Here is a 119,754-nt window from a genome sequence, read left to right as displayed (position 1 = left end):
TTCGTAATTGAGACCTCACTTTGAAGAGGCACTAGGGAGTCACTGAAATTGTGTAGTCAAGGGAAGGACAAAGTAAAAGAATAGCTTGAAAGCTAGGAGGAGAGGGGAGATGGATGTGAAGGAGGCAGCCAATTAGAACTGTAAGTGGTGTCATGACTGACGTGTGCTCTGAGACGTGACCGTGCAGGCATGGAGCAAACAAAACGTTGGCACCTTGGAGAGAGAAATGGAAGGTGGGTTGATAGGCCCTGGTCTACGTCTCCTCAGTGGAGACATAAAGGCAGAAGCCATACCTGAATTTAGAAAACTAGTACCCAGGAGAATAATTGTGCTGCTCACAGAAATAGGGATGTCTAGAAAAGGAATGATCTGGGAAAGAAGTTGTCTTACTCCTGAGAATTAACAGCAAAGGCCTCATCAAGAACATCATCCCAGAAATTCTCTATTCTCTTTCCCATATGATTATTTTCCCTTCCGTGCTAGATAACTCCAGAAATATGCAAACAAATGGGAATAGTGCCCATACTAAAAATAAAATAAAAGAACATTACATTTATTTCTCTTCTTTCTCTGGAATGCCAGTAACAGATACTGGATAGTTGATATTGTCCTGCAAGTTCTTGAGGCTCTGGAAACATCCTTCCCACATGGCTTTTCTCTCTGTTGTTCTAATTGGATCATTTCTGTTGATACAGACTCTTTTTTCTTCTTCTGCCGTGGAGCCGACTGAGGGAGTTCCTAATTTGGTTATTGTAATTTTCAGTTCTAAATGGTGCATAAGAGAAACAAATTGAACAGCCAGTGGCAGGAAATAAGGTTGGAGACGTAGGCCCAGAACTGACCACATAGGGTCTTTCAGGTAATATGGAAAAAGTCTAAAACTTACGTCAAGTGTAGAGGGAAATCACTAGGGATTTTAAGGAATGGAATGGAATACAATGTCATGATGTACAATTTTAAAAGACTTGTACAAACCCTAAAAGACCCAAATAGACACTTCTCCAAAGAAAACATACAAGTGGCCAATATGGCATGTGAACAACACTCAGCTCCACTTATCATCAGGGAGATGCAAATCAAAACTGCAAAAAGGTATCATCTCCCACCCCTGAGAATGGTCTGTATCAAAAAGACTGGAAACAATTGCAAGCAGTGGAGAAAAAGAAACTCTTGTACCCTGCTGGGCGGGCTATAAATTGGTGCAGCTTCTATGGAAAAGAGTATGGAGATTCCTTAAAAATTGAAATAGAAATACAATGTGATCCAATTATATCACACTTGGGAATTTATCCAGTGGATATGAAAACACTAACTGGAAAAGATCTCTGCACCCCTATGTTCACAGCAGCATTATTCACAACAAGCGTGATATAAAAATAAGCTTAATGCCCATAGAGGGAAGACTGGATAAAGATGTTGTGGTATGTTTACTTAATGGAATACTACTCAGCTATTAAAAAGAAATCTTTTTTGTCTTTTGTGATAACATGGATAGAACTTGAGGTGGTGATGCTACAAGAAGAAAGTCAAAAAGTAAAAGACAATTATCAGGTGCTTTTTCTTGTATGTGGAATGTAAATAGGCAAAGCAAATGATCTAACAAATCAAAATAAGAACAACTCTTAGACTCCTTGAAAAGCACGGTTACTAGGGTGATAGGACAGGGGAAAGAGGTCTGTCTCATTGTGGAAACGGCACTAGAATTTTGGTGGCGGAATGAGGTAAGGCTTACACACATACCAAGTTGTGAAGCTTGACTCCCCCAAACATGAGGATTTATCAATACATAGTATTGTAAATCAATCAAATTCTACTAATAAGAATGTTGAGGTTTAAAAAACAAAAAGATGACCCTGGCACAGTTGGAGAATGTACCATGGGGACAAGAGAAGAAGCTATCAACCTGTTAGGAAGTGTTGGTTTGGCCCAGGGGACACTGGCAGGGTGGACTGAGCACATCCCAGGGCCATGTGCACTGCCAGTCTGAACTGCAGGGGTCTCCAGACCCTTCTGCTCTCCACGGAAACAGCTTCTGATTCCTGTCACCATGGCAGCTGGGCTTCATCTGCTCTGATTGGTGGCTGAGGTGACATCATACTATGAAGTGACTGATCTCCACAAGAACTGGTTACCATGGTGCCAAGTGTGCAAACAAGAATCCCCATTCTTCTCGGGTCCAGGGCCCTTGACTAGCTCTACTCCAAAGGGAAACGGGGGAGGGAGACGATCAGCCCTGGAGCCAGGAGACCCAGCTGCCAGGCAGTTGCTGAGTCACTGTGCCTCAGACTTGGCCAGATCAGGACTATCAGAGCCTATTGTTTATTGGGGGAAGGGAGAGTTTGCCTCATGGGGTGGGGGGGAATCCAGCATGTGTACACACAAATTGCAAATCCCACATTTCCTCCACGATAAAGCTTCTTTGACCTGTTTCCTTCCCTGAGCAAAATTGTGTAACTGATGAGGCAGTCCTCTCCCCCAACTCCTGCATTGCCATCCAGAGGGGCAGTTCTAGAACAATCTACTGCGAGATTTTTAAAGTGAATTTTTGTCAAAGCTCTGTTGACTTGTCTGGATGCAAAACAGGCAGGCTGCCAGCAGAGCCTCTGATGGGAACTGTGTAGGGCCAGAACAGAGGTGCCTGGAATATACCCTTGGTGCAGATTTCTCATCCCTTTCTCCTTCCAGACATCATTCAGAGAGTGAATGCGAGGCAGGGCAGGACTACAGCTGAACTGCAATTTGTCCCCCCACCCCTGCAATGCTGTATGGTGCTCTTTCTCCTCTTGGGAAAGGAAGTTCCTCCCTTTGAACCCCGGGTGCAATGCTCCTGAGACCCTGCTTGGTCTTCCGAGTGTGTTACCCTCAGTGTTAGGGCCTTCTTGAATGAAAAGCAAAAAGAAGTGCAGTACCAATGCATGTGTCACTTCCCTGGTGGTTTGAAATCTGCAGGGGAAGGAGAAGCACCCCACCTCTGCTCAACCCGGCCCAAACCAATGTGTCCCTTTTTCCTGTAACATTAAACTTCTCAAAGCAGGTTCACATTCATTTGCTCCTAGACCTCAAATTATTTCTGTAAATAGCTTAAATATATATGTATAACACAGATTAATGGTATCCAGAAAAATCTCCAGCTCCTGGAGTGGCAAAAGAGCTGGGTCAGACCCTCCTACTATTACTGTGTAATCCAGACAAAAAAAACAAACACAATTATAGGAAAGCATGGAGACCAAAGAAAAGCTAGAAGGAATGTAATGCTTGCAAAAAGCTAAGCCTGCTGGGTAAGCTGCACGTTTATCAGGCTTTTCCTCTGAGGAAACTTCTTAGTCCCTGGCAGCACATGGAGCAGCAGAGCTCAGGCTGAAAGTGGCATCTTAGTGGCTGAGAAAGCAGAGGTTAGAAGACAGAAACTCCAGCTGGAAATTGAGCCAGAAACCCAGGACATGAGTGAGCTCAAAAAAAGGGGAACCCAAATCCACATACAAATTACCCTCAAATCCTTAGCTGTCTGCAACATGGCAAAGATGCAGGGTGAGATTTCACAGAGTCTAGTCGAAAAGTTAAATATCTGGTCTGCTGACAATGACCTCTCATACTTTTTGTTTAAAAATGACTCTTTCTCGGGCCTCCCCAGTGGCACAGCGGTTGAGCGCTGGGTTGTGAGGCTGCCCGTGGCCCCGCGGCGCCGGTTCAATACCCAGCCGCGGGATGACAGTCCCACATGGCCCGCAGACCTCTCCTGCCGCCTGCTGCTCCCCTCAGCAGTGAACTTTGGTCCTTCTGCTTGTTCTGCTCCCTGCTCTGGCTCTGGTGAGTTCTCTGGCCACCCCGCCACCCCCCCCACGCTTCTGACTGTGCCCAGTGCTTGTATAAATAAATAAATAAATCTTTAAAAAAAAAATCTCTTTCTCCAACTTAAATGGAGATGCCTAAATCAAGAAGATGTGTTCAATAGACACAATGTGTTACTACTCAGAGTAGTAGACCTTTTTAAAACAAGGGAGAAATAGAGATTTTTATAATTTAATTTTTTAAATGACATAACATTGCATTATAATATTACATAAGTTTCAGGTGTGCATCTTTGAAAATCAACGAGTATACATATAACATTAAGTTTACCACTAAAAGTCCAATTCTGTCCCTCACCAGACCATGTCCCCTTTGTTCCAATTTACACACGCCCTGTCCTCCCCCTCCTGGTAACTGCTAATTGATTTTATAGTACAAATGTTTAATTTTGTTTTATTTAGTTCATCTGTTTTCTCTATAGACCACACATGAGTGAAATCATGTGGGGTTTCTCTGTCAGACTTAGAGAAATAGAGACATTTTTAAACAAACAAAAAGCATGGAAAGTCATTGTCAGGAGACCCGCACAAAAATGCCAAAGGAGCTCTTCAAACCAAAAATGATCCCAGATCAAAACTGGAATCTGAAAGAAGAAATAAAAAGCATACACCACAACTAGGAAATGTGTGAGTAGATATGACTTATTTTTCTTTTTTCTTTTTTTTAAGATTTATTTATTTATGCATACAAGAGCTGGGGTACAGGCCAGAGATGCAGGGGTTGAGAGGATTCGCCAGAGACAGAGTCGGGAGCAGAACAGGCAGACTGACTGAAATACACTGCTGAGGGGAGCAGCGGGGGAGACGGGAGAGGTCTGCTGCACCATGTGGGTAGCTCCCTGGCCGGGGATTGAACTCCTGCTGCAGTGGCTGGTGATAGCTTCATAGGTTGCTTCTTAACCCCTTGTGCCACCAGGGAGGGCCCCGGCACAATCCTTTTTAACATGTACAATAACATGTGCCCAGTTTCCAAGAATTCAGAAAAGCATCTCTGTAGGGGTCATTATTCAGCTTTTGACAGATCTCATGATGGTATTATGGTTATGTAGGAAACTATCATTGTTACATAAAAGGGGACAGTATCATATTCCCTGCCCCGCTTGATGGACAGAGCTGAGTGGTGGGTTGAGCGAGAGAGAGAAAGGATGAGAGCTCTTGCTTCTGCAGGTTGACCTGCACCCTGGAAGGAGACCTGGAGAGGAGCACATGGAGAGACACTAGAGAGATGCGGGAAGCCTAATAATGGCTGTCATTATCTTGATTTGTACTTTGATTTTGCTCCTTTTGTCCCAACTTTCTGGGACCTGCTTCAAAAGCCCTTTCCTATGGTTCCCGGCCAGAAGGTGCTTAGACTTGAGGCAAATTTTCAGACCTCAGTGGCCCCACTTTAGGCCAGCCTTGTTTGGCGGGCATTTGCCCGTGAGGGGATGGCTAACTTGGGTGATTTATTGGGGAAAATATCCTTTCTTCTCTTCTCTCTCAATGCACGCTAATTCTATTAAAGTTCTTTCACATTAAGAGAACTTGCCTTTATGTGCATGGATGGCTGGATCTCTTTAAAGTATGCAAATTTGGGGGTCCCTGTTTACCCCTTGGTCATGCACTAAAATCATTACTTCTAATGCATTTTATATTATTTAGGAGTGAAATGTCATGCATTTTATATTATTTAGGAGTGAAATGTTATGATGTCTGTAAATTATTTTTACACGATTTCACCAAGAAAAAGAAGTTGTGACAAAAAGTAATTTAGTCTAGCTGGTAGGCATATGCATGGTTATTAGATTCTTCTTTTTTAACGTTTGAAAGTTTTCAAAATGGGTGTTTTAAAGTTAATGAAAAAAATAATTAAATGCCAGCCTAGGATTTAGAAAGCTCACACTACCCTGTACCTAAACAAGGGTGGAATTAAGAAATAAGCTCATTTGTAAGACAGTTACTTTTTGCAAGTTTCATGAAAAAGAGTACAGTGGTTTGAACCAAGGTGAGGGCAGTGGATATGGATAGAAGTGGATGGATGTGCAATGCATTTTGCAGGTCGATCCCACAATGTAAGGTTTTCAGGTGGGTGAGGGTAAAGAGCATCAAGATAACAAAAATAGACTCAATTGATTGCCTGCAGTTCATATCTAATCCTCACCACAAACCTTTGATGTAGGTACAATTCACACCCACATTTTACACGCAATCCTGTTCTCCAACCTTGGGATTGGGAGTGGACAAGATAGTTCTTGGCACTAAGTTTACATAAGAAAAGGAGCGGGCGCTCGGTGATGGTGGGGTGCCTAGGGGGTGCTAAGGAGAAAGGAGGAGTTGGGGTAGGCGTCTGCGAGAGCTGGGTCCGCCCGCGATTGGCGGAGAGGCCACGAAGCGTTGTGAGGATTCAGCCCCCGGCGGGTAGGACGCACCAGCCCCGCCCCAGCCCTCGGGCCGCGTCTCTACGGCCCCCCACGCCGGACTTAGGCGGGAGCGAGCGCGCCGGGGCCGGGAGGATGCAGCGCCCGCTGTGGCTTGGGGGATCCGAGGGGCTCCGGTTGTTTCTCTGCTTCCTGCTGCTGATCAGTCGCCCAGGGGACTGCAGCGACATTAGTGGCCACGGTCAGGAGGAAACCGGGGGGTGGGGGGGGGTGGTGCGGGCCGAGCGAGGACGGTCCTGAAAGAAATGGGTTGGGGGTTCACGGTTAGCAATGAGATGCAGCCTTGGGCTGAGGCTGAGGATGCACGATCTGGACCTAAGAGCAGCGGGCTCGGGAGAAGATTGGAGATTCGGCAGGAGGATGAGAAAACCAACGGACGGAGGGAGGTCGCGGGAGCAAGAGGGGCTGAGGCAGGCAAGAGATGGCGCGGGTAGGATAGGAGAGTAGGGTGTCTGCACAGGAGCAGAACCGCGGGTCCTGGATCCTGGTTCTGGAGAAAGGTCTGGGCCGGGCGTTCTTCATAAGCTCTCAGAGCCTGGTGGCTGCGATACGATTTCCGATAAGAAGGGGAAGATGAGGCTGGGGTAAAAGGACGGAGCAGGAAAGGAAGGGCCCCCCCACACCCCAAGCCAGTGGAGGAGACCCGCGCTGACTCAGGGCTGAGCAGTCAGGGACGCAATGCGCAGCCTCAGGAGTGCAGCGAGAGGCGGACGCAGGGAAGAGGGTGCAAACTCCTAGGAGACGCCTACTCTCCCCTCCGGATTTAGAGGCCAAAGCAGAGGATTAGCGAAGGGCTGGGGGAGGCAGGGAGGGGCGTGAGGTGGGAGGGGATAGAGTGGCAAGGCTCATGGAGGCGCCTGGGTTTTTATCGCCCAGAGAGCCCGCGATCCAGGCTCAGGCTGCCTGTCAGCACCACGGACAGCGGCAGGCCCGCCGTGGGTCTGGTCCAGGACGTCCACTTCGCCACCTTTCCACTTGGAGCGCTGCTTCAGAGAAAGATCTCTTCCTGAGGCTCTTTTCCTTCTCTATAGGGTGCTGGCAGTGCTAACTTTTCTCCAAAGCCAGAAAATTGATAACAGGGTGAATTTAAATGGGGAGAATTTCCTTTTCTTAAAACCGGTTGGTTTACAACGATGCATGGTAATTTCACCATAGAAAAGTACCCTGAACTCTCTTCCAACCCTACCTCACCTACTATCCCATTGGAATAAGGGAAGGTGTGCAGAGCATTAGGTATTTTCCTCACCCAATTCCTACCCTTACCCCGGCTTCCCAAACACTCAAAGACCCACTACACACCAATACCAGACTCCAGGCCTACGCTTCCAATCTCCCCAGGCTGCAGAGGCTTTCCTGAGATGCAGTTCACGTGCTTCCCCCTCCCCCACCTGTTCACCTGCTTATGTGTGCCGTTTTCTGCATCTCTGATTAACTGAACCTCCACAGGCCACTCTTTGTAAGCTTTCTTCCTAACTAGAAATCAGTGCCTGAGTTGAATGAGGTGCAGAGGCTGAAGAACAGGGCAAATGGGGGAGAGGAAAAAATGAAAAGGAGGGGGCTTGGTGAGGGGAATAGAGACCAGGGAATTCAGTGGCAATAGTGGAAGGAAGCTACTTTCTTCAACTGGAATTTGGAAGGTTATAACCAAGCTCCATGCTGACACTGCTATTTTGCCCTTAGAAGGTCAGGGCCAAGTGGGAGTGGGGCAGCTCTGGCCCCTCCAAGGATTTACCAGCCCACTCTTCCGGCATTTGCGAGTTGTACTCCAGCAGATTGTGCCCCAAGGTGAGTACAAGCTGAAGAGAGGCTAGGGTCTCCTGCTGAGGACTGGGAGGTGGGAGGGCCTGAGGAGGGACCATTTGATCTGGGACTTTCTTCCTCAAGATATCTACTAGAGGGGCCTCCAGCGGGTGGCACAGAGGGTGGTGCAGCATGTTGAGCGCATCTCTGTGAAGCTGTCCGCAGCCTCTGCAGCATGGGTTCGATTCCTGGCCAACCAGGGAGATACCCACATGGTGTGGCCGACCTCTTCTGTCGCGCCTGCTGCTCCCCTCAGCAGTGTATTTCAGTCAACCTGTCTCTGGTTTACTCTGTTGACTCTGGTTGATTTCAGTCAACTCTGTCTCTGGTGAATCCTCTCACACTCCCACGCCTCTGGCCTGTACCCCAGCTCTTGTATAAAAATAAATACGTCTCTTTAAAAAAAGATATCTACTAGAAACTTTCCTGTTATATTCACCCCAGGGAGAAGGAGATGAGACCAAAGGGAGAGGCAGAGTTTCAGGGGTGGGCTGTTTGCCCTTGAACACTCTGAAAAACCCCAGCAGAGGCTTCAAGAAGATGCCCCTGGAAGAGACCAGCATTCAACTCCTTGGGTCTAGCCACAAACCCTGGCATTATCTGAGTTTTTCCAGAACCAGGAAGCCTTAAGTTCTCGGCAGGAGAAAATATACACCTCTCAGTAGGTCAGCCTCTCAGTAGGAAGCAAAACAAAATATATAACAAATAGAGGGGAGAAATGAAAGGCAATGGAAAATCCCTTGGAGAAAGATGGCTGGCCATTTCCTAGATTTATTTTTTTTTAGATTTATTTATTTATTTATTTATTTATTTATACAAGCACTGGATAAAGTCAGAAGCATGTGAGGGTGAGAGAATTCACCAGAGCCAGAGCGGGGAACAGAACAGGCAGACTGATGAAATACACTGCTGAGGGGAGCAGCGGGCGAGACAGGAGAGGTCTGTGTGCCATGTGGGGACACTCGCCTGTGGCCGGGGATCGAACCGGCGCTGCAGAGGCTGCGGGCAGCTTCTCAACCCAGCACCCAACCACTGCGCTACCAGGGGAGGCCCTCTTAGAGCAGTTTTATGAATGGAGAGATCGATAGGAAATCTGCCTTGAGTTAATATTACAAGTGTTATGACTGATATCTAATGTGTGTATAATGCCTTAGCACAGTGGTTCTCAAAGTGCATCCCTGGACCATCAGCATCAGTGGGGAACTTGTTAGAAATGCTAATTCTTGAGTTTCACCCAGACCTACTGAATCAGAAATTCTAGGGGTGGGGAACAGCAGCAATCCGTGCTTTAACAAGGCTTTCTCCCAAACACCACTGTCTGGGAGTCACTGTCTTTGAGTTTCTAAGCATTCTTTATATCCCTACGCTCATTTAATCCTGCAATAATATCAATGGACTCAGCGAAGAGAATGTAATTCTGATGCTAGTTGAATGGTTATTTCATGCCAACCATGGTGTTAAGCATATATACCATCTCATTTAATTATCACCACAAATTATGATCTTTTCTCTAGTTGGAGAATTGGGGGAGTGTTGATCTCACTCTGGTCCCTACAATGGGTCAGAGTGTCCCAGGAGCCAATGCACTGAGCCCTTTTGCTCTGCAGGTTTGTTCTGGAAGGATGACATCACCCAGAATGTGATGACCCAGGAGATGGAGCACATCAGGAGACTCCACCCCCAAGATCCATGTCTGAGGGATGGGCAGGCAGCCTTTCCCACCAAAACCACTGGAGTGAGGTGTGTGAGGCCTGTGGTAAGGCCATGCTTCCTGATGGACAGATGGTGTAGGGCTGGGATGGGTATTAATATTGCAGATAAGAATTTTCAGGTACACTAAGAGAATGATTTTGAGGTCCTGTCTGAGATCTGCAGGAAGCAATTCCATGACACTTTAGTGATGTTTGCAAAGGGAGAGTGAGCGGGTGTTAGCTAGCTGGGGTCCTGCTAATCATCTCTGTCTTTTCCAGGGGCAAGCATGAGGAGAAACTTCGACTCCTATTCCCCAAGGTTAGAATGCGTTTTCTCAAGAATTTCAAATCCCTGTCTTTAAGTCCCATCTCTTTCCCTGTGGGTGCTGTCACTCTTTGCTGCCTCCTTCCTGACTCCTGACTTCCTTTCTCACAGAGCCCAGTGTCCAAGGTGAACAGGGACCAGTGCTTTAGCTCCAAAGTGGTTTCAAATGCCCTGAAACGAGAGGTGGCCAAGCCTGTCAAGGTGAGGGACTCAATTTTTCTGAGGTTGGAATCACATGTTTAAGTGAGGGGGACAGGTGTGAAGGAGGGAGTGGGTATTGAAGTGTCAATGGATAAAGGTATACCCACTTTTCTGATGCTCGCACAGACGCCCTGTGGGTATCCATGAGAGAGTGGGGTATGATGCAGGTGCTGAGAGCCACTAAGGATGAAATGAGCGATAAGATCATGCAGGGGTATTTGGATTTAAAATAGGCATTGAAAACTGCAGTTTTTCAAAATTAAATAAAAGATCCTCCTTTTCTTCATACACTCCCTTCTGTGCATCAAATGATATCACAGCTTCTTGGATAAATGAAAGGGGCAGCCCAGATGCCTTCACATTCAGTGCCCCTCCCCCATGCACCCCTTGCTCTATTCTGTGTCCTGGAGAAGTCACCTGGGTAAGACTCAGAGGCATTCAGCATGTTTGAACTCTTCAGAATCCAGATTGAAAATCACCCATCTAACACTCTATCTTTATGGATGAGAAACTGTGGCCCAGGCTGGTCAAGGGGCTTGTTTACTGGTTAAGGCTGCAGAGCACATTCATGAACCAAGATGGCCCAGCTCGCATGAGTCCCAGCCCTTTCCTGTGCACAGCCCTACCCTTCTAGAGCTGCAGCAAGCCCTGCCTACCCAGGACTGGGCCACCCCAAACAACAGACTCCTCCATATTGACAAGTGTTTGGAGACTAAGATCTAAGTTACAAGAAAATGGCAACCAGAAGAAGGTACAAAGGAAAGACACCCCAGGCAGAAGGCACTGCCGTGACAAAGGCTGTAACACAAGGAGGAGGAGCCTACAATGTTAGAGGAGCCTACAGAAAAGTCAGTGGGAGAAGATATGGTGGGAGAAGCAGGCCCAGGACTGACCAAACAGAGTCTTATAGATCATGGGCAAAGGTTTGGATTTTAAGCGCAGCTGCAGGTAAACTGAGAATATTTGAGGGAGGGAATGTCATCATGTGATCAACAATTTTCAAAGGCCACTCTAGTGACCTGGGGAAGGGATTATGCAGAGAGCAAGAATGAAAACAGGCTTGCAGAGAGCCAGTCATCCTGGTCCTGGGGAGATGGAGGGGCCTGCACAGCAGAGCTAACACCTCCATCCACAGGCAGGCTGCATCTTGGGGGGGCCTCTAGCCCCTTGTGCTTACCAAGGAAGCTGGTCCTCACCCCCATGAGGTAGTAACTGGCATTCCTAAGCCTGGGTTGGTTGTTGGGTCAAAGCAGTCATCCTGGAGTAACAACCCCCCTGTGGGGGTCTGGCTGGGAGCTGCAATTCTCCAGCCTGGAGCCCAAGTCTAAGGGAAACTCATGGGGTGGCTGCTAGAGTATGCAGCCAAGGGGATGGGCACGCAGTTGTGAGCTTACTGGAACAGACAGGAATTGAAGTATTTGGGGGAAGGAGAATAGGAAAGGGAGGCATCACCTTCCTACATACTGATTACAACCCATTGTTTCTTCTTGTTTTAGGGCTTCTTTAAGCCTCCCCCCACGGCGGGCCGCAACCTCGTAGCTGATTGAGACATGTGCAAAGCCTCTCTGCCCCCACGCCCTCCCCGCTCCCCTCCAGAGGGGCGGTTCTAGCATGACCCCAATCTGAATCATTAAAGTAGACATTCATGCAGACTCTTTCTGTGACTCTTCTTGAGGAAATGGTGGGGTTTGGACCTGGCCAGAGTGTCTAGGAAGTGGAAGAGCGGGGACTGGGATAGGTGTGGGGGTGAAGAGAGCCCAGACCCTGGGTGCTGATGGAAGACTGGGCTCTGTCTTGTTTTGCTTCCAGTGACCATTCCTGAAGGGGTGAAAATTTGGGTGGGGCTGCAGCTGAAAAGGCTGCTTTCTCCACCCACACCCAGCAATGCCATGTGGTCCAGGTGCCCATCCTTCCATGTCAGGCCTGGTCCCTGCTGTTCTGTGAAGGTTCCTGCCTCCAGCATTAAGGCCCTTGCCAGGGTGTCACCCATCCTGCTCCTAGGAATCCACAGAGAAGTGCTGCAGTCAACATGTACATATTTGCATGTTTTAAAAATATTTTTATTTTTATTTTTATTTATTTGTGCATATAAGAACTGGGGGACAGGCCAGAGGTGCAGGGGTGAGAGGATTAACCAGAGACAGTGGGGAGCAGAAAAGGCAGATGTACTGAAATCTACTGCTGAGGGGAGCAGCGGGCGAGTCAGGAGGGGTCTGCTGTGCCATGTGGGTAGCTCCCTGGCCAGGATCAAACTAGTATGCCAGCCACAGTGGCTGGTGATAGCTTGATAATGCTGAGACTTTAACCCTGAGACACCAGGGGGCCCCCATATTTACATGTTGATGGCTCTTGCTAGTTTGCTCCTGGTAGCTGAGATCTTACAAGGAATCAGGGAACCTGACCACCGAAGCTCAGCCCAACCAGACACCAGAATGTTCTATTTGCAAAGCTTTCTGCTTCTCCAAGGGGACTCAAAGATGTAAGCAAATGGGCATGAATCAAGCTTTAGTTGTTCTAAGGAGTGACTTTTTGGATTTGGCTACACATCTCACCCGTGTAGCAGCCACCCAGAGTAAGTACGTGACTAATCCTAGATCACACAGATAGTCATGCTGCTGTTCTCACCCTCTCCACCTCTCTGTGTTGTGTTCAGGGGTGTAGCTAAACCCCACACAAGGTCAGCCATACTCATGGATACTTAGTTCTCATTGACTCAGGCACTCCCTGCCCCCCAGCCACATCTCCCTCCTTCCTTTCCCAGTCATGCTCAAGCCTGTCTGGAGCCCTGTGCTCTGCTGTGCTCAGCCTCTATATTTGGTTCTTGCCATTAAAGACCTCAATGAGCCACTAGGGAAGTAAGCCATATGCACCTAGGTTTATTCAGCAGGAATGTGCAGGGGTTGGAAGCAGCAGGTGGCCTGCCCCATGTTCTGGGCAGTTCCTGCAGCACTGCTTCCCACCTCAAGCCCCAGGACTCACTGCTCTTTGGACTCGCTGCTCTTTGGACTCGCTGCTCTTTGTCTAGAATACCAGGAGAACTCACCTGCCTATTCTCCAGATGGCCCTGAAGGACCTGGGGCCACTCCCAACCCATTAAGGACTGAATTTAGTGCAAAAATACCCAGATACCTCTAGTCCTTGGAGGACAACTCTCAGGAATATACAGTGTGATTGCTTAACAGGCCCCAGTGAGAAGCAGCTCAGTCAGCCACTGCGGTACCCTGATTAAAAATACAATATTGCTGACTTTTCTCCCTTCTTCAACTCACCCAATCCCTCATCTGTGACTTCGGGGATCATCTTCCACACACACTACCTGCTCCCAAGTTCTTGTCTTAATCTGCTTTTAGGTCAACTCAAACTGAGCCGGCTATGCTCTGGACAATCTTATAGGTCTGGGGGTAGCGGGTAGTTGTAACTAAGAAATATGTTCACTGCCATGGCATATGTTATAAATCATTTACTAACCCTCTGTTTACAGGGAAAAGTCCAAGTAATTTATCTGGTCCACAGAGCATTCAAGATACTAACTCTTGCTTTGCAGTGTTTGCTCCATGCTGCCATGGATTTGCTCCAGGAACTCAGCCCTACTTGTATTTCCCAAAATGTGCCCAAGAGCTTCAAGCTCCTGAGCTCTTTCACATGCAGTTACTGCCACCTACAAGTGCCCAGTCCCCAACACACTGGTAGTCTGTCCTCAACCACTATAACATCTGTCGTACTCTTAGCTAAACTTGCAAATGTTACAAAGATAACACTGACAGGGGAAGTTAAAAAAAAAAAATCTCATCATTCTGGAATAGAATGAATGGGTAGAAAGATGGCCATTTTTACAGAGGAAGACAAATTTAAGATCTTATTGAGAAGGAGCAGGCTATATTATTGAATTTTATTATTTGATAGAAAATGGAGAGCCATTGGAGGTTTTTTTGAGTAGGGAAGCAAGACAATGAAAGCTGCTTTAAAAAATCCTATATTTCTGTATAAGGATGGATTAGGGAGTGGGGAAAGAGTGCAAATATTCTAGAAAGATTATTTTTTTAACTTTTTGTTTTGTTTTGTTTTGTTTTTTGTTTATTCACTTATACAAGCACTGGGTACAGTCAGAAGCACAGGAGGGTGTGAGAATTCACCAGAGCCAGAGCGGGGAGCAGAGCAGGCAGAAGGACCTAAGTACACTGCTGAGGGGAGCAGCAGGCGGCAGGAGAGGTCTGCGCGCCATGCGGGACCCTCCTCTGGTGGCCGGGGAGCAGCCGGGGATCGAACCGGTGCCGCAGAGGCCGCGGGCAGCTTCGCAACCCAGCGCTCAACCGCTGCGCCACTGGGGAGGCCCTAGAAAGACTTTAAAATGGTGGTGGGGGGTGCAGCAGACTGCTCCTGTCTTGCCTGCTGCTTCTCCTAGCAGTGTATTTCAGTAAATCTGCCTGTTCTGTTCTCAAAACAAACAAACAAGCAAATAAACAAACAAAATGGTGGGGGTATGCCACACAGGACTTGACCTTGAGTGAAAGAGGACCTATATGAGAGGTATTTTGAAGGATGAATGAATAGACCTTGGCAATTGTTATGGGTTGAATCCTGCCCCCCAACATTTATATGAAATCTAATCTCTGACACCTTAGAATGTGACCTGATTTAGAAATGAGACTGTTGCAGATGTAGCTAGTTAAAGTAAGATGAGGTCTTTCGGATGGGTCCTATCCAGTATGACAAAGTGTCTTTATCAGAAATCTGGAGACAGACACACATAGAGGGAAGACAATTTGAAGAGACAAAGGGAGAGATGCCCATCTACAAGGCCAAGAGAAGGTCCCAGAAGGAACTTAACTGGCTAATATCTTGGTTTCAGACTTCTAGCCTCCAGAAGTGTGAGAAGATAAGATAGATTTCTGTTGTTAAGCTACCTGGTTTATGGTGCTTTGTTACACTAGCCCCGGGGAATTAATGCAGATGGCTGGATTTTTTTGGAGAGAGGATCCATCATGAATTTAGAGCTGTTCTGCCTGGGTGAATAATGATGTTACGCATATTGATTGGAATTGGTTGGGGGAAGGAAATGGATGTGCTCTTGTTCAAGGACATCACAACAGCATTTCTCTCCTACCTAATTACTTTTCTGCTGGATGCCTGCTTATTTCATCAGTGCTTAACTATACTGCAATATATCCTACAGGTATTATTTTTAAAATTCTGCTTCTGGTAACAGTGCCTGGAGTAATTCGTAATATTTTACCTGCTGAAGACAATTTGTCTCAGTCTGATTACTCCTCAAATCAAAGCCTTGAGTAAGGGCTGGCCCAGGGGCTGTTTAGGTTGGGATAAGACTGCAAGGTGAAGAGTGGGGGAATGGACAGAGTGGAACAGAGGGCCTGGAGAGCAAGCGGAAGGGGTATCGGTGAGTTGCGGGCAATTGAGTTCTTCTGGGAACTCTCTGAAAGCATTATGTACGCTGCATCTTAGGATCAGTCCTCTGCAATAGAGAAAAAGAAAGTACTCTATGGACTCCATCCCCATTGGGTCAAGGCTTGCACTGTGGGGTACTAATTTCGTCATAGTTCCGGGCTTGTCATATATGAGACTGTCAAAGCAGATTCCCATGGGTCTCTAATGCTGTGGTGACATATGCTGTACAGGTGAGGCAAGTCATGTCAGATTACACCTGGTGGGTTCAGTAATGGCTGGGGTTGAAAGGGAACTCAAGAAGGTACAAGATGGAGCGACAAGTGGTGTCTAATATACTTTTGAAAACTGGATGAAAAATTATCCAAATTATTCTTAAAAATATCAAGGAGCTAGCAGGAGAGTGAAAAGTAACTGATCCAGATCAATAGGTGGAAAAGGAGCAGAAGCCAGATATGGTAAGCCCAATGATCAGGGCTGCTGCAGCAGATGGAAGGCTGATTTAGACAGCCTAAGGAGCCAGAGGAGTAGATGTCAGTTCCCAGCACCTGTGAAAAGCAGAGGCCTAGTAAACTGCTCTCTGTTTTGGTCTGAGACAAAGAGGCAAGCCCTAGGAAGAAGGGTAAGTGGAAGTAAATCAGCCCTTGCCCAGACTGCACCATGGTCTTAAAAATGGATCAAGATTCTATCAAATTGCTATTAATTGTAGGCATTTGCAAAAATAAATGAAGACTCTCTAAGGTCTTAAATTACTTCTACTCATTTTTCAAATACTATGCTCTGCACAATAGAGAACAGAAACCCACAGTGATTCCAGGGCACTATAACTGTACTTGCTATGTCCAAGTATATAACAGACCCGTTGAAGTTTTGTTTTTTTTTTTTTTTTTTAAAGAGGCATGTATTTTTATTTATGATTTATTTATTTGTTTGTTTGTTTTGTTTATACATGCACTGGGTACAGTCAGAAGCGCGGGAGGGTGAGAGAATTCACCAGAGCCAGAGCAGGGAGCAGAGCAGGCAGAAGGACCGAAGTACACTGCTGAGGGGAGCAGCGGGCGGCAGGAGAGGTCTGCGCACCATGTGGGACCCTCCTCCGGTGGCCGGGGAGCAGCCGGGGATCGAACCGGCGCCGCAGAGGCCGCGGGCAGCTTCGCAACCCAGCGCACAACCGCTGCGCCACCGGGGAGGCCCCAGACCCGTTGAAGTTTTGACCAGGAACTAGAAACCACAGAAAATAAGATAGAAGATCATTTAAAGAATCAAATTTGTCAAAATACATGAGGCAAAAAACAAATAGAAAAGTAGACAAATTTCTTTTCATAGTTGGAGTCTTCACTATCCTTTTGACAGTAATTGATAGATCAAGCAGGCAGAAGACCATTAAAGATACAGATGATTGGGTTTACCAGCTCTGAACACAACTATCAATCAGCTTGATTTAATCGACATTTAGAATACTCTGTGCAACAAGGGCCAAATACATATTCTTCTCAAGTTCACATAGAACTTTCATCAAGATAGACCATCACAAAACACACTTAACAGGGCCTCCCCGGTGGCGCAGCGGTTGAGCGCTGGGTTGCGAAGCTGCCCGCGGCCTCTGCGTGGCAAGTTCGATCCCCGGCTGCTCCCCGGCCACCAGAGGAGGGTTCCACATGGCGCGCAGACCTCTCCTGCTGCCCTCTGCTCCCCTCAGCAGTGTACTTCGGTCCTTCTGCCTGCTCTGCTCCCCGCTCTGGCTCTGGTGAATTCTCTCACCCTCCCGCGCTTCTGACTGTACCCAGTGCTTGTATAAACAAACAAACAAATTAATTAATTAATTAAAAAAAAACACTTAACAAATGTTAAAGAATAGAAGTCATACAAAATATCTTCCTAGACCATGATGGAATTAGACTGGAAATCAATAACAGAAGGAGAATTGGAAAATCCTCAAATGTCTGGAAAACAACAGCTTTCTAAATAACCCACGAGCCAAAAAAATTAGGAGAGAAATTTTAAATATTTTGAACTAAATATCAGTTATATATATATATATAACTTAACTTATTTAGTTAAGTTAACTGATATTTAGTTCAAAATATTTAAAATTGGGCCTCCCCCGCTCTGGCTCTGGTGAATTCTCTCACCCTCCTGCGCTTCTGACTGTACCCAGTGCTTGTATAAATAAATAAATATAAAAAAAAGAAAGAAAGAAAGAAAGAAAGAAAGAAAGAAAGAAAGAAAGAAAGAAAGAAAGAAAGAAAGAAAGAAAGAAAGAAAGAAAGAAAGAAAGAAAGAAAGAAAGAAAAGACTTGGGCTTGAGTCCAGATCTTTAAAAAAAAAAAATTGTCTTCCACCTTCACTCGGCTTTATGATCCTAGGGTGATGTCTATGGACTGCATCAACCAGAGATCCTTGTTCACTTACTTCTGTTTCTTTTTTTATTATGTTTGAGGGAATGTTGATTTAAATCTCTACAAATGTATGTTATCACACCACCACCATGGCCCTGATAATCCACCATAATCCATTGGTCTCCCTCTACCCTCAGCTCTCCCTTTCTGGTAGCCTCAGTTATGCGGTCAGATTTCAAGATTTTTAATTTTCTGTCTGTTCCTTTACTTTGTTTTTTTTTTCTCTTTTCATATTCCATGTATAAATGAAATCACCTGGTATTTGTCTTTCTCCCTCTAAATTATTTCACTTATCATAATCCATACAAAAAGCCAACAGGCACTTAAAAAATGCTCACCATCACTTATTATCAGGGAAATGCAAGTCAAACCCACAATGAGATACGCCCTCATACCTGTGAGAACCATCCACAGGATAGAAGCAGCGCCGCTTCTATCCTGGCTGGCTGGCGAGGGTCCCACATGGCGCAGCAGACCTCTCCTGTTGTGCCCGCTCCTCCCCTCAGCAGTGTATTTTGTCAGTCTGCCTGTTCTGTTCCCCGCTCTGTCTCTGGTGAATCCTCTCACCCTCCCGCACATCTGGCCTATACCCCAGTTCTTGTATAAATAAATAAATAAATCTTTAAAAAAAAAAAAAGACCAGAAACAACAAGTGTTGGTGAGGGTGTGGAGGAAAAGGAGCCCTTCTGCACTGTTGGTGAGAATGTAGGCTAATCCAGCTTTCATGGAAAACAATATGGAAGATTCTCAAAACATTAAAAATAGATTAGCATATGATGTAGCAATCCCTCACCTGGTATCTACTGGAAGAACACAAAAGCTCTAATTTGAAGGGATCTATGCACTACTATGTTCCCTGCAGCACTATTTACAATAACCGAGTTATGGCAACAACCTAAGTGCCCAATGACAGATGAGTGAAGAAAGAAGATGTGGTATAGATACATGATGGAATATTATTCAGCTCTCTCTCTCTCTCTCTCTCTCTCTCTCTATATATATATATATATATATATATTGACAACATATCAGAGTATTTTTGGAAACTGAGGAATTTGAATATGAACTGAGTATTAAATGACATGAGGGAATTATGGCAAATTTTGTTAGATGTCATGATGACATTTTGGTTATGGGAAAATATTCTTATGTCTTGGAAAGAAATATTCAAATGTTTATAAAAGAAATATGATCTCTATCATTTCATTTTAAATACTAAAAAGAGAAAAAATGCGTTTTGTATTTTGGAACATTCGTTCCTGAAAAGTCAGAGAGTAAAGTGATAAAATTTGAACGTTAGAAAACTCACTCCCTAGCTTATGGGTGATAAGACTGGAAGTAAGAGGCAAATTAGATGATTACAGCAAGAGTCGTGGTGAAAGTGCACAGCTGTTTAGCTAGGACAGTAAAAAGAGATCAAGATGTGGGCTGATGGGACACAGAAGATTGTTGGAAGCTCCTGGTGGCAAAGGACGAAAGAAAGGAGCTTCAAGGTTAACAGCAAAACGAATGTGTGTCTCGTGTTCAGTGTGTGCCAGTGACGTCGTTATTCCGAGTGACCCACGTGAGTTAAACTCCTGTAATCCTCACAACCATCTTGTGGGGGAGGTTTTAGTAGCACCTCCATTTTACCATCGGGAAATTTGGGTGCAGAAAGATGAAACAACTCGCCCAAAGTTATACCCCTAGGAGGTGGCATTGCTTAGAACTGGACTCCTGGCACACATGCCTAACCATTCCTGCTCTCAAGGATGCCACCCATACCACTAATGAAGATGCATAATTACCTAGGTTATTTACTTTTCTGCTCCTTATCTTAGGGTTTATACTACACTATCAGTGCGGTAACCCTTTCGCCACCGCTGGGCCTGGGTGTGGAGGTGGCGGTCCTAGGGGAGAAGCATGCGTCAAAAAGAGGTGTGGGGCCAAGTGGGGATGCTAGTGAGTCGCCTACTATTTGGAGGAGGATGGCTAGGGCGGGTTGCTGCCGGGGTAAGCAGGGCTTTTACGCCACCTCTGACGCAAATAAGCGTAAGAGCCGGGGGTGGAGATGTCGTCACCACCCGCCCCGGGTTGGCCGAGTTGCCGAGAGAGGGGCGTGTAGACCCCGCCTTGTAGGAGGGTGGGGAGCGGCAGGCCCCGCCTTTGCCCCTCCGGCTGGCTCCAGCCCGCTTCGCTGCGGCTCTGGCAGCAGAGCGAGCGCTGGGAGCCGGGAAGGATGCGGCGCCCAAGGAGGCCTGGGGGTGCTGGGGGCCTCCGGGCGCTCCTCTGTCTCCTGCTGCTGAGCAGCCGCCCGGGAGGCTGCAGCGCCATCAGTGCCCACGGTCAGGAGGAAACAGGGTTGGGGGATGGAGAGAAGGAGGGAGAACGGGTGGTGCCGGGAGCAAAACTCGGCGTGGGGTGAGGGAAGTGCCGCGAAGGTGGGAAGCGCAGGTAGAATCTGAGTGTGGAGTGGGGCAGGGGAAGCGCTGTGAGACGAAGCGCTGGGAGGAAAGGGGCGTAGGCCTGGGGGTGGGGCTGGCAGTACGGGGGCGGGACCTAAGAGAAGCGGGCTCAGGGGAAGCTCGCGGGTTTGGGAGAAGGACCGGGGTGCTATGGACAAGAGGGCTTGGAGACGAGGTGCAAGACCCAGGAGAAGCGCGTCGCGAGGCTCCCTGGAAGTGAAGGCCGGCGTCGAGGAGTTGGATTGGGTGCAGGAGTAGGGGGCGGGAGAAGGAACCCCGATCTCCGGGCTGCAGGCGTCCCGGCCCAGAGCCTCGGGGTCCCAGCGCCCCGTAGAAAACCAGGCTGCAGGCGCGTTGCAGGGTTTTGTTTTCAAGCCCAGAGGTCCGGTTGCTGAGGCTGGCCCTCCGGTGGGAGGGGAGGGACAGCGAGGGTGGAGATGAAAGGGTCTCCTTCCTCCCCCTCCCCACAGCCGGGCCCGCTGCTGACTCACTTCGGAGCGGGCTGAGACGCCCGGCGCTGACTCACGGGCAGGGGGAGGGTGGGAGGGGGCTTGCGGGGGAAGGGGCCGTCTGGCGCCCTCCCCACACGGCTTGGAAACACGGCTTGGAAACCAATTCAGGGTACTTCCTGTGACGTTGCGGGCTGGTAAGATGAGGGCTGGCACGGCGGAGGGGTCAGGCCTTGTGGACACACCCCGCCCTGTCGCCCCTCCCTGCTCGTCCATAGCTGCTTCCCGGCGAGCCCTCGGCGGCGCCCGCGCGGGGCTTCAGCACCGCGGACAGCGCCAGCCACGGGCCGGCTCGCCCTGACCCCGCTTTACGCGGAGGTCGGGGGGGGGGGGGGGGGGCGGGGTGCTAGAGTTTTCATCTCCTTCGAACCCCAGGCCATCATGGTTAGAATGTTTTTGGAGATTTGGGGAGGAAAGTCCATTTTCCCTTGGAATTTAGGCAAAAACTTGCCAGTAGTACTTGCAGGTAGAGAGTGTATGTCCTCCACGGTCATCCCAAGCCGCCTCTCCATCACTCCGTTAAACAAATTGAGGCTTTTAGGAAAAGGATCCAGACTCGCAGATCCTTAGAATCCAAACTTAGATCCTGCACTGCTTTCTCTCAAGAAATCTAGACTCCCCCCTCCGCTCCTACCAGCTTCAAGCCTCCCTTAGAATGAAAGAATGGACTCCATCTGCTTCCCCATCCCAGCCTGTCCGTCCATCTGATCATTCTGTGTGGGGAGTCTGAACGTCTGCTCACTCTCCCTCTACAGGCTGCCTGTTTGACCGCAGGCTCTGCTCTCACCTGGAAGTCTGTATTCAGGGTGAGTGAGGCCCAAGTGTAGGATTTACCAGACAGGGGGACACAATAAGAAAGAAGTGGAGGGAGGCATGGAATGGATAAGGGGTGCTGGGTTTGGGGACAAGGGGGGCTGGTCTGGAGGAACATAATACTCTGAAGCCATACAAGGAGATGGTAAGGATGCTATTCATTTGCATCCTGGACTTTGGGGTGTCTTCTTCCAAGCTCCCTGGTAACACCACTTTTGTCCTCTCAGATGGCTTGTTTGGACAGTGCCAGGTGGGAGTGGGGCAGGCTCGGCCCCTCTTGCAAGTCACCTCCCCTGTCCTTCAGCGCTTACAAGGTGTGCTCCGACAACTCATGTCCCAAGGTGAGGTCTAGGTGAACTGGAGGAAAGAGACTGGAACCAGTTAGATAAGGATGGGGAACTAAGGGACCACCTGAATCAAAGATTTTTCATCATGGAATATTCCTAACACACACACACTTCTGAACCTTCCCCTTCCCAGACCTTGCTGGAGAAGGGAGCAACTCAAATAGAACCCTTGAGATGGGCTCTTCACATCTAGACTCCCTGGAGGAGTTCAGAGGAAGTTTCTAGAAGTCATTGGAAGTGGGAAGTGTTCTTGAGTAGGTGATAGGGGATAAAATCTAGTTCTCAGATGGAAGAATTGACCTTAAATAAGAACACAATATAGTTCATCTAATGTTATAGGGAAGAAGGCAGGAATGGATGTTACTTGATCCCAAAATATGACATAAGAGCAGTATAGACTATTAATCCAGAAACTGGGAAAAAGAAATGGAGGTGGAAAGTAGATCAGTACCTTAGAACAAGTGTCTAGCTTCTCTGAGGGCAGAAGTACACTGAAGGAAGGGTCAAAAGCAGATCTGCCTCAGGGTAAGATGAGGATGATGAGGAATGTTTAAATTATGTGTATCCTGCTTTAGAGTTCTCTAAGCACTTTCATCACCCTGTTGTACTTGGTCTTCACAACAGCCCCATGAACAGATGTTATTCTCACTTTAAAAATAAAAGAAACTGAGGTTCAGGATGGACAGAAAGAACAATAACAGGAATGATAATTATGATAATAATTTTATCATTTTGCAACTATTGCAGGTTTGCTATAGGACAGGTGCTATTCTAACCATTTTATGTTATTTTTTAATTAGCAGAACAATCTTAAGAGGTATTAACTCATTCTATAGATGAGGGAACTGAGTTCCAGGCAGGCTCAACAACTTGCCCAAAGTCACACATTAGTAAGTGGCAGAGGATTCAACTACAGTGTAACTGAAGACAGTATGACTCCAAAATCTATACCGAAGGCGGGGTAAGGACAGCTCAAGTCACCCACCAGGAGTTGAGACCCCTCCTCTGCCACTCTGCTATGCCAAACTCAATACACTGCAGGAAAGGGGTGGGGTTTTGATCTGATCTCTACTGGTTCCTGTCATTGGTCCCTCTGGCTGTCCCAAGCCGACCTCACCCTATCCCGTCCTCTGACAGGATTGTCGTGGCATGATGACCTCACCCAGTATGTGATCTCCCAGGAGATGGAGCGCATCCCCAGGCTGTACCCCTCAGAGTCCCGTCCAAGGGACAGGTAGGCATCCTTTCTCAATGACTCTAGCATGAAAAGGTCAGTGGGTCTGTGGCCTTTTTGATGGATGAAGGAAAAAGAGAGGGAAGTAGAGGCAGGGTTCACATGCCCAGTAGGAGCTGAGTTCATCCCTGGGGATTCAGCCATTTTTTCCCTAAAGATTTAGTTATTTATGCATACAAGAACTGCAGACAGCAGTTCTTCTGGGGTGTAGACCAGAAGTGCAGGTTGGGGAGGGTGAGAGGATTCATCAGAGACAGAGTGGGGAGCAGAACAGGCAGATCCACTGAAATGCACTGCTGAGGGGAGCAGCAGGTAAGACAGGTGAGGTCTGCTGCACCATGTGGGAATTGGCTGAAATTGAACTCATGCTGCAGTGGCTGCAGATAGCTTCATAGTGCTGCAACTTAACCCCTTGTGCCACCAGGGAGGCCCCAACATAGGGGCATTTTTATAGTATTCTGAAAAATTTGGACATTTGGTATTTTAAAAAGTCTTTATATATTTATTATTTTAAAATTATTCTATTTATTTATGCTTTTTGACAGTTGATAATTTAAAGGAAACATCAAAGTAGTCATCATGGAACAAATTATATTTTTGATGGGCTGGGGTGGTTTAATATTGTTTCATTACTATGTGGAATTGTATATGGTGGGAGATACTGTCATCTTCTGGTGGGCAGGGCTTCTGAGAGCATAGACAGTTCATCTAATACTATAAGCAATAAGGCTGTATAGATGCTAGTGGATTCCAGAATGTGTGTTAAGAGCAGTGCAGACTCTGCAAAGAAAGTAAATGAGGGTCATGCTGCTGGGGTGATGAAGGCCTGGTGGGGGGTGGTACAGATGGAGTATTTGAATGTAGACATGGACAGCCAGGCGTGGGAACATATACACGGGGGGCATTGGGGCAAGCTGCAGCCACGATTCATCTAGAAAGCTTCCCAGCTGCCTCCCGCGCTCCCCGCCCCCCTTCTCCATCCCAGCCCCGTGTTTCCCTGACCTCTGCAGCTGTGTTTCAGAGACCCAGGCCAGGGAGAGACAATGACCTCTGTCACAGGCTAGGCCCTCTCCCCTTCCCCTGAGGCTGCCTCCTTTCTCAAGTGGTCAAACTCACTCTAAACTGCAGAGCCTGCCTGGCTGCACCATCTCTGCCTTGTAGGGTCACTGCCTTCGCCTGACACAACAAACATACATGCTCTCTTCCCCAGGCCTGGCTTGGTGCCCAGGAGAGCTGGTCCTGCAGGGGAGCTGCTTTTACAGGGCATCCCCACTGGCTCTGCCCCAGCTGCCCAGCACCGCCTTCCTCGACCTCCAGGGGGTGGGGATGGAGGTGGGGCAGGCTCTCCCCTGTCCCCTCTGCAAGCTGAGTTGCTGCCCCCCCTCTTGGAGCATCTACTACTACCCCCACAACCCCCCCACCCTGCCCTGAGTTATGAACCTGCCCTGCTGCAGCCCTACCTGTTCCACCAGGTGAGTCCTAGACACCGGCCCCACCCCCCAACCCCCTAGCCCTGACTTCTGCTCTTACCCAGATCTCTGGTTTCCCACAGTTTGCCTCCCGTGATGGCTCCCGGGGCTCAGAGAGCTCCCCAGGGATGGCCAGTGTTGGCCCCCTGCCCAAGACCGAACCCCCTGCCCTCTTCAGCAGAACTGCCCCCAAGGGCATGTTTGGGGCTCACCCTGGCCACTCCTATGGGGACCCTCCAGGGCCTTCACCTGCTCAGCTTTTCCAGGAGTCAGGACTGCTTTACCTGGCCCAGGAACCGCCAGTGCCCAGTAGGGCCAGGGCACCAAGGCTGCCGGAGCAAGGGGGCAGCAGCCGGGCAGAGGACTCCTCAGAGGGCTATGAGGAGGGAAGACTAGAGGGCCTCAGAGAGAAGCTGCCTTCACCAGCAGAGCAGCCAGGTAACAGCCCTCAGGTCCACCTTCCTGTCTGCGGGGAATGCTTCTGGGGCTCCTGCCTTTACTGATTTGCACTGAGACCCTTTCACAAAGCTAACTAATGTCTACTGACCACCAGATCCCTGCCAGGCACTCAGTAGGCCATGCGGGTTCCTTGGGGGTGGAGCTGACATGACTTCAGTGGAGAGTCAGTATGTCCATGGTTGAGCTGAAGTTGGGTCTTGGTCCAGGAAGGTCTTTTCCCCAAACTGTGTGAGGCTAGGAGGGCGGAGAGGGCATCAGTGTCCTGATGTTTGAGAAGAACCTCTCACATGCTTAATCCCCTCTCACCTGCAACGCACCGTCTGCACCTCACAAGTTTATGCCACCAGCACTAAGCTCTGTCTGGCTCCCAGCAGACGCGACTCTGAAGAGACTGGCCGCTGTGCTGGCAGGCTACGGGGTGGAGGTGCACCAGCTCACCCCTGAGCAGCTCTCCACCCTCTCCGCCCTGTTGCAGCTGCTGCCCAAGGGCACAGGACAAAATCTGGGTGAGTGGGGGTCTCTGTAGCACTACCTGCTCCACGGAGTCTTCTTGCCTTACCTCTCAAAACCACCTGGAGCAGTCTAGAGGGAAAGGGTCAGGGTCAAGGTCAAGGAAAGAGAATTCTTTCAAGACAGCGGGTCATGGCCAGCAAAGGTCAAGGAGCAAGGGGGTGTGGTGGGGAGGCGAGGAAGCAGACCAGGGAAGGTGTGGAAATAATGGGAACATGGGGTGTGAGCAGGGGTCTGGAGATGACTGATGAGGAGATGACTGATGACTGATGAGGAGGGGGTGTGGCTAAGGGGAAGGAGTAGCCAGTGACTGGTGGGTGTGGCCTGGAGGGGGTGACAACCACTTACAGCACATGAATTTCAAGGCAGAAGCCTGGAGGTGGGAGATCCAGCTTAGGATGAGACCAAAGACCAGTGTCTTGGTCACTGACCCAAGGGAAGGAGGCCGCAGCAGGTGTGATAAGCTCAGGGTCCTTGGCCCTTCCTCCCCCCAGTGTTGTGTGGATCTGGGCCCTTTGCCCAGAGTCTTGTTTTTCCTGTCTCTGCAGGAGGGGTTGTAAACATAGGCGCTGACATCAAGAAAGTGAGTGCCCTGCGCTTCCCTCATCCATAATGCCCCAGGGCAGCAAGCCCTTTTGAATCTAAACCTCAGGAGCAGGACATCTATCCTCCCACCCCTCATTCTGGGGAAACTAAGGCCCCAACTAAATCATTGCCTAAGAGCTGAACTTAAATTGGTGGCAGTACAAGAACTAGAAACCAGAATTCATGAGTCACTACGTTCCCCCCTCCCCCCTCATTCAGATTCTGTTCTGCCTGAGTAACCCCAGGGAGAGAGGGACTTGTGAGCAGGCAGGCTTCTGACACCCCCACCACCAGCTCCATCAGGACCGCATGTCAAACTTCCAAGATTTTTGTGGCTAAAAAATTCTAACTGTCCTAACCCAGCTTCCCTCACTCCAGCTCCAGCCTCTAGATTATTCTGACCGTGATCCACACATTCAGTCTTTCACTGATTCATTGATTCACTTGGCTCACTTTTCTGGGTGGCTTCTTTGTGGATGCACTAGGCCATGGGGGTAAAAAGAGAAGCAAGTCCTCAGCTCCTCAGTAGGGACCCCAGAGTTTAGATGTACCCCCTACTTCCCCAGTCTACCCCCAGCCCCTGCTCTGTGCAGAAACCACACCTCCATCATCTCTTCTAACAGACAATGGAGGAGCAGATGCAGGGCGGAGACACAGCAGAGCCTCCACCCACTACCCCTTCCCTGCCTGTATACCCCACTGCCATCCCCACCTCCAATAAAGCCCAGCAGGTGCTGGGGTCTGGATCCTCTGAGCCCCCCAAAACTGCTGGCTCTGCAGCCACATCTGTCCTGCTGGAGAAAAAGAGTCCACTGAGCCAGAGTCAGCCCACCGTGGCGGGGCAGCCCTCAACTCAGCCCTCGGCAGAGGAATATGGCTACATTGTCACTGACCAAAAGTAAGGAAGCCTGGGGAAGGTCTCCAGCACCCTGGGGTTGGGATGGCTGCCTGGCAGGAGGCAGACAGTAGAAATTTAGACGTGAAGTAGACAGAGGGATGGGTGACTGCACCCCCAATGGTGGCCTGTTTCAAGAAAGTGATCAAGAGGGTCCCCACGTTCCTCCCTCTGCCTGCTCACCACTTTCAGGCCCCTGAGCCTGGCTGCAGGAGTGAAACTGCTGGAGATCCTGGCTGAGCACGTGCACATGTCCTCGGGCAGCTTCATCAACATCAGGTGGGACTGGTATCTGGCTGGGGTGGCAGGTATCTAAAAGGTAGCAGAGATCTAGAAGGTAGCTTGAGGCAGAAGGTGGCTGGAGGTGCTCAGGGAAGGAGGAGAAGACAAACACTGAGTAAGGGTCCAACTGCATTGAAGGCACAGCCACACCTAGCCCTGCTGCTGGCCCCACACAGTCTCCCTGGCCTCGGCTGCTGCTGTAGGGCATCTCTGATCCGCTTCAGCCCCCTTCTCTATTGGGGAGAGGGCCGGAGCTGGCCTCTTTTTGAGTCTGCAGCCTAGGAGGAGTGAGATAGTAACCTAGCTTCTATCTGGCAGTGTGGTGGGACCAGCCCTCACCTTTCGCATCCGGCACAATGAACAGAACCTGACCTTGGCTGATGTGACCCAGAAAGCTGGTAAATAATGCCTACCCCGACCTCAGCCCTAGTAGGATATACAGCCTGTGGATGATGTGTCTTTAAATGTTCTCAGCCCATGTGGGTCTCGCCTGCCCCCTGGCATAACATAACATGGAGTGGAGACCGCCTTGGCTGAAGAGACTGACTTAAGTTCATCCTACCTGCAGGGCTGATGAAGTCCAAACTGGAAGCACAGACAGGGCTCCAGATCTTGCAGACAGGAGTGGGACAGGTATGAGCTGACTGGTGAGCCAGTTAAAAACCCAGAGGGTAATGTTGCCAATGAGAGGTGGAGGCAAACTTGGCAAGAGAAAAGGAGCTGAAACCTCATGCAGCTCACCAGGGCGCAGTTCAGCCAAGGCAGCCCTCTCCCGTGCAGTTGTCTCCCTGACCAGCAGATGGCCCCAGCGGGCCCTCCCTGCAGCGGGCAGCACCCTGGGCAGGCACCTGCTGAGACCTCCCTAACACCCTGAGTAGTGTTTGCATTCCTAGCCCAGGTCGCACATAAACTCAAACTATGCTTCTACACTTGATCCAACCCTGAAGTTTTATATCCTGTCCACTGGGTTCCACTACACTTTCTATTTTAAATGTAAAAACTCCTGGTGGGGGCGGGTCCCCCACTATGTCACCAGCGCGGTAATGCGGTTGGGTTGGTCTGATGGGACTAGAGGAGGGTCTTGGGCCTCCCTGAGCCCTTCTGCCTGCACCACTGAACCCCTTTCCTCCAGCTTTGCCCCAGGGGACACCCTGTTGCCCGGGACAGGGGTGACTAAGTGTCTAAATGCCCTCTCCCAGTGCCCGCCCTTGATTCTAGTCTTGTTCCCACAGAGGGAGGAGGCAGCCGCGGTCCTTCCGCGAAAGGCGCACAGCACCTCCCCCCTGCGCTCAGTGCTGCTGACCCTGGTGGCCCTGGCGGGGGTGGCCGGGTTGCTGGTGGCTCTGGCGGTGGCTCTGTGTATGCGGCAGCACGCGCGGCAGCGCGACAAGGAGCACCTGGCAGCCCTGGGGCCTGAGGGGGCTCAGGGGGACACTACCTTTGAGTACCAGGTATGCAAATCCAAAGCTTGTTGAGGGGAGAGGAGGGGATGGAAGGGGATGGAGGGGGCTTGGGAAGGCCTGGCATGGGGTGAAGGTGGGAGTTGGATAGGGAGTGAGTATCCATCCCTGAGGACATTAGGCGGAGTCTGGAGAGCCCCAACAGGGTGGGGAGCAGGCATTCTGATGGAACTGGGAGCAGACGGTTCCTAAGGTTCTTCCCAAAGCTGTAGTTGGCTCTGGGTCTCCACCATGTGATAGCTGAGGTTGTCAAGCAGAGCCCCCCCAATAAAGGTGAGGGCCAAGCCAGACACCCTACCCTAGAGGAGATGGTTTCATTTCAAATCAATCGAGGATGAACTTAAAGATTCAGAATCGAGCCCAGGATCTGGCTGAAAAGGCATCCGGGGGCCCACGGGCTCCCCCCGCCCCGATCCTTCCCCCACAGGACCTGTGCCGCCAGCACATGGCCACAAAGTCCCTGTTCAACCGGGCGGAGGGCCCGCCAGAGCCTTCGCGGGTGAGCAGCGTGTCCTCTCAGTTCAGCGACGCGGCCCAGGCCAGCCCCAGCTCCCACAGCAGCACACCGTCCTGGTGTGAGGAGCCGGCCCAGGCCAACATGGACATCTCCACAGGACACATGATTCTGGTCAGGACGGGGCCCGGTGCGGAGGGGGTGAAGGGACAGGTAGGTGGAGGAGGCCGGCCTGGTGGTGTGGGCCGAGCCAGGCTGTGTGTCCCTGTAGGCGTACATGGAGGACCACCTGCGGAACCGTGACCGCTTGGCCAAGGAGTGGCAGGCCCTGTGTGCCTACCAGGCAGAGCCCAACACCTGCGCCACCGCCCAGGGAGAGGGCAACCTCAAAAAGAACCGCCATCCTGACTTCCTGCCCTGTGAGCGAGCTCTGCTGGCCAATGGGGTTCACCCCTGTGTCTGCTGGGAGCGCCGCAGAGGTTGGGGGAGGGCTGAGACTGAATGACAGAGGTGCCAGCACCCTAATGATGGCGCATGTGGGGTGGGATGCGGGGGTCTCTGCAGATGACCATGCTCGCATCAAGCTGAAGGTGGAGAGCAGCCCTTCCCGGAGTGATTACATCAACGCCAGCCCCATCGTGAGTGGCCCCAGCCCGCACCCCTGCCCTTCTTATCCTGGCACAAATAAGTCCATTCCCTTATGCTCACCACCCACCCCCCTCAAAGCCCTGGAATGCTGGAGCCTGATATCCTTGCATGGAAATGGGGGGCCCAGCTTCCCCCAGGCCCTGGCCCTCTCCCTTCGGCATTTCTCATTCTGGTTCACGTTGTCTCTTCCTGCCCCCAGATTGAACACGACCCTCGGATGCCAGCCTACATAGCCACTCAGGGCCCGCTCTCCCACACCATCGCAGACTTCTGGCAGGTGGGTTCTTGGAGGCCGGCTTCTCCAGGGACCTAGTGTCAGCCAGGGCTGGCCCCGTCCCAGGGAGGATGGAAGCAACTTACCTGTCTCTCTGTGCCTAGATGGTGTGGGAGAGTGGCTGCACCGTCATCGTCATGCTGACCCCGCTGGTGGAGGATGGTGTCAAGCAGTGTGACCGCTACTGGCCCGATGAGGGCTCCTCCCTGTACCATGTATATGAGGTCAGCAGGACACCCCAGCCAGGGGACAATGGGAGTGGGGAAAGTGGACGGTGGACCATTTATACATGTATGTACATAAACACGTGTACATGTATGTGCGCATGAATATGTGTGTGCAAATGTGTGTCTGGTTTAGACCAAAAATATGTGCAGGGGCCTACACTAGAAGGTATAGAAATAAAACTATAAAACCACTGAAGCTAAGAACCAAGAGTGGATGAGACAGGGAAATTAAGTGCACCCAAAGACCAAGACTGACACCTACTTTAATTGAGCCTAACTTAGTTCTGAGTTCCCTGGGGGCCAAAGCAAAGAAAGAATCCCATCAGTCATATGCGTTGCTTACGTAAAGTGGAATCAAACTTTTTCTTTAGGACAGAGGATACGTAGGGGAAACTGGGCAGATAGAAAGCAAGGGAGAGAGAAACAAATCCCTGACAAATGGGAGCAGGTGCGTCCACTAGTAAGATTTTTTTTTAAGATTTATTTATTTATTTATGCAAGCACTGGGTACAGTCAGAAGCGCGGGAGGGTGAGAGAATTCACCAGAGCCAGAGCGGGGAGCAGAGCAGGCAGAAGGACCGAGGTACACTGCTGAGGGGAGCAGCGGGCGGCAGGAGAGGTCTGCGCGCCATGTGGGACCCTCCTCCGGTGGCCGGGGAGCAGCCAGGGATCGAACCAGCGCTGCAGAGGCTGCGGGCAGCTTCGCAACCCAGCGCTCAACCGCTGCGCCACCGGGGAGGCCCCACTAGTAAGATTTGAAGAGAGTCTGCTCGTCACCAGATGCGCACTGGACAGCAGTTTTTTCACAACCAGATGAACTCTCTTTTTAAAATTTTATTGGCCTTACTCATGAGTGAAGAAAAGATCCAAGAAGTTTATGGCGCATCGTAGCACTGTCACTTGCCAGACTCTGAAGAAGGAGAAACTGACCTCCAGACACTCACGATAGTTGCAAGCAGGCAGAAGAGCCACCAGCTGCCCTGCGCAGTAGAGGAGTGACAGGAGCAGCTAGAGCTCCCAGGAGCAGGGGCCTGGGCAGCTGGGGAAGCTTCCTGGAGGATTTAGAATTTGCACACGCCGGGTTTGGCGGGGCGGGGGCCTGGGGTCCGGAGAGGCCGCGGAGCGTGCACGCAGGGACAGGCCCCGGCACGCTGAGGCCTGGGCCCCGCCCCGCAGGTGAACCTGGTGTCCGAGCACATCTGGTGCGAGGACTTCCTGGTGCGCAGCTTCTACCTGAAGAACGTGCAGACCCAGGAGACGCGCACGCTGACGCAGTTCCACTTCCTCAGCTGGCCGGCAGAGGGCACCCCGGCCTCCACGCGGCCGCTGCTGGACTTCCGCAGGTGAGCGGGCGCGCCGCGGCGTGGGCGCCTGGACGCGCAGCTCCCGGGGTCGGGGAGAGGGCAGCCCCGGGGCAGGGGTCCGGGGGCGACCCCCCCAGCTCTCCGGCTCCTCCTGGGGACAAGGTTATGTGAGGCGGGCCCGCGAACCTGACCTGGGGCCTGGCCTCTGACCTCTGACCTCCGACCGCCCCTTCCAGACCCTCCCAACCAGGACTGATGCTTTGTGTCGCTGTGCGCACCCCCCGCCCGCCCCGCCCGCCCCGCCCGCCCGCCGTGGTCGTGCTCGGTGTCCCCCTCTGCTGTTCTGCGTCGCCCTGTCACGCCCCCTTTTTCTCTGGCCCTCTCCGTTCCCTGTCTGGCTTCTCTTTCACCCCCGTCCCCAAGAAGGACGGGCCTGGTTTCCAACGCCGCAGTTCCCTTGCCCCCGCCTCCCCGTCTGTCCTTGCTGTGTGTCCTGCCACGCCCTGGCAAGCCTTCCCCGCGCCTGTACGCGCCGACCCCGCCTGGCATCTCCCCGGCCTGATCCCTCTGGCTTTTGCCTCTATTTTTAATTCTCTCCCCGTCTGTCTTATTCTGTTTCCCTTCCTTTTCCTCTTCCCGCCCCCAACACACTCTCTCTCTCCTCTGCGCTTGCCCCGTGTTCTGTCTCTTTGTCTCTCTCCACCTCCCCGTCCTGGCTGTCCCCCCTGCCCCTCTTTGTCCCTGTCTCCCCTGGCCGCCTCCCTCTTCCTGGCCCTCCGCATGTCTGTCTCTCCACCACGCTCTCCCTTCCCTCCTCTCTTTCTCTCTCTCACAGCTGCCGGCGTCATTTTTGTGATCTGCAGCTAGTATTCTCACTCCAGTTGCATAGTCACAAAAGTGATCATTGGCAGGTGTGGCCGCTGCATGGACAGGACAGGACATGGGGACCCGGGGGCCACCCAAGGCTGCTGGGAGAGCTGGGGGCTGGAGGGACACAGGGAGGAGACAGATACTATCAAAGGGAGTGCAGAGCATCTTGGGGTTCTCTGGGAACCAGGTAGGGGTGGGGACGGGAAGCTAGCAGGGACTTGACCTGTTCCGACACCCAAACCACAACTAGGCCACGATCAGGCCAGCCTCTGCAGCCCCTGCCTCCCCCAACACTCCCCACCCCAACCCACACTTAGGTGGCTGAGAATCCTGTGGCCACCGGGTGGCCCCATCCCCACCCCCTGCAGGCCTGTCCTCTCCCCACCCCCGCCCTGCTGGCCTGCCCTCTTCTTGGTGCTGGACAGAGGGCAGGGACCAGAGTTGGGGTGGGGACAGGGCATAGATTCAGAGCCTCAGCACAGTGCTTTCTAACGGGGGTCCCTGGGGTCTGAGGCCCAGGCTTCTCAGTGCCAGGCATATGGGGGCTATTTTCTGTTTTCCACATTTAAACCATCCTTAGGGAACTAGTGCATGGAGCTGTTTTAAGGCTGTGCAGGTAAGCTTTGCTTTAGGTTGGAATTACGTAAACTCAGTTGCACTAGACTCTCAGAACAAAATTAATTGCTGTTTAATAATATAGTTTGATGAAGTTCTACTAGAGGTAAGGAAAAATATTTTTTTAATCCCAGAAAGTGACCCTGAGCAAGTTCCTTGACCTCTCATGTCTCCTTCCCTGCCTGAGCACAGTAGCCTCCACCTTAGGTGCTGTTACAAGAGTCAAAAGGATCAAGTGTCTAAAATCTAAAGTTTAAGTGCCTGGCACAGAGCCAGGGCTCCATTAATTCTAGATACTATTTATTCTCAAAATTATTATTCAATGAGTGGGAACCATTGTTGGAACTGTCTTGCCACCCAGCCCTCTGACATGAGCCCAACATGCCAGAAAGCAACGTGGGCTCTTATAAAACCACCTGAAGTTGCCTGACACCGGCAGGTCTTAGGGATTCAGCTTCCCCTGAAGCATTCTAACAATCCCTGAGAAAGTCTTCGCTGTTTGGGGGCATCAGAATTCTCTAGGTAACTCTTCAATCCAAGCAAGAGGGTTAAAGGGATGAAGTTAGACTGGGCCAGGGAGGTAGGGAGGAACCCCTGGCCCCTTGCTGACATGTGATCAGGCAGCAGAGACGAGTCGAGGTCCAAGTGGACCCCAAGTCTGATTACAAGCTAATCACAGAGCACCTGTGCTGCAGTGAGACTGATCCAAGGAAATAGCAACAGTGCAAGGTTCAGAGCCAAGAGGTTGTCCTGCCTCAGCCAGAGGAACTTTGTGCCCAGAGTTACCTGGTCTCACCGCTGTGAGAACACAGGAGCCTGAGTAGGGAGGGAGGGTATGGAGGGTATGGAGGGCAGTGAAGGGCAGAGGGTATGGAGGGTATGGAGGGCAGTGAAGGGCAGAGCAAGGATGTGGCAAGATTGAAACCCTGGGAGTCACTGGCAAGTCCATCCCCCCGGCCTCTGGCGGAAGCGGCTATTACATTATTACGTGTGCTCATTAACAATAGCCACCATGCACTGAGCATCTACTATGTGCCAGACCGCGCACATAATTCTTTGCCCACATTAACTCATGTAAGCATGGTAAGAGCTTTAAAGAGGTTACTGTGATTATCATTCTCATCTTGCAGGTAAGAAAACCGAGGGTCAAAGGGGTAAAATAGTTGTTCCAGGTGCATAGTTGGGGCGCGTAGCTCCAAGTTACAAGTCCAGTGCCACCTACACCATCTCCGATCTTTGCCTCCAGCCCTGACTCCTCTCTGCAGTCCGTGTCCCTCCTCTGCCTGGGGCACGCGGGGAGAAAAGAAGAGAGGCCCACGGGGTGTGCATCAGTTCCCCCACTCTGCTGGCGGGCCTCTGCCCTCACATGCATTTCTTATTGCAGGAAGGTGAACAAGTGCTACAGGGGCCGCTCCTGCCCCATCATTGTGCACTGCAGGTGCGTGGAGGGGGGCTGGGCTGGAGCCTGGGGGCAGGGATGGAAGGGGACAGACAGCCTGACCAGAGGCTCTGCATGGGGCATTCCTGGTTCCTGCCCTCTCTCTGTCCCCTTCCCCAGATACCTTCCACGCACACTGCCTGCCAGTCCCCTTGATGCCGGCCACTTACAGCCCACGGCCCATGTCCAGCCTACTGTCTGCTTTTGATTAGCCCATGAACTAAGCATGATATTCACATTCTTAAATGGTAGAAAGAAAACAATGAAAGAAGATGGTGTGACAGGGACTCTGTGTGGTCCCCAAATTGAAAATACTACCTGGCCATTTACACAAAAAATCGGCCAATGAGAATCCTGGCCAGAGGCTAGAAAGGGCCACTGCCGTCCCTTCCAAGGCCTCCGCCTCAGGGCTGAGCAGGGCTCTTTCGTTTGGCACATGACCCAAGGGACACCACCAGCCTGTGGGTCACAGGCTTCTGCCACTCCAGACCAGGTTCCCAGGGCCCGGGTGCCGTGACCAGCCCCTCACCCTCGTCTCACTCACACCCACCCCAGTGGCTCCACCAGCCTCCCCCGCCACACTTGCATGTCTCTGCACCGCCCCTGCTTTCTGCTGGGTCCCCAGCTGAGCCTGTCACCATCTCCCGTTGCAGCGATGGTGCAGGGAGAACTGGCACCTACATCCTCATTGACATGGTACTGAACCGTATGGCGAAAGGTGAGGACCTGCCCGCAGTGCCTGAAGCCCACGCCAGCACCCAAGGTTGTGGGGGCTCATGTGGAGGCAGACTGCCACCCCCCCTCAAGCTTCCTCGATCCTCCAAGCCTCCCACATCCAGATGCCTCAGGCTTTCTGGGTTCTAACTGCTGGCTTCCCCTGGCCTGTCCCTTCTAGGAGTAAAGGAGATTGACATCGCTGCCACACTGGAGCATGTCCGGGATCAGCGGCCTGGCCTCGTGCGTTCCAAGGTGACTGTTCCTCCCTGCCTGACCCTACCTGCCACCCTCCCCTAGCACCCACTTCTCCAGCACCCTGGGGAAGCCAGCAGCAGGCGTCCCCTCAACTGGCCTCTATCCCAACCCCTGTGCCTTCCCCAAGAGGACTCCCGGCTCCCCCTGCCAGGGGCCTCCTCTGACCCTTCTCTCACCGCCCTTCCCCAGGACCAGTTTGAATTTGCTCTGACAGCTGTGGCAGAGGAGGTGAACGCCATCCTCAAGGCCCTGCCCCAGTGAGACCCTGGGGACCCTGCGGGCAGCCCAGCCTCTGCCCCCTCTTTGCCTGTGTGAGCATCTATCTGTGTGCCATCCCAAAGCCCACACCCTACCCGTCACCTTGGCCCCTCTTGGGAAAGCCCAGCCCTCCAGGAGCACTGTGTAAGGAAGGGGAAGCTGGAGGCCAGGCCGCCCAGCCTCGAGGGTGCATGCTGGAGCCCAGGGCACCCCAGGGGGAGCTGGCAGCTAGCCAGGAGAGAGGAAAATCAATTCCACCCAGAGCCTTCTCCTGCCTGAGTTTCCTGGCCCCCATCTCCCGCCATCTGGATGCTCCTGACATGTCTGTGTGGACCCCCTGCCCCGCCACCCTCCAGTGTGGACAGAGTAGGTTGGAGGGACCGCTATACCCAGCTCCCCCTGCTTTTCCAGCCCCTGCTGCCTGCCCTCATGCCTCTGAGACCCATACTCCACCCAGCCCTTCCTGCTGGCCTCCTCCCTCCGCCCTCACACCATGTGCTACTCCACTCCCTCTCTCTGGTCCAAGATAACATTTCTAGAAAAATCTACTTTTGTATCGATGTGAATAAAGTTAGTGTGTTGTGTGTGCAACTGCAGCCTAGACTCCTGTGCATCTATCTGCCCGGCTTCCAGACACCAGTTCTATGCAGCAGCCTGCGCTGCTGGGCATCTCTGGAGTTGCCAGGGCCCACAGCAGAGCCTGGGCATTAGCAGAGCTGGCTCTCCCAGCCTGAGTGATAGCAGATAGCAATGAGCAGTATTTTTTATGCTTTTCCCATGTGGCCGCCAGTCTCCAATGGCTTTATAGACATTAACTTATTGAGTGTTTGCAGAGCTTCCAATTTATTAGCCCCACTTGACATCCGGCTGCGACACAGAGCTTGCCCAAAGTCACATTTCCCATGAGTGATGGATTCACACCCAGGCATGCCTGACTGCTTGGCTGGTTCTGCTCTCAATGCTTCATGAACTTCAGCCTTAGGAATAATGTTCCTCTGAAGATAGGCCTGAAGGAGGTGGTACAGGCAAAGTGCCTTCCATGCCTTAAGCAAAACTTCTGGAGTCTGACTTGCTGTGTGGGTTGTAGAACAGACCTTCACCTGGGGCAAGGGCACTTTCTCCCTTTCTCTCCCATCTGCCAGCCCCCGGAAGGCTTCCAGAACCATCCATTCCATGTGGGCCCAGGAGACCTCACCTGCATTTCACAACAGGCCCTTGGACAAAGATGGTAGACACAGAAATGAGGCAAAAAGAACCTTTGGTCTGGGGCTGCTTGGGATAGGGCCACTTGATTTTACCCGGTCTCCATAAATGAGAATGACTAGGATGAGCAGTGCTCTGCCCCACCAGCCACATCCCAGCCGCGCAGGGAGTGAAGGGCCCCTGCAGCCCGCAGGCCCTCCTGCTCAACTCCAGCTCATCTCAAGGTCCAAGTGGGCCAAACAGCCATTTTACAAACTTCCAACAGATTCTCTTGAGTTGGAGGCTTGAGATTCCTCTTTCAGGAGACACTGCCCTTTGCTTTGAGAAAAATGGCATATGGGCCCTGTGGTCTTAAAGAAGCCACGCTCTGGAATGGAAGCATTATGGGGAGCGGTGCTGCCCTGACCGACGAAGCTAAGGTGCTTGCCCGTGGTTGCCGGGTCTCTCTGCACATGTCTGGAGATAGAGGGGGAACCCAGCTGGGGCGAACCTCCCTCCACGCAGGAAAGGCAGCGTCGCCATCATACCTCAAGAGCGGCTCAGTCTGGGCTGAGGGAGGACGTTTCACAGGTTTTCACCAAGTCACCTGCCCTGCCGGTCCCCAGGCTTTCAGGCACGTCTGAACTTGGCCTGGCCCTCCAGCTGGGCTGCCGAGTGTCGGTGGGCATGCGGCTGCAGGAATGAGTTCCCGCCACGTAGGAGGTAACTGGAGTCCAAAGAAGGCAGCAGGCACACCCACTAGTCTCAAAGTTTATTCAGGATAACTCGCGCAGGCGGTCTCAGCACGGAGCCAGCGGCCAGGGCTTTGGGTCAAGGCGGGATCCACACACCCACCCTGACAGGCCACACACCCTGCCGAGGCCATGCGATCTTCCTTGTGTGAGGCTAGTGACAACAGAGGTCCAGGGGGTCGTGTCGCGTGCGTCTTTGTTCTAAGATGAACAGGCTGTGTGGGGGTCATGGGGACGGGTGCGCACACAAAAGAAACAGTGGGGAGACTGGCCACCTCCCCGGGGCGGGGTATAGCTATTGGTCAAGGGCCCAAGATGGCATCAAAACAAGATGGAGTCACTTTGGTTTTCCTAGAGCAGTGCGTCCCCGAGTAAGAGGAGCAGAGGCTGCTTGGGGAAAGCCAGGTGTGGGGTCCCCAGAAGTTAGAGCAGAAGGACGTGAGCAGGCCTCAGGGTTCCGTAACTCGCTGGAGGACACAGTCTGGGAAATGGGACTGTGCTGTCAGCTGGGAAGAAGTCTGCCGCCTCCAGCTAGAGTCTGGGCCAGAAAGGGAGGTGTGTCACCCACTGGTCCCATGGGGTGCCTCCTGGGCCGCCCTGAGAAGGGAGGACACAGAAACACAGCACACCCCGAGCTCTCAAAACTCAAGTTTTATTGACTTCCAGTGTTCCCCTCTCTTCTGAGCTCAGCCCAAAGCCAAGCTGGCTATGATAAGTCTCTGAGAATCAATGTCACCAGGGCTGGCCACACCCCGGCTCCACCACTCCCCTCCCTGGCCACTGTGCTCCCCGGGCAGGGAGGAGGCGAGGCAGCTCATCCGTGGTGTTAGAGAGAGAGAACGGCCAACAGGGTCAGAGGCCAAGAAAGCCATACAAACAGCAACATGCCCGGAGCTCCCTTCACATGTCAATTGTGGCCCCACACACTGGGTGTGGCCCGCCCTCCCCAGCTCTCTGCCAGCCCATGCCTATCAGCCTTCGGAGGCTAGTGTGCCCTGCGTAGCGGATCTGCCCTGGCTGCCTCCCCCAGATGGCACTGGGATTTGATTTGCACTCTCTAATCCAGCACTAGCAATAGGTGTCAGGGAGGCCGAAGCTCAGACCATTACCCCTTCATCCACATTATCGACACCCCTACCAGAGACAAATCAAATGACAAGATGTCCCCATCTCACAGCAAGCAACAGGCCCACCTGGGCTGGAACTACACGTCCCAAGATGCACAGCTCCATAACCATGCACTGCTTCCCCAAGCATGATCTACCAGAAAGGAGGCAGGGTGCACTGCATTCTGGGACCTGCAGTCTCCAAGGGACAGCACCAAACACCCAGGGAAGAATTTACAGGCTGAGACTACAGACCCACCCCCACCCACCACCCAGGCCCAGCTCTACGCTCTGCACGGGTGAAGGAGAGAAATGAGGGTCCCCTCCCAGCACGCGGGGGAGGGCGCTGTCCTGTTGGAGCTGTGCAGCAACTCTGGATTCCGGACATTCAGCTCAGAACACATCTGGGGAGAGAGCAGGGGTGGGGTGACAGGAGAGAGGGTCAGCAGCAAGCCGTGGAGGCTGGAGCCAAGCATGCAGTCCTGGGCTAGCCCTGTGGCCTCTCCCTGAGCCCTGATGCATGGTGAGGTAGGATCCTCGGCCGGTCCCCACCTAGGCCTCCCTCCTGGGTCACCCTAGCCCTATCCCACCTCTCCAGGGTTAACAGGCCTCACCTCTGCCTAGTCCCGAGGCCTGGGGCAGGCTGAGGCAGCAAGAGGGAGGAAGAGTGGGCTCCGGTTCCGAATCTGGATGGCTGAGAGGCTCCCGCCCCACCCAGCTAGCCTCCCGGGAAGACCCTACAGGCCTCAGCATCTTCCTCTCCACACTGAGGCCTTCTCAGGGAAGGAAGAAGGGAGTCCTAGCCAGACAGCAGTGAAAGCAAGCGATGCAGCCTGCAGGGAATTGCTGAGAACAGTGCGAGGAAGGAGAAGCAGCACCAGAGGGAAGCAACAGAGATGGTCAGAGCTCAACGCGCACAGAAACCAGGGTAGGATGTCAGCAGCTGGACAAGGAGTCTCCCCACTGTAGCTGCTGACTCAGCTCAGGCTCAGAGAACCCCAGGTCAAGTCCTCCTTCCTTGACATTATCAGCAACACAGGTGGCAAATGACCAGGGTACAGAGGCTTACCCCAAACCACCAGTGCCCCCTAGAGACTCCCCATCTAGGAAGAATAAGTGCATTCTGGCTCCTGATGCCCTCCCCCTGCCCTGAGGCCCCCACCCTGGGATTCACCAGGCACCTATCAGCTGTGGGTGGAGCACAGCAAATCCCGAGTCCTCGCTGGAGTGCCGGTGGGCCTGGGCACCCACGGAGGGAGCGTGGCACTGAGCCGGCTCCTGCAACTCAGGCCATGCTCCTATCTGCTCTCCTGCCAGGAGTCAGACTGGGCCTGGGCATCACAGGATGAGGCAGCGAGAGGTCTTCTCTTCTGGGGGTGGGCTGGGTCTGGCTGCCTCACCCCTAGTACCCTCGTGGGTGCCCCCCACACTCGGATCTTGGTACAGGGCCTTGGGCTTGCCCTGCTGCCGTTGCTGTGCCCCCCGCCCACCTGCCGGTTTCTTCCCAGCCGCCTCCATCTCTGACAGGCTGTAGGCCATGGCGAGCTGTAGATCCTCATCATCAGACAGGTCGCTGTCAGAAGGGCGTGTGGCAAGGGTCTGACGGACCTGCGTGCTCCCGGGCCTGGAGGTGACTGACGGTTGCTGCTCACGACGGCTCAGCTCCAAGCCCAGTGCCAGGTCGTCTGGGACACCTGCAGGAGTCAGGGCTGTCATGAGGCCCTCCGACCCAGGCCAGCTGCCTGCCAGGCTGCTGTGGGCAGCAAAGAGTCCCTGCAAGGACAGCTTACAGCCCCTCCTGAGGAGGGGGCACATGCATTTCTGGCACCCAAGCTGAGGCTGTGAGCATGAGCAGGTATTCAGCCCCCTGGGACATGCTGTCTTCATAGTTAAGCTACTCAACCTCCCTCAGCCCTCTTGCCTCATCTATAAAATGGGAATGATGTCAAATTGCCCACTGGCTAAGTAAGAGAGAGCCCATGAAAAGCAGGGCACACATCTGTTTCTAGCATCACACAAGGGTGTTACGGCCATGTCCTGGGGAGGGCGGGCAGAATCCTGGAATCCTGGAATCCTGCACCCAAGTCTCATTCCTGGCTGTGCCCCTTACTAAGTATCCAAGAGCCTTGGGCCTGCGACTCCATGGGAGTTAGGGTCATTTAGCCATGCCAAGGCTCTGTCCCCTCAAATGAAAACTAGGGCACAGTCCTCTGCCAGCTTTTGCCCTGGAATGAAGCGGAGATGGGTGAGTGCTTTAGGAACAGTGAAGTGCTCTGCAAACACCGGGCCTCCAAGTGATGATGGTGATTCGACAGCCCTCTGAGACGCCTGGATTCCTTGTCTTGGCCCCTCCCTGGGGAATCTCTGATCCACCTGGTATGGTCCGTGGCCACCAATCCCTACCCACTCCGAGGGAACACAGGGAGGAGCAGTTGGGGGAGTGGGTTTTCGGGGCTTCCTGCCAAGGACAGGGTGGGAGAGCCGCTCCTCACCGTTGATTGTGACCGACTTGAGCTGCCCGTCCTCCTCCACTTCCACCCGTTCCTGCCCGTTCTCCATGATCCTGCGGGAGACAGCAGGGGCCGCTCAGGGAGCACTGGTGTGGCCCAGGCTCTGGACACTGCAGTGACAGGGCAGACCGGGCTCTGCAGCGGTGGAGGAGCTGATCTAGTGTGGGCAGCTCCCTCTCCACCCCTCATCCCCAGGCCCCTCCGCCCTTACCTTCGTGTTGTAATGCGGTGCCCTTGAACAAAGGTGGTGGACGTGGAAACAGAACGAAAAGCACCAGCCCCAGGGCTGAAGGAGAAAGACGAGGAGGAGAAATCTGGTGCCAGGACAAAGGAGGAGAGGTCGTTAGAGGAAGACCCCAAGCGGCACATGGATGGGGAACCTCTGTGGGGTCTCCCTGAAGAGCTGCCAGAGGCAGGGCTCCAGATATGCAGCTGAGAAGGCAAGGCCCTGAGGGACCAGGCCTTGAGGGGTGAGCTTCCAGGACTCAGGACTTGCAAAAGTGGGAAGACAGCACTTACCAGAGTGCCCGGGGAAGGAGGAAGCGAAGGTGAAGAAAGGCCTGTGTCCCGACGACACCCGGTTCTGCAGCCCCGAGAACTGACCCAGGTCATCTGCAACAAGTAAGGAGATTAACAATTACCTCATGGAAAGGTTTTCATCTGTAAATGGGAATACAAGTATCCGCCTTGCAGAATTCATTAGAGGGTGAGGAGAGGTAAGACACGTGGCACACATTAATCATCCCCCAAAATGGCAATTGTTGTTTGTGGTGTCTTTCCCATTGTCCCATGATGCTCTGGGTCTGGCTTCCCAGCCTGTCCCTGTGGAGGTCTAACAATGTATTATTGTTGCCACCACTTATTGAAGCGAGTCTCTGAAGCAGCACTGTGGTCACGGGGATTCTGGCCTGTGTGAGGTTCTGTCTCAGCTGTCACTGGATCCAACCTCACAAAATCTGTCTGTGGGATTCTGCTTCCTGCTCAGCCTCCACAGGTTCTCCCAGTTGATAAGGACCCACCTGGAGGGGAGGTCAAGCTAGTGAGAGGCTTTCTGAGTCCACTCACCAAAGAGCTCTGCAAAAGGGTCTCCACTCCCAAAGAACTCCTGGAAGACCTCCTCGGGGCTGCGGAAGCTGAAGGTGAAGCCGGACCCACCGCCACCAACATCCGTTCGAGATGGGCCAGTTCCTGGAAGAGAGGCAGGAGGATGAGTGGGCTGAGGGTGTGCAACGTGCCCTGAGCCAGGGGATGCCAAGCAGGTGTAGCCAGGAGCCCAAGGAGAGCATCCTTCTCAAGAATCCTTCCCCTCTCCCTTCTGACCCACTTCCATTCCTGGGCCCTATGGTGTCACCTACCTGCCCCAGTCAGCCCTTCCCGTCCATAGCGGTCGTAGATCTCCCGCTTATGCTCTGGAAAGAGAGACCAGATCATTTCTCCCTCCCTCAGGGATGACCCTTCGAGCCTAGGCCTCTCAGAAGACTGGCCAAAGAATGACAGTTGAGGGGCAGCAGAGAGCACAGGGGACACGGGTTACAGGTTTCAGCAGCAGCTCGGCCTTCAGGCTCCTTCTTATTCCTTCAGTGGGCACAATAACAGCACCTAGCTCACAGGCTTGTACAAGCAGCAAATGACCCACACAGACTGCCTAGCACAGTGCCTGACACACAGCAAATGTTCAATAAATGCTACCTAACTAATACTGCGTTACTATTAATCAGGACTTAGCCTAAATGTCACCTCCTTAGAGAGGTCTTCTGTGACATCTTGACAAAAATCAGTGTTGATTATCCCCTGTCACATCACCTGGCCACTTTCTTCTGGAATACTCTTCACATAATCCTGAACGTGTATTTACTCGGTTAATGTCAGTCTTTCCTGACCAGGATCTGATAAAGCCATCAGAATGAGGACAATGCCTGCTTGTCCTCCATTGTTTCCCAGTGGCCAACAGGGACCTGTCACCATAAGCGATCAGTGCCTATATTGAATGAACGAGTAAATAAATGAATGAATGAAAGACAAAACTGAATGCATATTCCAGTTCTGAGTGGCCTTGAGCAAGTTATTTCATTTCTCTCAGCCTCAGTGTCCTTGCCTGTAAAAGGAGGTTGATAAATCCTGCCTTGCAAGATGGCTGTGAGGACCCAAGGAGATTAACCCACCAAGGCCTGGCACAGAAGAGGCTCGGCACACAGGTTACCTGCGCAGCATCCTTCCCCTTGGCAGGACTCATGCTGTAAATGCCAGATCCTGGGGAACAGAAACTGAGCGCAGTGCATTAAGGGAAGAATAGGAGTGCTTTGTATGTAGTAGGCACTCATTTAAATTGGGGCAGAAAAGAAAAAAAGTCCCAGAGCCCCTGTGGGAGTTTTAAATGTCAGGTTGGAAAAAGGCACAGAGGAGGCTAGGGTGGCAGCAGTGTGGCTTCGGGAAGAAATGCTATGGGGCATGAAGTGGGGGTGACATGTTGAGCCCAGGGCCTGACCCTAGCCCTTACTGTCGGACAGCACTTCATATGCCTCAGCCACCTCCTTGAACTTCCTCTCGGCAAATTCTTTATTATCCGGGTTCTTGTCTGGGTGCCACTGTAGAGCCTTCCGCCGATACCTGCAGGAAGTGTGTTCAGAGGAGGGTCAGAGGCTCCTTCTGAGGGAACAGGATGACCCATTTTCCCACTAACCCACCGGTGCCTCTCACCTCTCTGACTCCTGTCCACCCCAGTTGCTAAGTCAGCCTCTGCTGCCATGTTTTAATACAGTCCTCCTGTCCCCTCTGCAGCCAGTGCTGGGACTACATGTATTAGCAGATGGTAATGTGACAGTCACAAAGCCTGGTCCTAACTTCTCCCTGGGGCTGGGGTGGGGGGCGCTGCAGTGCTTGAGGGTACATGTGGCCGTGAAGGGAATAGGGACACTACTCCATCCAGACCACCGTGCAGGAGCAGCTTTGCCATGCATCCTGCGAAAGCCACACCTCAGGGCTGAGGTTGGGGAGGTCCAGGAGGGGACAGGAGAGTCCACTGGAAAGGGACTCCAATGCAGCTCTCAGCAGAACTTCACTCTACAGACTTTCTCCTTCTACTCTTCCAGGACAGGTGTCATCTCTGGAGAGACCCCCAATTTAAGGACCTGGTTCCCCTGCCCAGCTTCTGCAAGGCCCCCCCCCGGGGTGGGGGAGAGGGAGAGGAGAGACTTTCTGATGCAGCAGAGGCACTTACGCCTTCTTGATATCATCAGCGGACGCACTTCGGGGCACGTCTAGGATCTCGTAGTAGGATGCCATAGCAACTCGTCAGTGCTGGGTCTCCTAGGGGCTGCAGGAGAGAAGGAATCAGCCAGAAAGAACCAAGAATCCCTTCCCGGGGCTGGACACCCCCCACCCCCAACAGCGGCAGGAGGCTCTCCCAGGCCGAGGCCGACCCATTGGGCTCAGCTGGGGGCCGGTGACGAGGCTCCCTCGGGCGGTCTTATCGGCCCCAGCAGACCGGTGCCACGGGCTATCTCGCCTTCCAGGCCCAGAGCCCTATCCGGGTCCCCTAACTCCAGCAGCCGGCCCGAGGCCCCCTAACCTGCCCAGGGGTCCGCCTCCCGCACCTCCTCCGCCCGGAGTCCCTGGCTCCAGCCGCGCCCCGCCCCGGCCCCCCGCGGGGAACCGTCTGGCACCGGCTGCGGGCTCGCGGTTGCTGCGCAGGACGCGGTCGGCCCGGCGGTGCGCGCGCAAGCGTGCGTCAGCGGCGCGGAAACTACTAGAGGCCCAGAGGAGGCCGGTTCGGCCTGTCACTCGGGGGGGGAGGGGGTTTTGGGGGGGCGGTGTCGCTGCAGGGACTGCCGGGAGATCGGGGCGGGGCCGGCTATTTCGGGCTTGCACCAGGACGACGTCACCCCGGCAGGGAACCGGGGCGACCGGGTGGCTCCGGCCAGGCGTGACGCACTCGCCAACAAGCGAGCTGTCGGCCCCCGGCAGCTCTGTAGCTTTCCTATAAACACGCCCCAATATGGATGATTACTCACCCCGGAGGAAATCATTACCTCGAGCCCTCGCAGACTCCTCTGATCCCAGCTGCAGCCCCTGGGTGCCCCGGAGGGCTGCCCTGCTTCCCTGAGTAGGTACCATCCGCCTCACCTGGCCACCTGGCGTCTCCTGGCAGCCCCATCTCACGTGATGGAGCTACAGATTAGCATTTAATGTGTTTGTTTGACATTCATCGCCTCCCCGCCCCACCAGAATGTCAGTTCACATAGTAGATTGTGTCTAGAGTATTAGGCAGTCGTGGGGTTCAAAATATGCACATAACGAATCCCCGCACAACGGTAAGAAAAGATAAATACCCCATAAAAATAGGCCCTCCACAAAAGAAACTATGTGAATGGTCAGTGGCACATGAAAAAGTGCTCCACATCATTAGACACCAGGGGAGTGTAAATTAAGCTACAATGAGATACTCCCACTAGGAGGGCTAAAATTAGAAACCGTGATAATATCAAGTGTTAGGATGTGGGACAACTAGATCTTTCACATATTGTTGAAGAGAGTATAAAATGGTCAAAATCACCTTGAAAAAAAGTGGTTTGGCAGTCTCTAATAAATTTAAACATTGACCTACCTTTAAAATAAAAGTATTCATAAGCATTGGATGATTAATATTGAATAGAAGGACTCCTTGTTTACAGTTTTGACACTTTGGGGGATAGTAGGGATAAAGAGTAGGGGGACGAAAAAAAATGCCCTAGATTCAAGGTGTTTCTTCCCAAACTGATCCTGCGTAGATCTATTTCACCTTAAAAGGATTCCGGGGTTCAAAGGGACCTTAGAGAACCTTCCAGGATTGGCTCCTGCTTGATATCATCCAGGCCAATCCACAAGCATTAACTGAGCATCTACTTACTAGATGATGCCAGGATATATAGAGAATATGGCCCAGATCCTGTCCTCACAGAATATGGCCCAGATCCTGTCCTCACAGAGTTCCAACTTGAGAAAATGGCAGCTCATAACACTAGCCTACTGGGAAACTCCAAGGCAATGGAAACAAGCCTAGGTTTACAACTTGGCGCTACCTTGTAGCTTGGGAGTTTTCTGAGGGTTCAAGGTTTTTTTAACCCCTAAATACAAGTAAGGCCTAAGGCTATTTGAGAGTTGAATTAGGAATGACACATAGTAGGTATTTGTATAGATCTCTCTGGCGTCATTATTGGCCCAAGCAGTAATGGTTAGGTGAGTCCTGAAGAGCGTTTTAGGCTGGGTGACCCAGAAACGCCTCACCAAAGAGAAGATCTTGAGCCAGACATGAAAGAAGAGGGTGGTGTGCATTTGTAAGGCTTTCCTGGCTGATCACAGTTGGAGCCTGGGGCCTACATTTGGGGAATTCCTATTGCGTAGGACTTGGTGGGAGACAGGTCACCACCTGCCACAGAGCCCCAACACTTTCTCTCCCAGACTTTTTGGCTCCAAGGGTGCAGACAAAAGACATAAGCTCTGCCAAATTGGAAGCTCTAACTGGGACTTGGATCTGGAGCAAGTCACAGAAAACCAGGGGCAGTTAATGCATTTCTGTGGTGTGGTGGCTGTGGAGCCAGCAGCGGCCTCTTGTGTCTGAAGGAGGAAGTGTCGGCCTCAGTGCCTGGGAGGGAGGGGGCCTCACTGCAGTGGGTGAAGGGAGAGGGTCTTTGAGACAGACTGTCCTGTACCCTGACCTTGACTTTGGTGCTGGCCCTCTGTTTCCCTTGGTGCCCACCTGTTTTTGAGCCTTATCAACCCTCTCATCAATTCTGTGCGCTACTCAAATCTCTCCAATTTGGGACAGGCGAGAGGGTATTTTTTTTCCTTATTTTTTTTTACTTGCCAGAGCTAATTTTTGCTGTTTACAATAAGAGTCCTGACTGGCTTTGGTATAAGAGGAAGGATTAGGTTATTAGTTCTCTCCAAACTCTTCCAAATCTCTCTTCTTACTTCTGTTATTTCAACATTTGTCTAAGAGGTACCAGCTATGTGCTACTATATTAAGACTAGGGATATAAAGAGATTTAAGTTCTAGTCCCTGTATTCAAGGAAATGGAAATCTAGTTGGGACATTGACAGCTGAGGAAATTATAAGGCATACACCTAACAGACAAAGGGTTAATTTCCTTTATTCACAAAAATTCCAACAAATTAATAAGACAATGCAATTTTGAGTGGATAAGGAGTTCCAGGAGAGAAAATACTGGCTTTCAAACAGATGCAAAAATGCTTAATTGCATTCATAACAGAATTACAAAGGAAAGTGGCAACAAAACACTCTGTCTTATCTGATGATTGACAAGGAGCAAAAAGTTTAATATGTTGTATGGGCAAGGCCTGGGGTTTAGGCATTCTAGTATGTTGGCAATGGATGTGTAATTTGGTATAATTCTAAAAAGAACAATATGGGCCTACCAAAATTGAAGGCCCACAGCCTTTGACCTAGTAATTCCAATTCTAAGAATTTATAGCAGCCTATTACATAGTTTACTGGAAAAGACGAAGGCTTTGGAAATAGGCCTGGGTTTGCAACCTGGCACTTCCATGTGACTTGGGTTGTATGTATGTGCAAAGAAGTGTGTATAAGAGTTACAGCATTTGGCCTCCCCTGGTGGCGCAGGTGGCTGAGTGCTGCGCTGTGAAGCTGTCCGCAGCCTCTGTAGCAGCAGTTCAATCCCGGCCGGCCGGTGAGGGTCCCACATGGTGCGGCAGACCTCTCCTGTCTCGCCCGCTTCTCCCCTCAGCAGTGTATTTCGTCTGCCTGTTCTGTTCCCCACCCTGTCTCCAATGAATCCTCTCACCCTCATGTGCATCTGGCCTGCACGGTGCTTGTATAAAATAAATAAATAAATCTTAAAAAAAAAAAAAAAGAGTTACAGCATGCTGTTGCCAAATTTCTTTGATACCTTTTGAATTCTGAAGCTTGTGCATGGAATAACTGTTCAAATACACACATTGGGCCTCCCCGGTGGCGCAGTGCTTGAGCGCTGGGTTCCGAAGCTGCCCGCAGCCTCTGCGGTGCCGGTTCGATCCCCGGCTGCTCCCCGGCCACCAGAGGAGGGTCCCACATGGCGCGCAGACCTCTCCTGCCGCCTGCTGCTCCCCTCAGCAGTGTATTTCGGTCCTTCTGCCTGCTCTGCTCCCCGCTCTGGCTCTGGTGAATTCTCTCACCCTCCCGCGCTTCTGACTGTACCCAGTGCATGTATAAACAAACAAACAAACAAATAAATAAATAAAACATGCCTCTATAAAAATAAATAAATAAATAAAATAAAGTAAGAAATTAAAAAAAAAATACACACATTATTTTGAGGAATCAAATTGGAGAAATAGGATATGGGCAAGAAACCTGGTGCTACCTACCATACGAGGCAGTCCATGCCAAAGGCCCAGAGAGTGTTAGAGACACAGTAGTTGCTGAGAAAATCTAGAGGAGGGAGAGCTCCCCAGGGCTGGATGGGTTCTAGGTGACGGTGACATGGACTGGAAGGAATGGCATCTTTGACACAGGCAGGGGGTGGTGACAGTCCCCAAGGGACAGGGTTTGTGAGGCAGGTATGCTCCTACCGCAACAGAGGGGAGGGAACAAGTGTTTTGGGTATAATCCAAAGTTGGCAACTTGTCTCTTGTGTCTGCCTGCAGGAGGTAATTTTCCCCTGGCTTTAGAAGCATCGGGGATGAAAGCATTTGCCTGTATAAATGGAGTCCCAAGGAGTGGGGCTTGGTGGCACTCCCAGCTGCCCAATGTAGGTCTGGGACACCACCTCCCCCGGCCTGCCATGGTCACCAGCAGAGTTACTAGCTGGGGGACCTCCTGGGATCTGAGAACAAATGGTCTTATTGCCAACTTGGGTGGGTTGTTTGGGACAACCCAGAGAAAGGAGAGGCTGACCAACCATCCTGCAAGTAAAGATCTCACCTCCTTCATCACCCAGTCTCATGGTCTCTCCCATGATGTGGGGGGTGGGGACGGTCTTTCCAGAGGACACTGGCAGCCCCAAGTCCAGTCCCCAAAGGTCCCTCTGCCTTCATTTAGCCCCAGAAGCTGGGTCCCTGCCCCCTCACATGGCCTCTACCACAGCGCTTGGGCGGGGGAGTGTCAAGCGTCACCCCCTCCCTGCCTTGGAGGCCCATGAGTCACTGTCTGGGTATTGAGCATCTAGCAGGCCCAGAAGGAGTGGCATCTGGAGGGGCACCTGGAGCTGCTGTGGGCATGAGTGGAACAGCACCCATGGAAGGAGAGGGCAGCATAAGCTTTGGTCTAGGCCAACCTGGGTTTTAATCTTGACCCCTTTGTTTACTAGCTGGGTCACCTTGGCAAATCATGTAACTTCTCTGTGTTTCAGTCTCCACTGCTATAAACTAATCATTCACTCAACAACACATAGTGAGTGCCTCCTATGTGTCAGGGAATGTTCTGGGGACTTAGAGAAGAGGCCTTATTTCTGCAGAACTTCCAGCCCAGTGGAATACAATGACTGTATCTACCTCCAGATTAAACAAGATAATATGGGTGCAAGGTCAAGAACTAGTGGGTGCTCAGTAAATGACAGTGATTTCTTGGGGGTTTCCAAAGCTCCCCAAGCAATTACTTTCCTTTCCCAAATTTGAAACCACTTGGGAGAGAGGAAGTCTCAAGAGTTGATAGAGAAAGGCTCTGACATCACCAACTCCTCATTTAGCTCCTTCAATCTCAGGACTGACAGCAGCTCCCTAGTTTGACTAACTCTGGGGTTGCCAACCCAGGATCCAACCCTGGGAAGGGGAGCCCACTGGAAGGACAGTGTGAAGGCACCACTGAGCAGTGACTCTCCTGGCTTGGGATGGGGTTAATCAGAGACCTCCCTATGGTTCCATCACCTCCAATGTTTAAACCATCGCTCCAGCCCAGCAGGGCTACAGAAAGCCCAAATAGAAGAATTTTAGGAGCAGCCATCTGGTCGGAAGTGGGGGCTTGTAGCTGTGTTTGCATAACATGCAGCATAGGATTGGAAAAAAGCCAGTTGTCTTCATCAAGAAGTGCTGAATGTTGATGGAGATTACTGGGAAGTCAGTCAGCACCCCCAGACACAGCCATTCCCTATTACTGGTGCCATGGTGCCACTGCTTTGTCTTAATGAGCTTCTGGATTCTCTGTACCCAACTCTCCTGCCTGAAGACAAACCCCTAATCTGCTGGGTGGGCGAGTGAGCGCCAGCCCATGAAACTACTCTGAGGACCACTTCAGGTCCTCCCGGCCTCACCAGGTTCTCGTTGCAGCTCTGTGCCATTGAGACACACTGCACACTCATGCAACTCAGCAGCACCTCACCTCCAGCCTCAGGGTTTCCTTGGTGACTCTGCAGCCCTACTGTGTGCAAGCCAGACATGCAGGAGAGTTCATGCTTGAAGTGCTAAAGAGGTAGACAATGAAAGAAAGGAGCCAGTGCATAAACTCCTCACATCCTCTCTTGCCCACTCACAGAAGGAATTGATCTGAGATGCTATTTATTTTGCTGTGTCTTCCATAGGGTGAATTCTCCCTCCTTTCCTGCTTTCCTCTCCCTATTCTGGCCCCTAGAATTTCACTCCTTAATAAAATCTGAATCAGTTCTGATTTCTAGGGAAGACTGAGTTACCAATCTTACCATCACTCATGAAGCAGAAGCCTTTCTTCAGTGGTGTTCCCCAATGTAAAAAGACATTTATGAGACAATAAGGTCATAGCACTTTATTTAGGAGAAGCACACAGGGGTCCCCTAGTACTCATCCCCTTCCTCTTCCTCTCCCTCCCCCTCCACACTATCCATGCCCACCTCCTCATAATCCTTCTCCAGGGCAGCCATATCCTCCCGGGCCTCGGAGAACTCACCCTCCTCCATGCCCTCACCCACGTACCAGTGCACAAACGCCCTCTTGGCGTACATCAGGTCGAACTTGTGGTCCAGGCGGGCCCAGGCCTCGGCGATGGCAGTCGTGTTGCTCAGCATGCACACGGCTCGCTGCACCTTGGCCAGGTCACCCCCGGGCACCACAGTGGGTGGCTGGTAGTTGATACCAACTTTGAAACCTGTGGGGCACCAGTCCACAAACTGGATGGTGCGCTTGGTCTTGATGGTAGCAATGGCGGCGTTGACATCCTTGGGCACCACATCTCCACGGTACAGCAGGCAGCAGGCCATGTACTTGCCATGGCGGGGGTCACACTTCACCATCTGGTTGGCAGGCTCGAAGCAGGCATTGGTGATCTCTGCTACCGACAGCTGCTCATGATAGGCCTTCTCTGCAGAAATGACTGGGGCATAGGTGGCCAGGGGGAAGTGGATGCGGGGGTAGGGCACCAGGTTGGTCTGGAACTCAGTCAGGTCCACATTGAGGGCCCCATCGAAGCGCAGGGAAGCTGTGATGGAGGAGACGATTTGGCCGATGAGGCGGTTGAGGTTGGTGTAGGTTGGGCGCTCGATGTCCAGGTTGCGGCGGCAGATGTCATAGATGGCTTCATTGTCCACCATGAAGGCACAGTCTGAGTGCTCCAGGGTGGTGTGCGTGGTCAGGATGGAGTTGTAGGGCTCCACCACGGCTGTGGACACCTGGGGGGCTGGGTAGATGGAGAACTCCAGCTTGGATTTCTTGCCATAGTCAACAGAGAGCCTCTCCATGAGGAGGGAGGTGAAGCCAGAGCCGGTGCCACCTCCAAAGCTGTGGAAGATGAGGAAGCCTTGGAGCCCTGTGCACTGGTCAGCCTACAGAGTGGAGAAGGAGAGAAGAATGGATGGGGAGCACAGCTGGCAATCAGGAAAGACCCAGCCTGTGCTATTTCAAGTTCTCCCAAATTTTCATAAAATCCTTGGACGATTCTTCTAAGAGCACAGAATGGTCCCTTAAAAGGAAGGCTCATTCCTCATCCTCTCTGAAATCTCCTGAGGCCTTTGACAGTTCTCTTGAATCTTGCGCCATTGCCATTTTAATCATCATTACTTGCAAAATCCACCCAACTGCATACCAGTGTCCCCTGATTTAAGTTCAGATCCTTCTGGGGGGCTTTTCTACTGAGATCAGGAACCTGACCCCCATTCTCACTGGCAGCCAGAGTCAATGGCTGAGTCTTGCCCCCACATTATTTGAATCCCTTTTTCACAGGGTCTTCTGCCCACATCCTTACAATTCAAGGTCATATTCTGGAAATGCCTATGGATTCCACTATTGGCCAGGCAACCCCTGGACATATCTGTGCTGGTGGCCACTCTGCCCACAACCAAGCCATTTGCCATAGGGAATTAAAAGGCCAACTCCAGGCTGGAGCCTACGCTCTGCCCCCTTGGTAAGGGTTCAGGGGCCTTCCTCGCTAGTCCTGAGCCTGTGTGGTGAACACTTGTGGGGCTTCAATCCCAGGACTGGGCATGGCATCTTTGACACAGGCAGGGGGTGGTGACAGTCCCCGAGGGACAGGGTTTGTGAGGCAGGTATGCTCCTACCACAACGGAAGGGGGTGAGGGAGGGAATAAATGTTTTGGGTAGAATCCAAAATTGGCAAACTAGTCTCTTGTGTCTGCCTGCAGAAGGTAATTTCCCCTGGCTTTAGAAGCATCGGGGATGACAGCATTTGCCTGTATAAATGAAGTCCCAAGGAGCGGGGCTTGGTGGCACTCCCAGCTGCCCCACACTCCTAGGGAGTGCTCCCAAGGGCTGAAGCTTCCCTTCTCCACCTCATGTCTAGGCCACTTCACCACGGGAACTCCCCCGGCCCTGTCTTCTCACCAGCTTCCGAATGCGGTCAAGCACCAAGTCAATGAGCTCCTTCCCGATGGTGTAGTGGCCTCGGGCATAGTTGTTGGCAGCATCTTCCTTGCCCGTGATGAGCTGCTCTGGATGGAAGAGCTGGCGGTACGTGCCTGTCCGAACCTCGTCTGCAATAGAAAGAATTTTTGGGCCCACGGACACCTCAGGTGTCCAGAAAGGTTAGTGTCAGCAGGCCCCAAATCCTACTCTTGGGGAACCCCATTCAGGCTGTCACTACTGCCCTCATTCATTGTTCTTCAAGGAAAAGGAAAGGGACGTGGAGCAGACTTGAGACCCCGGAGCTGAGTGACAGCCCCCCCCCGGAGTTCTCATTGGCTGCAGCAACAAAGTCCAGCTATGGAGAAGAACTTGCTTTGGTACTAGGACAAGGCCATGGTGGGGGCTGAGCGTTACTCACCAATCACAGTGGGCTCCAGATCCACAAACACTGCCCGGGGCACATGCTTTCCAGCGCCAGTTTCACTGAAGAAGGTGTTGAAGGAATCGTCCCCTCCCCCAATGGTCTTGTCACTGGGCATCTGCCCATCTGGCTGGATTCCATGTTCCAGACAGTAGAGCTCCCAGCAGGCATTGCCAATCTGCACACCTGCCTGGCCCACGTGGACGGAGATGCACTCACGCTGAGCGAGCAAAGGGCAGAGAACATCCTTAGCTGAGGAAAGTGTATCATGCCAGGACCCGGCTCCTGCCTTCCTTCCTTGCGTGCTTCTCTGGGAGGGCAAAGATTCCCGAACTCTGCTCTCCTCTCCCCACCTCCTATTTCTAAACATTTATTGGTAGCGTTGAGAACCAACAGGCATTGGCCCTGGGCTTGGCCTAACGCCCTCGGGGGGAGAAGAAGATGCGGGTAGTTCTAAGATGACAGCGTCTTGCTTGGTGACTCAGCATCTTGAGGAACACTGAGGGGCTCAGCTGAGTCTGGCAGGGCATGATAGTCCACCCACATGCACAAAAGAAATTAGGGTGACGGATGAGGGAAGCAAGAGCCAAGTGAGGTTTTGGGGTCAGAGATAAGGAAGAGGTTTGGAAAGCAGAAAGGACTCCAAGTTTGTGTGACAGCAAGGAAAGGGGAATGGAGCCTGGACTGGACAGGCACGTCTGCTCTCTGCCCTCATGGGTGAGTGTGCTTCTGGAGTTCACTGAGGCTGGAAGAAAATTCTTCCCCGTGCAATTCAAAGAACTCTTGGGCCCTGAAGCAGGATTGGGATAACCTGCTTGTTTCCAGAAATGAGAAAGGTAAGTGCTCGGCAGAGAGAGCCCAGTGAGAATCAAGAAGTCTCAACACTCTTGCTTTATCAAACATTATTGAGCCCTGGCCACAAGTTAACACTTTGCTGACGCTGGGACACAGGGCACCTAACCTGCCCTCAAGAAGCTTACCATCCAGGGAAGGGCTGCAAAAGTTAACAGACATGTGAGTGTGCTGCGAGTGGGACAGAGTGTTTCCCTGCTCTGCTTGAGAAGGAATTACTGCACACCCATCAAACTTCCCCAAGCTTTCTGGCTGCATGCAATGGAGAATACAGAAAAATGTGGACTCTAACATTTGGGGCTGCTGGAAGTCTAAATTGATACATTTCTTTTGGAGAACAATTGGCAATACTTAGGAAAGATGAGGATTCTCTTGCTCTAGAGAAATTCTCACACAGGTAAACAAGAAAACAGGTGCAAGAACAGTCACAGCGCCATAGCAACTGAAGCCAATTAAATATACTTCATCTGGGAGAAAATGGATAAAGAATGATTATAAGTGGAAATGATCTACTCTTAAAAAAAAAAAAAAAAAAAAAAAAGCAAATTAAGGGCCTCCCTACTGGCCTAGGGGTTAAGTCTCAGCAGCGCTATCATCATGACAGCCTGAAAACCATGTCCCTGATGGTGCAGCAGCAGGTGTGGGCCTCAGAACTCAGCCCCGGAACCACACACGCTAGGCCTCAAACTCCCGTACCTTTATGACTCAAGACAAGTCACTTCACACCTCCTCCCTAGCTCCTTTGGTGCAATCACATCCAGTATCACAATGAATCTTCACAAAAGCTCCATGGGTAGGTACTTTTGTTGCCCCCATTTTACAGATGAGGCAACTGGGTCTCAGAGAGGTTAACCCACTTGCTCAAGCACATGAGCAAAAACCAGAATCTTTCTGGTTTTTGAGAGCAGGCGACTCCCACCACACACCCAACTGCTCTCCTAGCCTGCCTGGTGGGGGCGGGTAACATATCAAATGAGCCCCACGCACAGCCAGTGCTTGATAAATGGGGAGCACACTCCCTCTCCCTCCTGCTACTTCCTCTCTCCATTGATATGGAACTGCAGTGAGGGGACAGACAGAAGCATGGCAGACCGCAGCGGAAGGTGGAACCACAGGGAAACTGCCCTGGGGTTGTAGGCAAGTGCCTGTACTCTATTCCATCACTCTACCCCACATGCTGTACCCCTAAATTCCCAGTCCCTCAGCAGCCCTGCTCCTGAGCCTAGGATCAACCCCAAGTCCGGTCACCATAGGTCTGTTCCACTCCATTCCCTGGACATGCCCCACGCACCAGCCCATTCAGGGGCCACACTCACTTCTGGCAGGTTCCTTTCCTCTCTGCCACCTCACCTGCTGACACAGCTGGGCTCCCAAGAGTCCTATCACACCCCAAGCTGGGCCCACTGGGCCCTCACTTGCACATCAGCCCCAGGCCTCTGCTTACCATGCTGCCTGGCTGGGGACTGGTGGGGTCGTCTGTCTGTGTGTCTGCTGCTGGACCAGAGGCAGGAACAGGTCTGTTAGAAATCCTCAGCTGCTGGCCTCCTTATACCCTCTGGTCTGCTCTCAGGGGGGAATGTTGTTAGAAACAGCCCCAGGAGGGCAGGAGTGTTGACTTGGTTACCATGCAGCATGCCAGTGATGGGCTGCGGCCCAAACTGGGGAGTAAGGTGAGGTGGGCAGAGGAGGGGCCCAGAGGTAACCCCACACAGGTATCCAGGCCCCTAGGTACGCTGTGTCTGTTGTTCAGTCACACAATCCCATTTCCTGGTGGCACAGGCTGGTGCTCACGGGTGGGGATGATTAGATTACAAAGCAACACCCCCTGAGCTGCCACATCGCCCCTACCCCCAGTGAGGGCTGAAGGGCGGGTGGGGCTGAGGAGTCACCCAAGAACCAGAAATAATGAGTCTGGGCAGAGAGCAAGCCTCAGGGCCTTCTGGGTAGAAAGGCAGAATATCCCAGAACATTGGAAGGAGTGGTAGGTTTTAGCGCTTAGCACTTCACTCAGTTTTGTCATTTGTGGGTGGGGGGCAGAAGTACTGTGAGGCGGAAATGCAAAGTACTGAATCAGGCTGCTGTGTAGGGAGAAATAGGAGGGTGGGCAGGACTCGGCCATGTGGGTGTGCCCTCATGTCCCGGGCAAGTCTGGTGTGCCCTGGCCTTATTTCACCACAGAATAAGACTCCCCATGGTTTGTGTGAGTTTAAGAAATAAAACTGTGAACCTGTCAGGTTGGATGTTCTTGAGGCAGCTTCACCCCTCATCTCCTTTGAGGCCCTAAACAACTTTATGAGTAGGCGAGGCAGGGCCTCCACTCCCATGATGAAGAAAGGAAATTGAAGCCTCTTGTGTCTTGCCCAAGGTCACATGGGGGTTAATTAGTGGTAGAATTAAGGTTCTTCTGGGATCTAGGCTCATTTTTCCATATGGCAGAGTTTTCCCTGGCCCTCGCCCCCTCCTGGATTTTTATTTCTTTCCTCGCATCTCAAATTCCATGATCAGCCATGATCACTCCCTTGCAGACCCCTCAACACACCTGCCTCCCTCTGGCTTCAGTTTCCTCATGTGATAAACAACAACCGTGGCTACGTCCATTTCTTCACCATCTCTGAGTGTCCTAACCCAGCTGAACAGTGGTGCAGAAACCCCAGAAACACGCTTGCTGATCTTGTTAGGGAGAAATGATGTCCTGAGCTAATCCCATGCAGGCTTTGTGGATTCCACTCCCAGTCCAGACTAAAGCTATCAAGACATTGGGAAAGACAAATCCCATCACCACCAAAGGGAGGGTGGCTGGGACCTGAGGGTGGAGTTAAGCAGCCAGGTTGGGTATAAAAACCAAACATGTGGGCCTTGGGGGGCGCGTGGTCGCTTGCCTCCTGGCTTCACGGCTCCTGGCTTGCAGCCAGCTCTCAGAGCGCCATTTGGGATTCCTGATCGGCGGATTGGATAGGACTCATTTAAAACTTTGTCTCCCACTCTTCTCCCTGAGCTGTCCATTTCCTCATTTCCCCTTCCCTTGTCAATAAACCTTTTATTAACCTTTCACGTGTGCCTGCAGTAGAGCATTGATAAGTCCTTTTAAGCACGCGGGTGAGGACCCACAGTCAGGCACTCCGTTTTGTATTGGGGTTGCTCTACAACAATCTGACTTCAAGTGCAGGATCACCGACCTCAGATGGACCTAGTGCTGCCCAAAACCACACAGCATCTCTCCAGCCTCTACTCCAGAGCAAACTTGGCCAGGAATAGAGCTGCCAGATTTAGCCAATAAAATAATTTTATCTAACAGCTCTATCCAGGAAGTAGTTGCTAATGTGAAATTTCCATCAATGTGGTAAATGGTGGGAGAGTTATTTTGAGGTGAGGATTTTTCAGAAGCTGGTCTTCACAGTATGCTGGGGAGTGACCCAGAATATCAAGAGGGGTGACTCAGGGGCCTCCCTGGTGGCACAAGGGGTTAAGACGCAACCTATGAAGCTGTCTGCAGCCACTGCAGCATGAGTTCGATCCCTGTCCAGGGAGCAACCCACATAGCACAGACTTCTCCTGACTCGCCCACTGCTCCCCTCAGCAGTGTACTTCAGTCAGTCTGCCTGCTCTGTTCCCCACTCTGTCTCTGGTGAATCCTTTTACCCCCCCACCTCTGGCCTGTACCCCAGTTCTTGTATGCATAAATAAATAAAATCTTTTTTAAAAATGAGGGGTAACTCGGGTTTGGACCATGGACAGAAATCTCTCTCCCACCTGGAACTAAGAGGTCAAGATCCCCAGGAAGACACAGTCAACTAACACTCCACAGAAAAGGAAGCCCAGTCTTGCACCAGGCTAATCCACAAAGCCATAGTCCTGAGGAAATACAATCCTGTGAAGGGATTCGGGGCCCAGAGTCTACTGACCCAAAACTGTCTCGTCCTAGCATTTCAACTGGTCTTTGAAGTTGGGCATCTCAGGGTCAGCCTAGACATCACCAACTCTGAGAAGACAATGATCCTGAAGGAGGCAGGGGAGAAGCCTGCCTGTGACTCTAAAAGCATTTTTTAAAAAGATTTATTTATTTTTATACAAGAACCAGGGTACAGACCAGATGCGTGGGAGGGTGAGAGGATTCACCAGAGACAGAGTGGGGAACAGAACAGGCAGACTAATGAAATACACTGCTGAGGGGAGCAGCAGGCACGACAGGAGAGGTCTGCCACGCCATGTGGGACCCTCGCCGGCCTGCCGGGATCGAACCGGTGCTGCAGAGGCTGCGGACAGCTTCACAGCGCGGCGCTCAACCACCTGCACCACCAGGGGAGGCCCTCTAAAAGCATATTAATGAATCTAAGTGCTAAGAGGAAAGGCAGTCAATACTTTTCATTCCTTTAACAAATATTCATTGAGTATCCACTATGTGCCAGGATTATTGTGGTGGAACAGAAGAGTCTATGCTCTTAAGGAACATCATTTTCATGGGAAGACAGCTTCTACACAAGCAAACCAGACAACTTCAGTTAGCAATAAGCACACAAAGAGAACAAAACAGGATAAAGGCACCCAAAGATTTGGGGAGGGGTGCACTGTTGAGTGAGCAGTCTCTAAGAAGGTGATGCTTGACCTGAGACCACATGACAGAGGGGTCTGGCAAGATCCGGAAGAGTGCTCTAGGCAGAGAGAATATTGAATGAAAAGCTTCAGAAGTAGAAGTGAGCGCCATGGATGCCAGGAAACAGGGGACAGCGCTTGCTGCAAGGCGAGATCATGGAGGTAACGTAGCCTTGGAAGGAGGGTGATTTTAGTGTAAGTGCACAGGAGGGTTCTGAGCAAGTATCATCGCCTGCTTTGTATTTGACGGGGTGATCGCAGCTGCTGTGTAGAGAAGACACCGTAGGCTTTAAAAGTAGAAGCAGGAAGCCGGATCTGCCAGTGTCCAAGAAGGAGGGGTTCTCAGAGAAACCTTAGGGCGTGCTGATGGAGTTGGGGCAGATCCACACACAGTCTGTCCTACTCCCGGCTCCTGCTCCTCCTTTGCTGGCAGGGCCATGATTTTGTTTCACTGATCACCGTTCCACTTGCTCAAGGAAGGTGGCCTTTCCTCAGACCCAGGGGCCAGCATGGATCAGTCTAAACCATTCATGGTAATTCCACTCCCTCCTTTTAGTGACTGGTTTAAAGAGAAGTGAACTAGGGTGCTTTCCGGGAAGGTTTTCTCCATGATAAAAAGAAATGGAGGAAACCTCCTTCCTTGCCACAGGACAGTGTCACATTTGGAGGAGAGATGCTGCCGTGGCTGCAACCATCTTGTGATCACAGAGACGTCACCAGCCCCGGGAGGCTGCCAGAGCCAAAAGCTGGAAATACCGGAGTTATTGGTGACATCATCAAATAAATCAACTGGAACCGCCCTGCGCTCAGATTTCTTGTGGGATAATAAATATCCTCGTTGTTTAAGCTGCTGTTAAGTTTTCCATTATTTGCAGCCAAAAATGTCCTAATGAAAGAGGGGGAGGGGAGTGAGAAGGAGGATCGTAGGGTGATGCTAGGCTTTCAGCTGAAGCGCTGGCTGGAAGGCGATATTGCTCACTCAGACTGAGACGCCTGGGACACAAGCGGCTTTGGCAGGGAGTGGGGTGAGGACAGAATGTTGGGAGCTCTGCTTTGGCTGCGTCACATCTGAGAGGTCTAGCAGGCTTTCAGCTGACGTTGTCCAGAAGGCGATGTGAACCTGAAGTTCAGAGGAGAGGTCCAAACAGAGACCTGGACTTGAGAGTCATCAGCACAGAGGTGATAGTTTCCCTTTTATTCTACCCTTTCTGTGGGAATGTGCTGTCACAAGAACTTCTTTTATTAAAGACATTGAAAAATACCCCCACAAGTAGCAATAACATAAAATCTCATAGGTGTATCACCTTGCACAATTGCTCCCCAAATAGGGTCCGGGGAACATTCTTTAGAGGTAAGCCAACAAAGAAGGAGTGGCCAGTACAAAAACCAACAGAGGTGTGTTAGCCAAGCCAACAAGAAAGTGTTTCAAGGGGGAAGGAAAGATAGATTGTGTCAAACACTGCTGAGACTCGAAAGATGAAGATAGAGAGGTGCCTTCGGCTTTGGCAGATGGAGATCAGTAAAGACATGGGCTAGATCATCTCAGCCGGGCATGTGATCCAAGCCTGTCTGCATGGTGGGGAGAAGAGACGGAGATATATACCTCTTTGGAAAGATATATACCTCTTTGCTATGGGAAGGGGTACAGCTGCCATATGCTCCAATCTGGAAAAATGCAAGGATGTGCACTACGGCTCAGCAACACCTCTCCCAGGTGGACTCAGTGGAGACATTTTAAATTCTGAGGTCCCCCCCAACCCCCACACTGCTCCATGGTGAAAGTGAGACTCTGGGAAGGGGCTAGAAAAGATGGAGCTAACAAGGAGTAATAGGAAGAGATCCACAGACAGAGTGGGCTGCTGGACCCCCAAGGAGGGAGACTCTGCGGGAAAAGTAAAGAAGTGTCTGGTACCATCTTCTAGATTCTGCACATGTATGCGAATACCTAAAAGTTTTCAGTCTGGTGGGGAGGGGCCTCCCTGGTGGCGCAGGGGTGAAAGTCAGTGCTATCAAGCTATCACCAGCCACTGCAGCTCGAGTTCATCCCCGGCGGCCAGGGAGCTGACCCACATGGCGCCGCAGACCTCTCCTGACTCATCCACTGCTCCCCTCAGCAGTGTGTTTTGGTGGATCTGCCTGTTCTGCTTCCCGCTCTCTCTGATGAGTCCTCTCACCTGCCCCCACCTCGCACCTCTGGCTTATATCCCAGTTCTTGTATGCATAAGTAAATAAATCTTTTTTTAAAAAATAAATAAATAGGGGCCTTCCCTGTGGTGCAAGGGGTTGGGACACAGCCTATGGAGCTGTCCACAGCCACTACAGCATGAGTTCAATCCCTGGCCCGCCAGAGAGCTAACTCACATGGCACAGCAGACCTCTCCTGTCTCGCCTGCTGCTCCCCTCAGCAGTGTATTTTGGTTTGTCCACATGTTCTGTTCCCCACTTTGTCTCTGGTGGATCCTCTGACCCCCCAGACCTCTGGCCTGTACCCAGTTCTTGTATGCCTAAATAAATAAATCTTAAATAAATAAATAAATGAATTAATGAAAGTTTTCAGTCTGGTGCACACCCACCAAGAGCTCATAGTCCTAGTTCAGGGGATCTATACATATAGACTGAGGAGATACATGCACAGTTACAGCCACAGTGCTCACATGAGTACACACACACACACACACATGCACACACAGTCAGAAGCAGAATCTGTATTCCACTAACAGTCTTGGGCATTTATTTCTCCCTGCACCTTTGTCGTCTTCATTTTCCCTGCCAGAGGGCCTACTCAGGGGTTATAAACCCCTTGCAATAAGGACCAAAGTAACATAAATGTGTAATGTGCGCTGAGCATATGATGATAAAAGGCAACAGACTCTGTTCAGTATCAGGGAGGCCCAGACAGCTCCATTTGTTGCCATATTGTTTTCTTTGCTACTCTAACAAACTGCTACATACTTAGTAGCCTTATAATGACACATTATAAATTTATTATGTGACAGTCTGACTGTAGAAAGCACACACAGCTGGATCATAAGGGGGAAAACACAAGCAGAATCCTGAAGAAAGAATCTATGCCTGTCTTCTCCCATAAGGGCTGGCACAGTGTACTCTTCCTCCAGAATGAAGATGGAGGAAAAATTCCCTGCAGTGTTTTTGCCTATGGAAGTCCATTAGGAAGTCAGCACATAAAGTTTTTACCGCTCATAAAGTCACCTCTGTCTAGCACAGACCAAAATTCCAGATTCCTATAAGAAAAGCAGGTATTCAACATAAATCGTACTGCCTACACACACGTCTCGGCACAATGGATCGCCCTGAAATAAATCTCAGCTGTGAGTGCACCTGTATGCAGAGGCCTTCTAGCTAATCTCCCCACATGCAGGTGATCCTGGAGATGCCCAACACAGAAACAATTCCTGATTTCCCCCCATATTCTAAATGCCATGGGGGTTAACATTCCAAGGACCAAACAAAAACATTTCTGAGAGGGAATGTGTCCGTCTATTTGCTAATCCTGGCTTAGAGTTCTACCTGACGTTGACTCCCATATCTGAAGTGAAACAGTCCATCTGATACACAATTAGCAAATGCTTACCAGTGCTAATAAGCACCATGCCAGGAACTAAGGACACAAAGATGAATAAGATACAGTTGTACCTTCACCAGGCTGCTATCTAGTAAGATGGACATATGCACACATAACTGCAGCATGGTGTGCTAGCCACAGGAAAACAATCCAACAGAATGTTCTAAGAACCCAGGTAGCTGCTTACATGGTGCTTGGCTGTGCGCGTACACATTCCTAAATTCATCTGGTCCTCAAAATCTGAAGTTGTCACCCCAGTTTTACAAGGGAAAAACTGAGCCTGAAAGTGAGAGAGGTTTTTGGATTTGTTTTATGAGACTTAGCTCAAATGTCTTTATTTTCATCCTGATCCAAGGGAAAAGGCCAGGAAGGGCTTCCAAATGGTCACATTCCGTAATCCCCAGGGACCGTGGAGCTCTGGGGAGACCAGGACCCCATTCCCAAAGCAGCCTCACTTTACACCTTTGCTGGTTTTCTTTTTTATGAATGGGCCATGTTCTCCCAACCAGATGGTAAGTTTATTGGGAAAATAGTTCTTTCATTATATTCCTTTCTGTACCTTGCCTAAGTAAGGTGCCAATTAGCTATTTTGTTGGTGAGCAGTTGCCATTGCTAGTTATTTTATCCTATTGTGTTGTATTGTCAGACAGCCCTGGTCCCAGAAAACACTGTGTGGGAGGAGAGGCAGGTGAATCCTTTCCAAGTGAACAGCCTAGGAGACAGGTTTCTCAAGGATGTGCCAATGGGCACATGAGGTACTCTTCCTGAAGAATTTCCCCAGTGAGGGGTGACAGCTAGAAAACACACATAAGGGAAAGCAAAAGATTGAAAAGCCTATTCTTACAGGAAATGGAAATGAAACATAGAAAGAAGGAATAGCCATTTTCTGCCAAGCCTTCCACCTGAGCCAGGGGTGTTGAGAGGCAGGTCACAGATTCTGAGCATGGCTTAGGGGCAGAAAAGGACTGGAAAGTCAAAATCAGCCTTGCCACCAGAATCTCCATGTTCTTTTCCCTCTTCAGAATCAGCAAACATTTTGATACTTCACAACAATGCTCTCAGTGTGGAATCATTGTCTCCTTTTGGCCCAGGAAAATGCCAAGGACTTGCTGAAGTTATGTCACTTGCCCAAGATCACACAGGGTTATCAAGATGCGAGACCTGAGGGCTGCAGTCCAGAGCTCCAACAATTCTGGCAACAGGAAAGCGGGCAGATGGCAATTGCGAGGGCTGGCTAATAGTGACGGTGACGATGAGGGACCACGAGCGGCGGCAGATTCCCTGGGTCAGCCCTTGCAGTCAGCCTGAGGGGCTCGGTATTGCGGTGGAGCCTGAGGGCTCGACACCCTGAGGCTCAGACCGCGCACGGGTGTTGGCCAAGGCCAGCCTTCCCGGCCGGGGACCAGCCGGCCGCCTACCGCGGCAAGGGTTCCCGGGAGACCAGCCGGATCCAGGCAGCCGGCCAGAGCCTCCAGGGGCAGGTTGGGGGCGGGGGGAGTGCGGGTGAAGGCACACTGCAGCCACCTGGAAAGGACAACCTCTACAGTAACCCGCTTAAATGGAATGGCTGAGAGACAGGTGGCCCCGTGACGCAGGTGCAGGTGAGACGGGCCCTCCGTCCCTGCGTCGGAGCTCGGAAGTCCACAGTGTGGGTTCAAACCCGTGAGCGAATTGTTAAAGCCCCACTTTCTCCTTGTAACTCAAATCAGAAACAGGTGAGGGAACCCAGCGCGGCTGAGGCGGGGCCCCACCTGGGCCCTGGCCGGGGACGCCCCGCCCACGAGGGGCGTGGCTACCGGGCTTCTCGGCCCCGAGTGGCCCAGCCCGAGCGCGGTGGCCCCGCCCCCTGCATATAAGAGCGGTGCGGCAGCGGCGCTAGCGCAGTTCTCACCGAGACCCGTCACCCGGACTCTACGTGAGACGCACCTCTGGCCTCACCATGGTGAGTGCGGCCCCTCCGGGACCACGGCGTCTCCGAATTTGCCCCTCTCCTTCCGGGACCTTCCCTCCTGGGATGCGCGGGGCTCCCCACCCGGCTCTCTAGGACCCCAGGAGGTGCTAGAGGGGTGCACCGCCCCCGCCCCCACCCCCCGGGTGACTTTGGCCAAGGCTTGTTCTGCACTTTTGGAGACTGGGGATGGGGTGGAGCGGAGCGGGATGCCTCCCTGGCAGACAGGCGTCCTCCTGAAAATCCCCTCCTGCTCCCCCAAGCGTTTGCACCCTAACCTTCCCTCGGGGAGTCACGCGGTCGCGCTCCCAGCCCTTTGCGCCGACGAGGGGAGACCCGCTGGGCTGCCCCGCTGCTCGGCCCCTCCCCCAGCCCCGCTCCCTGCAGCCGACCGAACTCTTGCTGGGCACTAGGAGCGGGAAGGGGGTCCGATTACTTGGTCCAGCATCCCCTTTTCTTCCGACTACAGGGGCATCCCTTCTACCCACACCCCCTCCCCCCCGTGACTCAGCACCCCGCTTCTGAGCCGGGAGGGATGGCGGGAAACCGGCCCCTCTGCCACCGGAGCCCGGGTCCGCGGATGGGCAGAGACAGCTGGCGTGGAGCAAGAGCATGGGGCCGAGGCCAGGTTGGGGGGAGGGAGAGAGGTGTGTGTAGGGGGTGATATTTATAGCCCAGAAACGGGGGCCGAAATCCAATCCTGGCTTTCGACTGGGATGTAACTGGAACGAGTCTAGGAGGGAGGAGAATGTGGGGCCTGGGTGCAGGATTGCGCTCACCCTACCCCCGGCAAGGCAGGTTACCTCTAGGGCCTCACCGCAGGTTCCGCTTCCTTTTCTGGGTATTTGGAAAGTCACCCCGCCATTTCAGTGTTGAAAAGCGAAGCCCCGCCCGCCCTGTGCCGCACCGCTTTTATCTCAGGCTGTCAGGAATGAGCCTAAGGCAGCGAGTGCCCCAGTGCCCGCAACCCTTATTGCCCGCGCGGGTCTGCCCTTAATGCTATTTCCGTGAGGGCTGACATGGTGCTGAAGACTCCCAGGGTGCGGGGGTGGAGGTGGGGAGAGGAGCCAGATGGGACTGATCCCCAGAGCCAGATGGTATTTAAAGGTGGGGGAGAGGGCATCCTGATGGCCGGTGTGGTCAGTTAATGTCAGGTTAGAAGGCTGAGCTCTCTTTGCAGCCCACAGGAAGGAAAGGGGGAGAAATTCTAGTTGTTCATCCTCAAAGCAAAGAGTTAATCACGTGGGGAGCCCCTAGCTATAAATGTACAGCTTCAAACCTTCTGTGCTTTCTTAGGCGCTTCAGAAGCTGGGTCTGTGGGTGTAGGGATCCAGAACAGCTGTAAAGTCTCTTGTCCTTGTCTGGGTGACTGCAGTGTCTGTCTCTCTCATATGCGTTTGCCCTCTCTGTCCTCCTGAGTGGCCTATGAATGGCAGAGTCATGTAGAGCCACAACTTTTATTGACAAGTTGAGAGGTAGACTACTACTGAGAGGTAGACTAAGGGGTTGGCCTGCCCTACTGTTTCCTTCCATGGAAGTTGGGAAGCTCTATGCAGGGGAGTCAGCAGGCTACCAGCCTCTTCCGAACCTCTGCCCAGCCCCAAGCCTCTGCTTTTGCCTACTGAGTCATCTGAGCTGGAAGGTGATAGCATGGGAGAGAGGTCATGAGGTGAGGATTCATGGCATGGGACTTATGCTGTGCCCCCTCTCTTTGTCCCTTAGCGTGAATGCATCTCAGTCCACGTTGGGCAGGCAGGTGTCCAGATGGGCAATGCCTGCTGGGAGCTTTACTGCCTGGAACACGGGATTCAGCCTGATGGACAGATGCCCAGTGACAAGACCATTGGGGGAGGGGACGACTCCTTCACCACCTTCTTCTGTGAAACTGGCGCTGGAAAGCATGTGCCCCGGGCAGTGTTTGTGGATCTGGAGCCCACTGTGATCGGTAAGAGGAACTGGAAGTAGAATTGAGAGGAGCAGAGAGTGATTCTAAACTTCCCTGGAGAAAGGGTGTCTTTAGGCCTGGTTGTCCTGACCCTGAAAACTCCTAAGCTAAAGGAGGCAACCTGGCTGTCCTGACCCCAAAAACTCCTAAGCTAAAGGAGGCAAGTGGATCGCATGCTGGGCTGGGCAGCAGGCCTGGGTTTCTCCCACACACTGGTATCTCAGCCTGGCAGAAGGATGAGCACTTCCAAACATCTGACCGCAGCTACCAAGCTGGAGGAGGGAGGTCCCTGGTAAGCCTGCCTTGTGGTTTGTCCCCTAACAATGTGGTTTATGCCCTTCCAGATGAGATCCGAAATGGCCCCTACCGGCAGCTCTTCCACCCAGAGCAGCTCATCACTGGGAAAGAGGATGCAGCTAACAACTATGCCCGTGGTCATTATACCATTGGCAAAGAGATCATTGACCCAGTACTGGACCGGATCCGCAAGCTGGTGAGGGGGAGGCATGGGAGGGAGTTTTTGAGCTGAGGCTAATGGTTGGGAATTTTTTTTCCAGATCTGTTTCAGGTGTTGATCATTAATGGTACATATTCCAGAGTGCGCGGCTACCATGCCATGCTCATTAATCATTCCCCGTCTCCTGAGATATTTCAGTCTTTTGTAGAACCAGCAGAGTTACTCGGGCCCTTCCCGTACCTACATTGTTCTTTCTCTCTTGCCTTTCAGTCTGATCAGTGCACAGGACTGCAGGGCTTCCTGGTCTTCCACAGCTTTGGAGGGGGCACCGGCTCTGGCTTCACCTCCCTCCTCATGGAGAGGCTCTCTGTTGACTATGGCAAGAAATCCAAGCTGGAGTTCTCCATCTACCCAGCCCCCCAGGTGTCCACAGCCGTGGTGGAGCCCTACAACTCCATCCTGACCACGCACACCACCCTGGAGCACTCAGACTGTGCCTTCATGGTGGACAATGAAGCCATCTATGACATCTGCCGCCGCAATCTGGACATCGAGCGCCCAACCTACACCAACCTCAACCGCCTCATCAGCCAAATTGTCTCCTCCATCACAGCTTCCCTGCGCTTCGATGGGGCCCTCAATGTGGACCTGACTGAGTTCCAGACAAACCTGGTGCCCTACCCCCGCATCCACTTCCCCCTGGCCACCTATGCCCCAGTCATTTCTGCAGAGAAGGCCTATCATGAGCAGCTGTCAGTAGCAGAGATCACCAATGCCTGCTTCGAGCCCGCCAACCAGATGGTGAAGTGTGACCCCCGCCATGGCAAGTACATGGCCTGCTGCCTGCTGTACCGTGGAGACGTGGTGCCCAAGGATGTCAATGCTGCCATTGCTGCCATTAAGACCAAGCGTAGTATTCAATTCGTGGACTGGTGCCCCACAGGTTTCAAAGTTGGTATCAACTACCAGCCACCCACTGTGGTGCCCGGGGGTGACCTGGCCAAGGTGCAGCGAGCCGTGTGCATGCTGAGCAACACGACTGCCATCGCCGAGGCCTGGGCCCGCCTGGACCACAAGTTCGACCTGATGTACGCCAAGAGGGCGTTTGTGCACTGGTACGTGGGTGAGGGCATGGAGGAGGGTGAGTTCTCCGAGGCCCGGGAGGATATGGCTGCCCTGGAGAAGGATTATGAGGAAGTAGGCATCGACTCCTATGAGGATGAGGATGAAGGAGAAGAATAGAACAGCTGCCTGGAGCCCACTCACAATGTTTATTGCAAAATTCTTTCGAAATAAACAGTCTCCTTGCACGGTTTCTTGTCCCCTCTGTGAGTGCTTGAGCTTTTGCTGCCTTCTTTGTGCTGCTGCTGCTGCTTCTGCTTCTGCTGCTGCCCTATTTGCTGCTCATGACCCTTTTTCTACCATGGCTGAAGTTGGGACCTGCCAAGGGGCCTTGCCAGGCCAGAAAACATGACCCCAGGGACTTTGATGTACAGCCTTGGCAGGGGTGAGGGGTGCACCCAGGATAGTGAGGAAATGAGAACGGAACCCTGGACTTGTCTATCCAACCACAAGTTGTTGAAAGGTACAAGTCTTTACTTCCTCTCCAAGTAGGCATTTAAGTTCAGCAATTTCGTATTTGGGAGTTAGACTGCTGTCCCATTCTGCCTGCTGCTTCTGCATTCACCAGCTTGGAGACAAGGCCTGGCCCAGGCATCTCTGCATTATGAGAGCTTGGGAGTGGGACGGAGCTGGCCCAGAGTTCCTGGGCATAAAGCCTAGTCCTAAGCTTGGGGGATGGGAGGGAACAAGGGCGATCCCCCACAGTTGTTTGTGTCACTGCACCTCCCAACAGCTTTGCATAGCTTACTGTCTATCCTGCTGCTTTGCTGGGGCTTAGGGCTGTGCCATTAAAAGTCAGGTCATCTCCCCTCTGTTTGTGCTTTCTTTCTGGCCTCAGCCTCTGTGCTAGCTGGTGGGAGCCTCTGCCAGGGCCCTGGGGGAAATTTCTACTTTGCTAATGGGCACCCTAGGGCCCACAGTGACGTCAGTGTGTGAGGGTGGGCAGGGTTGGGGAAGGGGGTAGAAACTTCAACCTCAGGAGCAGAAGATGCCAACTCTGCCCTTGCTTCCCCTCCCTGGTGATTCAGGGACGCAGTGTCCTTCCCTAGGGAACAGGTTACAAGCCCTGCAAAGGTAGGGCCCCTGTTTACTCAGCAGATAGGCAGGAAGTGGCAGCTGGATACTGCCACACCACATTGGCCTCATTAATCATTAACTGTGTGTGAGCTAGAACCATCTGGGAGAAGCTAAAGACCCAAATGGCTGCTAAATCCACTCCCCTTGCCCTCGGGCTAAGGCTGGGAGACTTGCTATGTCAATGTCCCAAAGCTTCCAGGTGTCTCCACCCAGAAGCCTTTGCCTGGCAAACCTGCTGGGCTGCTTTGACTAAGCTACCACCCCGGGAATGAAGGAAGGGAAGAACAAGCAAATGTGCTTTTAGGGTCCTGGTTCCAGTTCTTGGCACAGATAGAAACCAGCTCAAGTCAGAGCAGCTTTAAATTTTTGACAGGCAAGCTAGAAGCACTCACCACCAGCCAGCAGATGTGAGGATACATCCTCCTTGTGTGCAACAGTGAAGTCATGATCCTGCTGACCCGACAGCCTCTTTTTTCCAGGCTGCTCCCTTGGCAGTGGTAACCACGGTGGGACCCTCGTACTTCTTCTCACTCCAGAACATTGAAACTCATATCCACACCAAGCTACTCTCATTTTATTCTTCTGTTTATACATTCTCCTGCTCCCAAATTTGGAGGCAAACCATGATGTAAGTTCAACAGTCCCACTCAGAGGTTTTACCAGATTCCATCAGCTCCCCTTTGCTCATTCACCACCCTCACCCACCCCAACTCAGCCAGGTGCTCTGTCCAGTTGATGCTTCTGGGTAAGAATGCAGAAGCAGAGATGGAAGATATCTGGTTATCCAACCTCTTTGTCCTCAATCACAAGAGGACAGAATAGACAGGTAATCGGGCAGGAGGCGCTTCCCAGGGCACCATGACTACCTTCTTGACATGGCCCCTGGTCTGTTCAGATCTGGGTAGTAAGCTGGCCTGAACTTGGGGGTTGTAGTGCCTCCAATTGACTGAGGAGGAAAGGAATGTGAGGGCGTTGCTCGGGGTCCACAGTCATCATTGAGGCCAGTAGCTGCCGCAGTGCTGAAGAATGCCTGCAGAAGGAAGAGGGCAGAGTGACTGGAGGGGAACCAGCCCCGTGCTAGGGCTTCAACTCTGCTAACATCAGGAGTCTGAAATGCCTGGTGCTCCTTCTACTGCTCACCTGGGGCTTTGCGGAATGCTGAGTTGGTTCTGCACAGCAAGGGCCACACTGTCACCCTTCTGGAACACCATGTCATAAGGACCTTCCCCAAACATCATGGCATATAGCACGCAGCCTAGGGACTGAGCATAACTTGGTTACTCCTTGAAAAGGGACCGTTGGAGGTGATATCTCTCTTCTTAATTCTGTAACGAGAAGAGACTATACAAGCTAAAGATAACATGCTGATTGTAGCCACAGAGCACCATCAGGCCTTAAACTGCCAGTTAGCTGGAGGCCTCTGCACCCCTTGCTTAGCCTCTACCTTCGGCTCTGAGGCTTGGCTGTACCCACCCCGTTCAAAGGGCAGGATTATACCACTTCCTGAGCAATTGAGTACAGTGTGGCTGACAGTTCCTAGGAAGGAAGTCTATGGGGGTGGGGACATACATGATTCCTGGGGCCCCATGCAATAGAAACCAAAGACCTGTACTCCACAGCAGAAGCAGCACCACCCTCCCCATTAAGATTTCCTCTACATGCTTCTCACCCAGACATCAGTCCGTTCGTCGATGACACAGTGGCTCTGCACAGAAAAGAGCTCCGGAGCCCGGTAGGAGATGGTGCACCGCTGGGCTGCCCAGTCCTAGAATAGTGGCCCCAGGGCTCAAAAATGGGGCATATGACTCACTTATGACAAAACTGTCATGTAACCAAATTGGGACAGGTACCAGAAAGGGTTGGGAAAGAGAAGCAGGTGGGCAAAGAACCTGGAGACTCTACCTGCAGGGCGAGGGCCTGGCGGGAGCCCTCCACATGGATGCATGCTTGATTCATGGAACCCAAGTCCATTAAAACCGGCTGCCCTTCATCTCCAAGCAAGATATTTGTGGGCTTCAGGTCCCTGCAGGGAAGTGGAAATGATGCATGAGTATTCCTGGTCCAGGAGGCAGGAATCCCACAGGCAAAAGAATCATGGTAACTATTCTTGGGAGGAGAGCAGAGACCTCTCATTTCTCTTGGTAAGGCTATTCCCTTCTGCCCCAGAAAGTGCACAGAGCCTTCCCACTGACCTGTGGGCATAACCCTTGGCATGAATGGCCTCAAGGCCTCTGCAGATACCCAGCAGCAGCTGAAGGATTTGATCTTCAGTCAAGAAATTGCCTTTGTCCTTCAGCCTTTCTATCTCATTCCACAGCGTACCTCTCTGCAACACAAATTTCCCCGCATTGGAGATGTTTTGTGGACTTTTGCAGCCTGAGCCTGATCCCTTCCCAGTGTCATCCCTTTTACCAAACACACTACACATCCCACTTGGGTCTCTAAATCCCAAATGTGAAGTGGCCAAACCCAGGACATCGCCCCTGCTTCCTAACATGCTTGACTACTCGCAGAGCCCTTGGTTTGTAGCTCTGTTGCAACCCCTTCCACAGCCAGGAGACTTTCTGACCTTGAAGAAGGGTAGCAGCAGCCAGGCCTCATGCTTAGTGCCCCGCTCCCTCAGACAATAAGCCACGAGGTGAAGGATGTTGGGGTGATGGAAGAGGCGATGCATGTCTGCTTCTCGTTGGGCCTCCTCCTGGTCCTGCTGCTCATGACATAGGATTCGCTTCAGGGCGTAGAAGTGTCCATCATGTAACCCCTCCACTAGGTCCACATAGCTGAACCCACTGTGGGCCAAAGGGGTCAGTGAAGGACCATGGTCATGTCCCATCAGAGCAATTCCTGCAGGGGTGGGGGGTATCTTTCCTATTTAGTAGAAACCCTCCCAAGATGCAGTTCTAAGAGAAGTCTGAAGATCATTACACTTTGACTCAAGAGCAGGGACACAGTCTATCTTTGAGGTCCTATGGTCAAAATGCAGTGCTTTGCATGAAACAGATTTTTCTCAATAGAAATTAAATACTTCACATTTATCAAAAGCAATGAATCAAGCACCAGCGAGTCATTTTACATGCATTATCTCATTTAATCCTCACAGTTCCATCAGTGATGCATGAAAAATCTCCACTAAGTAGATGAAGAAATCATCACTTATCAAGGTCACACAAGCTGGTTCTGGGAGGCTTGGCTCCAGAATCCACTTTAATTACTAAGTAGCTAGGCTCTGTCAGATAAGTTAGAGGACAGGGATAAAACCGTTGTGCCCCTGTGCCTGTGCGGACCGCTGTCCCTCAATCACCACAGCCCTGGAGACGAAGTGAAATCCAAACACTCACCCCTCCCCCAGCTTCTGTATGAAGAGATAGCGCTTATTGTCCATGATGACAGTTCCCCGAGAGCAGACACACAGTGCGTGGCCCATAGTGGCTCAGTCATCCTCCTCAAGGACGGTCTGGGGCTGTCAAAGGGTTCGTGCAGGATGAGTGCGCCTTCCAGATGTGCTGGGGACCCGGTGGATCATGCTGGAAGGAAAAGAAAGGCACAGTGGCGGGTCTGGCACAATCCAGTGGACCCTCAGGCTCAGGTCTCAGCACCTATGTGCCCACCTAGAGAAAGCCCGCCCTGGGACACCCGCTCCGAGAAGGCTGGGCTCGGGTGTCTTAAGCTCAGCCACGCAGCGACTACTAGGCCGTTTCTTCCAAACCCAGCGCAACTTTGAGCGGCCCCCGCCCACCGCCGCTTGTCGGGCCTCAAACACCTGGCACAAGGCAGTTCCGGGGTGCGATGGGGGCGAGGGGCGAGTCCACCCTTTTTGGAGACCACCCTCGGCCTGAAGAATCATTTCGCCAGCCCGAACTCCACACTGACCTGGCTCAGGCGAAAGGGAAGCGCCCGGGACCGGAAGCACAGACGTCATCAGTTCGCGCCCGCGTAACGGCCGCGGTTTCCTAGCAACCGAGGGGCTTGCGGGCGATGTGGGGGCCCAGAACTGAGAGGCCGGGGGCGGGTTAGGCCTGGGGAGGACGGGTCCCAGCACCCGGGTGAAAGGACCCCATCCGGCCTTCAGCTAGGGTCAAGACGCAGGCATCTACGCCAAAAGGGAGCAAAGCCGGGCCCGGCCCCAGGCCCCCAGGACCTCCATCTCCCAATGCCGGAGGTAGTAGGCCTTGTGGGTGACCCAAAAAGCCCAGTTCCCAGGGGAATGCAGGGAGGAGCGGGTGCTGGTGACCTGGCTGTCTGGAGCCGTGCGCATTACCACCTTTTAGGCATGAACGATGAGGCCTGACTCTAGTTCAAGTCCCAGATCAAGTAAACTAGCTGTGAGATCTTAGGCTACTTAATAGCTCTGTCCCTCCATTTCTTCTAAAATGGGAATGATAATCACCTCACACATTTGTTTGAAGATTAAATGAGATGCAAAGTGTCTAGTACATTATCTGGTGCACAGCTCTCAGTGGCAATAAGCAGAAATAATTATTAGGACCCTGATCCTTACATCCCAGGCTTGGAACTGTCAAGGAAGGTGTAATAGAAATTTACAAAATCCTAAGCCTTCCCTCCAAGCAGTTGTCCTTGACGTCTCTCACCCGGGCAGACAGGCATAGACTGAGAGGGATGCACTCCCCCCAAAAGATGGAATGGCCAAGATGGGCTTTTTTGCTGAGACAGGGCTTTCCAGGAAAAAGATCCCTCTAGTAACCTGCCCACCTCCCCCCACTCTTCACACCCCTGATCCCAGGGAAGAACTTCCTACAGCTTCCTTTGACTCTTAACTTGTTTCAGACCCCTGGGGTTCTAACATTCTTCATCTAGATTTTTTTATATATATATATATTCTTATCTAGATTTAACCTGCATTGTGCTGGGACCCCGTGCTAGAAGCTGAGGATTCAAGATGGACAAGGCAATCCTTACCCCTCCGGAGCTCAGTCTAGCACAGCACTGCTTCTTAATCTTGAATATGCTTCCTTAGGATGGCCTGGGTGTCTTACTAAAATACAAATTCTGGTTCTGTAGATCTGGGGTAAGACCCGAGACTGCATTTCTGACAAGTTTCTGGGTGACACTGATGAAGCTGGTTCACGAACTGCAGTTTGAGTTGCAAGTTGTGGAGGATCCTACACTAGTCGAACAGTGGGAGGTTGCAAGCTGGAGACAAAATCCAGGCTAATCGCCTGGCAACTGGAGGTGGTCTCCGCCCCCCTTGCTCACTGAGGTTGCCTCCTAGGAATCCACCACGTGACACTATCTGACCGCAGCCTCCACTAGAAGAGCGCTGCGAGCGCCATGGCTCCCCAGACGCCGCTCTGCCTCCCTTCCCTGCTGCTGCTGCCCCTCCTGACGCTACTGCTGCCCCAGGTAAAACGGAAAGAATCAAATCATTCGGGGCTGGATGCAGTGTAGCGGGGTCAGGTCTGGCAGAGGAAAGAAAGCGAAAACAATGAAGCACTGGGCAAAGCTACTCCCCGCGCCTCCACTCTTGGTCTACGCTGGGTGTCTCCGGCCCCCACTTCCTGTCTCCCCTCCCTCCCCCACCCCGCCCTGCCCCGCGACTTACCCACGCAGACTGCAATCCTTTGCGGAGCGCTTCTCTCCCTTTGCAGGCAGACGCTCGGTCTTTTGTAGTGGATCGCGATCATGACACATTCCTCCTGGACGGGGTCCCCTTCCGCTACGTGTCTGGCAGCCTGCACTACTTTCGGGTACCGCGGGTGCTTTGGGCGGACCGACTTTACAAGATGCGAATGACTGGCCTCAACGCCATACAGTTGTAAGAAGTGCTCACCCGAGAGTCCCAAAGGGGTGGGATATTCTTCCTGCCACCCCCTTACGGAGGGGATGGGTATGGGAAGACTGGCTTGGCTAGGAGGGTTTATAAGCTTCAGGGTTTCCAAGCAAAGGATGGGAAAGGCGGGCCAGGACCTCCCTCCACCGGTATCCTGGAGTCCCTGAACCCTTTGTGCCTCCCCAGCACTCCCTGCTTGGGCCCTGTTAACCTCTTCCTTTCTCAGTTATGTGCCCTGGAACTACCATGAGCCAGAGCCTGGGGTCTATAACTTTAATGGCAGCCGGGACCTCATTGCATTTCTGACTGAAGCATCTTTAGCGAACATGTTGGTCATCCTGAGGCCAGGACCTTACATCTGTGCAGAGTGGGAGATGGTGAGTTAGGTGGAGAAGGAATAGAACCAAGACTGCCATATGTGGTTCCTGGACTAGTCCCATCTTCCCACACTCTGGGGCTACCTCCAGCACTGTACTCCACCTCCCTCCTCCTTACCTCCTGTCCTCCACTCCTCGCCAACAAAATCTCCCCACTTCTTTGTTGTCTTTATCTTTGTCTTAGGGGGGTCTCCCATCCTGGTTGCTTCGAAAACCAAAAATTCACCTGAGGACCTCAGATCCAGGTGAGTTGAGACAAAAGATTTAACATACACACACACACACACACACACACACATCCCCCAATTAGAAGTCATTCATTCAAATGTTTATTGTTTTCATCCTGCCCAGAAGGATGCTAGAAACTAAGAGACCAGACAGACCCCAGTTTCTAGGCAGTAGAACTTAGAGTGGAAGAAACAGAATTTTTTATTTTTTATTTTTTTTTTGTGGGACCCTCGCTTGGTGGCCGGGGATCAAGCCAGTGCTGCAGAGGCTGCGGGCAGCCTCGCAACCCAGCGCTCAACCGCTGCGCCACCAGGGGAGGCCCAAGAAACAGAATTTTTTTAACCTATAAAATAATTGTGGGCTGTAAAAATACCACCCCCAAGAAATAGGCAGGAGTTAAAATAATGAATAGCAGACGGAATCTTTCAGTTAGGGGGAGAAATGTATGAGAAGATGACATTTCAACTGATGGTAGGGAAGGGAAAACACCAATCATGTGAGGAGAGGCGAGAAGGACCAGGGAGAGGAACAGCATATTCTTTTTTTTTTTTTTTTTCTCTTTAGAAATCAGAGAAATCTTCTTACTTTATTTATTTTGATTTTTGCAGGTATTTTGTTTTGTTTTGTTTTTTTAATGATATGCATTGTTGTTTGTGTTTTGGAAGTATAGGTTTATTCTAAGGCCGAGGCAGGAAAGAACATGGCATGGTTGGGACCAGCCTGGCTGGAGGAGTAAGAGAGACAGTAATATGAAATTGGAGAGAGAGAGGAACCCTTGGTGTAGGACCTTGTAGTCCATTGTTAGGGAGCTGCATTTTATTCTAAGTACAGTGGAAAGTTATTGAGTTTAATCAGCGATGTGACACACTCTGATTTGTCTCCACATTACCTTAGTGTGGTTGTGGAGAGTGCTGAGGGAAAAAGGTGGGAGGTGGAGAAACTGATTAGAACTGCAGTTGGGGAGAAGATAGCTCTCGGGCTAAGGTGATGGTGGAAATGAAAATAATAGGGCAGGATTGAGATCTAGGTTGGAGAGAAAAGTCACCAGGACTGGTTGAAAGACTTTGCTTGGTAGAGCAGGGGGAGGGCAGTAGGGGTAGGATGCTCTCTGGAAAGGAAGGAATTGAGTTTCTGGCAAGTAAAGATGGTGGTGCTGTTTACTGACACAGCAAAGATAAAGACCAGGGTGACCAACGTGTCAACTTTTGAGGGAAATTTTTATTGTATCACACTCCAATAGCTATTAAGTAAGCAGCAGGAAGATCTGTGAGTGGAGAGCTTCGGGGGAGGTCTAAGCTAGAGGTATAAATGTGGGAATCTCTAGTCTAGAGATGGCAATTGAATCCATGGGTACTGAGACATCACCTGGGAGAAGAGTATAAAGAGAGAAAAGATGAGAATTCCTAATTAAGCTCAGAGATGTCCAGTATTTCAAGGAGTTGGATTCCATTTCAGGTGCAAATAGGAGGTCATTAGAGTAAGGGAATGATTCTACCTGATTTATACCTTTAAAATAGATGACTGACAAAATGCCTTTTATCTGCACTTCTTAGGGTGCTGGAGAGATTTATGATGTTATAGTATTTTCCAAACTCAGTTGACTATGGAATACATTTAAACCAATAAAGCACTGACAGAATTGCAATGCAATTCTCTGATTTTCCCAAGAAAACTAGTGACCTCTTCATTGCTAACTCCATGATGAGTTCTCCGGCCTCTTTTTCCTCTAACCCATCAGAACATTCAGCAGAGTGGGGCACTTTGTTCTTTGAAACACCCTTTAGTCTGCTTCCATGACACCACGCTTACCTGGTCCTTGCCCTTCCCACAATTTTCTGACCGCTCCTCACCAGTTCTTCTCCATTTCTCTTTCCACTGAATGCTACAATGTCTCAGGGTTTAATTCGTGGGTGCTTCTCTATTCTGCCCACACTCACTCCCTAGAGGACCTCTTCCATTCATGGAGCTTTAAAGTCTATCTAGTAGCTAGTGACTGAGATATTTATCACCAGTCAGGACCTTCCTTCCCCTGACTCCCAAATGCATATATCCAACTCCTTACTTGAGTTCTGCATTTGTTTTTTTTTTTTTTTTTAAGATTTATTTATTTATGCATACAAGAGCTGGGGTATAGGCCAGTGATGTGGGGGGCGAGAGGATCCACCAGAGACAGAGTAGGATCCACCAGAGACAGAGTGGGGAACAGAACAGGCAGACTGACCAAAATACACTGCTGAGGGGAGCAGCGGGCGAGACAGGAGAGGTCTGCTGCGCCATGTGGGTTGCTCCCTGGCCAGCTGGGGATCGAACTAGGCTGCAGATTGCTTCATAGTGCGGTGCTTAACCCCTTGCACCACCAGAGAGGCCCTGCATTTGGAGATCTAAAAGGCATAATGATAAAACTAAGTTCCCAGTATTGCCTCCTAAACCAGCTATTCTTACAGTCTCCCCATCTTACTTAATGACAACTCCATTTTCCAGTCAGGTGAAACACTATGGTATAATTCTTCATGCCCATCTTTCCTTCATACCCACATTCACCCAATCAGAAAATCCTATCCACTTTACCCTGTGTTGAATTCAACTACATTTTTTTCATTTCCCATTCTGCCACCACTCTGCTCCAAACCACCTCTCACCGGAATTATTTTAAGTTTCCTGATTTCCCTTATTTTGCCCCTCCCCCATATAGTCTATTCTCAATACAACAGCCAGTGTGATCCTGTTAAAATGTTTAAGTATATAGGAAACATGTAAGTGTGCATCAGATCATGTCATTTCTCTACCTCAACATCTGCAGTAGGTGCTCTTCTCACCAGAATATGATCCATGGAGTCTTGAAAAGGGTCTGCTTAATCCTACCTAATTGGTGCAGTCACCCTCCTGACATCTAGTCCTCTCACTGTTTGCACTGGCCTCACTGCTCTTCACACCCATCCGGCGTGTTCCTGTGTGAGGCTTGCATCTGCTGCGCCGTCTTCCTGCAGAATCACCTTAGTGATGCTTGTTGGATTCATTTAGTCCATATTTGAGGATCTGCTGTTGGGCATTTCATCAACAACAGGAATGTAGCAAATGAGCCTGGCAGAAAAGGATCCTGCTCCCAAGTAGGGTAGACCAAGAGAGAATAATGAGATCATTCTCAAATAAGAATTTGGGGCATAATACCTAATCTAAGACAGTGACCATTTAATTGATGACTAAAATCACCTGAACTATCCATTCCTTCAGGATGCAGGTCAGACATTCTACATTTCTGTGAATTCCCATGCTACTACATAGTGTCCTCGGGTGTACATCAGTGACATGTTAGCTTCATATGATGTATATTTGACATTTAAAAAACATTTACAAGGAACACTGCTTTAAGGTTGCCTATGTTCAAATGTCATTGCCATGTAAACATGCAGGAGATTAGGACTGCGAGTTTCTCTGACAAGAGTCACTGCTGCCCAGATTCACTTGTGGGCAAGTGGGATACAAACTATAGCCTGGAGTTGAGGTAGCACTGAAGCTGCTGCATTGATGCGGGGCATGGGGTACAGAGGTGGGGGTGCCCCAATGAGCAGAGCACTGCTCCTTCCTTTAGACTTCCTTGCTGCGGTGGATTCCTGGTTCGAGGTCTTGCTGCCCAAGATATACCCATGGCTCTACCACAATGGGGGCAACATCATTAGCATTCAGGTACAAGTGGGAAGTTGACTGGGCAAGGGGAAGGCATGCCAGGAGTCCTTAACCTTCTGCATGTTGTAGCTGAGCTCTTTTCCTTTCCCCTGGCAGGTGGAGAATGAATATGGTAGCTACAGAGCCTGTGACTTCAGCTACATGAGGCACCTGGCTGGGCTCTTTCGTGCACTACTAGGAGACGAGATCTTGCTCTTCACCACAGATGGGCCTGAAGGACTCAAATGTGGCACCCTCGAGGGACTCTACGCCACTGTAGATTTTGGCCCAGGTCTCCTGAGCAAGGGTTAGGAGTGGAGTCTGGGGAAGAGGCACCTTTTCTAGGATGTTTATCTTTCACCTCTGCCTCCTTTCTGTAGCTGATAACATGACCAAAACCTTTGCCCTGCTTCGCAAGTATGAACCTCGTGGACCATTGGTGAGGAGCCAATAGGAGTGAAAGCAAAAATCAGGGATGGAAATGGGTAGAGTTTGTCCCCATCCCCCCTTATGGCTCCTTTTGCTTTCCCTCCAGGTGAACTCTGAGTACTACACAGGCTGGCTGGATTACTGGGGCCAGAATCACTCCACGCGGTCCATCCCAGCTGTAACCAAAGGACTAGCAAAAATGCTGCAGTTGGGAGCCAATGTGAACATGTAATTGGAGATACGGGGGGAGCAACATCGATCTGTAATTGAGTGTTGGGGATGAAAGTTAAGATCCAATGAGCTAGCTTTTTACCTTTCCTCCCACCCCTCCCCCACTTCAGGTACATGTTCCACGGAGGTACCAACTTTGGATACTGGAATGGTGAGTCCAGATGGCCCCAAAGTGGAAGCAGTGAGGAGTACAAGGAGTACAATTAGAATCTGAGCACTGGGTGGATTAGGATGTCTAGAAGCTGGTGATGGCCACCTCTACACCCTCTGATGGCAAAAGCCTTTCCTGAAGATCTTTCTTTGCTTAGTGCCCATCATCAGAAAGATGTTAAATTAATTACATTGTTTTGATTCCAGGTGCTGATGAGAAGGGACGCTTCCTCCCAATTACTACCAGCTATGACTACGACGCACCCATATCTGAAGCAGGGGACCCCACACCTAAGCTTTTTGCTCTTCGAAATGTTATCAGCAAGGTGCCCTACCACTTCATTAAGTTCCAAAGGTTTTTGTTAATCTGGGGGGAGTGCCTAAATTGTAAAGGGACCTCGTAAGTCAGTGGTGTTTGTCTGGGCCAGAGTCCTCTAAGCATCCCAAGGAAACATCGCCTGCCCACCCAAATGGGACTTCCTGGGGTGATACACACAGGTGTGTGCAAAATTTCTTCATCCCTGAAGCCCTTCCCTGGACCCCAAGTTGGGAATCCTGTTTTAGGCTCTTGGAATAGGGGTTGTTTGTATGGTTTTCCTATGGCTCCTGAGAGAATTTGGGCTCAGTTCCAGGAAGTTCCCTTGGGACCTTTGCCTCCCCCCAGCCCTAAGATGATGCTTGGACCTTTGATCCTGCACCTGGTAAGCTCCCCCCCATTTTTTCTGATTTTACCCCTTTATTCTCTAAATTACCTATCCAATCCTGCCTGCTATTCTGAAATTTCCCTCCTGTTCTGATACCTCCTCTTTATTCTAATAGAATGGGGATTTGCTGGCTTTCCTAGACCTCCTGTGCCCCCAAAGGCCCATCCGTTCAATCTTGCCAATGACCTTTGAGGCTGTCAAACAGGTACAGCATAAAGCCACATCCAGTAGGTAATGGCAACCTTCAACACCAATAGCCCAAAGTTCCCTCCAGCTATACATCTTCCCCACAGAGTCTGCTCTTTTCTCTCAGTTCATTTAAGTGCTCATTCTCCCCCACTAGGACCGTGGCTTTATGTTGTACCGGACCTCTCTGCCCTATACTGTTGCTGAGCCAACACAATTCTGGGTACCAAACAATGGAGTCCACGATCGTGCCTACGTGATGGTAGATGGGGTGAGAACCTCCCCAGGTTACCTGTGCCATTTCCCCTCCTCCTGAGCATCCTTACCCTCTGGGAGCCCAGGGATAAGCAGGGGTGAAGAGTCTGACTAAGGACAGTTGCAGGATGGGTGGGTAACTGGCAAATGGGCTACTTTTCTTTGCCCACCAAGTAAATGTCCTAATGGTTTCCTGTTCATGTGTGGCCACGAGCTAGATGCGGAGCCCTTCCTCTTAGAGATCCCGTCTCTTGTCCACAGGTGTTTCACGGTGTTTTGGAACGAAACACAAAACACAAACTGTTTTTGGTTGGGCAAAAGGGGGCCAAACTGGATGTCTTGCTGGAGAACATGGGGAGGCTCAGTTTTGGATCTAACAGCAGTGACTTCAAGGTGAGCTAGCTCTGCCCATCGCCTGGCCCCACACCATTATTGACCAAACTCCCTTGGAAATTGGGGCCTAATGGAAGGTAACAGGAGCCATGTCCTTAGAATCCCCAGAGGAGAAGTGGTTTGTGGGGTACTGGACACAGCCACTAGTTGCATCCCAGGGCTACATTAGGGACAGTTTGTACCTAAGAGTTTAGTGAATGATGAGTTCCCATTTGCCTTCTTTACAGGGCCTCTTAGAGCCTCCAATTCTGGGGCAAAGAATCCTTACCCAGTGGCTGATGTACCCTCTGAAAGTTGATAAGCTCGCAAAGTGGTGGTTTCCCCTCCAGTTGCTGAAAACACCAATTCCGCCAACTCCCTCTGGCCCTACCTTCTACTCCACAACATTTCCAATTTTAGGCTCAGGAGGGGACACATTTCTCTTTTTACCTGGATGGACCAAGGTATTGCTGCTGGTGATGGTCAGGGTGGGACGGTGGGTGCAGAAATGATTTATCTGATCAGAAACCAAAAAGGGACTGACTATACCCCTTGAGAGCTGACCCTTGCTTTTCCTTTCTCCTCCTGCCTCCCCAGGGCCAAGTCTGGATCAATGGGTTTAATCTGGGCCGCTACTGGACAAAGTGGGGGCCACAACAGACCCTCTATGTGCCAAGACCCCTGTTGTTTGTTCAGGGAGCCCTCAACAAAATTATATTGCTGGAGTTAGAAAATGCACCTCCCAACCCTCAAATCCAGTTCTTGGATAGGCCTATCCTCAATAGCACCTTGCACAGGACATATGTTTATTCCCTCTCAGATGATACACAAAATACCCCTGAATCAATGGAGTTAAGTGGGCACTGAATGAAATTTCGGTAACCCTTGGTCCTGGGACATGGAGTCGGCAGGACCCCTGGTGCTGGGCCACAGTGACCACAAGGAACCCAAGGCCAAAAGTCCTGACTGTAAGTACAAGCGCAGCTGCCTTGCAAAACTTTATTGTGATTAAAGTTCCAGAGACAGTACCAGCTCCACATACTTCTGTGGCCCCGACTTTGCCCTGGCTCCCAGGTGTTCTTCACCCTCCACACACTCTCTGGCCTTGTGGGGAAGAAGAAAGCTAGGGCCAGTGTGAATGTGCCCTCAGAACCTAGAGCTGGCCCCAGGTAGTTCTGTAAGATCAGGAAGAGGGCTTTCCAGCTCGACAGCGATGCTCCTGGAGACAGCGTGTGGAGCAGAACAAGAAGTCAAGGTAGTGAAAGGGAACGAGGCCTTGGAGGGATGTCCCACAGCTCCAGCAGCGTCTGAACAAGATGAAGAAAAATGGCTAGACAGGTAGCCCAGAAACTTTCCAATCCCAGCTTTCCCAATCCCTCCTCCTGCCATTTCAGTTTTTACCCCCAAATTTCCCAGAACATCTCAAATATCTTAAACAACCTTTGTGAATATTATGCAGGCACATATTCTACTTGTACAAACATTAAGATCCACCCAGCACGCACGCACGCACGCACGCATGCACACACACATACCGCACATTGCTGATCATCGCAGGGTCGGGGATCCCTGGGGGAGGGGCTCCCAACTGGGCAGCCAGTCGGCGCTCTGCAGCTAGAGCTCTCTGCCAGGAGGAAAAGTTGTATGAAGGACAAGCCCCCAGTGGCAGTGAGGGTACCCAACAAGTAACAATGGCAGGAGACCTCTAAGGAGATCTTACAGCGCAAGAGAAAACTCCAGCCTTACCTTCTCGCGGTCACTGAGGGCAGAAAATCGCTGCTGCTCCTCTTGTTCTCGCTTCTCCTGCTCCTGCTGCTTTTGCTGCTGTTCCTCTCGTTGCCGCCGGGCAGCCTTCTGCTCCCGTTTCCGCGAGGCCTGCCGTGCCTCCATTTCTGGTGTGAGTGGCCCTGGCACCTGGAGGATTCCCGGGAAGAGACAAGATGTAAGATGGACACAAACTGCTTGGTAAAACGGTAACAAAGTAGGAGAGGTCTGGCCAGGCTCTAGGATGCCTTCCCATGCTGCCTCCTCTTCCAGCTGACCTGAGCCTTGTTGTAGTCCCAGGCATCCGGGCTCTTCTCCATGAACCTGCGGAACTCATTACGTGTAGGTCTGTCAGCTGCGACCACATAGGGTGGCCGGGCTCGGGAGTCCCTAGTGTGAAAAAAACAGAAAAGGTTCAACTTGCCACCAGCATTTCCCAGCATCACCCACACAGACCAAGGGGAATACTGTCAAGTAGTCAATGTCAACGTTAGCCTCCGGATCATTGCTCAACCCCAAAGGGCTTGACATGGGGATCCTTACTTACTGCACAGTGGGATCAGCACCTGCCTCCAGCAGCAGACGAACCACAGCACCTCTCCCAGCTGCAGCTGCTGCATGCAGGAGTGTGAAACCGCTGGAGCCCAAGGGGGCATTGAGCAGAGACTGGACTCCGGCATCTGTGGGGCTGGCAGCTAGCTGGAGCTTCAGCATCCCAACATCTCCAGCTCGGCAAGCAGCTAGAAGCATGTCCCAGAGCTCTGGTTGACGAGAGGCCCCAGCCTCATCCAAAGAGCCCAGAGAAGCTGCTTGTGCCTCAGCTGACTGTGAGAAGGCCTCATCGTCTTGAGATTTCTGGGGAGGAGTCACAAGTGCCCCAGCCTCCAGGTCTTGGCTTCTCTCCCTTTTATTTCTTTTTCTCCTCTTCCGCTTGGGCAACACTTCAAACTCACGAAGATCCAGGGTCCCCAGCGTCAACTCCACTAGTTCCAGTTCTACCTGGGAGTCATCCTCTCTCTCTGACCCTGAACCTAGGGGAAAAGTGGGCATATTAGACCCATCTAAAGAATAAGCAGAGGGTAGAAAGATGTGGGCTGCCCAAGTGCTTATGAGTGTATATAAAGATAGTCCAGATGATCTTAAAGTGTTTGTGTTTGTTACTCAAAATAATATATGAAGAGTGTCACATGCAAAAATGAGACTTTCAGCCCAAAGACAGACCCACCCAGAGGCAAATGTCCAGCACCTATGCAGACTTAGGGTGATGTCCAACAGAGGGAAGCATGGAGGCAGTGACAGCCAGGCAGGCCAAACATCTGCAGCCATGAAAGCAGCCCTTAGCCCAAAACCAGAGCATCCAATAAGACACGTGAACTGTGAGATTCATGCAACTCACATCCAAGCATCCACTTCGTGCAAAGACTTTTCAAGGACTGGAGATAACATTAATGAACAAAAGAGATTACAGATTTAGACAGGTCAGTAAACATGTCTCGGTGACTGCTATCATACACCCCTATCATAAACAGATGTGTGTGTGTGAAGGTGTGTGTGTTGCACAGGGAGGTGGGTCCATTACACACAAGTAGGGAATGTGCCACTGCATTCCCAGGCCAGACACGCAGGTAAAGATTTGACAAGATAGTGCTCAAACCCTGTTTAGGAGCTTCCTCATTCTGCTCCGGCACCTCATTTTCGCCACTGGGGACCTTTCTTTCTTCCTTGATGGCCTTCTTCCTCTCTCTCATTGTCTTCCAGTGGATCTTAGGTTCGTCTAACCTGACTGTCTCTCGGGGATCTTCTCCTGCATGAAACAAAAGATACTTCTCAACTTCAGCTGAAGAGAATCCACCCCAGGTTTCTCTCAGTAAAAATGCAATTGGGCTGCAGTCTGAGGGTTAGAAAATCCTCTGGATGCACAAATGGTAACCAGGCTTGGGCTGGATGGTGCAGGAAGGTCTAGGGAATTGGGATCTGGATCAGAGGCTCACCATGGACATGCAAGGTGGTCAGCTTATGGAGCACTCGCTGTAATTCTCGGAAGGTAGGTCTGCGGGTAGTGAGGGGGATATCCCAAAGTCGGGGATCCCCTCGTTGCAGGGGTGCCCCAGGGCCTCCGAAGAACAAGGACCGACCAGAGTGGGGTGAACGAAGCAGTATTGTCCCAGCCTCCCCCAGCGCCTTTGCCCAGTCTGGCCCTGCCAGCAGGTCACGAACATCCTAGAGAAGAGAGTAACTCAGCCCTAATATCTTCTCTTGCTAGTGTTAAATGTCCAACCAGGAAATGGCCCACAGATCATGTGTAGGGGGCGGGAGGTAGAAATAACAGAGGAAGGCAGAATGGGTGGACTAAGACTCCTGGGGATCCATCCCTATTCTACCCTTGTCAACCCGTAAATAATGAAAACTGGGCAAATATAAAAGTCAGACCATTGGAACATTAATGAATAGAGAAGGGAAAAAAGTATGGATTAAAGACCACCAACATCTGGGAGGACTAACTCACCTTAAACAGTGTGGCTTCATTGTAGCGTCTCAGGTTGGCTCCAGCAGAGCGAGAAGTCCCACCCCGGGCATCCCGAAGCCCCTGGGCAGTGCCCCGCTTGGCCCGCACCGTGTACCGGTGAAAAGTTTTGTGTGTCACCACTTCTCCTCTGTTGATAGCACAGACTCAGTACAGAAAGCCAACTGCTACTCCCAGGCTAATAGGATCCACTCCACCCGCATCCCACGCACCACCCTCTCACCCTTGGAAAATGGCACCAGCAAAGTGCCCAGCTGCAGCCATGAGCACCACGCAGCACCTGGGACCTCCACTTTGTAGGTTCTGAAGCAGCACTTCTGGTTCTTCTGGAGGCACCTGGATGACAGAGGTGCAGCACCAACATTGTTCTGTTACGTTCCTTGAGAAGAAACCAAGGGCCAGCACCTGGGGTTTCATGCACGTTATATATGCAACCACTCTGGGGTTTGTGTCCATTTTACAAATAACAAAGTTTGAACCTTGTAGAGGTAGAGCAGATCAAAAAGTAGAACCACAATTCAAACCCAGATTGGTTCTTTCCAAACTTATTTCCATCACACCTGACCCCTCCAAGTTTAAAGGCCAATTCTAGATTGTACCATCAAGGATGATATCCACATCCCACGAGGAGCAGGGGAAGAAGTGAGAAATGGATTGGGCTAAGGAGAAATCTAGGCTGAGTGTATAAATAGCTGGAGTTGACCACATAAACTATACTGTCACTTGCCTCACGAGGGCCTAGGACACAGCGATAGACGTAAAGAAACTGGCCCTGGGCATTTTGGAAAAGAACCCGATGCGGGTGGAAGCCTTGGGGTCGGTTAAACTTCTCAAACTCAGGCCTCTCCTCATCTAGCATCTGTAAGTCTTCCTCACTGGCTGAGTCTGAGTCTTCTGATCCTGAGATGCTGGAAAGATCTCCTGAGGACAATATGAAATACACAAGTTTGATGCCCCATTTTTTTGCTTTCCTCAAGTTGATAAATGAGAGTGTTCCTCCACCCCCATGTACTATTCCCACACAGGTATGTCCCAGGGGCATCACCTGTAGAGCTCTGCTTCTCGAAGTCTAGGGCAGACAGAAGAGGTTTGTCCTTGAGACGCTGCTTTAGGTTAAATCGATGCCAGTCGAGCTTGTAATGTTCCCTCTGGTAGAAAGCAAAGAGGGAGGAAAGAGGGAGGCAGAATGTGGAAATATGCCCCAGCCTGGTCTTTTATGGCAGCCACACCCAGCAATAGAATTATGGGAAGTAGGATAAGGTAACATCAACTGCCTTAGTCAAAGCATGGCTCTTTATTAATAAATACAAATCAAATGTCTACTTCTCACTACTATTTAAGAGTTTCCACTGTTTAGCTCTGTACCGAGTCCTTTACCTGTTCTTGGTGATTCTGGAAGGCCTGGTCACAGGTTGAGCAAAATAACTTCTCTGAAATATTCAGAGGTTTTCTTTTTGGGCTTGCTCTCTCTTCTGAATCTAAATAAGGAAAGGGGAATTAGAGGAAGAAAGAGAATCCAAGTCCACAGTGTCTTTACTCCCATTCAGTGTCCAATATAACAAGCAGAGAACACAAAAGGAAGCGTTGGCATGTCCTTGCCTTCAAGGAATTTACCATCTACTAGTCATGAAATAAATAGCACAGCAATCACTTAAAACAATAACTATGCTTCTGAAAAGATGTAGATAAAGGAATATAAATCAAACACTGTATTGAAATTAACCAAGGGAGCTGTTTAGAGGAATTCTGTAGAAAATAATTTTTGGTAAGGTTAAAAATATTTTTAACTAAAAAAAAAACAACTTCCAAATGCCATTTATTTTTAGTTTACACTTCCAACTACAGCATGTAGTTTATTTAAAAGGAAGTACAAGGCAGAGACTTAGTCCTTGGCCTTGCAGATTTGTTCTCTTCTCCTTCCCTGCCCAAGGCCTCTCCTGCGACCATGCTCAGCCAGGTGCTCGGTCAGGCCAAGAAGCAGCCTAGCTTGATCCTCCTTTGCATTTATTGCAGCTGAAGATGCCAGGGCAGCACTGTTTGTCATGTACGTACCATTGTTCTAGCTCTTTGTCAGTTGGGAGAAAGAATAACCCAGAACCTGAAACAAACTGGTCCCTAATGGTCAATACAAGTTTTACTCAGTGAGTATAGAAGGTCCAGACTTCCAAATGAAAATATTTCACTATAAAGCTGCTCAAAATGAAGATCCTCCAGAAGCCACTGGCACACTACTTCTCTACTTAACCAGGCTATATAGTCCCTCTAAGTGCACAAAATCATGTTAGTGTATTGTGTTGGGGCTTACACCGATTAATAAATATCTGAATTGTAGAAAAATAAATAAAAAAGGTATAAGAAGAAACATAGCCAGAAACTGAAGTTGAATAAAGCCAGTAATAAATTATTATAGAGCCTGAGAGAAGGAATGATATGATGGGGGCCCAGTTATATTCTGACTTAATCTAGGATTTGTGAAAATGACCTAGGAATTTTGAAAGGTTTTTGCTGAAGGTGGTTTTAACGTGACAGGACATAGCATGGCAATGAACTTCTTTGGAGACAATGGAGAGGCTGTGCTGGAAACAAACGAGACCAAGCCATTTAATGAAGACAAATTTAATCCAGTAGAAAGAGATGCGGAATGTGTTCCTGTAGGAATGTGCTCCCTGGAGGAGCAATCAGCTCCACAGAGCCTTGCACGTTTCTCATGGATCCACCCCAAACCTTCCCCATACCTGGACAGGAAGATCTTAGAGCCTGGGCCTGAGACTCCCCGGCAGCGTGGCTCACCAGCCTCAGGCCCTGAAGCACCGGAGCATCAGTGCTGAGGTCAAACAAGGAGAACGATGCTGGAGCCTGGGCAACAGCTGGAGCCGGCGACATGGCTGAGCAAAATGATTTAGAAGCAGCTCCTGGAGCACAAGGGGGGAGAGAAACAAAGCCCGATCCTACCGCCCCGCCTCCTGCGACCTGACTTGGTCTCCCCCAGTTGCAAGACTCCTCGGTACCAGGAGTCAGCTGGGCTTAACCAGAGCCCCGGGCTCAGACTACACGCGAGGGAACCGGGGCGGCATCGAGCTCCACGTCGAACCCGACTGAGCGAAACCAGAGAGTAGCTGACCGGCCGGGTCCCCCGTGCGATGGGCGCCGGCAGCGGCCGGGCCACGCGGCCTCGCCCCCGCCGGCAGAGGCGGCACCCAGAGCCCCGGGGAGCCGCGCGGCGCCGCGTCCACTGTGCGAGGCCCGGATTCCCGCAGCCCCACAACAATCTCGTCACTACGGCGCCGCGTAGAGGACAAATGGCGGCGCCCGAACCCGCGCCCCGGGCCGCGTACAGCACGCCATTGGCTCCGGACCGCCCAAGACCCGCCTCCGCGCCCCGTCCCGCCCCCGGAGCCGAGAATTGGCCTTCCTGTCTCCACCCCCCGCAGCTCATTGGCCAGGCGGGCCGCGGGTGACAGTGAGTGGCAGGCGCCAGGCCTAGCGCCCCGGGTCGGGCTGAGCCCAGCCGAGCCGACACAGCCCCTGGAATCACCCGGGTCACCGTTCCTGAGGTGAAACGCGAGACCGGTTACTGGAACCCCAAGGGCTCGGGTCGGGCCGGACCAGGAGTGCCCGCGGAGCCCCAAGTGAGCTCGCGGCGGGTAACGGGGAAGGGGCGCCGCGGGCTGGGCGGGGGCGCGCAGCCGGAATGTTTTGATAGCGGGGGCGCGCGGGCGGGGGCGCGCGGGAGTCGCGGGGGCGCGCGCTAGGGTGTCCGCTGTTGGGAGCCGAGCCCTAGGCCCGGCGCCGGGCGACCCTGGGGCGCGCTGGACTCGAGAGGTGGCGGCTGGGCATGGGGAGGCAACCCAGTCCAACTGGGGTATCAGTTGTAGGTCTGGCTCCATCTCTCCAACGTCTGCAGGAACCCCTGAGCCTAGGCCCAGGCGGCCAGGGCTCCATGGGCCCTAAGTCCACGCTGAGCGGGTGAGTGGTGAGTTTCCTGAAGGCTTGGTCAGCTCCTTTGGACCCAGGCCTCTCACCAATTCAGGGACTCTCACGGGGACCAGGCGTGGCCAGTATCCATGACCCCAGGGTCTGCACTGACTTGGCATGTGCCACCCAGTCCATGCTTGTCTCCCACTAGGGAACCCAGGGTTTATCCAAGATCTGGGATCTACACTGACCCAGTCAGGACTGTGCCTACCTGCTGCTTCTTTGGTGCTAGGAAAGCAAGGGAAGGAATTGGCCAGAAAGCTCTTTTTCAGGATTTTGGGTCTGGGGCTTTGTGGACCCTAGAGGCCTATATAATTTCTGAGGCTAAGGTGGGCAAAGGAGGAACAATCCAGAAGGGGCCACCAGACTTCAGGCCCACACTGACTCCCTTGCCACAAGTTCAGTAAGCTACTTCTTAGAATCCTAGAGCTGGCTGTGTGGTCCTGCAGGGCACAACCAGAGGAAGTGTACACAGCCCAAGGCTGGAGGGGTGGCTCTTCCCCAGGCAGCCTCTCTGCCCCAGGCTTGTTCTCCTCTCAGTGGACAATGGGAGAGAGGGTGGGCTGGGTTTCTTTCTATCCCCGCTTCCCCCCTCTGGGGCCTGACACCTTCTCCTCCAGCAGCTGCCGAGCCAGGGCATCGAGGGCTGGAGTGGAGCAGACACTGTCCATGGAGCTGGTAGGGCCATGCGCTTAACTCACATCTTTGCTTTCAAAGTGCTTCCAACCTACTCATCTCTCGGGAGACCAGGTTTCTCCAGGAGGGTAGGGGGAGGGACCCTTCTCTCCACAGACCAGAAGATGAAACAGTCCCCCCTCCAACAGGCCAGAATCTGGCTTCAGGCCAGCCAAGTCTCAGTAGACATTTAGTAAAGGCCCTGGGAGTGACTGATCTCATTGGTCAATAAAGGCCTTTCCAAGCCCTGGAAAGGTTACTGCTCCTCTTCTGCCTTTGAGCCAAGAAGACCAGTAACAGAGACCAAGTCCAAGGATTCTTTCTCATTCCTTCTGGCCTAGTAGGCAGGGCAGCAGATGAGCAGTACCTGCTCTGAAACTGGGTCTCTTCTTCCTTGTACCTGGCAGGTGGACAAGGTGGGCAGGGGGTGGTGGTAATGGCGCAGTTTGACACTGAATACCAGCGCCTAGAGGCCTCCTACAGCGATTCACCCCCCGGGGAGGAAGACCTGTTGGTGCACGTCCCTGAGGGGAGCAAGTGTGAGTTCTTGGACATGACAACCGGATTTGACTGGGGGCAGGCTCTGAGAATGGAGGGTTGGGGCAGAGCTGGGACAGGGAAGAAAGTTGATGAAGGGATTCTGAGGGGGCATGGGGCTTACATCCTTCAGTGACATCTCTGCTTCTCTGCCTACAGCACCTTGGCACCACATTGAAAACCTTGACCTCTTCTTCTCTCGAATATCCTTTATCTCTGTGTTGGAGCTCTGGGACCTTTAGCCCCTCTGTAAACTGGGTCCCCGATGGGAAATGGGTGGGTTTGACTCTAATATCTGGCAGGGGGATGGAGTTCATCTTGAGGCTGGAAGAAGCTGGGGAAATAATGATCATTTTATATATATATATATAAATTTTTATATATATATATATATATATATATATATATAATGGTACCCACATTCACCAAGAGCTATGTGCCTTGAACTTTGTGGTGTGAATTTATAAGGGACCTCTTTAAGGGTGATCCTCCTTTTTGATGGGATGCTAACAACCTAATAATTACTGTCTTTTAACTCATTCTGTGTCAGCTCTGTGTTAAATGCTTTACATGCATTATCTCAGACCTAAGAAGCCTATGAGACAGGTGCTATTATTTCCAATATGTCACTGCAGGCAAAAGCTTAGAGACAGTGATTTGCCCCAAGTCACCCAACCAGAAGGTTGTGACAAGTATGACACAAAACACCATGCTCTTAGTTGCAGCCTCCACTGACCACTTTTTCTTAACAATTACACGTTTATAATCTACATCAGAAGAATGGCTTCACTTGTATGCTCATTGGGGAAATCTTTGAGCTCATGTAAGTATAAGAAGGGATGAATGGCATGGTACAGGCGCACCTCAATCTTGACTTTCCTTGCTCTCACCCCTGGCCTGCCAGTGCTCCTCAGTGTTCTAGGCTCAAAACTTATATGTGGCACGAGAATTGACAGCCTCACCTCTGTTCCACAAAGACAACTCAGACAGGATCATTTCATTAGATCTCTGTGGGAATGGACTGGCTCAGTCAGAAAATCTCAGGCCCACTCACTCCATTCTGCCTTGTTGGTAGAGGCCTGCTTGCTAGGCAGAGAAGCTTCTAGGAGGAAGCAGCCATATAACCTTGCCAAAGAGGAAGAGATTGGGAAATATTCCCCTAATGAGAGTTCAAATCCCCAAGTGGCTTCTAACTACCATCTCAGAAGAAAATCAGGAACTGGGGACTGGAGACCAAAATCATAAGACCCCTGGAAGAATCAGATAAATAGTGGCAGAGCTTACCCTAAGGTGAAGAAAGCTGGCCATTCTGTGGCACCTGAGATGCAGAGCAACAAATAGGACCTGGTTTGGGCCTGAGAAGGTCTCCTGAGGCCGAGCAGTGGAGAAGAACCACTGGGAGTTCTCCAGGTCCTCCGCTTCCCCAGAGGCTGTCCCCGGTCTTGCTCTGCTGCTTCCATACTCCTCTTTTTCCACATGATTTCACTGGTCCTCTCTGACTCTTCAGCTCCTCCCCCTCTTCCCAACTCCTCAGGCAGTTCCTCTTTGTGGTCGCCTTCACCACCTTCCTGGTTAGCTGTGTGGACTACGACATCCTATTTGCCAACAAGATGGTGAACCACAGCCTTCACCCTACCGAGCCTGTCAAGGTCACTTTGCCAGATGCCTTTTTACCTGCTCAAGTCTGTAGTGCCAGGTAAGGGCTATGGGTCAGCAGGCACCAGAGCTGGAAGTTCTGGTAGCGGGAGTGGGACAATGGTGGGGGTGGGGGGTGGAGAGTGGTGGAGTATGAGGCAGCAACGCACAACCTACAGCATAGACTTGGGCTCAGCCTCACCAAATCCCTCAGGAGAGCAGCGTGTCAGCCCAGATTCCTCAAAGGCACCCCTTTCCCTTCCCCTCCAGGATTCAGGAAAATGGCTCCCTTATCACCATCCTGGTCATCGCTGGGGTTTTCTGGATCCACCGGCTCATCAAGTTCATCTATAACATTTGCTGCTACTGGGAGATCCACTCCTTCTACCTGCATGCTCTGCGCATTCCCATGGTGAGATGGGGAAGCTGGGTAGTTAACACCCAGCCCAAGAGCTCTTCTGCAACTTGGGAGGGCTGGGGTACATTCCTGGGCCTCAGGCATCCTCCTGCATCACTGGCAGGGAGGGAATGTCTGTTTAAAGCACAGGACCCCTGAGCCTCACATCTAATGCAGGTCAGGGGGCCAAGGCCACAAGCCCACCTGCCATGCCTTGTCTCTTCCCCCACCCCAGTCTGCCCTTCCATACTGCACATGGCAGGAAGTGCAGGCCCGAATTGTCCAGACCCAGAAAGAGCACCAGATCTGTATTCACAAGCGCGAGCTGACAGAGCTGGACATCTACCATCGCATCCTCCGTTTCCAGAACTACATGGTGGCACTGGTTAACAAATCCCTCCTGCCCCTGCGCTTCCGCCTGCCCGGCCTTGGGGAAGCTGTCTTCTTCACCCGCGGCCTCAAGTACAACTTCGAGCTCATCCTATTCTGGGGCCCCGGCTCTCTGTTTCTCAATGAGTGGAGCCTCAAGGCCGAGTACAAACGTGGGGGGCAACGGCTAGAGCTGGCCCAGCGCCTCAGCAATCGGATCTTGTGGATTGGCATCGCCAACTTCTTGTTGTGCCCCCTCATCCTCATCTGGCAGATCCTCTATGCCTTCTTCAGCTACGCTGAGGTGCTGAAGCGGGAGCCGGGGGCCCTGGGAGCACGCTGCTGGTCACTCTATGGCCGCTGCTACCTCCGCCACTTCAACGAGCTGGAGCACGAGCTGCAGTCCCGCCTCAACCGTGGCTACAAGCCTGCCTCCAAGTACATGAATTGCTTCTTGTCGCCTCTGCTGACACTGCTGGCCAAGAATGGTGCCTTCTTCGCCGGCTCCATCCTGGCTGTGCTCATTGCTCTCACCATCTATGATGAAGATGTGTTGGCTGTGGAACACGTGCTCACCACAGTCACACTCCTGGGGGTCACTGTGACTGTGTGCAGGTGAGCCAGGGCGGCTGGAGGGGGGCAAGCCGGCCAGCGTTTTGGGTAAGGCTTCCAACTCACCCTCACCCTGCTCCCACTAGGTCCTTTATCCCGGACCAGCACATGGTGTTCTGCCCTGAGCAGCTGCTCCGCGTGATCCTCGCTCACATCCACTACATGCCTGACCACTGGCAGGGTAATGCCCACCGCTCGCAGACCCGGGACGAGTTTGCCCAGCTCTTCCAGTACAAGGCAGTGAGTGGAGTTGGAGTTAGGGCCTGCTAGAGACTGGCCGATAGCTCGGTGGTGAGGGCTGGGAGCCCCCCTGCTGCCTGTGACCTCGGTCCCCTCCCTTTTAGGTGTTCATCTTGGAGGAGTTACTGAGCCCCATTGTTACACCCCTCATCCTCATCTTCTGCCTGCGCCCACGGGCTCTGGAGATTATAGACTTCTTCCGTAATTTCACCGTGGAGGTCGTTGGCGTTGGAGATACCTGCTCCTTTGCGCAGATGGATGTTCGCCAGCACGGACATCCACAGGTACTGGGAGATACTGGGAGAAGAGCGAGGGCAGGGGCCAGAGGTGATGCTATAGTACTTTGGGCAAACTGCCAAAAGGCATCCCCTCTGGCCAATAAATCACAAAAGGGCAGGCTGCCTTTGGGCATACCTGAACCAGGGTACACACTACTTCATAAGCAGGAGCCTGGTTGGATTTTAGTCCCAAACTTACACCCTTGAGAAAGCAAGGGTGTGGCCACTCCTGGGTGGGCACCAGGGCTTCTGGACAAGATACGTCATTGCACTATGGTCTCTGTCCTCTAGGGGCAAGTCCTCGCCCTAGCTGGAAGGGGGGACAGTTGTGCTCACTGTAGCTTCCCTTGTGCAGTGGCTCTCCGGTGGGCAGACAGAGGCCTCGGTGTACCAGCAAGCGGAGGATGGGAAGACAGAGCTGTCACTCATGCACTTTGCCATCACCAATCCTGGCTGGCAGCCACCACGTGAGAGCACGGCCTTCCTAGGCTTCCTCAAGGAGCAGGTTCAGCGGGACGGAGCAGCTGCTAGCCTCGCCCAAGGGGGTCTGCTCCCTGAAAACGCCCTCTTTACGTCTATCCAGTCCTTACAGTCTGAGTCTGAGGTGTGTATCTGAGGACTGGAAGGTGACCAGCAGAGTGAACTCCCAAGAGTGACGGGGCATGGGTGGAAGGGCTGCCCCACTGCTTTGCTTCTGTCTGTCTGTCCAGTCTGTGCCATTGGGTTCTGACATGCAGAACAGTAGGGGACCTAGAAGACCCTCCTCTCTCCTGAGAATTCTACCCACCTCTTTCTTTCATAGCCATTGAGCCTTATTGCAAATGTGGTAGCTGGCTCATCCTGCCGGGGCCCCCCGCTGTCCAGAGACCTCCAGGCCTCCAGGCACAGGGCTGAAGTCGCCTCTGCCCTGCGCTCCTTCTCCCCGCTGCAATCTGGTCAGGTTCCCACGGGCCGGGCTCCCAGCACCATGACAGGCTCTGGGTGAGTAGAGGTAGGCCAAGATGGGAGGGCACCAGAGTGACTCTCAGCAACTTGTGTGGGTCTCAGATGTTGATGACACTGTCTGTGCTGGGAGGGACAGAGTGGATGCGAGGACAGCCAGCTCCGGAAGCAGTGTGTGGGAAGGACAGCTGCAGAGCCTGGTGCTGTCAGAATATGCATCCACCGAGATGAGCCTGCATGCGCTCTACATGCACCAGGTGAGTGGGCGAGGCCACATAACCGAGGTGGAAACTGAAAAGTGGCAGCAGGTTTTAGATGTGGAGAACCAAGTTATGGGTTTGGAGCCCTTCTCTGCCATTTATGTACTCTTCAGTCTCCATCACCACATATGCCCATCCCATCTTCCTTACAGTCAAGCTTCCTCTCATGTAGGGCCTTTCCACATCTCTGGTTTCCCTGACAAGAATCCACACCCCTGAGCTATCCAGCTGGCTCTCCCTCCTTCTCCTTGTTCAGGTCTCTGCTCTCACCTTTTCCATGAGACCTTCTCTGGTCACCCTGGGTAAAAACCCCTTCGCACCCTTGTCGACCCTCCTGAGTCTTTATGGTCTGTTTTTCTCCACAACATTTAGCACCATCTGACATGTGGCAATTTTTCCTTATTTTTTTATTGTCCATCCAACCCCACCCCTCAGAGCCCCAGTATTTAAACCCTGCACGGGATGGAATTTTTGTCAGTTTTATTGACTGCTATATCCCAGTGCCTAAACAAATGCTTAGCATTTAGATCCACAACCATTTTGTTCATGAATCAAATGAGTAGGTAAAAATGAGACTCATCACAGATTAGGCACAAGCTTGTCCCAGGGATCTGCTGGAATTTTAACCTGTAATACATCATATGTACGTTACGTGCCATGTACGTGGTAGATACTCTGGGTAGTGGATTCCGTGGGATGGTATAAGTGGGAAAGGGCTGGTGCTGTGGTGGTGGTGGTTCAGACATCCTTCCATCCCCAACTAACTAGCCTCCCACTTACCAGCTCCACAAGCAGCAGGCGCAGGCTGAACCTGAGCGGCATGTTTGGCACCGTCGGGAGAGTGATGAGAGTGGGGAGAGTGCTCCTGAAGAAGGGGGAGAGGGCGGCCGGGCCTCTCAACCCATCCCCCGTTCTGCCAGCTATCCCTGTGCTGCATCCCGGCCTGGAGCACCAGAGACTACTGCCCTCCAGGGGGGTTTCCAGAGGCGATATGGGGGCATCACAGGTATCCATTGGGGGTCCAGAAGGGCATAGAGCCTTCAGGGAAGGGTGTGGGGCTTCTAGGGGGGGAAAGATGTCAGAGGGATCAGGTCCAAGGAGACTAATCTCTACCGGTCCTCCAGCAGCCCAGAACCCTTCTCAGTCCTGTTTGTGTTCATTCTAAAGGTATGTTTACTTGTTTCTCTAGATCCCGGCACAGTGCCCCGGGCTCCCTCTCACTTTTCTCGGCTGCCCCTTGGAGGGTGGGCCGAAGATGGGCAGTCAGCATCAAGACACCCAGAGCCCGTGCCCGAGGAGGGCTCAGAGGATGAGCTTCCTCCGCAGGTGCACAAGGTAAGGGCTCAGGTCCGGGAACAACTGCCAGAAGTTGTTACTTCCAAGCTGGCAAAGCTTCTTATGTGAAGGGAGGCGGCCCTCTTGGGCACCCTATGAAAAGCCCTTTCATCCCTCACTTACTCTGATGTCCAGTGCTGGGTTTTTCCTTTGCCTCCCTCCCTAAGAATCAAGCTTCCTTTTCCTTGATCTCTAGGGTTCATAGGGTTAGCCAATAATAGCTGAAGACTATCATCACCACCAAGCCTTTTCTCTCCACAGGTATAGACAAGGCTGATGAGGGTCCCTATGCCCCAGGATGGTGGCCACCGTTGCTCTGCCATCCCATCCACCCACCATGGAGGGCTCCTCTGAGTGTTGCCTAGCTCCACGCGTGTGGTGTTTGTGTGTCCGTGCCTGGCCAAGGGAGGTGCCAACGCTGGGCTTGCCACAGCCCCAGGAGAGAAACTGGGGGCCTAGAATCAGGGCACACAGGACTCTAGTCTCATCCCCAGGATCCCCCTTGGCTCAGAGTGTGGTGCTAGAAACTGGTCCCCAGCCCAGCCCCAGTACTGCCACCTTTGCACCCACCCCTGCAAGTCTACAGAGGACTGTCTGCCACAGAAGCTGCCAAGCAGGGAGAGCCTGTGCCAACTGTGGAAGGGGGAGGTTGGGCCTGGACCCTCAACCTCTGCAGTGCCCTCCCCCCACCCTGAACAGACGTGCAGCTCAGGCTGCGGCCCTTACCTCACCCTCATTCTCTCCCAGCGCTGCAGCCTGCTCACCTCTGTCCTGCTTCCTGCACATCACCGGCATGTGTGTTCGCTTGCTCCGTTCTGTTCAGCTTTTGCTTTGCGTTGGCGTGTCGCCCCCAGCTCCCCTCATGCTATTTTTTGACACTAAGAAGGAAGGTTTCAAAACTGTGGGAACAGAATGGAAGTTTTTTGCTGCCCTCACCAACTTGTAGGGTAGGATCGGCCCCTGGGAAACGGAGGCCTTCCTGCCCCCCAATGCTGCTTATTGTATCCCCACCACCTGCACATGGGACGGACAGGGCTGGAATGTCCTCTGCTGTCTACCTCCCAGTAGGAGAGCTCTGGCTTGCATCCCGCTGTCCCCTGGCGGGGGATGGAGGGGCGACTGGACGGCTGCGCCCTAGGCGCTGGGCTGCCGCATTGCATGCTGGGACCCAACTCCTACCCTCCGCCCCACCCCTCCCCCGGCTCCGTCCTTAGCGGCGAGTGGGGAATGGGCGCTGCCGTGGACGTCACAGCGGGAAGGAGTGGGCATCGTGTACAGCTTGATAACCCTTAATAAAGAAGGGACTTTGACCTGAGCACGGCCTGTTGTCTCGCGGGGTGGGGCTGGGGAAGGCAGGCAGCGGGGCGCGTGTGGGCCCCCGGGAGCCGGCGGCGCCCCGCGGTGACGTGGGCGCAGCCGTGGCGCGGCCGCACGGAGCCGGCCGGCCCCGGGGGGGGGGGAGGGGGGGCTGCTTCCACCCCTAGCTCCGTAGAGGTCAAGCTCTCCCGCCCGACGTGCGGTCAGATTTCCCGCTCTGGGCACGTGACCTGGCGGGGCCGGCCCCGTATTTTGCCTTTTCCGCGCGCGCCTCTCCCCCCGCCCCCCGGGACGCCCGGCCAATGGGGAGCCGGGGCCCGGGCCGGGGGCGGCTCCGCGGGGCGGGGGCTGCTGCCGCGGACGCGTGCGGATCCCGCGGGCGCCGGACGCTCCTGCGCGCCGGCCCCTGGCAGGAGGGTCCCGGCGCCTGCGAGGGGCGGACGCGCGACGGGCGGAGACTGTACGTACCCTGCGTGAGTGCGTGGCGCGGCGCGTGCGCGAAGCAGTGGGCGGCGTGGCCGGGCACACGTGCGCCCGGGCCCGCGACCCCGGCGGCGGGGCGCCCGCGGCCTCCATGACCCGTGACGCCCGGGCATCCGCGCCCCGCCCCTGACCGCCGGTCCGGTTTTCCCGCCCCGCAGCCCCCGCAGCCTTGGCCGGCGGCCACGCACTGCCATGGTGACTGTGGGCAACTACTGCGAGGCCGAAGGGCCCTTGGGCCCGGTCTGGACGCAGGGTGGCCTGAGTCCCTGCTTCTTCTTCACGCTGGTGCCCTCGGCGCTGATGGCCCTGGGAGCTCTGGCCTTGGTGCTGGCACTTCCCTGCAAACGTCGGGAGCGTCTTGCTGGCGCCGATGCACTGTCTTGGGGGGCCGGTCCTCGCGTGGCTCCCTACGGGCTGCAGCTGCTTTTGGCCACGCTTCAGTTGTCGCTTCCACTAGCCAGCCTGGCTGGTCGGGTGGGCACTGCCCAGGGGTCCCCGCTGCCAGGTTATCTACTGCTGGCCGCTGTGCTGAAGACTCTGGCCAGCGCCTGTGGCCTGTGGCTGCTTGTGGTGGAACGGAGACAGGCGCGGCAGAAGCTAGCAATGGGCATCTGGATCAAGTTCAGGCACAGCCCAGGTCTCTTGTTTCTCTGGACTGTGGCGTTTGCAGCGGAGAACTTGGCCCTGGTGTCTTGGAACAACCCACAGTGGTGGTGGGCACGGGCAGACTTGGGCCAGCAGGTGAGGGACCTGTAGGGAGAGGGGAAGCATTAGCGGGCTGTGAAGACAGACGCATGTCTGCTTTTATTAGCTCCACATTTTGGAATGCCTGTAAGAAAGGGAAAAAGGGAGGGGCCGCCAGTGTCTGGGAGCTGATAGCCAGCTGGTGGGGAGTGTGTGCTGAGTCACTGTGGTTTGTGTTTTTTTTTTTTTAAACCTGTTACATGCTGGGGCCCTGAGGAGGACCTGGGTGTGTGTCCTACACATTCCAGCCCTGCTACAAGTAGTAACAGTAGGCTTTTGGCCCTCCTTGATACCCCTTATTTCATTCTAGGTTCAGTTTAGCCTGTGGGTGCTGAGGTATGTGGTCTCTGGAGGGCTTTTTGTCCTGGGGCTCTGGGCCCCTGGACTTCGGCCCCAGTCCTACACCTTACAGGTGAATGAAGAGGATCAAGATGTAGAGAGGAGCCAGGTACATGTCAATTTCTGAACCTTAGAGTCTTTGCTGATTTCATTCCCTGTTATCATTCCTTGCCACCATAATAAACTGCCACTTTCTCAAATCTCAGTTTATGCACTTAGCCTCTCTGATCCCATCAGAGATCACTTCAGGGACTAAGAATCCTAGGAGCTGTAATCCTATGTTTTTCCTAGAGAGTTTCCAGTAAATGCACTTCCTTTTGATTTCTGAGCTCTCCTCCCCTATGTATTTCACCATCCTAGGTTCCATCCGCAGAGGGGCCATCTCAGTCTACCTGGAGAGACCTTGGCAGGAAGCTCCGCCTACTGAGTGGCTACCTGTGGCCTCGGGGGAGTCCAGCTCTGCAGTTCGTGGTGCTCATCTGCCTGGGGCTCATGGGATTGGACCGGGGACTGAACGTGTTGGTCCCCATCTTCTATAGGGACATAGGTAAGGAGGAGGAAGAGTGCCAGCATTCCACTCCCTCATTGGCCTGGTGGGTGGGGGCCCCAACGGAGGAAGGTAGGACAGAATTGGGAGCTGGGTGGTGGGGAAAGGCTGTGGCTGGTGCCAGGGGCAGCTTCTTCTAGAGTCCTAGATGCCAGAGTGGCTGACTCTTTTTCTCTATAGTGAACTTGCTGACTGAGAAGGCACCTTGGAGCTCCCTAGCCTGGACTGTTACAACTTACGTCTTCCTCAAGTTCCTCCAGGGGGGTGGCACTGGCAGTACAGGTATGAGGGCCTCTATTCTCACCCTGGTTGGTATTGGCCCGTCCCCCTCCTCCTGAGAGTGCCCCCCACAGACCCCTGGTGCTCACAGACCATTCATGTGTCCGTGCTGGGATGATGCCATCCAGCCCCTCGGCCAGCTCTGAGGCCTCCTCTGGCAACCCCCAGGCTTTGTGAGCAACCTGCGCACGTTCCTGTGGATCCGGGTGCAGCAGTTCACATCACGCCGGGTGGAACTGCGCCTCTTCTCCCACCTACACGACCTCTCACTGCGCTGGCACCTGGGGCGCCGCACTGGGGAGGTGCTGAGGATTGTGGACCGGGGCACATCCAGCGTCACTGGGCTGCTCAGGTGCCAAGCTTGTGGCAGGGGAGTGTGGGAGGGTGGCGCTGGAGAAGCAGGGGTGCAATCTGTCAGAGAACATCCTGGCTGAGGAGCTGTTCCTCATGCTCTCGTAATAACCCAAATAATGGAGGCAGAGAACAAATCTCTTGAATTCCACTCACTTCTCCAAAGGTTCCCACTCTGTTTGGTATAGTGAGTTCTGCTTGTTGGCATTTTCACATGTATATGTCTGGGTTCAGAATTGTGGCATTGTGGAGGTTTTTCTTAAAACAAGTGGTATCGTGACTCAGGTATCATTCTGAGTGGCTTCATGGGGATGTACCGTGTGTGTGAAGCCCTCCCTCCGTCACTGTCATTGATACAGAGCTCTCTGTAGTTTGGGCATGCTATGATTTATCTAGCCATCCACCTCCTGAGGTGATTCCAGTCTGTTGCTGTTAAAAATAAAACACTCCGGGCCTCCCCTGGTGGCGCAGCGGTTGAGCGCTGGGCTGCGAAGCTGCCCGCAGCCTCTGCAGCGCCGGTTCGATCCCCGGCTGCTCCCCGGCCTCCGGAGGAGGGTCCCACATGGCGCGCAGACCTCTCCTGCCGCCCACTGCTCCCCTCAGCAGTGTGCTTCGGTCCTACTGCCTGCTCTGCTCCCCGCTCTGGCTCTGGTGAATTCTCTCACCCTCCTGCACTTCTGACTGTACCCAGTGCATGTATAAATAAATAAATTTTAAAAAGAAAAGAAAATTAAGATTCTGATTACTCTAAATAAAGTCTTTTAAAATTAAAAAAAAAAAAAAAAAAACACTCCACTGACACTCTGGCCCTGAACCCATGAGTCTTTGTCATTTGACTCCCCTCAGCTACCTGGTGTTCAACGTCATCCCCACTCTGGCTGACATCATCATCGGCATCATCTACTTCAGCATGTTCTTCAATGCCTGGTTTGGCCTCATCGTGTTCCTGTGCATGAGTCTTTACCTCAGTGAGTGATGCTCAGCGTAACCATCTCCCTAACAATTCGGGGACGCCTTTGGCTGTGAACCTTGCCACACTCGGGTGACCCAGCACTGCGAGGCTGTAGATCAGTGGGCTTGAGTAGGTTCCTGCTGCTCCCCAACCTGACGGGGGGCCTCCTTCTCTGCCAAGTAGACTTTAACTCAGCCTGGATGGAAGGCCTAGAAAGAGCATCCTGGATACCTTAGGTGCCCGCACTGAATGCAGGTCAAGGGGTCATGTAACGAGGGCCTCCCTGGTGGCACAGTTGGTTGAGCACAGCGCTGTCAAGCTGTCCACAGCCTCTGCAGCATGGGTTCACTTCCCAGCCGTCCAGGGAGATACCACATGGTGCAGCAGACCTCTCCTGTCTCGCCCGCTGCTCCCCTCAGCAGTGTTTTCGGTCTGTCTGCCTGTTCTTCTCCCAGCTCTGTCTCTGGCGAATCCTCTCACCCTCCTGCACCTCTAGCCTATACCCCAACTCTTGTATAAATAAATAAATCTTTAAAGAAGGGGGGGTCATGTAATGAGATGTAGCTCACCTGCATTGGTTCACCATGTGAGGCTTTGTGCAAGCTGCAGAGATGTCTTAAACACAGCTGCTTCCCTCGGGGACCTTAGGGCTCTCTCCCTTTGGAATCTGGGTCCCTGAGCTATAGTGACAGGCTGTGCGTATGTGGCAGGTAGCAGACATCATATGGTCTCAGCTGTCAGGGATGATGTCTTGATGTCTTCTCCCTTCCCCTCCTCCTGTCACTCTACAGCCCTCACCATTGTGGTCACTGAGTGGAGAACCAAGTTTCGACGTGCCATGAACACACAGGAGAATGCTACCCGGGCACGAGCTGTGGACTCTTTACTAAACTTTGAGACGGTAATGGAGGCCTTGGTGGCAGTGGTGTGAGGCACCAGCAGGACTGATGAGCTGGAGGGTGGGAGAAGTGTGCAAGGTGTGATGTTGAAAATTAGGAGGGATTGGGAATCTGAAGAAAGAATGGGATGCTGACAGCTGCATCAGTGTCACACAATGTGGTTTGAACTCATCAGGTGAAGTACTACAACGCGGAGAGTTATGAAGTAGAACGTTACCAAGAGGCCATCATCAAATACCAGGTGAGGCTGCTAGTTGGAAGCTTGCTGAGAGCAGTGACCTGGCCATGTGGAATCACCAGGACTAAAAGGAATAAAATGTGAGACGGCCCGGGTTTGGATTGGGAGATGGTCAGTGAGTCTATGATCCCCCTCCCTTCCATGGTCCTGTCGTCAGGGTTTGGAGTGGAAGTCAAGTGCTTCGCTGGTGATGCTCAACCAGACCCAGAACCTGGTGATTGGATTCGGTCTTCTCGCTGGCTCCCTCCTTTGTGCATACTTTGTCAGTGAGCAGAAGCTACAGGTGAGGGAACTGTGCTGAGGACAGGAAAGAGGGACCTATGTCTGGGCCCCTGAGCTCTTGGGTAGGAAGCACATGGGTGACAGGAAGTGGGCAGGATAACAGCCCACAAGTCTGACTTGTTCTCGTTCCTGGATCTGCACAGGTCGGGGACTTTGTGCTCTTTGGCACCTACATTATCCAGCTGTACATGCCCCTCAACTGGTTTGGCACCTACTACAGGTAACTGATCTCTGGCCTTCACCTGTCCATAGTGGTCATTTCCCCGGCTCAGAGGAGCCCCAACTAGCGTCTTCTTGCAGGATGATACAGACCAACTTCATTGACATGGAGAACATGTTTGATCTGCTGAAAGAGGAGAAAGAAGTGAGTGAAGAGAGGAGTGTGGCTTCAGGAGAGCTGGAGCCTGTGTGGTGGTGTCCCCTATGTCAAGGACACACTGTACCTGTAGCAGAGGCTTATGTTAGTGCTATTCTCCCAGGTGAAGGACGTTCCTGGGGCCGGGCCTCTTCGCTTTCAGAGGGGCCAGATTGAGTTTGAGAATGTACACTTCAGCTACACTGATGGGTGAGCTCTCCCCTTTTACCACCTGAGAAGAGAACCTAAGCAGGGGACAAGTAAGGGAGGGACAGGGCCCAGTAATCCCTCTGGGTTGGAAGGGTTTCCAGTAGTACAGAAGGTCTGCTGACCATAACCTCCTTTCTTGCAGGCAGGAGACCCTGAAGGATGTGTCCTTCACCGTGATGGCTGGACAGACACTCGCCCTGGTGAGAGATCTACTTGATGCAGTCTCCTCCGACTTCCTTCATTCCACTGCCCATGGCAGCTGGTGTCCCAAGCTGTGGAGTCAGAGAGCCATGCCTCATGGGTCACAGGATTGAATGTGGCTGTCTCCATTGACATGGGTGGCCTCTTGGGGTGAAAACCTTGAAAGCCAGCAGATCTGAGAACATTCTCCCTGTTCCCAATGCAATAGGTGGGCCCATCTGGTGCAGGGAAGAGCACAGTTCTGCGCCTGCTGTTTCGCTTCTATGATGTCAACTCTGGCTGCATCCGAATAGATGGGCAGGATATTTCACAGGTAAGGCTGCTTAAGAGAAGACTGGCTTAGGGATATAGGTGTGAAAGAATGGCCAGCGCTGCGCCTCCAGGGAGAGGAGAGGGAGATATTTCCCCTGCAAAAAGTTGAGGTCAGAGACTTCAGCCTTTCTAGCATCGTTTGACTTCGGCCAGTAGTCGGAATGATTTGTAGGGTGCCACCAAGGTACAAAGATCTGCGGTGATTCAGGGAGGCAGGGAGAGAATGCATTTTCCCTTTAGAGGTAAGGAGATGGACTGAGAGAGGTTGAGTGACGTGTCCACACAGCTAGGACTTGGGGAGGTGGCAGGATTCCTCCTCGGGGTGTCTCACCATTCAGCGCTTTGGTCATTTGGCCACAGGTGACCCAGAATTCTCTCCGATCTCACATTGGAGTTGTGCCCCAGGACACTGTCCTCTTCAATGACACCATCGCCAACAATATCCGCTATGGCCGCATCACAGCTAGGAATGATGAGGTGGAGGCGGCTGCTCAGGCTGCCGGCATCCACGAGGCCATTTTGGCTTTCCCTGAAGGTGCGCCTCCCTGTGGACTCCCTGCCCTTCCCCATTCAGTCCTGTTACTCTCCCCCGACCTCTGATCACAGAAACCAAGCTTATTACCTCTGGCCTGAGGGAGATGGACACTGTCCACAGGGTATGAGACGCAGGTGGGCGAGCGGGGACTGAAGCTAAGTGGTGGGGAGAAGCAGCGTGTGGCCATCGCACGTGCCATTCTCAAGGCTCCAGACATCATTCTGCTGGATGAGGTGAGGGCCCCAGGAGGCCTCCTCCTACCCCCTCTCCCCTGTCCGTGCCCGTGCCAGGCCCATCATGGTTTTCTACCAAGGCTAGACCTACCAAGGCTAAGGTGTTTAACAAAAGCACCTTACAGTTCCAAAGCTCAGACCAAGTTCTTTTTTATTCCCGAAACCTCAACTAGCAGTTTGATTCCACCCTCCTCTGGGGATTTTGGGAGGCAGGGGCAGTTTGACCCAGACCCTCTCTGTAGGCCACATCAGCACTGGATACGTCTAACGAACGGGCCATTCAAGCTTCACTGGCCAAAGTCTGCACCTCCTGCACCACCATCATAGTGGCACACAGGTACAGTCAGGGGCAGCAGGGAGAGGCTGCACTTTTAGTGGGGCTGTGGGTAACTATCTCTTGACTTGTCAGGCTCTCAACTGTGGTCAGTGCTGACCAGATCCTCGTCATCAAGGATGGCTGCATTGTAGAAAGAGGACGGTAAGCAGGATAAACAGCACAGGGCCTTGGAGTTGGGGACCCCAGGAAATGGTGGTGAAATCCCAGGGGTTCCTGGATGGGATTTTTCTCACCAGTCCACTGTGTCATCTCTATGGGTTGTCATGAGGACTCTTGGGGTAGAACTGATAGTTGGAACTCATGCTTTCTTTCTTGCCCCAGGCATGAAGCTCTGTTGTCTCGAGGTGGGGTGTATGCGGACATGTGGCAGCTGCAGCAGCAGGGACAAGAGGAAGTCTCTGAAGATCCCAAGTCCAACTAAATAGTGACAAAACTTGTGGCTCTTCCTAAAGGATACCTCAAGAGGGGAATAAACTGTATCCCTCTTCCCTGGCATGTTTTAACCTGGTCTTCGGGTACGGTGCTAGCTATCACGAGGGAAAGGCACCTTTCAGGAAAGCCCTTTTGGGGGAATAAAAATGTGGACTGTGATAGGATCACCGTGACTTTGTGGTATAGGTTACTGCAACGGCCTCTATCCCTAGGTCAGATGAGCATTCTTCGTAGGACGCTTCTGTGTGGGGTTGGAAAGGGAAAGCAGCACACCACCTGATGTCTTTGCCAAGATCCTTTATTCTTTCCAGGTCCCTTCCTGCTCCCTGCACATGGGGGCAGCTCCAGTGTAGAGGGGAATGTGCGGGCCCTGGCCAGCCCCTTCCAAGGACCCAACCAGGGAACAGTAAATAGCCACTCTCTCCCAGGCAGCTAGTGAGGCCGGCAGGGCCTTCTGTCAGCTCAGTTCCACCAGCTATTTCTTCTGATGTTCACTGGAGGCTCCTCATCGGTCCTCCTGGTCTTCACTCCCAGCTGTTCTGGGCCTCCTCTCCCTGTGGACCCCACGGTATAAGGGCCACAGTCCTCTCAGCAGAGCCTCCCTCCCCAAGCCCAGGGCCCTAACACAGGTTGCAGTTGGATGGCTTCAAGCTGCGGCTCTGAGCCTGGAGCAAGAAGAGGGGAAGACAGGAGGACATCAAGGAACTGAGGAAGCAGTCCTCATTTTGAGTTTAGCATGGTCTGCAGTCATGCTGAAAAGGGTAACAACCATTCCCAAACATCTTCCACTGGAAGAAACACTGTCCCCAGGTTACCAGCCCTCCCTCCCTCCTAGCACAGGACCCCATCTCTATCCCATCCCCATACCTGCTGCCGCTGGTATTCTGCCTCACTTGCTGATAGTGCTTGTGCTAAAGCTAAGTCTTCTTCCTCCTGAGAACTGGAAGGAACAGCTTAAGTTAGATGAGAATAATATGAAAATGTGGCATCCAATTGCATTACAACCATACAAAGTAGGTTATTAGTATTGTTCCCATTTTATAGAGGAAATTAAAACCTTAGCAAGTCTAAGAACTTATCAGCAATCATACTGCCCATAAGCTTAATGGTGAGCCCAATTTCCTGACTATTACCCTGCATCAGATGGGTGTGTTCCCACCGACATCCCTCTTAATTGAACCCTTGCCCACATCCCACACTCTTTCACAAGAGTAGGTACCTTGGGACCTGGGGTTTAGCCTCTGCCAGGGAAAGTTCTAGAGCTCGTTGCAGAGCCTCATCCTCACTCTGCAAAAGGAGAAAGAAGACTGGTTGCCTTGGACTTTACTTTCTGTGTACGTTTGCTTCTATCCATTCAACCTCTGCCCAACTCACCAAACCATTCTGCAGAGCAATCATTGGTGGGGATGTCCGTGATGGAGACTGGGCTGTGGCTCTATGGCAGATATTCAAGAGGTTGGGGGTCTGAGGTGTAATGGGGGAAAAAAGAGGAGAAATGGGCAGGCCTACCTGCTGGGAGAGGTAGATGAATGCAAGGTCCGACTTGGGCTGGAGATGGTGCCTGCAGAAGCCAAACCTTGTGCTCTGGTGAGGGCAGCAAGTCTGCAGGGAAAAAACAGTTGGCATGCCTCCAAGAGCAATCAGCTAGCATGCTTCCTTACCCAGGAAGCCCAGAGGAGAGTTCCTCCAAACAAACTAGGAAAGTATGTAATTGAAAAGGAAGCCAAGACTTTCCTAGTCAAAGGGGACAGGGCTGAAGCTCCCCAACTTTTAATGATAGAGGTTGAGTCAATCCCCAAAGTGGCAGGATGGTCTTAAGTAGAGGACTGGGTTGCCGTTACCCTGCCCGGCTGGTTGGGTGCCCCTCCCCAGAGCAATCATGGTCCAGTGGGTGACGGTGCTTGATGCAGAAGTTTCGGCCACAGCGTTCACAGGTCAGTTTCATCATTTCCCGCTGCCGGCAACCAGAGCGTTCACACTTATTGGTGAAGATCTGAGGTAGAATGAGAAGATTTGTCTCAGCTCAAACTCTGACCCCTTTCTGCAACCCCTGTTCAGGTTTCCATGCATCCAGATGGTCACGGCTAACCTCTCCAAAGCTTACTTTACGTTTCTGCTGGGCTGGATCAGAGCGACAGTCTCGGTCAATGTGCTCCCCCACAGCACGGTCAGGGGGCTCCCCTCTGGCCACAGGCACAGGAACATTACAGAGTGGACACACGGGTACCTGTATATCCTATAGTTAAGGAGCAAAGGGTCAATCTCTGGTTCAATCCCAGTCTAATCAAATCTCTGGTCCTGAAAGAAAGAGGGTGTCACCCCCACCAACACAATGTTTCCAGCACTAAACCTCAGAAAGACAATAGAGGAGAGGAAAAGGGAAACAGAAGGATTAGGGATTCTGCATGCATCCTCCACCCGCCCCCCTTCACCCTCAGGACCGCCCCAGCACCTTTTGGTAAGCAGATCCACAGTGATGCTGGGCGTAGGCCACGTGGTCTGCACAGAAGATGCCCGAGCAGGCGTCACACTTTAGAGGCAGAAAATCTGCAGGAAATAGGTCGAATTGTAGGTCCAGTAGGATCTCAACAACGCTCCGGCTCACTCAAGCCTTCCATTCAGGGGAAAGTAAGCGCCACCTAATCACAACAAACTGCACCCCTACGCTGGCTCACTACCTCTTTAGCCACGCCCCCTCAGCCACCGCCCCCAACTTGGAGCCCCGCCCTCCACGGTATTTCCAGCCCCGAAGCCCACCCTTCGCCCCACCTGCAGCCCCCGAGCCCCTCTCCGCCTGGCTCCGCCCCCCGGGTGCTCCGCCCCTCACCCAGGCGCTGACAGCTAGGCTCGGAGCAGTGCGCCCCGAGGTCCGGAAACTCCATCGCCCGGGCAGACGGGGCGGAGCCTGCTGGGAGAAGAAGCTAGAGTAGGGCCTCTAGGGCTCCCGCTTCGGGTCCGGGCCCGGTTCGCGACCCAGCACTCTGGAGGGGGCCCCCTGCCTTGCCCCTTCTTCTCCCCGGTCCAGCCGGGTTGACCGGAGCCTCCGCACCTCCCAATCCGCAGCTCCCACTCCTCCCCTCGCGCCCGGGCGCGCTGACGTCATTGCGCAGGGCTGGCACGTCCTGCGCAGTCTCCGGGCGGCGGAGCGGGGTGGGCGGGGCTAGTTCCCCTGGAGCCCCGCCCCCCGGCCCAGCGGGCGGCGCGGCGGTCCCCAGGTGAGTGACGCAGGGCGCGCGGCTCCGCGACTCTGGGCGCCGGCTTCGCCCCGCGCAGCGCGAGACGGCCAGTAAAGGCAATGCCAGATTATAGAGAAGGAAGGCTGGGGTGGTGTGGGGTCCTTCACAGTTCGATTCTTCGTCTGCTTCTCTCTCCACAACCTCCCTCCAGCCATTTCGTTCACGGCCGCCGTCGACCTCACTCTCCGGGAGCTGGCCTCTCCCAGGGTTCTCTGAGCTCCAGAATTCTCTCCAGAGCTGCCAGGCTCCAGATTAAGCGTTGATGGCCTTCCTGTAGAACTTCCCTGACTGGTCTGGGCTAAGCGCATCTGCTATATGAGCTCCCTGGTTCTCCTCAGCACCGGTATCACCTTATTGTAATCAGCTGCGCTCCCCTCCGCCCCCTCTCACACACACATAAATATGCTGGGAATTCAGGAGCCACCTGCCTCGCTCAGCTTGTTCAGTGTTAGGCCCCTGGCATCCCCAGCGCAGTGCCTAGAATTATGTGCTTCTTGGATGTGAATCTAAATCTACAGCGCCGCTTTGAAGTACAGATTCCTGGACCCTGAGGTTTCTGGTTTAGGAAGAAAACCTTGAGAAAATTCTGACACAGATTGTCCGTGTACTACACCTTGAAAACAGTAGGCTAGAATATTCTGAGCGCTTATTAAACTTGACAAAGCGTAAGAGTCATTGGATTGATGCTTTACTTTAGGGAGCCCCAAGTTAAGTCCTTCTCCTTCAGCACATTCTGCTTCTCACATGGCTCATGTGCTGTGGTTGGTTACATTCTATCTTCCCACAATTGGGATAAATAAAGGAATGAAATAAGCTTTGAGTTAAACCATGTTCCCCAAATGAGGAGATAACTCATGCAACAATTGGAAATGAGGAAACACTCCTCTCTTCCCCTTCCACTCCCTGTCCAACTTTTGGTGCAGTGTCTGCTTCTTACATCCTTATCTTTGACTGTCAAAGATGAGACAATATGACAATATGGCAGTACACTATGGGTAATCCCATTCTGGGGTGGGAAAATTTTGTCTAAGCCAAAACCTGAAAAGTGAGTAGATGTTGGCTAGGTGAAGGCCAAGGGAGAAAGGACTGAGGTATTCCAGGCAGAGGAACCAGCAGGGACAAAGACCTGGTGATTAAAGAAAACAAGTTCTTTTAAATGAGCTTTTTTAAAAAAAAAAATGTTTTTTGTTTATTTATGCATACAAGAACTGGGGTACAGGCCAGAAATGGGAGGGTGAGAGGATTCCCAAGAGACAGAGTGGGGAACAGAACAGGCAGGCAGACTGAAATCTGCTGAGGGGTGCAAGTGGACAAGTCAGGAGAGGTCTGCTGTGCCATGTGGGTAGCTCCCTTGCCAGGGATAGAACTCGTGCTGCAGAGGCTGCGGATAGCTTCATAGGTCACGTCTTAACCCCTTGCTCCACCAGGGAGGCCCTCTATTTTTTTTTTTTTTTTTTTTGGTGGGACCCTCGCCCACCTGGAACGAACTGCTGCTGCAGAGGCTGTGGGCAGTCTCGCAGCCCAGCGCTCAACTGCTGCACCACCAGGGGAGGCCCAGGGAGGCCCTCTTTTAAATGTTTGGGGCAGCACAGCCGCAGCCGTTGAGCACGCTGGGTTGCGAAGCTGCCCCCCCCCACCCCCCCCCCCCCGCCGCAGCCTCTGCAGCACTGGTTCGATCCCCAGCTGCTCCCCAGCCACCGGAGGAGGGTCACACATGGTGCTCAGACCTCTCCTGCCGCCCGCTGCTCCCCTCAGCAGTGTGCTTCAGTCCTTCTGCCTACTCTGCTCCCCGCTCTGGCTCTGGTGAATTCTCTCACCCTCCCGCGCTTCTGACTGTACCCAGTGCTTGTATAAATAAATTAAAAATAAATAAATAAATAAATCTTAACAAAAAAAAGTTTGGGGCATCTGAATCTCAGGAAGTAAGAAGCAGCCAATCAGAAGATAAAGCTGGAGAACTGGAGGCCAGATCACTTCAGATAGTAGAGACCACATCAGCATTATTAAATTGAGCACACTTATAATGAGAAGCTTTAGGTAACTTTAAGCAGGGTAGTGACATGATCGGGTTTGTATTTTAGGAAAGTTACTTGCTTCGGGGTGGAGAACAGATTGGAGGTAGTATGAGATTGGAAGAAAGGAGTCCAGGTAGCAGTCTGTCATGGTAATCAGGCAGGAAATAAGGATGATCTGAACCAAGGAAGAGCCAGTGCTTAGAATTAATGAGAGCTTAGTAGAGAGGTTAGCTTGGAGATATTTTAAAATAATTAACCTCCCACTATATTACTGAAAAGATAAAATGGAAAAAATAAATTCTGTTCCCAGAACAAAATACTCAGAAAATTTCTTAAAGATAAGTCAAAACTTTTCTTGGCTTGCCTCTATGCAAAACATTCAGATGGTCAATCCTTCAGGGACTTTTTGATAGTGGCCTCCTTCAGCCTGCCCTCACACCCTGGGGCAACTTTAGGCAGCCCTGTTTCTGCCCTTGCCAAAGATTATTGGTTCAGGAGTGGTGATGTGACCTGTGTTGGGCATCTAGTTCATGTACTCCTCAAAGCATAGCCTGAAACAAAGATTTTGGTGCAGGTGAGGGGTAATTATAGCCAGAGTAGGAATGTTGGACACGGGGCAGTGGACAGAGAAGGAAGGAAAACAAAAAAAGTGCTGGTTTTAGGAGCTCAGTTCTACTGAGAACTTAAGGAGGAATCATATAGAATGTACCTCAGAATTTTTCCTCTATAGGACAGGACACTGGGTTACCTCCTTCCTTCTGGAAGTTGGAGGTTGCTGCTAGGGATGGTAACTCCCCCCAATCCACTTTGCAATGCCAACCTGCACTGGGTGCAACACTATTGAGCTATGGGAAGCTTTGAATGAAAGCTCTGAGGCAGAAATACTGACACTGGGCTTCGAGATGGGAAGCCATCATGTCTCATGGAAGCTGTTCTGTACAGTGGCAGCTAAAGTCAGAATGGGCTAAGCAAGGCACAGGGCACAGGGACATCTGCTCTATTTTACCAATCAGGTTCTTTCCCAGGAATTTGAAATCAAGGCCAAGAGAATCAGAGTTCATCATACTGGTGGGCCTGTAAGATGTAAACTATAGGAGGGCCTCCCTGGTGGCTCAAGGGGTTAAGATGCAACTTATGAAGCTATCTACAGCCTCTGCAGCACAAGTTCGATCCCCAGCCAAGGAGCTACCCACATGGCGCAGCAGACCTCTCCTGACTTGCCTGCTGCTCCCCTCAGCAGTAGATTTCAGTCAGCCTGGCTGTTCTGTTCCCCACTATGTCTCTGGTGAATCCTCTCACCCCCCCCACTCCACACACCTTTGACCTGTACCCCAGTTCTTGTATGCATAAATAAATCTTTAAAAAAAAAAAAAAGATGTAAACTATAGACTCGCCATCTGCCAAACCATCATACTGCCCTAACTGACTGGGGGTCAGGAAGAGATTGTCAGCTGCAATATGGCACATAGTGAGCTCCATAAAAGGAGACTGCTTTTGTAGCTCACACATAGGAGTTTAGGTCACACCATCACCTGACTCTTGCCTCCTCCCAAACTCTACAAAGCCCCAACCAAAAACCATGGCCAACTGCCATTACTTTGTTGTTTTCGCTTTGTCTGTCTTGAGAGAGTTATACGTCATCTGGTTAGCTTCATAATATTTCTCAAGGTTTTGTCAACATCTCTGGTCACAACCTGAAGTCAGGCTAAAGATATCATGGGCTCTTAGTCCATGTGTGCATTTTGGGGCCCTCCACCAGGATTGGGCTCTCAGCTTAGGCCCTTTAGAAAGGACAATTGTTGAAGTACCAGACATTGATGAATTCTGAGTGTCCTATCTGAAAAGTTCAGTGTTACTTCTATTAAGTTTAAGAAATTGCTAAACTTACTAATATTTGACTTTTTTTTTTTACCTAAAAACACAACAATATCATATGTTTTGGCCTAATCTAAGTAGCTCTTGTCATGAGCAGGAACTATTTTTCTCTCACCTTCTGTCTGATCCTCATCCAGCTGGATTTTGGAACCCAGACATTAGGACAGTCACCATCTGAGAGTGACAGTTTAAAGTCCTTAAAATCAGATGTGCCAAGTAGCTGTAACTTAGCCCTTAAACTCCCACCATTTTCTACTGAGAGGATATTAGGTAAGATATAGCTATAAGATGCCATAATAGGGACTCAAAATACCATGGCATAGACAAGAAAGAAGTTTAATATCTTGCTGGTGTAATAATCCAGGGTTGGTATAGTAGCACCTGTCAGGGACCTGGCCAATTCCTATTTTGTTGCTCCTCCATCTCTAAGGTATTGCCTTTTTCCATGTGTTCCCAAAGGAATCCTTACTCCATGGTGCAGAATGAGGCAGAGGAAAGGCAAGGCCTAATCATCCTTTAAGGACATGTCCTGAATTTGTGTACATCACTCCTGCAGGTTGCATCACCAGCATTTATTGTCACATGATCATACCTAGCTCCAGGGAAGCTGGGAAATGTAGTCTTTAGCTGGGTGAGCATCTGCCCAGATAAAATTTCTGTTAACTTGGTGAGTGAAGGCAAACAGGTATTTGGGAAACTAGTATCACAAAGGGAAATAAAGGATGGCTTTTATGGTATTTGGGCCATCCTGAGTTTGAAACAATGAAGCAAGTAATGGGTCACTTAAAGTCACATGGCACCCAAGGTGTGTAAGACATTTCTCTGAGTTCATAGAGTTTGAGGATGAGGGTAACAGAATCAAGCCCCACTCTGCCAGCCTCCTGTCATAGCCAGCTCTGCTGGTTTCTACCTAACAGCTGTTCCCAGCTTCTCCTCAAGGGCAAAAGACTGATTCTAATCATTTTTTCCCAAGCAATTTGTTTTATGTGGTTTCCTTTGCAGGCTCCATAATGAGTCTTAAGTGATCTTTCAAACTTTTTCATCATTACCCATATTAGGAACTACGTTTTATAATCCAACACACACATGCATATGCACACACATAAAACTTGATCTTAGGGCCTCCCCGGTGGCGCAGCAGTTGAGCGCTGGGTTGCGAAGCTGCCCGAAGCCTCTGCAGCGCCGGTTCGATCCCCGGCTGCTCCCCGGCCACCGGAGGAGGGTCCCACATGGCGCTCAGACCTCTCCTGCTGCCCGCTGCTCCCCTCAGCAGTGTGCTTCAGTCCTTCTGCCTGCTCTGCTCCCCGCTCTGGCTCTGGTGAATTCTCTCACCCTCCCGCGCTTCTGACTGTACCCAGTGCTTGTATATATAAATAAATAAATAAATATTTTTAAAAAAAACCTTGATCTTATGTTTAATACAGTCTGATATTTAATATCATTTTTTAAAAATGCTGCTTACCGTACACTACATTGATTACCATCCTACTAAATGGTTGCAATCTTACTACATTGATTACCATCCTACTAAATGGTTGCAATCTTCAGTTTGGAAAAAAAAAAATCTTTAAGTCAGTTAAACTGTCCTCATTCACTTTGGTTAGGCATGCAACACAAGTTGTATCTGAAAGAAAAATTTATGCAAACTTTTAAAAACACATAATAATGATTTTTTAAAGATATAATGCTAGAGCTTTTCTAATACACCTGCTTGACTTTCATCTGACACTTTCAGGAATATAACTGTTGTCATGGTATATTTGACTGTCCACTACTGATAAAAGCACAGAGTTTATAGTTCTGTAAAATTAAGCTGTAGAAATTGATAAGCTGTTGCTCTTGTATAACCTTGAAGATACAATCCCAAAGTCATTATTATTATTTTTTTCCCCTGTGGAATATTAAATCAGTTTTGCATCTAATCTAGTAATTGTTTTCATTTATTCATATATATATATATATATATATATATATATATATATATATACTCCTTTCCAGGAAACTCAGAAAATCCAGAAGTGGTGGGGGTAAGGGACTGATAAGACTTCAAGCAAAGGTGAGAGTGGTAAGCCTCTATCATTTAATTTGGATCCTGTCTTCCCTCAAAAGACTCTTATGGCTAATGTATGATAACCCTTTGGAGTAGCCAACACTATATGTAAATAAAAGATTGATTTTGAACACTAATACTCAGGGAGCCAGCTTTTTTGTATTTTTTTTCTAGTCCTCTTGTTATTTAAATGAAGCCTTTATATGTGCATATTGCCCATTTGGATGAGAAGTTATTTCCGTTTTGGACATTATCTGTGACATCCAGCACTATGCAGCCATTTTGTGACCATGAGTGGAGTCAAGCAGAGAGGACATGCCAACAAGTTGAACATGACAGAGAAGAAAGATGGAAAAGATCCAGGGTCATTGAAAAATTAACCAACCTCCAGATACCACCTCAGGCCTCCTGTTATATAAGAGAGTAAAAGTTCTTTTAGCAAAGTTTTCTGCATTTTGCAACTCAATACTTCCTTTGTTGTATACCTGTTGTGGCAGCTCATCTTAATAAAACCAGTTAGAATTTCTTTTGAAAGATTTATTTATTTATGCATACAAGAGAGGTGGGGTACAGGTCAGAGGTGTGGGGGGGTGAGAGGATTCACCAGAGACAGAGCGGGGAACAGAACAGGCAGACCTACTGAAGTACACTGCTGAGGGGAGCAGCGGGAGTGTCAGGATAGGTCTGCTGTGCCATGTGGGTTTCTCCCTGGCTGGCAAGGGATCGAACTCATGCTGCAGAGGCTGTGGACAGCTTCTCAGGCTGTGTCATTATTAACCCCTTGCGTCACCAGGGAGGCCCCCCAGTTAGAAATTTTGCTGGTGTATTGTCTACATATGGTGGCGGCTGTGGTGCTAGCAACAGAGTGATTGCTGAGCTCACCAACTTTAGAGACCTCTCTTTCTAGAGATGATTCCTGATATAATGATATCATATTCTGTGCATTAAATTCTGTTTGCTTGTTTGTAATTTTAAATTTCTTCCAGGGACTTACAAATGCTTTCATTTTATTTAAATATATAACTGTTAGATTTCTAATTATTCTTTTCATGTTAAACTGTAGTCATTTGTTTTCAAATTTTTTATTCTTTTTTTTTTCTTGCTGCATTCATTAGTGGCTTTAGTTTTTGTAACCTTGTGAGGAGCAGACTAAACAAAGATAAACACTGACTCCCCACTCCCACAAATGCTCAGATAACCAAAGGGCTCACTTGGAGACCCTGAAAATAAAATCTTTGGAGCTCTCTATTGTGTATGAGCCAGAATGTTTTAGCTGCCATAACAGACTTGCCTTATTGACCCCAGAGACCACAAGAAAGAGTGAAGCCCTTGCAGATTCTCTTTTCTCAGGCAAAACTTTCCTTTTTTAAAAGATCTTATTTATTTATTTTTGCATAGAAGAACTGAGGTATAGGCCAGAGGGGCAGGGAGTAAGAGGATTCACCAGAAACAGAGTGAGGAACAGAACAGACAGATCTACTGAAATACATTGCTGAGGGGAGCAGTGGGCTGAGACAGAAGTCTGCAGCACTGAGTGGGTCAGCTCCCTGGCCAGGAATCGAACTCAGGCCTTCATAGTGGGCAGCCGTGGTGGTAGAGCTGAGACTCAACCCCTAGGCCACCAGGGAGGACCCCACAAAACTTTCTTGACTGATAGTTTATCATCTGGACAAAGCTATTTGTGCTGATTAAAGCCCAGGAGTTCCCCAAATTTAAAAAGGATGATGAACACATCAAAATCAAGACTCCCCAGTACATAGTTTGTATATAGGTTCCTTGCTTCCCAAATAAAGAAATAAAGAATGCTGGGAGAAACCCAATAACTTTTTCCACCTTGAACTGTGTCAGAAGATTAATTAATTAATTAACTGTGTCAGTTAATTATTGAGCATGGCTTAAGTCTCTTTTATTGTAGACAACAAAGCATATGCAGACCTGCTCAGCAGCCTCTACTTTAGTGGTGGGTCATTGAGCTCCAGCCTTGCACTGGGACAGAGAAATCAAATCAGCTCCTCTGCAAATTAGCAGGTCATCACCCAGAGTCACTCCTTATTTTAATGTCAGCGGGTTTCAAGCAAACAAGGTCAAAGTAAGGGTGGCAGCAATATTGTCTCAAGCCCAGTTTTACTCCAATATTCATTAAATGGTGTCTGTTTAGTGGCTTTCCTCCTTAGTCAACTCACTGAAAGAAAGAAACACTGTTTTGTTAACTGTCAAGTCCTGCTCTTACTCATGTGTTAACCCATTTAATCCCCTTGAAGCCTCCCCCTCCTTTTTTTGGAGGGGGATAGAAATTATTGAAGTAACATTGGTTTATAACATTATATAGGTTTCAGAGCTACAGTATTATAATTAAACATCTGTGTATGCTACCAACTGATTACCCCCAAAGGAAACCCTTTTTGAAGTAGATACTAAGTCTCCCATTTTGTAGCACAAAACGTGAGTTTGAGAGAGACTAAGTCACTTGCTTATGGAAATGGGATCTGGACCCACATCTTTGTATTGCCTTAAATTCTGTGTTCTGTCAGTATATATTACATACCAAAATCTACTCTAACTTCCTTAAAAACTGAAAAGAGTGGCCTCCCTGGTGGAGCAGGGGTTAAAGTCTCAGTGCTATCAAGCTATCACCAGCCACTGCAGTTATCGCCAGACTAAGACCTGATTTCCTGAGTTCAATCCCCAGCCTGGTTGCTGACCCACATGGCACAGCAGACCTCTTCTGTCTCACTCACGGCTCCCCTCAGCAGTGTATTTCAGTGGATCTGCCTGTTCTGCTCCCCACTCTGTCTCTGGTGAATCCTCTCACCCCCTGCACTTCTGGCCTCTGCCCCAGTTCTTCTATTCATAAATAAATAAAAAATAAATCTTTAAAAACAAAAAAAAAACCTACATGAGATAACCAGGATGGGAAAGCTGATAGACCACATGGCTCTGACTCCCTGAGGTCAGGCATGTCATATACAATTTTTGTGGCAATATCAGTCACCAGTCTTCAAGTACCCTAGCTCTTTTAGTTTTAGACTCCTAGTTTAGGCAACTTCATATGACTTCATGCAACTCCATATGACATCTTAATCTGCTGTTTTTGTCTTTTAGTGAATTATGTATTATTAATTTGTTCTTCAACTACAAAATTTTTATTTGATTCTTTTTGTATGAAATAATTTCTGTCTCTTTATTGAAATTTTCTATTTGGTGAGACATTATTCTCATTACTTCCTTTAGTTCTTTACACATGATTTTTAAATTTTTTTTAAGATTTATTTCTTTATGCATGCAAGAACAGGGGTACAGGCCAAAGGTGTGGAGGATGAGAGGATTCACCAGAGACAGAGAGGGGAATAGAACAGGCAGAATGACTGAGATACACTGCTGAGGGGAGCAGCAGATGATACAGGAGAGGACTGCTGCACCATGTGAGTTGCTTCCTGGCAGCCAGGGATCGAACTTGTGCTGCAGAGGCTGTGGATTGCTTCTTAGTGCAGTGCTTAACCCCTTGTGCCACCAGGGAGGTCCTTGACTGCTTTTTTAAAGGCACATTGACCACACTTTCCTGTTTGCTTGCCTGCCTTATACTTTTTGTTGTTGTTGGAACTAGACTTTTTTTTTTAAAGATTTATTTATTTTTATACAAGAGCTGGAGTACAGGCCAGAGAGAGGCGCAGGAGGGTGAGAGTATTCACCAGAGACAGAGCAGGGAGCAGAACAGGCAGACGACAGAATTACACTAATGAGGGGAGCAGCAGGTGAGACAGGAGAGGTCCGCCTCACCATGTGGGATTCTCACCCAGCCAGCTGGGATCGAACCCGCACTGCGGAGGATGCAGACAGCTTCACAGCGCTGTGCTCAACTGCTATGCCACTAGGGAGGCCCCTGGAACTAGACTTTTTAAAGAATACAATGTGGCAACTCTAGAAATCAGATTCACTCCTCCCTGTGGTTTGTTACTGTTGCAGTTTGCTATTGTGGTTGGTTGAAGTTTATTTCGAGACTTTCCTGGACAAATTCTGTTTTCTTTGCTGTGTGCAGCCACTGAAGTCTCTGCCTGATTAGCTTAGTGGTCAGCTAATGATTAGACAGAGATTTTCTTAAGTGCACTGAACCCTACAGGTCCCCTTGCCTGCCTTTGCCAAGGGGCACTTTGTTTTT

At 51.5% G+C, this 119,754-nt stretch overlaps 11 protein-coding genes and 1 long non-coding RNA gene across 30 annotated transcripts; 7 read left to right on the top strand and 5 right to left on the bottom strand.

Annotated features, from left to right (window-relative positions):
• The first annotated feature begins 6,121 nt into the window (after positions 1–6,121).
• RESP18 (regulated endocrine specific protein 18) lies at positions 6,122–11,829 on the top strand. Its single transcript, XM_037522147.1, has 5 exons — positions 6,122–6,446; positions 7,946–8,050; positions 9,673–9,800; positions 10,193–10,282; positions 11,779–11,829. The coding sequence occupies exons 1-5, from the start codon at positions 6,122–6,124 to the stop codon at positions 11,827–11,829; spliced, it is 699 nt and encodes a 232-aa protein (XP_037378044.1).
• An 8,470-nt stretch (positions 11,830–20,299) lies between these two features.
• On the top strand, positions 20,300–36,732 carry PTPRN (protein tyrosine phosphatase receptor type N). Its single transcript, XM_037521903.2, has 23 exons — positions 20,300–20,405; positions 21,790–21,840; positions 22,075–22,188; positions 23,332–23,428; positions 24,639–24,900; positions 24,981–25,335; positions 25,731–25,862; positions 26,415–26,449; positions 27,075–27,349; positions 27,539–27,625; positions 27,947–28,026; positions 28,197–28,261; positions 28,861–29,079; positions 29,516–29,716; positions 29,814–29,961; positions 30,107–30,180; positions 30,390–30,467; positions 30,569–30,688; positions 31,868–32,034; positions 34,865–34,918; positions 35,572–35,636; positions 35,814–35,887; positions 36,080–36,732. Exons 1-23 carry the CDS (start codon positions 20,300–20,302, stop codon positions 36,149–36,151), a joined length of 2,931 nt encoding a protein of 976 aa, XP_037377800.1. The 3' UTR covers positions 36,152–36,732.
• Positions 36,733–38,070: 1,338 nt separating this feature from the next.
• On the bottom strand, positions 38,071–45,493 carry DNAJB2 (DnaJ heat shock protein family (Hsp40) member B2). Of its 5 annotated transcripts, XM_054700103.1 has the most exons (11): positions 45,292–45,351; positions 44,916–45,011; positions 44,196–44,305; positions 43,054–43,107; positions 42,764–42,886; positions 42,218–42,310; positions 41,910–42,012; positions 41,681–41,751; positions 40,679–40,882; positions 39,803–39,831; positions 38,071–39,592 (listed from the first exon to the last, which is right to left on the bottom strand). In XM_054700103.1, the coding sequence occupies exons 2-10, from the start codon at positions 44,978–44,980 to the stop codon at positions 39,809–39,811; spliced, it is 846 nt and encodes a 281-aa protein (XP_054556078.1). In that variant the 5' UTR covers positions 44,981–45,011; positions 45,292–45,351; the 3' UTR covers positions 38,071–39,592; positions 39,803–39,808. The 5 variants fall into 5 exon arrangements, 2 of the variants coding, with proteins under 2 accessions (XP_054556078.1, XP_037380005.1); XM_037524108.2 differs by lacking the exon at positions 39,803–39,831; XR_005127671.2 differs by having other exon boundaries at positions 39,573–39,592; positions 39,803–40,882; positions 45,292–45,493.
• A 5,929-nt stretch (positions 45,494–51,422) lies between these two features.
• Positions 51,423–54,009, bottom strand: LOC119256236 (tubulin alpha-1D chain). Its single transcript, XM_037524106.2, has 3 exons — positions 53,874–54,009; positions 53,435–53,583; positions 51,423–52,419 (listed from the first exon to the last, which is right to left on the bottom strand). The coding sequence occupies exons 1-3, from the start codon at positions 53,992–53,994 to the stop codon at positions 51,436–51,438; spliced, it is 1,254 nt and encodes a 417-aa protein (XP_037380003.2). The 5' UTR covers positions 53,995–54,009; the 3' UTR covers positions 51,423–51,435.
• A 10,788-nt stretch (positions 54,010–64,797) lies between these two features.
• LOC119256233 (tubulin alpha-4A chain) lies at positions 64,798–68,566 on the top strand. Its single transcript, XM_037524102.1, has 4 exons — positions 64,798–64,843; positions 66,572–66,794; positions 67,139–67,287; positions 67,522–68,566. The coding sequence occupies exons 1-4, from the start codon at positions 64,841–64,843 to the stop codon at positions 68,491–68,493; spliced, it is 1,347 nt and encodes a 448-aa protein (XP_037379999.1). The 5' UTR covers positions 64,798–64,840; the 3' UTR covers positions 68,494–68,566.
• Positions 68,567–69,391: 825 nt separating this feature from the next.
• On the bottom strand, positions 69,392–75,063 carry STK16 (serine/threonine kinase 16). Of its 4 annotated transcripts, none has more exons than XM_037524105.2 (8): positions 75,011–75,063; positions 72,789–72,974; positions 72,020–72,239; positions 71,643–71,776; positions 71,353–71,473; positions 71,120–71,215; positions 70,591–70,712; positions 69,399–70,480 (listed from the first exon to the last, which is right to left on the bottom strand). In XM_037524105.2, the coding sequence occupies exons 2-8, from the start codon at positions 72,872–72,874 to the stop codon at positions 70,342–70,344; spliced, it is 918 nt and encodes a 305-aa protein (XP_037380002.1). In that variant the 5' UTR covers positions 72,875–72,974; positions 75,011–75,063; the 3' UTR covers positions 69,399–70,341. The 4 variants fall into 4 exon arrangements, with proteins under 4 accessions (XP_054556077.1, XP_037380002.1, XP_037380000.1 ...); XM_037524103.2 differs by lacking the exon at positions 75,011–75,063 and adding an exon at positions 73,321–73,375; XM_037524104.2 differs by lacking the exon at positions 75,011–75,063 and adding an exon at positions 73,211–73,314.
• On the top strand, positions 73,410–85,165 carry GLB1L (galactosidase beta 1 like). 3 transcript variants are annotated; one of them, XM_037524101.2, is made up of 18 exons: positions 73,410–73,609; positions 74,298–74,476; positions 74,681–74,811; positions 75,057–75,223; positions 75,465–75,615; positions 75,800–75,860; positions 79,433–79,527; positions 79,624–79,798; positions 79,887–79,945; positions 80,042–80,163; positions 80,277–80,317; positions 80,524–80,642; positions 80,943–81,017; positions 81,136–81,225; positions 81,364–81,477; positions 81,723–81,854; positions 82,082–82,297; positions 82,431–85,165. In XM_037524101.2, the coding sequence occupies exons 3-18, from the start codon at positions 74,740–74,742 to the stop codon at positions 82,698–82,700; spliced, it is 1,959 nt and encodes a 652-aa protein (XP_037379998.1). In that variant the 5' UTR covers positions 73,410–73,609; positions 74,298–74,476; positions 74,681–74,739; the 3' UTR covers positions 82,701–85,165. The 3 variants fall into 3 exon arrangements, with proteins under 3 accessions (XP_037379998.1, XP_037379996.1, XP_037379997.1); XM_037524099.2 differs by lacking the exon at positions 74,298–74,476; XM_037524100.2 differs by having other exon boundaries at positions 74,298–74,811.
• Positions 81,012–89,287, bottom strand: ANKZF1 (ankyrin repeat and zinc finger peptidyl tRNA hydrolase 1). Its single transcript, XM_037524098.2, has 13 exons — positions 88,857–89,287; positions 87,499–87,599; positions 87,167–87,269; positions 86,849–87,042; positions 86,345–86,457; positions 86,104–86,251; positions 85,589–85,817; positions 85,252–85,401; positions 84,145–84,628; positions 83,876–83,987; positions 83,580–83,747; positions 83,369–83,457; positions 81,012–83,140 (listed from the first exon to the last, which is right to left on the bottom strand). Exons 1-13 carry the CDS (start codon positions 89,002–89,004, stop codon positions 83,017–83,019), a joined length of 2,163 nt encoding a protein of 720 aa, XP_037379995.1. The 5' UTR covers positions 89,005–89,287; the 3' UTR covers positions 81,012–83,016.
• A 296-nt stretch (positions 89,288–89,583) lies between these two features.
• ATG9A (autophagy related 9A) lies at positions 89,584–98,688 on the top strand. Of its 8 annotated transcripts, XM_054700101.1 has the most exons (17): positions 89,597–89,750; positions 89,991–90,087; positions 90,717–90,774; positions 91,179–91,310; positions 91,468–91,511; positions 92,067–92,131; positions 92,843–93,004; positions 93,214–93,355; positions 93,576–94,324; positions 94,408–94,561; positions 94,666–94,845; positions 95,195–95,443; positions 95,642–95,820; positions 95,921–96,038; positions 96,825–97,047; positions 97,231–97,376; positions 97,638–98,688. In XM_054700101.1, the coding sequence occupies exons 4-17, from the start codon at positions 91,208–91,210 to the stop codon at positions 97,641–97,643; spliced, it is 2,520 nt and encodes an 839-aa protein (XP_054556076.1). In that variant the 5' UTR covers positions 89,597–89,750; positions 89,991–90,087; positions 90,717–90,774; positions 91,179–91,207; the 3' UTR covers positions 97,644–98,688. The 8 variants fall into 8 exon arrangements, with proteins under 8 accessions (XP_037379994.1, XP_054556076.1, XP_037379991.1 ...); XM_037524097.2 differs by lacking the exon at positions 89,991–90,087 and having other exon boundaries at positions 89,584–89,675; XM_037524094.2 differs by lacking the exon at positions 89,991–90,087 and having other exon boundaries at positions 90,720–90,774.
• A 617-nt stretch (positions 98,689–99,305) lies between these two features.
• Positions 99,306–106,581, top strand: ABCB6 (ATP binding cassette subfamily B member 6 (Langereis blood group)). 2 transcript variants are annotated; one of them, XM_037524084.2, is made up of 19 exons: positions 99,306–99,917; positions 100,231–100,368; positions 100,620–100,806; positions 100,987–101,088; positions 101,254–101,437; positions 102,283–102,404; positions 103,180–103,289; positions 103,463–103,528; positions 103,683–103,808; positions 103,951–104,027; positions 104,108–104,171; positions 104,287–104,372; positions 104,515–104,572; positions 104,782–104,886; positions 105,246–105,420; positions 105,541–105,653; positions 105,896–105,990; positions 106,063–106,131; positions 106,312–106,581. In XM_037524084.2, the coding sequence occupies exons 1-19, from the start codon at positions 99,369–99,371 to the stop codon at positions 106,409–106,411; spliced, it is 2,526 nt and encodes an 841-aa protein (XP_037379981.1). In that variant the 5' UTR covers positions 99,306–99,368; the 3' UTR covers positions 106,412–106,581. The 2 variants fall into 2 exon arrangements, with proteins under 2 accessions (XP_037379981.1, XP_037379980.1); XM_037524083.2 differs by lacking the exon at positions 100,231–100,368 and having other exon boundaries at positions 99,331–99,917.
• Positions 105,770–109,508, bottom strand: ZFAND2B (zinc finger AN1-type containing 2B). Of its 2 annotated transcripts, XM_037524085.2 has the most exons (10): positions 109,472–109,508; positions 109,250–109,327; positions 108,875–108,969; positions 108,527–108,658; positions 108,264–108,415; positions 107,932–108,024; positions 107,797–107,857; positions 107,642–107,709; positions 107,290–107,362; positions 105,771–107,087 (listed from the first exon to the last, which is right to left on the bottom strand). In XM_037524085.2, exons 2-10 carry the CDS (start codon positions 109,302–109,304, stop codon positions 107,043–107,045), a joined length of 774 nt encoding a protein of 257 aa, XP_037379982.1. In that variant the 5' UTR covers positions 109,305–109,327; positions 109,472–109,508; the 3' UTR covers positions 105,771–107,042. The 2 variants fall into 2 exon arrangements, with proteins under 2 accessions (XP_037379983.1, XP_037379982.1); XM_037524086.2 differs by lacking the exon at positions 109,472–109,508 and having other exon boundaries at positions 105,770–106,976; positions 109,250–109,463.
• A 91-nt stretch (positions 109,509–109,599) lies between these two features.
• On the top strand, positions 109,600–116,108 carry LOC119254847 (uncharacterized). Its single transcript, XR_005127376.1, has 3 exons — positions 109,600–109,637; positions 115,547–115,613; positions 115,773–116,108. It is a non-coding gene; the product is annotated as an uncharacterized LOC119254847 (long non-coding RNA).
• The last annotated feature ends 3,646 nt before the right edge of the window (positions 116,109–119,754 follow it).

Source organism: Talpa occidentalis, unplaced genomic scaffold, assembly GCF_014898055.3.
Source record: "Talpa occidentalis isolate TD23 unplaced genomic scaffold, MPIMG_talOcc4v2.1 talOcc4.3, whole genome shotgun sequence".
Lineage (NCBI taxonomy): Eukaryota > Metazoa > Chordata > Mammalia > Eulipotyphla > Talpidae > Talpa > Talpa occidentalis.
The sequence above is the reverse complement of the archived record's forward strand: the minus strand, read 5'-3'. Positions and strand labels throughout refer to the sequence as shown.

What these genes read in the sequence shown, in the direction of transcription:
- GLB1L (XM_037524099.2), top strand. Translation starts at nt 74,740, where the DNA reads ATGGCTCCCCAGACGCCGCTCTGCCTCCCTTCCCTGCTGCTGCTGCCC. An exon ending in CCTGAGGACCTCAGATCCAG is followed by an intron (nt 75,861 to 79,432) that starts GTGAGTTGAGAC and finishes TCCTTCCTTTAG; the next exon opens with ACTTCCTTGCTGCGGTGGAT. An exon ending in CCTTTGAGGCTGTCAAACAG is followed by an intron (nt 81,226 to 81,363) that starts GTACAGCATAAA and finishes CTCCCCCACTAG; the next exon opens with GACCGTGGCTTTATGTTGTA.
- ATG9A (XM_037524097.2), top strand. Translation starts at nt 91,208, where the DNA reads ATGGCGCAGTTTGACACTGAATACCAGCGCCTAGAGGCCTCCTACAGC. An exon ending in CGTCCCTGAGGGGAGCAAGT is followed by an intron (nt 91,311 to 91,467) that starts GTGAGTTCTTGG and finishes CTCTGCCTACAG; the next exon opens with CACCTTGGCACCACATTGAA. An exon ending in ATGCGCTCTACATGCACCAG is followed by an intron (nt 96,039 to 96,824) that starts GTGAGTGGGCGA and finishes CCCACTTACCAG; the next exon opens with CTCCACAAGCAGCAGGCGCA.
- DNAJB2 (XM_054700103.1), bottom strand. Translation starts at nt 44,980, where the DNA reads ATGGCATCCTACTACGAGATCCTAGACGTGCCCCGAAGTGCGTCCGCT. An exon ending in ATATGAAGTGCTGTCCGACA is followed by an intron (nt 43,108 to 44,195) that starts GTAAGGGCTAGG and finishes CTCTCTTTCCAG; the next exon opens with AGCATAAGCGGGAGATCTAC. An exon ending in CCCTTTTGCAGAGCTCTTTG is followed by an intron (nt 42,311 to 42,763) that starts GTGAGTGGACTC and finishes TACTTGTTGCAG; the next exon opens with ATGACCTGGGTCAGTTCTCG.
- PTPRN (XM_037521903.2), top strand. Translation starts at nt 20,300, where the DNA reads ATGCGGCGCCCAAGGAGGCCTGGGGGTGCTGGGGGCCTCCGGGCGCTC. An exon ending in CCACAGGACACATGATTCTG is followed by an intron (nt 29,717 to 29,813) that starts GTCAGGACGGGG and finishes GTGTCCCTGTAG; the next exon opens with GCGTACATGGAGGACCACCT. An exon ending in CCATCCTGACTTCCTGCCCT is followed by an intron (nt 29,962 to 30,106) that starts GTGAGCGAGCTC and finishes GGGTCTCTGCAG; the next exon opens with ATGACCATGCTCGCATCAAG.
- STK16 (XM_037524105.2), bottom strand. Translation starts at nt 72,874, where the DNA reads ATGGGCCACGCACTGTGTGTCTGCTCTCGGGGAACTGTCATCATGGAC. An exon ending in ATACAGAAGCTGGGGGAGGG is followed by an intron (nt 72,240 to 72,788) that starts GTGAGTGTTTGG and finishes TTTGGCCCACAG; the next exon opens with TGGGTTCAGCTATGTGGACC. An exon ending in AGCATTCCGCAAAGCCCCAG is followed by an intron (nt 70,481 to 70,590) that starts GTGAGCAGTAGA and finishes TTCCTTCTGCAG; the next exon opens with GCATTCTTCAGCACTGCGGC.
- ABCB6 (XM_037524084.2), top strand. Translation starts at nt 99,369, where the DNA reads ATGGTGACTGTGGGCAACTACTGCGAGGCCGAAGGGCCCTTGGGCCCG. An exon ending in AAGATGTAGAGAGGAGCCAG is followed by an intron (nt 100,369 to 100,619) that starts GTACATGTCAAT and finishes TCACCATCCTAG; the next exon opens with GTTCCATCCGCAGAGGGGCC. An exon ending in GGGTGGCACTGGCAGTACAG is followed by an intron (nt 101,089 to 101,253) that starts GTATGAGGGCCT and finishes GGCAACCCCCAG; the next exon opens with GCTTTGTGAGCAACCTGCGC.
- RESP18 (XM_037522147.1), top strand. Translation starts at nt 6,122, where the DNA reads ATGGTGGGGTGCCTAGGGGGTGCTAAGGAGAAAGGAGGAGTTGGGGTA. An exon ending in CAGCGACATTAGTGGCCACG is followed by an intron (nt 6,447 to 7,945) that starts GTCAGGAGGAAA and finishes TTTTGCCCTTAG; the next exon opens with AAGGTCAGGGCCAAGTGGGA. An exon ending in TTCCCACCAAAACCACTGGA is followed by an intron (nt 9,801 to 10,192) that starts GTGAGGTGTGTG and finishes CCTTTCTCACAG; the next exon opens with AGCCCAGTGTCCAAGGTGAA.
- LOC119256236 (XM_037524106.2), bottom strand. Translation starts at nt 53,994, where the DNA reads ATGCCCAGTGACAAGACCATTGGGGGAGGGGACGATTCCTTCAACACC. An exon ending in TCTGGAGCCCACTGTGATTG is followed by an intron (nt 53,584 to 53,873) that starts GTGAGTAACGCT and finishes TTTCTATTGCAG; the next exon opens with ACGAGGTTCGGACAGGCACG. An exon ending in TTGACCGCATTCGGAAGCTG is followed by an intron (nt 52,420 to 53,434) that starts GTGAGAAGACAG and finishes TCCACTCTGTAG; the next exon opens with GCTGACCAGTGCACAGGGCT.
- LOC119256233 (XM_037524102.1), top strand. An exon ending in TCTGGAGCCCACTGTGATCG is followed by an intron (nt 66,795 to 67,138) that starts GTAAGAGGAACT and finishes ATGCCCTTCCAG; the next exon opens with ATGAGATCCGAAATGGCCCC. An exon ending in TGGACCGGATCCGCAAGCTG is followed by an intron (nt 67,288 to 67,521) that starts GTGAGGGGGAGG and finishes CTTGCCTTTCAG; the next exon opens with TCTGATCAGTGCACAGGACT.
- ANKZF1 (XM_037524098.2), bottom strand. Translation starts at nt 89,004, where the DNA reads ATGTCGCCGGCTCCAGCTGTTGCCCAGGCTCCAGCATCGTTCTCCTTG. An exon ending in TCTAAGATCTTCCTGTCCAG is followed by an intron (nt 87,600 to 88,856) that starts GTATGGGGAAGG and finishes TTCCTTATTTAG; the next exon opens with ATTCAGAAGAGAGAGCAAGC. An exon ending in GGGACTACAACAAGGCTCAG is followed by an intron (nt 83,748 to 83,875) that starts GTCAGCTGGAAG and finishes GGAATCCTCCAG; the next exon opens with GTGCCAGGGCCACTCACACC.
- ZFAND2B (XM_037524085.2), bottom strand. Translation starts at nt 109,304, where the DNA reads ATGGAGTTTCCGGACCTCGGGGCGCACTGCTCCGAGCCTAGCTGTCAG. An exon ending in CACCCAACCAGCCGGGCAGG is followed by an intron (nt 108,025 to 108,263) that starts GTAACGGCAACC and finishes TTTTCCCTGCAG; the next exon opens with ACTTGCTGCCCTCACCAGAG. An exon ending in CAGAATACCAGCGGCAGCAG is followed by an intron (nt 107,088 to 107,289) that starts GTATGGGGATGG and finishes TTCTTGCTCCAG; the next exon opens with GCTCAGAGCCGCAGCTTGAA.